The 142,747-nt window shown below is 40.8% G+C and overlaps 4 protein-coding genes, 1 long non-coding RNA gene and 1 other non-coding gene across 8 annotated transcripts; 4 read left to right on the top strand and 2 right to left on the bottom strand.

Annotated features, from left to right (window-relative positions):
* Positions 1 to 3,309: 3,309 nt before the first annotated feature.
* Positions 3,310 to 16,724, top strand: tnfrsf13b (TNF receptor superfamily member 13B). 3 transcript variants are annotated; one of them, XM_078163694.1, is made up of 6 exons: positions 3,310 to 3,422; positions 6,623 to 6,757; positions 7,087 to 7,203; positions 8,135 to 8,455; positions 8,624 to 8,734; positions 9,636 to 16,724. In XM_078163694.1, exons 2-6 carry the CDS (start codon positions 6,643 to 6,645, stop codon positions 9,896 to 9,898), a joined length of 927 nt encoding a protein of 308 aa, XP_078019820.1. In that variant the 5' UTR covers positions 3,310 to 3,422; positions 6,623 to 6,642; the 3' UTR covers positions 9,899 to 16,724. The 3 variants fall into 3 exon arrangements, with proteins under 3 accessions (XP_078019820.1, XP_078019822.1, XP_078019821.1); XM_078163695.1 differs by lacking the exon at positions 3,310 to 3,422 and adding an exon at positions 4,010 to 4,112; XM_078163696.1 differs by lacking the exon at positions 7,087 to 7,203.
* On the bottom strand, positions 14,939 to 44,058 carry usp22 (ubiquitin specific peptidase 22). Its single transcript, XM_033612090.2, has 13 exons — positions 43,571 to 44,058; positions 33,218 to 33,350; positions 27,684 to 27,797; positions 27,432 to 27,533; positions 24,577 to 24,743; positions 24,060 to 24,207; positions 23,628 to 23,730; positions 18,996 to 19,154; positions 18,571 to 18,697; positions 18,399 to 18,490; positions 17,668 to 17,730; positions 16,909 to 17,058; positions 14,939 to 16,791 (listed from the first exon to the last, which is right to left on the bottom strand). The coding sequence occupies exons 1-13, from the start codon at positions 43,688 to 43,690 to the stop codon at positions 16,749 to 16,751; spliced, it is 1,521 nt and encodes a 506-aa protein (XP_033467981.1). The 5' UTR covers positions 43,691 to 44,058; the 3' UTR covers positions 14,939 to 16,748.
* On the top strand, positions 19,072 to 19,983 carry LOC144459478 (uncharacterized). Its single transcript, XR_013488445.1, has 2 exons — positions 19,072 to 19,189; positions 19,317 to 19,983. It is a non-coding gene; the product is annotated as an uncharacterized LOC144459478 (long non-coding RNA).
* Positions 44,059 to 44,367: 309 nt separating the features above from the next.
* Positions 44,368 to 57,717, bottom strand: cops3 (COP9 signalosome subunit 3). Its single transcript, XM_033610513.2, has 12 exons — positions 57,537 to 57,717; positions 56,479 to 56,608; positions 55,234 to 55,346; positions 54,581 to 54,630; positions 52,671 to 52,763; positions 52,247 to 52,426; positions 51,996 to 52,136; positions 49,881 to 50,054; positions 48,764 to 48,850; positions 48,264 to 48,377; positions 48,066 to 48,146; positions 44,368 to 45,211 (listed from the first exon to the last, which is right to left on the bottom strand). The coding sequence occupies exons 1-12, from the start codon at positions 57,589 to 57,591 to the stop codon at positions 45,158 to 45,160; spliced, it is 1,272 nt and encodes a 423-aa protein (XP_033466404.1). The 5' UTR covers positions 57,592 to 57,717; the 3' UTR covers positions 44,368 to 45,157.
* Positions 57,718 to 60,008: 2,291 nt separating this feature from the next.
* nt5m (5',3'-nucleotidase, mitochondrial) lies at positions 60,009 to 68,266 on the top strand. Its single transcript, XM_033612260.2, has 5 exons — positions 60,009 to 60,477; positions 63,450 to 63,550; positions 65,384 to 65,444; positions 65,594 to 65,708; positions 67,311 to 68,266. The coding sequence occupies exons 1-5, from the start codon at positions 60,205 to 60,207 to the stop codon at positions 67,448 to 67,450; spliced, it is 690 nt and encodes a 229-aa protein (XP_033468151.1). The 5' UTR covers positions 60,009 to 60,204; the 3' UTR covers positions 67,451 to 68,266.
* Positions 68,267 to 133,747: 65,481 nt separating this feature from the next.
* On the top strand, positions 133,748 to 133,820 carry trnar-ccu (transfer RNA arginine (anticodon CCU)). Its single transcript has one exon. It is a non-coding gene; the product is annotated as a tRNA-Arg (tRNA).
* Positions 133,821 to 142,747: the final 8,927 nt, after the last annotated feature.

Genomic DNA, 142,747 nt, shown 5'->3' on the forward strand with positions numbered 1-142,747 from the left:
CGAAAGAATTGACCATAAATTGTGATCACGTTCATTTTCCTCATTGACGACAATACATTCAGAGCTGCCGCAAGTCTCCTACGGGGGCGTGGCACTGACGTCACTGAATCAGGAAGTGAGCTGAGTGGGGTATCTCGCTTCATCCAATATCTCTGGTCAGGGTGAGACTGTGATTTTTTTGGAGAAGGATTTTACAACTTCCTTGGCCAATCAGAAACCCCGTTATTGGACTGGTCAACTGCAGAGACCCAGGATCAGTTCTCGAGAGCTGTATCTCTGTGTTGTTTTAGGCGAGAAACCAGTGATGGATCATACCCTTGTCAGTGCATTACTTGTACTGGTTGACTGTAACAGTCAAAGAGGGGGGACTACTTTTAATATACTTTGTAGGAGTATGTGATGGGTGTATTGTTGATGACTCATATGCACCACACTTGCAGCATATCTACAGCTACATTTTGTTAGCTTTAACCAACTCTATGTATGCAGTTAACGATTTAGTTTAGGGTATGGTCTATCATTAGTATCCATAACTCTGTGACCATTTATCTATTTAAAAATAAACTGCACCTGTTGTTTTCAGTGTGCAGTCGATTCCCATCGTGCTGCTAAATGTTTTAAATGTCACAAAGCAGAACCAAACTCGAATCTTCAAAAACAAAACTAACACCTTTTAAAACTTCTCACCCCAGAGTTTCCGGTGTCGTCGAACAGCTGCACATCAAAGCCTCCCTGAAAATCTCAGAGTGACAGTCAGTGCATTGTTTGAAACTGTTTTTTTTTTTTCTTTCAGTTCAGGTACTATTTGTTCTTGACCTTGTCCTGATGTGCTGTGACCTACCATAATCTTCTTTTTAACTGAACTTTAAGTTCCCCTATCTCTTTACTTTACACACATTGATTTAGTTGTAGAAATACATCTTTAATATTTGCAGTAGGTATTAGACACCTTTTAAGACTTCTTGAATAGTTATGTGTGTCTACCACCTTGTTTGAAAGCCATAAAGAGCAATCTGCATTGATCTGGAAATAATATAAAGCCATGCAGGGCTTAAAAAGCTAAAATCAATAAACTTTTCTGGACCTATAATTGGACCAAAATGAAACCTTGGTTCACATCTTTTACATCCACAGGTGTTAGCGCACCATTTAAAAATAATTCAGCGTATTTACTCTCAGTTTAAAATTAAGCTGCATATGGCCAGAAAGATCCTGATTTATATGAGAAATGACGCAGAGATGAAACACTGAAATCTGGTCCTGTGATCAGTGGAGAGTAAAACACATGGCGTGGAATTGCCCAACAGTTTCACACTGATGCCGAGACAGAGAGTTTAGTCACATCTTCCCAATAAAACCGTTTGACACACTCAGCTGCACATTATTACTTGTCAACCCTGAGACACTGTGGTCAATTTGTGTATGTTAGCTGTCAGTTAGGGCTCTGCCAACATGCCTTTTTGAAGACTAATGCAGACATTGATAGTTTTATTTCATATTTGTAAAGATACATTTGAATTAAGTTAATAAAAATAAGTTCTTGTATTAGCAGTCTCCCCTTTTAATGTACCAAATGTAATTTTCTTACATTTGAAGCTCCTATTGTGTTTTTTTAAATGACGCTTCGAATGTCTGTCATCATATTTTATGATGTCATCACCATAAAAATCGACACACTGTTGTTAAAATAGCATTACATTTGATGAGGAGTGCATTATGACTGAAAATCAAAGTTTAGAACTTGGGACTTGACTTGGGACTTGTGGGTCTTCACTTGCTACCTGACTTGGGACTGGCTTGTCTTGACTTGGGACTTGCTTCTGACTTGCAAAACAATTACTTGGTCCCATCTCTGCTGAACGCCAACACATATGGATTGAAGCAGAAGATTTCAGAAGCCAAGAATGAATGAATTTTTGAAATTATTACATCTATCATTTTTTCAATAAATTTTGACTTTTGGACTTAACAGCTCTCTGGAGTTATTAGAAGTGTTTGGCCCACACAGATCACAAACAATCCTACGCAGCCACCGGTGGAATCTACTTCTATGAATAGTAAAATACTAATAACATTAGTGTAGGCCCAATCTTTATCTGCAACTGTGCCAAAATACCAGGTTTAAAGAGAACAAATAGACATGTTATAAAAAAAATGCTGCATTGCATTCAAATGTTGTTGATATAGAATTCAAATGTCACCATTGTAAAGCTTTGAACTGACTGGAGCAGCCCTTAATACAACACACATTTAGAATGGGCATGATGAGATGAATGAGACCAACTGTGTGTAAACAAGTGGTGACCGTGATTTTAATCCAAAAACACCTCTATGGGAAAAGCTTCTCAGTCAATAGGACTTTTTCACAGTGGACATTTTCACTTGTCATAGCAGGAACGTGTGAGCAATTATCAATGTCTGAGCTCCATTAAATGTCCCAGCATGTACAATAGCAGGACCTTGGAACTGGCAAAACTAACAGGCATGCAGTCATTGTTAGAGATATGAATTACACCTGTGGTTTTCCTGCAAAGACCTGCTAAAATTCTATGATAAAGGTTTCCTGGGGGGAAAAACTGCATCATGAAGACAAAGGAACAAGTATTTAGATGGATACTTCATCAGTCACAGTTTTGGCAAGATATATTTAAATGACCTGTGGGCTACCAGGCATGGAAGGTTCTATGGCCTTATCCGAAAGTTATTGAGCTTTTTGGACCATTTGATCCATGACAAACACTGCACACCACCAGAAATCCATTAGTCATAACATGAAGCCTGGTAGTGTTCGGAAACTCCGAGCACTCTGTAAGAAAATTGCCACTATTGCCGGTCTTTGTATTCTTATTCTATTGATATTTACAGGACATTGGGAAAAGATTTGCCATACATTCCACCAATACAACAATCCCAAACATAAAGCTATAGCTACACAGTAATGGCTTCAATACAACAATGTTAAATTGATGTGATTTATTTATTTATTTAGCAGTATTTTACAGGACACTCAACTACGTCAATGCTCTGGCAACACCAAGTTTAAGTTCAAATTTGTGGCAGGACTTAAAGTGCTTTTTAGCTTACAGTGCCCATGAAACTTGTCCGAACTGTACAACTGAATCAATGATTTTGCATTTTTTATGTTTGTAGTTATTTAGGTCCATTTTTAGTACAGTATAGTTTCTGTTAATCAAGCCAACGGAGAGTGGTTGCTTTTTATAGGCAATGTATACCGGTCTAACCTTAAGTTTATGTGTGTGTGTGTGTGTCTGTTCGGGCGGGGGGATTCTCCTCACACACAGGGGGAAGTCCCTGATCGGGCAGTGAGTTCTTACCCAAATGAGCTTCCATACTGAAATACGGGCCTATCTCACTCTCATCTTCAAACCAAGGATTCTCCCACCGCTTCTTCATCTCGCCAGGTGAGTGCCCTAACCCTAACCCTAACCTGCTCTATTTTTCAACCTACAATAGGTCACATTACCAAACTGAATGTTGTGTTTTCAGTATTTGTGGTCACAATTTGGGGTCCAGGTGGGAATCGAATCCTCAACTTCAGCCAGCGTTGTCACACTTTCTTAATAGCGTGATGAAAACATGAGTTGAAGTTTGGAGCTGGCAACTCTGCGGCTCACAGTGAGCTCACTGGTTACTAGAAACTTCTTAACTTTGCTGCAGTCTTCACTTACATTCACAAAGATATGCACAACTTGTGAGACCAAATATGAGAAGCTTATAAAATGGAAACAAAGATAAATAATGAAAAAGTGGCAACAAAACTCAATAAGGAAGCACAAAAATAGATAAGCACATGACAAAGAGGACAGATAACTCTAAATAATGACATTGGTTTGTATGGAAATAAGCTTTTTTGTTTTGATATTGGCAAACATATATTATATGTTTATGATAAGTACACTTCTAACTACATGAAATTTAAAAGGGGGTGTGAGTAAGTGCTGGTTATCAGGATGTGCCAAATATACTGTAAAATACTGCAGTTGAGGGCGGAGGAGGTTTAAACATGTGTGTCTGTCGCAGTCCGCTAACTCAGTGCTCAGTGGAGCGAAGAGGGCTGTGTTTGCGAACAAAGACCTAATTTCTCAACAGATGTAAGTTCATGTGTTGCAGGTACTGTTAACAGCAGGGCTGGCATGTTGCTGATGGCCATTTATCTTTGATTGACTGGACTTTGTACATGTTTTGCAGGGTTCGCTCTAAAAAACAGAACCACCAAAAGGAAGTGGGTCTGCTTTGCCTTTGAAGCAAAGTCAGAACATACCTTTCATAGTACAGAAGCCTTTCTTTAACTCTTTCAGTATACATCAAAATAATCGTGTTTCATGTGGGCAAGTGCAGACTTAAATGTATTTTTCCTACAATTATCCCGCGTTAGTACACCTCACACTTGCTTATGGCATCTAATATAGATAAGCTAATATTTTTGTATCAAAAACTGCTGAAGTTAATCAAATGATTTCCAGATCATATTGGCATAATATATTTTCTAAGAAGTTCCTCCTGTGGGATTAAACAAAAGTCCAGTATTTAGCAAACATGTTATACAGACATGTGGCTTGCATGATATAGTATACAATAGTGAAACATAGTTAGTTTCACACAGTATTATATACTAGTATGGTGTAGTATAGTATAGTATAATATCATATAGTGCAGTTTAGTATAGGAAGGTAAAGTAAAGTTTAGTGCAGTATACTTGTATAGTATAATACAGTATAGTATAGTGCAGTATAAGTGTGTAGTATAAGACGGTATAGAATAGTACAGTATAGTGTTTTATAGTATAGTATAGTATAGTATAGTATACTTGCATAGTGGTAAAGCATAGTGCAGTATAGTGTTTTATAGTAGAGTATAGTGCAGTATACTTGCATAGTATAATATGGTAAAGTATAGTGCAGTATAGTGTTTTACAGTATAGTGCAATATACTTGCATAGTATAATATGGTAAAGCATAGTGCAGTATAGTGTTTTATAGTAGAGTATAGTGCAGTATACTTGCATAGTATAATATGGTGAAGCATACTGCAGTATAGTGTTTAACAGTATAGTGCAGTATACTTGCATAGTATAATATGGTATAGTATAGTATAGTATAGTATAGTGTTTTACAGTATAGTGCAGTATGCTTGCATAGTATAATATGGTATAGTATAGTGCAGTATAGTGTTTTATAGTAGAGTATAGCGCAGTATACTTGCATAGTATAATATGGTGAAGCATACTGCAGTATAGTGTTTAACAGTATAGTGCAGTATACTTGCATAGTATAATATGGTGAAGCATACTGCAGTATAGTGTTTAACAGTATAGTGCAGTATACTTGCATAGTATAATATGGTATAGTATAGTATAGTATAGTGTTTTACAGTATAGTGCAGTATACTTGCATAGTATAATATGGTATAGTCTAGTGCAGTATAGTGTTTTACAGTATAGTGCACTATACTTGTATAGTATAATATGGTATATTATAGTATAGTGCAGTATAGTGTTTTATAGTAGAGTATAGTGCAGTATACTTGCATAGTATAATATGGTATAGTATAGTGCAGTATAGTGTTTTATAGTAGAGTATAGTGCACTATACTTGTATAGTATAATATGGTATATTATAGTATAGTGCAGTATAGTGTTTTAATGCGAAGAATAGTGCAGTATACTTGCATAGTATAATATGGTATATTATAGTATAGTACAGTATAGTGTTTCATTGTGTAATATAGTGCAGTATACTTGTACTTGTATAGTAAGGTATAGTATCATACAGAACAGTATAATGCTGTATACTTAGGTACAGTATGGTGTAATATGGTGCAATATACTGTACTAGTACAGTATTAGTCAGTGCTGTATAGTATGATTTAGTGTAGCCAGTATGGTATAGCATTGCTTACCTGTGTGGAACTGTTTATCTCTATGATCCCTGTTACATGAACAAATCATTAAATATAGTACAGTACAGTATAGTGTACAATAGTACAGTATACCATTATAGTACAGTACATAACAATATACTAGTGTAATACATTACATTATGGTGAAGTACATTACAGCAGGGCCTATAGAAGAGAATAGTGACACACAGTACTTGTAGACACTTGAACTACATCTACACATTGTAATGTCACCTATTTAATATTTGTCACCAAGGCTTCACAAAGGTGAAGCCTTCCTCTTCACCTTTCAGCCCTCCTTCAGCCCCCATGTGCCCTAAGCCTCTATTCAGGCAAGGCTAACCGACTGCAAGCAAGCTTCATAAGCTATATTTATTCTACTACAACAACCACAAAGTAAGACCCTGAAAGACCAAGTCAGATATCACTGCCTACTAACTATACAGCACTGTAATTCCTGTGATGAAACAAAAAAGGTAGTGACCCTGGCTTGTAAACTGGTCTATGTAGTGGACGTAAACTTGGGTAAACTGTATCTTCCTGCCTGTTTTCTTAACTGGTGTAGGTCAGTGTATCAACGACATAGCTACATGCTACACATGCATTGACTAGATTATCTTTTACATATTTATAGTTACTCGCATGCCATTGTTATGTTCTCTCTGTTTATATGTATCTCTCTGTTGTGACTTGTGTTTGTCAGTGTGAGTGTCATCAGAGCTGATGGGTGGAAGCTGCCGTGAAGGTCAGTTCTGGGATAACTTGGTCAGAAGATGTATAGGCTGTCAAACGATATGCAAAGATGAACGTGTCGATCCCAAATGCACCAGTTACTGTGGTGAGTACACACTCGCACAAATACATATAAATCCATAGTTGTTGCAGTCTGTGAAAATCAAAGTTCACTGAACATTATGCACTGAACTTATTACCTTTATTTGTCTTAAATGTGGGCACAATAGTTTTAATAGTTGGCAACATTTAAGGGCGACAAAAAGAATTCAGTGTCAAATCTAGCATGGAATACTTACTGCCCTTCCTATCAATGTATTAAATAAACAAGATATGGATGTAACCAGTTTTTGAGGGACAGTAAATGTAATGGTAGATAGACAGGACAGAATTAAATTCAATTTACTGTATGTCCTTTTCCTTTTCTGATGTTAGAATCTGCACATTGTAAAGCACGGCCTGGCCACTACTATGATGGGCTGCTAAAGAAATGTGTAAAGTGTGATGAGGTTTGCGGTGGACCTCCAGCAGAATGTTCCCAGCACTGCCAGAGTGAGTACTGACCCCACTGGCCTGGATAAGGGCTTTAATAATTTAGTGACTAACGCTGTTTTCTGGAAGCATACATGTTGAGTTATACCTCAACGGACAAAGTTTTCAAGGCACTAGATGACGAACTAGAAATGTTTAAAAGGTACACCAGTTGCAAGCGTACCTAAATACAATAGCTACAGTTAGAAGTCCACCACTTTTGTATAATTTGACTGAATGGTATTTGGTCTGCGTGGGTAAAGGATGCTTACTTCTGTGCAGATACTAAGGCTTATCTGTTGTACTTTGGTGGAGAACATGGGTAGTTTGGGGTTTTGCCCATAGGGCTTGGTATCAGTGTTTGGTACCTTTAAGATATCAACTGAAATAACCCAGTATCAAGTAGTATGAAAATGTTTCCAGTCAAGCCATACCTGCATTCAATCCTCTTTGTACCCAGATCAAGAAAAAATATGTGGTTCTGCTTGCAGCCAATCACCACACCAGGCATTCTTTAATAAAATGCTATGCGTGATTGACCCATTACAGCAACAGCCACAACCCATACAGTCTGTGGTGTTGGTGAAGTCAAGCACAGTGTATTTGGTGAGGCTGATGGCAGTTGAGCGTGCTGAGGTGCCACCAGAATGTTCAAAAGTATGGCAAAAGTATACACCTGTGCTCTCTATTTAAAACAAATGCATAAACTGCAGGAAAATTGGTATGACTTAAAGGGTAGTGGTACTGGTATCATAATTTTTTAAATGATACCCAGCCCTAGCGCCCTGGAGGCCTACAAACCAATAGCCATGGCATTACCATTTTCATTTGGCCAGGGACCTTTGTTGCATGGTACTTATTTCCTTCTCCCCTCTTGCTGTCATCTCTGCACTATTGGCCGCCCAATAAACACATACAATGTCCCGAAAATATGTGCTGTTTTGTTTTTCAGAGATATTCTTACCATCTATCCCCCAAGCACCACAAGTTCCAGTGACCACCAAAAAGCTCTCGGTTGAGGTTATGTCATACATGCCGAATTCCAGAGGGACCTTTGTGCCAACAACCTTGGAAGACTCGACTATTCTGCTCTATTCTCTGTTGGGCCTGTGCATGGTGCTGCTGTTCTCTAGCTTGTCTTTAGCCTTGGTAGTCTTCGTGAGAAAAACCAAGGCCAAAACCTCCAACTCAGGACCCAGAGAGGCTAACCACAACCAGGAGAGTGTGGTCCAGATGGGTCAGGAAGTTGGCCGACCTGGGCAGAGCTCTACAGGTTAGTCAAAGTGCTATCCATTTAGGGTGGTGAAATTTTAATATTTCATGATGTGAATGTGTGGATTTTTATTTTGTTTTGTGTTGGCTTTGCTTATAGAATGCTGGTTAGAGGTGTTAACATGCATAGGGTTCACTCATCATTTCCCGTAACCGCTTATCCTGTTAGGGGTCGGGAAGGAGCTGGAGTCTATCCCAGCTGACATTGGGCGAGAGGCGAGGTACACCCTGGACAGGTCGCCAGACTATCACAGGGCTGACACAGTGCTCACTGAAAATGGTAAATGGATCTGCACTTCTATAGCACCTTTCTAGTCTTCTGACCACACTACAAGTCACATTTATCCATTCACACACACATTCACGCACTGGTGGCCGAGGCTACCATACAAGGTGCCACTTGCTACTCAGCTACTCAGTGGAGGAGCTGGGGATCAAACCTCAGATCTTCTGATAAGGGGACAACCTACTCTGCTTCCTGAGCCACAGCCAATCTACCCACCCTTCGGTTTCCACTGGTTAGCTAATGTTAGCCTTGGCTGCTCTGCGCTGTGCACCATCTGGCTCTGGTGGCAGCTAGCTGGTGGTGCCACTCATTTGGAGATTACCGCTGGTAATGCTGTCTAGGTGGCAGGATGGCGTTGCTGAAGAAACATGGTGGTTCCCCTACAGTCTCCCCTCAGGTCTCTCTGGTGAGTAAGTGGCTTCATTTTCACGCTGCAAAATCCCTTTAGCATTATTAACTATGGTAGCAACACCAGCCGTGCTTACACTGCTAACAGTGCCAACAGAGCAAACACTGATAACATAGTTAACAAAGCTAAAGGGGGGCTGCGGTTCAAAACTGAAGTGCTTACTCACCAAGGCAACCAGAGGGTGACAAGAGGGTGGGCAAAATGTTCCTACACCAATGCTGTTGGGTCTAGACAACCTTACTAGTGGTAACTGCTGAATGAGCAGCATCGCTAACTATAGGTCAGAAGCCAGGTCTATCCCTCAGGGTGGATAGAGTAGCAAGATTAACCTATAGACTGACATCCATAAAACACTCAAAAATATTCTCTGCAGCTAACCCTATATCACCCATCATATCTTTTTTCATTATTATTATCTTGTATTTCAAAAACTCATATCAAATATCATGGCATCTGTTCCATATATCTTTCTCTGTCTTTCCACAGATTTTATAACAAATTCATACCGCACCACTGACCGCAAGCCATCATATGACTCAAGCCCTACAGAAACCTGCATCTGTGTCCACTGTTTCCCCGATCTGAAAGCACTAGGCCAGGGCAACGACAGGCCACCAAGAGCACCTTACACATTCTACCAGCAACCTGCAATTCATAAAGCCCAGTTCCAAAATGGAGGACCTGTCTGGACTGAGGATAACCTATACACCTCAGGAATGGAGATGCAGGAGGAGCCTGCATTGGGATGAGGTTCATCAGTTGTCTCATGGGACATGTGGAGTGTCCCCAGACCATAGGAGAAGATTGTCAGTGTATTTAATTTTCAGTCATACATGGATACTGTCACAAGGCAGTAAAAAGCATATGTAAAGAGTATCACTGAAAATTAATCAACGCGTTAACCTATTGAGATCATGTCCTTTTCCTAATTGGAGGGACCAAGTGTGTCCAGGAGCTTCTTACCAGGTATTTTTGGGCTTAGCGAGCACCAATGTTAAGGCCCTAACACACCAATTTGACAGCAAAGAAAAGACTGACTAATGCTTTGCTTCACGTTGCCTTATGACTTCTGAAACAAATGGAAACATCAAGGGACAAAACAAAGTAGCTAACTATTTACATGACACTGAATCTCTGAAATGATCTTGTCATATGCAAATTGTGGAAAGTTTCTGCTGGCACTGTTAGGTTTTGCTTTTCAGCTAATAATCCTGTCATTGTGGAAGAACAAAGACAAGACGGAGGTGAACAATACAGAGAAATGGGTGAAATCCCTGCTCCACTGGGCTGAACAGTTCTCTCTAACTGACTGCTTCTGATTCCACAAGTCAAACGGCCGTGACAAGGACTAACTAGTGCCAATGGAGGAAACCTACCAGTTACAGTCACCCGCACAAAATCAATGATGACCCAACAGCATCTGATTGCTAACTGTTATCTTGGCATGTCACATCACATTTCCAGAAGACATCTTGGTAACACTTTACTTGAAGGTATCTACATAAGAGTGGCATGACACTGTCATAACTATGACATGAACTTGTCATGAACATTATGTACATGTCATAAACATTTATGACTGCTGTCATTAAGTGTCATTCTGTTTTTGTAATGACAAGTTGACATTGTTTGAATTGTCTTGATTATGACAACTTGACATTAACCAGGATGACATCACCAGAAGATGTCTTTAGATCAATGTCAAGTGTTCATTATAAGGACATCCCAAACATATTCAATGTCAACTTGTCATGACAAAGACAACTTCTGGTAATGTCACTTTGATTAATGTCAAGTTGTCATAATAAAGACAACCCAAACAATGTTAACTTGTCATTACAAAAACTGAATGACACTTAATGACAGCAGTCATAAACGTTCATGACACGTATATAATGTTTATGACAAGTTCATGACAGTGTCATGTCATAGTTATGACAGTGTCATGTCACTCTTATGTAGATACCTTTAAGTAAAGTGTTACCGACATCTTTTCAGAAACCTACAGTCACAGGGAGACACTACTTGTGTGTCTAAGTACATGACTCCTGCCCTCCAGACATGTTTATTGCTTTTTTCACCAAAACCAGTGAAACACACCACATGTAAAATTATTAGTAGTGACAGTCCAGCGTAAGTATCAGTGGTAAAGAACTTTCAATCTGCTAACTACAGTGATGCACAGTTAGTTTGTAGTTGCCGATGTGAAAAGCATTCAAGTTCTACTGATTCCCTTAAGTTCTTCATCCTCATCAGGTTTGCAGCAATAACAGAGAAGCAGTTGTTGGCAATGAAAATATTAGGCCTCAGGCACCCCCCAACAGTGCTCATTAAATACCTATAAAAAGAAAATCACACAAGTAAAAGCAAAATCTGAATCTAAGACATAAAACAGTGTAAGTTTATATACATGGATGAAATATTAACAAAAAATAAAGGAACATCAATTTGTATAAACAGTATTGCAAATGCAAAAGCTGAATGTAAACAGGAAAATAGTGAATAATGAGAAGTCATATAGCCCACAGTATACTGCATGTATACAGAGGTGTACACAGCTGTAAAACAAGTACTCCAACCGATACAACCAAACCAGAGCGTTCCCTAAATTAGTGTCCCTTCCAGTGGTAGGACATCAACACATCGTACCTAAACAAGTCATTTACCAATGACTCACAAAACAACATTCACTCACCAGCCACTTTATTAGGTACACCTGTTTAACTGCTCATCAACCCGAATTGCTTATCAGTCAATCATGTGTGGCAACTCAGTGCATTTAGGCATGTAGACATGGTCAAGACGACCTGCTAAAGTTCAACCTGAGCATCAGAATGGGGAAGAAAGGTGATTTAAGTGACTTTGGATGTGGCATGGTTGTTGGTGCCAGACAAGCTGGTCTGAGTATTTCAGAACTGCTGATCTACTGGGATTTTCACACACAACCATCTATAGTGTTTACAGAGGATGGTCGAAAAAGACCAAATATCCAGTGAGCGGCAGTTCTCTGGGAGAAAATGCCTTGTTGATGCCAGAGGTCAGAGGAGAATGGCCAGACTGGTTCAAGACGATAGAAAGGCAACAGTAACTCAAATAAACACTTGTTACAACCAAGGTTTGCAGAAGACCATCTCTGAACAGACATCACGTCGAACCTTGAATAAGATGGGCTACACCAGCAAAGGACCACACCAGGTGCCACTCCTGTCAGATAAGGAAACTGAGGCTACAATGCACACAGGCTCACCAAAATCAGACATTAGTGGATTGGAGAAACGTTGCCTGGTCTGATGAGTCTTGATTTCTGCTGTGACATTCAGATGGTAGGGTCAGAATTTAGAGAAAACAACATGAAAGCATGGATCCATCCTGCCTTGTATCAACGGTCCAGGCTGCTGCTGGTGGTGTAATGGTGTGGGGCATATTTTCTTGGCACATTTTGGGTCCCTTAGTACCAACTGAGCATGGTTTAAACACCACAGCCTACCAGAGTATTGTTGCTGACTGTGTCCATCCCTTTATGACCACAGTGTACCCATCTTCTGATGGCTACTTCCAGCAGGATAACGCACCATGTCACAAAGCTCTAATCATCTCAAACTGGTTTCTTGAACATGACAATGAGGTCACTGTACTCCACAGTCACCAGATCTCAATCCAATAGAGCACCTTTGGGATGTGGTGAAATGGGTGATTCACATCATGGATGTGCAGCCTAAATATCTGCAGCAACTGTGTGGTGTCTCTGAGGAATGTTTCCAACACATTGTTGAATTTATGCGATGAAGAATTAAGGCAGATCCAAAGGCAAAAGGGGTTCCAACCTGGTACTAGCAAGATGATCCTAATAAAGTGGCTGGTGAGTGTATATGACCTGTTGCAATTTTAAACATGTGGTTAATGTTGTGAAAGTGTCGCAGTTTGGTTAGGTTGAGACACCAAAACTACTTTGATAGTTTTAGGAAAAGATCATGGTTTGGGATAAAATATCTATGTTTCTTACATATTTTAAGTTGGGTCTTTAGCTTACATACGTAAGTTTTGTACATAATATGCAAGTTAAAATAACTCACTGTTGACTTTTTGTTTCACATGAAACACAAAGAGCACTGTACCCTGATTACCTCCCTACAAATACTTTGTCGCTCTTTATAGTATTTTACCTTTTTTCTTCATTTGCTCTTGTTATAAGTGCTACGGCCACCTTAGGTTGCCACCTAACAGTAAACTTTAGCATGGGTCGTACTAAGCTGCTTGTACAAACAAACTATCTTTGGGGGAGGACAGTGTCAACAGTATATAAGGGTAAAGTGACAACAGTGATGAGCTCTGAGCTCATATGTGCTGTGGCCTCTCCTGTTGGGTACTGTCCACTGTTCAGATGAAGCCCCATTAGTCCAAAATCTATCCCGTTGGACAAGAGCCCATTTCTGCGACAGCTCATCATGATAAAAATGAACAGGGTTCACATATTTTCATGGACAAATTTCAAAACTTTTTCATGACTTTTAAAGGGCCGACAATAAAATTTCCATTTTTGAAAAGCCTGTGTTTCACTAAGTTATGGTACTTTCTTTTTTTTTTAACACACATTCATGTTGCAGAGTCTCACTTTTCTTAAGAAATGCTGCCACACTACATCACATATACGCACACTCTTAAAGGGGAAGGCTTGGCCGGTATTAGTCATGAGAGAGCGGTGCGAGTTTTCCCTTTGTAGCAAGCAGCAAATAGGTTGTTTAAGTTAATTTGCCTTAATAGACATTGCACATCCTGCAACACGACTCTTGCACATCGCAGTGTTGATGCTGAAACAATATATCCTGCAGCCCTAATCGACACCTTAGTACTACCTTATGTCAACAGCTAGTTTTACAGAATATACATTTGCTTTTATGTTAAGATTACAGTAACAATTAATTTCATTATACACAACAATATTCCAGGACTTTTCCAATACTTTCGATGACTTTTACTAACTCCATGACTTTTCCAGGCATGCAAAACAAGATTGTAAAATTCCACGGCTTTTCCAGGTTTTCCATGACCGTGGAAACCCTGAAACACCCATTGCTCCGAAAACACTCTTTTCAGAAAATACATACTCCCTGCAATTACACAACCCAATCACCAGAATTTTTAAGTTCACATTAAATGTCTGCAAACCACAGATACATTAGCATTTGTCTATAATGCTGCACTAAATGTGTGATTAGGTTTTGGGACAAAAACTGCTTAGTCATGTTGAGGATAAGATAATGTTTTGGCTTAAAACACCTATGTTTGGTGACACAGAAGTCGCTGGAAAAGCAGGGTCAAGTCAGAGAAAAACAATTGGCATCAGTGGCTCAGGCGCTGCTGGGAAACTAACTGCTGGGAGGGTGTATTTTCAGAGGAACTTGACTTCAAAGCAGTGGACATTCTTTTTTGGGATAATGGTCTGTCAGCGATATGGGCTCGATTTTACAGACTAATGGGGCTTCAAATTTAGAAATGTATTTGTATGTGCAACTGCTGGCTCAATATGTATGTAAATTGTGTATACAGAGTTGTGTATATTTGTGGTGTGATAGTTTAGTGTCATGATTCACAATCTCCTTGTATGGCTTTGCCACAATAAGTAACAATAAAAGCTTGATATTGGAAACATCGGGAGAGAACCTGTTCAAATTATCATACATTTTTAAAGTGTGTCTCTAGTCTGTTATCATCCTTCAATCAGCAGTATCATATTACGTACATTCACTTAAACACTTCATTAAATTCAATTCAATAAATAAGAGGCACAAAAGTGTTTACAGATATAGATTTTCTTTATTTGAGTGTCGTTCCATCACTGTGTCCAGTTCTTGCAGCAGTTACATGTGTGTGCGAGGAATGACTGACCGGGTCAAGACAAAAGTTTCTTCTGATTACGACCCCGTGGCCGGATCCAGCGATATAGAAGAACAAATTGACTTTGAGGTTTCACCATTTTTGTCTCTTACATACAAACTGTACATATATACTTTTACATACATCATCAACATGTGGAAAAAAACTCCTATCAAACTGCGATACCCAGCTCAAACGGCATGCTGAATGCAAGTACTGATTCAGTACACGAACATACGGTACATACGCACGCGCACAACACACGTGCATACAATCGGGAACACACACACACACACACACACTTTTTTTTTTCTCTTAACGCGCAAATAACACAGTTTATACAAACACACCTACGCTGAGCTTTTTTTTTCATCCCCTTTCTTGGGAACATACACGTGCACACACACACACACAAACACACCGAATTAGAGCAACATGCGGCCGACGGTTAACACTGCAGGATCGAGCTTCTGACCCATTATACATACTCCTTTGTTTCTTTTCTTTTCTTTTTTTTTTGCCATTTACCTGAAACAGCATCACGACAACGTATCTTGAACATGGAGGATAGGCCTCTGTAACGGCAAAAAATTTGACAAATTGTGGTCAAATTAAACAGAAAGAATAAAAGAAAGTAAATGAAGCTGCCGTAGCAGCAGGTTCATAAATGTTATCAGCACTATTTTTGCTTTTGTGTGTACAAAAAAAAACATGATTGACGGCACAATGTAACACAGACAAACAATGTGAGAGTTTAGGGAGAATGCAAAAACCGTAAACAAACGATTTAATTACAGTATGTATAAAAATATAATATTCACTGTGTAATTTATTTCCCCTGTGACTGTTGGAAGCAGCAAGAGAGGCAGAAAACTTTAACTCCTCGTTAAAGACAGTGTATCCTAAAAGTATCTGACTGACGACTACATGAGTAATTAATTAACTGTCTCTCTATACAATGTACATAATACCATTAGTCCGGTGATTTTTTTTTTTTTAACTTTTTGCATTCTGAACAAAAATGCATAATAAGACAACTTCCATCCTTGAAATATTTGGTCATTTGGAGGAGTGTGGGTGTGTCAGACAAGTGTGCTTGTGTCCAGGAAGTTGCCGGTTTTCGCTAAAGCGGAGCCTCCGATGCCTGAGGAAGGCCACGACTCCGCTCGTTTGCACCTTCAGGTGTCGCTAACTGCAGCTGTGGGAGCATGAAACATGGTGAAGAACAGCATTTGTGATCAAGTAAACCTAAAGTAAGGTTTAAAGTAACCTTCTGCCCTTCTGTCTGTGTCTGAAAAGGAGAGGAAAGTAAGGATGCGACACTAATCCTCTGTTGTCTGAAATCAATTACAGACTAGTTCTGCAGTCATTTCTTTCTTACAGCAGCTGCTTTCTTCTTCATCCCCATGAATTCAAGTGAAAAACTGTTTATGCATTATTCCTTCAGGGCCTGTACAAACCTCCTCCCTTCCAAATCTCTTGCATTTTGTTTGGTTCTTGCACATTTGCACTATCAGTTCTTTCTTGAATGTTGCACAGTGGAGCTAGATTAGTATGTTGTCAGGGCGGATCCATGTTAGAGTAAGTAGTAAGTTGCGATCTAGAGTGATTCAGGTAGGCTTGTGTTTCTGCTTCCATGCCTCGTTTGTCACTCTGTTACCTTTTCCCATGCAACTAATCCTTGCGTCATCCCTCCTCTCCTCCTGCAGGCTGCGCTAAATGGAGCTACTCGTACTCCAGGAACTGTTTATGATAAAACAAAAGGTACCTGGGGAGGATAAAAGTACCATGAGGTCACACTGCAGCATCACTAATAAAAGGAGCAGTCACAGTCAAACAGCTAGAAGTAAAACAGTGACAGCATGAGGCAGCATGACGTGCTCACCCTTCACTGTCCAGGACATCCTTGATGCTGGCCTTGGTGATGATAGCGTCGTCACATTTGAACCACTGGTCCTTGTGCTGGCGGATGAAGGTGGTGTAATGGCCGCTCTCTAGTGTCCCCTGGTGGTTCACCACTGCAAATAGACTATACCTGGTGCAGACAGGGAAACAGGAAGAAATCTTGAAAAAAATAAAGCTCAAAAATCCATTTTAAAATACAGATAGTAAAGATTAACATCATGGAGGTGGTGAAACAGTGAAAACTGGACAGGGAGCAGTGCGCTGAATGCGTAAGTGGGATCTATGGAGGAGAGGAGGAGGCTGAAAGGACGACCGAAGGAGACAGGTTAATGAAAACATGTGCAGCACAAGACCCACTATGCATTCTGTCGGGTCTGGTGTCAGGAGGGTCACTCAGATAACCTCAATAGCTTCCAACACAACTGTCAACTGAAGCAGCTGTTGCAGCACTATATCACCTAATGTTACCTCAACATGGGGCAAAAATGCAGAGAGGATATATTAACTCACCGGAGCGAAACAATCAGATAAAGTGTTGACATGGTTATTAGGCGCTAATATTTTCCACTTAATCATCGGAGTATCAAAGGTTTAAACCACCTCTCTCAACCTGATTCCATCGACTGGTCCAGATCAGGCCAGTCTCTTCTGATCTAGAATATCAGGCTCCATGTAAACACACATAGTGTAGTATTTGGAACTTGGGTTCAGACTAGTTGATAACAGATGTTTGCCTTACTTGTTGTCATTGTTGAAGGGGTCCACGGTCTGCTGGTACTGCCCATTCATCCTGCTTTCTTTACTGAAAAACACAGCAGAACAACAAACTTAGTCGCAGCTGCTCTTGTAAGAGTCTGTTTGCTCTACAAATCAAACAAAACAAAGCAAGCATTTACTGCTGTGGGACGTTCTGTTATGTGCTCCTCCATTTTCCTTTTAATTCCTGTATTGGTATTGGTGTACCACTGTGTACATACATGTGTTCAGTGCAGTATGGATGTCAACAAATAGATTATTTGGATATGAGCAGATAAAGTACTCTGTAAAGATTCAAATGCGTTTGTGGAAATTAGGTCATAGGCCAGAAGCATAAGTCAGTCAAATCAAAAAATACAGACACAGACATATTGCTACAATCATCATTCTTTACTGTGGTGCCAAAATCTCGATACTACTCAAACAAAAATGTCCACAAATTTGTTTAGATATCATATAAGTCACTTCTTATAACTTCAGATTCAGATATCCTGGCTTCATTTTCGTACAGTGGGAGGACACAGAAACACCTCATCCCTCTTCACATGCAGTCTTTAGCTGAAATGTGTTTGCTGAGATCATTTAATTCTTCCGAAACGCAGAACTTCCTTCCATCTTTCCAATTATTTTTGCTTTTGTACAACTTACTTGGTCCTCCTTTCTTTACTGTCTTAACCTGATTGATTCCTGTCTTCATTTAGAGTTTGTGCTCACCTGGAGGCCATGAAGGGCGTCATGTCCAGCTCCAACGGGAAGGAGACGTAAGTTGTGATCTTCCGCCGCAGTTTGGCCGAATGCTCAAACCTCTGCACACAAAGACAGGAGTGTTAGGACACTCCTCTGATAACCAATATCCAAGAAATTAGCAGTCAAACCAAGCTCTTACTTTGAGGTGAAAACAGGCCACGATGGGCAGCTTCTTCATGGTCAGCTGCTTGGTGGACTCCTGGTAACTATGGCAACCACTGCACTTGATCTTAGCGCTGCTGCCGAGGTGCTCCGGCCTGGTGAACCTAGACAGGAGGGGATGGGATTTAGCGCCTGCGCGTTTGTGTGTGTTATCGATGCTGCTGCTGCTGCTCCCTGCAATCTCTGCTCCAGTGAATTTGGGAAGAACAGGAATTAGTTTTCAGGGAGCTGAGTGTGTGTGTTGCTCTCTAAAGGGCTTTGGCGTGATTATTCTGGGGATTGGTTTTAGATTGTTTGTCTCTGAGTTTGTCAGTGTGCTGCACTTTTATTTTGGGACTATTTCAGAGGGGAAAAACACTGTTGTAAAGATTATGTGACAAATCTTGGTATAATGTGAGCTACCTGCGCAGACAGTCTGTGAGTGTTGTAGCTCCAGTGGTGTGACTCTCTCCGTTAAGTGCTGATCCGTCTCCTCCGGGGCTGAGGGGCCAGAACGGGGTGGAGGAGCCCGGCAGGTCCAGGCTGATGTCCCAGAATGGATCTATGGTCGTCGAGACACCACTAGGAGGAAAAAAGAGACACACACAAGATGGCACGTCTGTTTGAGAAAATAAAAATGCTGCATGTAGATTCAAGGTGGCTGCTGTGTGTTGATTCATCCAGCCTGTTACCCACTTCACAGGCGGCACATTAAGACATTGCACCTTTCCTTTATTCAGACAGACAGAAGTGAGAGGAGACAAAAGAGGGAGACATCCGGGAGGCATCAACTGCTTGGCACCGTGGCTCAGACCCTTGCACTCCTAATGTTGGCAGCTAAGCTCGTTCATCTGGGCTATGAAGATAATTACACCGAACACCATTCAGAGACGCGCGCCGCAGCTTAGCGCTGGCAGTTAAGGATATAAAACTAATGATAGCTGCTGATAGCATTCGTGACCTGAGAAAATTTGGGTGGTGACCATGTTTTATAAAGAACTCCCTTTGTTAACATCAATCATTTCTCTAAACCACTTATGTTGTGCAGGGTTGCGGGAGGTTGGAGCCTGTTCCAGCTCACACTGGGCGAGAGGCGGGGTGCATGCTGGGCAGACTGCCAGTCTGTCATGGGGGCTAACACAAAAACATCCTGCATGTCCTCGACTGTGGGAGGAAACCGCAGCATCCAGATGAAAGCCACACAGGTGCAAGGAGAACATGCAGAGTCCTAACAGCAAGGCCTCATCCTGCCGGTGGACTCAAACCAACAGCCTTATTGCTTGTGACAGGGTGATTCACTGAGCCACCACCCTGATCCTGATTTAAAATCTATAATCAGCCTCAAAGACCATTTGAAACTCCTTTTTTTCTCTCTCTGGTTGTTTGTTTACTGGTAAATATTTCTCTTATATTTTGTTAATGTCTGATTATTTTGTGACTCTGCTACCTCCATATTTGTGAATGTTGGAAAGGTCAACCTGGGATGTTTTCCCCAAGCCACCCAAAGCCCAATTTAACTACTAAGTCTTGCAAATGTACGTTATTGCACACACAAAAAAAGTTCAATCAAGAAACAATAACAGGCCACCCCCATTCTTGTCTTTCTAACAGCTTAACAAATCATCCATTGGTTTGTCTACTCACAAAATGTAATCCACTGTATGCTTGTTAAGCCAAGAAGCTGTGGCACAGTTACAATTAATTCAGAATTCTGCTGCCTGGTTTCTAACAAAAACTCTGCAGCGCTCCCATATTACCACCGTGCCAGCTTTACTACGCTGGCTTGCTGTAAAATAAAGGATTAAATTCAAAATCCTTTCAATTACTTTTAAAGGGGAACATAATTTACCAGTCTACTAAACCTAAAAGTCATTAGAACAAAGGGTTCTGGTTCTGCCCTGCTCAAAGCTCATGCTAATCTCTATAAACAGATATCTGTGTGTGAATGCAGGGGACAAGATGTTGCAATGGAAATGTTCAGGTTTCCATTTGTAGTCCGTTTGTAGTCAGAACAGCATTGATCAATCACGTTTGACACTACTTTGAGGATGTTGCACTCTTAACAATTTACGCAAATTGAGCCAGCCCCTGTGAATTCTGCATGACTTTGCAATTTTGTCCAATCACTAAAACTTTACCTCAAATTACTATTTAAAAAGGGTAAAATCTTTAATTGTAGAGCTGCGTGCAGCTTATTGATTTGCTCATTTGCCGTGTGTTTGTGACTGGAGACACAGACACACAGTGACAAGGTTAACCGTTAGCATCACACAGCTAACGTTACACTATGGCTATTAACAGGATTAACAACAGTTGAGCCGTATTGCTGTTGATGTGAAAACAGCTCAGTGTCAGATGTTGACTTCTGCTGCGAAGCTTCTTCACGCAGAGAGAACATGAGGAGAGCCTCTTACGGGGACAGTCCTTAAGTGCCTATACATCAAAAGGCATTGACGGCTGATTGGTGGCGATCAGCTGTTGCTGCCCCCCACCCCCTAAACCTCCTACTGTACCATCACAAATAGATTCTAATTTTATGGTAAACACGGAATGCTCACAATACTACGCTCCAAATCCAAGACAGCATCACAACTAATTTTTTCCAATTTGTCTCTCACCATCCTGGATCAGAGCTCCTTTAAACATTGCAGCATGCATCACTTTTTTTTATTTTTAGAAAAGCTGCTGTGAAATCAGGTATTTCATTTCAACAATCACAAAAACAGCCCATGAAATCCTCAAGGGACTGGTCTGAGCAAGCCTGCCGGTAAATGGTTCATGTAGAGAGCAAAAGAGTCGGAACACATTGGCTGACATGCAATATGAAATGATGACTGATGATTTAGCTTTTTATTAGCTTTTATAGAGATTAGTCATCGCTCAACTCCAAATCCACTCTCACATCTCAGCCGGGACTGTAAACAATGACCTGCACACAGAAGAGGACGCTGAAATATTGGCTGTTGCCCACAGGGGCTAAATCGTTGTCAAACTGATGGCCAGTGGGTTCTGAGATTGAGCTCATGCTAACTGAGCTTTTGTTGGAACAGTCGCCCCCTAGGGGTCAGATCAGCAAACTCTGTTAAGTGTTTTAATTCTCATCTAAAGATCATTTCACTGTATTCTCAGGGGCATTTTACTGATGCTTTCTTGCCCTGCTGGTGTTTAATTTCAGTTTTTATTTTCTTGAAATGCTTTTCATTGTTGATTTTGTAGCTGTGATGCACTTTGTAGCTAGTTTTGAAAAACTCTTTATACATTAAATGTCAATTTTTGTTATTACTTTTACATGTAGACAACAAACAGGTGTCTAGACTCACGATCTGGAGAATTTCTCTGTGTCTTTATTTACTGTGGGAACTGGATCCCAATCCTACGCCTATTAGTTTGTTTCAGAATATAAAGTGAGAGACAAATGCTCTATTTAATAGCTCCAGCTCCTCACAAGGATGGCACTGGCCCCAACATGAGCGAAAATAAAATATGAAAGTTGTCAAAAGTGTCTGCAATTTAGTACTTTCACATTTAGAAAACAGCAGGCTTCCTGAATGCAAAGTGAGAGGACAGTTGACACTTAGGACCTTCATCATTAGCACCTTTGCTGTAACACGATGACAGAGACGTGAGCTGTGTGGGCAGGGACAGTAATGAAGAGAAGCACAAGAGATCCTCAACTCACTCCAATGTCGCCACAAAGGATAGAAAGTTATTTAGTTTCATGGGTAAAAATGGGGAACTTCAGTTGGATTCAGCCTGTAAATACTGACCATATGACCTAGTTGAAGTGTGTTATAAAGTGATCTGTGAATTGTACAATATGTCCTGTTTCTCCTTGGTCAAAGCAAACGATGAGCTTTCAATTTCAGTTTAAAAGAGAATACAAAGCGTATAACTCATAAAGCAGCAAAGGCCTTATGGCAGCAGGATTTCCTTTAGAAACCTGGTCTAGGACAGAACTTTCCTCTGATATAACCAAACACAAAGCATCAGAATCCAAATTTGTGGATCACTGCATTTGCTTTAAGCTTCCCATGTGCCTGTTGTGGTCCTCAGTTGTAATAACACACAATTATTTCACAGTATGCTTAAAAATTCTTTTGATAATTATTCAATTGGTTCCTACTTTTTTTTTTAAAGAGATCCATTTTAGAGCCTAAGCCAAAGCACTGTGCTTCTAGGGCTGTGACAGTTTGTGTATTCATACTGCAGTCACAGTCTGGTGCACACAGATGCACGCAGAACATTAATGCACATAATATGGAGCCTCAGTTTACAAGGACAAATCCTGCCCAGAGACTTTAACCTGTACACTTTCTACAGCATGTGCTGAGGTTAGCACAATAAGCCTACTCATTTTTTTTTTTACCTGCTTTACCAAACTCACACTAAACACTAGCTTCTTTTAGCTGGTTTCAGGGCACACTGTGTTTTCATGTGCCCAAGCAAACCCAACACGTAGGAGGGGTCTCCTAAAAGGTGTCTGCTTAATACGTTTGTCTGAATCTAGAAAAAGAAACACACCGGCAGCTTGTTGTTGTTATGATAATATCATGCTAGTAATTATATAATGACACTGTAAACACACACTACACTTTCACTGCAGTGTCAGCTACTGTAAAGTAAAGATCAAGCACTGTCTTTGACCACCAGGTGGAAGTAGAGATCAACTTTACACACTGTATGCCATAACAAGGGTTTTACTGTTGCTGCAGTGTGGCAGCTCAGTGTGTGTGATTGATGATGCGCTGTGTGAATGATGGAGGAGAGGGGAGGCAGGAGGGTCACCTCAGGGCAGGGAATTAGAGAGTTCTAATCCAGGATGGTGAGAGACAAGTGCAGTGTGACGTTTATGAGAGGCTGTTTGATCAAGACAGAACAAGCCAGGCACAGTGAGACATAATGCACCTGTGCTGTAAGACAATGCCGTATTGTACTGTTCAAGGCCGTGGGTTTGTTCTATTGAGCTTTATCTCTTTATTCAGTCTCTAGTGAGGTCTGAAAGATTTCTGGTGTTGTGTTTTTCTTTGGAAGAACCTCATACACGAGCGCACTTACTGGCAGACTTGACAGGTGACGTCAGACTGCAGGCCCCCTGTGAAGATTTGGTCGATGATGCAGTTACAGTGGTTGGGGTTGTTGGCTTTCTTCCCGTTGTCGTCTGTGTGGATGAAAACACACGCACACACACACACACACACACACACACACACACACAGTCACTAAAAGCAATGCTGTGTAACTTCACAGCCACCCGCTCTGCTTCTAAACTGCACAGAGAGATGCAGAGATCCAAGAGAGATCAGCACTGTGGCTCTCCGTCTCTCTGTCAGTCAGTGCATATCTCTTTCCTCTTCATCCTCTCAACTCCCCTCATCCACCCAGCTCTCCTCCTGTCGCACCAACACTCAGCTCTCTGTCATTCTTCCTGCTTTCTTCCCCGCCTACTTCACATCTGTCTTTCTCCTCGAGTGATTAAGTGTGTCTGACCTTTGCAGTGTCTGTGCAGGACATCTAGCGCCGCAATGAGGAACTCGTGGGCGTCCTGCTGCTCGTAGCCGGCCAGGTGACGAGCGTGGGTCCACACCAGGTGAAGGAGACGGAAGGGGATGTGTGGCGACCGATGGCCTGAGTAGAACTGGTGGAGGAAGGTGTGTACGTGAGAGAGAAAACACGGCCTTCTCAGCCTCTTCAGCACAGACACACCAAACCAACATTAAAGACCTAATGGCAAAGATGAAGATAATCTAGGTCGTTCATGTTCTTTTGTCACTTCATATCTCGTCATGTGCTGAGCTGAACTGCCAGTCAGAGGGATTTCACTCAGTGATGGGCCCCACCATCTCCAACGCAGATTCAACATGTTGAATCAGTCGAAAAGCAGCCATGTGTCAACACCATGTCACCGACCGATGGCAAACCTTCGCTTGGGTGTGTCAGGGCCCCTTATCCCTCTTCTTTTACACATTTGAACAAATTCAACAAAAAAACAAGAGGTGACAGTTACCTCCTGGAAGAGTTGCGACATCTCACACACCAAACAGGAGTTGCTCTGCATCTCGCATTTGTGTCTGTCGGACAGGAAGAAGTCACGCAACAGCGGCGTGTGTGTCAGCGCTTGGACGATGCAGTTCATGAAGCACGTGTTGCCCAGGTTTATCAAACCTCGCAGGCCTGAGGGTTAAGAGGAGAGAAAAAAAAAATCAGGCAACAAAGAAGAGACAAAGAGAAAGGATGGGTGGAGAGGTGAGGGAGGAATAAATAAAAAGGGAGGACAGAAAGAAATAGCTGAAGAGAGAGAGAGAGAGAGATCATTTTTCCTGGCTGCTGCAGTGGGGCATCTGAGCTGCAGTGCTGTTAACAGCAGACAACTAAGAAACACACACACACACACACTTCACAGTAATACTGTGATGTCCCTGAGGCAACGTTGGACTGCACGCAGGGAAACCCTTGTCAGATTACAGCAGACCAAACCACACACAGACAGACGAGAGGAGAGGGAGGGGGAGATAAACAGGAGAGACAGTGGAAGGAGAGGAGGAAAAAGAAAAGAGGACAGACAGCAGAGGAGCAGAGGAGGGGAAGGATGGAGGTAGTGCTCTCACAGATGAGCAGCCAGGCCTGTAATTTCCCTCACCTAAGACAGTGCCAGGGATGTTAATGGTGCTAGAGCACGTCGCTGCAGGCTGTTACAAGGTGTTAAACGTATGCCAGCTCTCCTCACTCCCACATGCAGCCAAACCCCAACACTGCTTCATTCTGATATTCCCTGCTGCTTCAGATACACACTGCTGCTTTGCTTTCTAATATCTGCCTAATTGATAGCTGTCAGGGACACATGTAGGTCATCATATAGGATGTCAGAGTTGAATATTACCTTACCTTTAGTTTGAAGTAGGGCTGTGACTAATGCCTATTTTCTTTATGAATTAATCTGAATTAAATTTCAACATTCTTTCCATTCATTTATTCATTTATATTCCATAACTGCTTATCCTGGTGCAGGCTCGTGGGGGCTGGAGCCCATTCCAGCTGACATTGGGCGAGAGGCGGGGTTCACCCTGCAAAATAAAGCCCAAGTCATCTGTTCATTTTTCATTATACTGACTATTTTCAAATGGTCGGCGGGCCACCCTGCACCCCATCAAGGGGCTGGATTTGGCCCACGGCCCCTAAGTTGAGTGCTCTAGAGCCTCACACCTGGCTAGAGAGGGTTTTTATGACCGTTCTTGACCAAACATGCTTCAAAAATAAATTCCCTGGGTGTCAGAGCTGCTTCGTACTGTATGAAAAGCTTCTCCTGCACTTCCTGAAATCCCTGCAGCATCTGAAGGCAGCAGGACTGATACGTTATAAATGTGCAGGCAGAGCGCAGTGCCGTTATGCACGGTCGTTCGCTGATTACCTTCATTAAACTGCCTGAAAACAAGACCAGGTTGCTGCAGTATAACCATACGGACCTCTGCACACATCAGCCTGGTCGATTAGAACTCCACATTGTGCTTTTCTATGAAGGAGACACCTGGATCATAGGGCTGATCATAGCATCTTACCCAACTTTCTGTTTAGAAAAAGTAGTGTCTCATGTTTTATACACACATAGTGCAATTATTTCATCTGTGTGTCTTTGGGTGCAGATTTGTGGTGATGTGTGTGTTCACGCCGTGACGCTCTGAGCAATGCAGACATTTCCAGGGGTGAAGCTTTCCGTTTGCAGAGTTTTAACTGTGATTGGCACAGCTGTTTGAAAGCATGGAGACGCTCCTAACGCTGGGTTCACACTGGACGCAGAAGTGCCGTGAAGTGTGCCAACTTTCCAAGGAGAGCTGCCCGCTTGCTTTTGGTGCTTATGTTGATGGATTGGGCTTTTTACACTGGACGCTGCACGGCACCGAGCGCCCTGGCCGTCTCGAGATCTGCAGCAATAGTTTCAGCGTCTGGTCTATTTTTTAGTGAGCCACAAGTGAATCTGGCAAGAAAACACACTGAAAATGTATTGTAAACAATATAAAGTGTACATTAAATATGATATAAGCGATAGATGATAGAATATGCACCCCATGCTTTCACATATGTCGGTTGAGTCTAAACAGAAAGGAAGTAAGTTGAGCTTACCACCCTCAAAATAAAATATTAAACTGAGGCTGGGATCAGGCATGCTTTTGCACCCTCATAGAACCAAGCCTGCAAAAAGTCATAGCTGACATTATGTGCATGGTGATGCTGTATTATTTTACTTGTTAAAAATGTAATGAACCCAGATCAAGCGTGCAGTAGAACTAGAATAGCTGTGTGTGTGTGGCCACGAATCATACGCACACATCTCAATGTGCAGGGCTTCGCATCCCCCTGTGACGGCCCTGCTGAGAATCGAGTAAGAGTTGAAATTTCTTCCCACTATAATCTCTGCAAACCTTAAATGGGAAAATCTTGAAGATAGCTATTAAGAGACGACAATTTGTTTGGAATCCTAAAGTAAATATCCACTGAGAGGAGCCAGCTTTGTTTTTAATCAGAACAGTTTAAAAGAATACATTTCCTGAGGCTATTCGCCTCTCGAATGGTAAACAGTCTGTTTTTAGCATATGGGTTTTGGATGACACATTTTAGAAGCCCCCTTTTACTGTAAGTGTGAAGATGTAAACTTTGCATATATATCATTGATGCTGGTGGTAACACTGCTTCCTCTTTCTGCATTTACATTTTTTGCTCCCTCTAGAGATCCGCACTGTGTCCCGATTGGCCCAGATTGACATCAGGCGCTCTGCAGCTACACAGCCATCCTCCTCAACACTGGTGTGTGTGTGTGTGTGTGTGTGTGTGTGTGCCTGTGTGCATTAGAGACTTAGAGGTACTAACCAATAGTACAGTTGGAGGTGATTCTCCTCCTCTTGGGGTTGTGGCGAAGCAGCTCCAGCTCCCTCTTAGTGGGCTCCCACGTTGAGTATTTCTCCCCTATGCCTGGAACAAACACACACATACACACATTCAAAGCATTGCATCCTTCGCTGCAACCCTAGGACCGAGAGCTGTAACGCTCAAGGGAGACATCACGCAACTTTGGCATGATGTGTGTGCAACAGTGTGTGGTGTGGCTATCTGCTTTCATACCTTGCATTTTCCAGGCTTTCCTCTGTTCCTCTTTGGCAATCTGTTCCATGTCTTTGTCATAAATGTAGTCTTGGCACATAAAACAGTAAATTCCTCCATACAGCAGGTCAATAGCTGAAAGGCCAGGCAGGAGTAAGAGAGAGAGAGAGAAGGAGAACAAATAATGCATGAGAAAGCTGTTTTAGTCAAATGCAGAGAGACACTCAGTTTATGTTTGTCAGAGGGTGAAAAAGGTCTTTGCGTTGCTCCGAGCTGTGTGAACCGCTAACTGCCTCCTCTCTCAGGCTTTTTGTCTATTCGGGCCACGTTGTCATGGCGCTGCGATGCCAGGTAGCCGGGGCTTATCTGCTGACATATCAGCTATCTGTTAACACCATCCAGGAACGGTGGAGAGACACCCCGCGAGACGGGGAGAGCGATGAGGAGTCAAAAGGTGAGGAGGAGGAAGGAAGGAGGCGCCTATCTAACTGTGCGATCTTTCCCCGCTTCACACTCGCTTAAACGCTTAAATGCTCAATGGCAGACCAAAACTCCCTTCTCTCCTCACCTGCTCCATACCCTGCAGCTACCTGTTTGCTGTTGCCATGACAACATGCCTTTAGGCTTCTCCTGGCTGTCATGCTCTGCAGGTATGGAGGTTAAAAAAAAAAAAAAAGGAAGCAGGATGGAGGAAGGGAGGGAAGGAAGTATACCAAAGTACAGAACTTCACTGAACTGATGGGAGAGGACGGAAAAACAGTAAGACAGACAGTTTAAGTGCAATTAGATGAAATCATTTCACAATTCTAAATATCAAAAGGGTCATCAGGTAACCATGGGAACAAGAGGAGGGCAAAGAGAAGAGGATAGAGACAGATGAGCCCAATACAAGGCTGCAGACAGCATTCACCAAATAGCTGTGAGTGGAAAACGCATAAAACGGTTAGATGAAAGAGATGGAACGGCAAGAAAGAAAGGAGGAGGAGAAGCAGGAAGGAGGAGGAGGAGGAGGAGGGGCCGGGGTTTAATGGAGGCTAATTCCACAGGGTTTGTTGAAGACGACTTAATTACCTCCTCACCAGTCTGCTGAGATCTGTCCCTTTTTTCTGTTTTTATATAAATCTTTTCTCTCCCTCCATACGAGACTGTTTCTCGCTCTATTTTTGCAGCTTTCGATTCAGCAGCTAACCTAATTAAACTCACAATTACACACCGTGGGACACATACGCACCAGAGGGGGTCTTCCTGAGCTGAGCGATAACGCCGAGCAAAGGAGGCTTTGTGAAAACAAAAATCGGCAGATTCTCAACATCTGCCAAACCCAGCCTTTTGTCATGGACACCCCGAGTGTCTTTGCTGCGGCAGCGTTCTCCTCCAAACACCGCAGTGTAACGTACTTCACTTGCAGCTCAAACAGCCTAATTCTATTATGTGGAGAATGGAAAAAAGAGTGCTACTGGGTGTAGAGCTGGTATCGCAGCATTTATCTTAACAGGATGATACCTTGTGTTGAAGATTATATGCTGTTTGCAGTATCTTCTGAACGCTGAGCCATTCAGTGCTCTTGTAAACAATAAAAGGTTGTAAAAATGTTGGCACACTACATCTCTGCAGCTCAGAGCTCAAGAAGAATGTCCATATTCCAAGGCTGTGAACTGTAACATGCATTTTCACCTTGCCCAGTGCTACAATTCTTAGCAAGTTGCTTTATGGCAGTGCACATGGCTGCCACCTACAGCATGAAAACACTGTGTTAACCTTTGGAATGAGCATCTCTGGGAATTTGTCAATGTAAGTCTTTAAGTCCTGCAGCTGGTGCAGAATGCTGCAGCAAGACTTGGTACTGGTACTGGTACCAGGAAAACAGACGGCATTACACCGGTACTAGAAACCCTGACCTCGCTAACTGTCAAACACAGGATTGGAATGATTTTTTATGAAATCAATTATGATGAAGTGCACTCCTTCATCCAGTTGGGGAAACCGGCAGGTACCCGGTGGGTGACATTTTGTTTTAATTCTACTTGTGGGTCCAGTTATGGGTGGAAAAAAAAAACATGCAGGTCGACTCGTGGGTGAGTGGATGATAATAATATTAAAATAAAATGAGAATAATAATAATAATAATTTATTTCAGTATTTTAACGTTTTAATCCTCTGACAACCGACTCAAGCCCTTCCTACACAGGGATCAGGCTATAGGTCAGCTACTTAGTCCCTTCTTTATGCTTCCTTTGCATCTTTACACTGAACCAATTACGCTCCAGTGTATGATTCATTTCCATGATAGCATATAACATATGCATCGGCAGTGTTTTATAAACAATAACAATGGCATTCACGTCTCCTGAATCTAACTGTTTTCCCAATCTGCCGACATTTTCGGCCACTGTTCTTCTTTGAGTTAGCTGCTAACTGCTATCAGCTGCTTTTTAAATCTCCCACGGTGGTTTGAACATATAACGCGTCGACAAAACGTCACACCTTACCTGCCCATGGTCCCATTTCTGTGCTTTTGCTACCTCCAGCAGCGGCTCAAAGGTGAGACAACTCTGTCCCCCCATTCTATGATCATACCTTCTATACACAACAGTGGGACAGCATTACAGCATTATATTACTGCCTTCAACAGGCAGTGCTGTTCAGCACTATCAGAATAAACAAACAAATAATAATAATAAAAAAACCTTTTAACCTCCTGAGAGCCGACCTTTTGTTTGGCATGCATTTTTAATTTCTCCTAGCTATTTGGAATCAGTAGGACCCAATAAGTATAAAAACCTCAACATTGTCAGCAATAATTAAGTCCCACTGTCCTCCTACGAGATGACAATAAAGACCCAATGTCCCCAAATGAGACGAAAAGTCCTAATGTCTTCAAACAAGTACTTCCAAATTAACAGTGTCTTAGCTTGTTACTGTCGCTAAAATTGGTCAAATCTGTTGCTATGTCAAACTACAAATATTCCTAATCATAAATAAACAAGTCTCAACCATAAAATCTGATCAGGTCTTGTCCACTTTTGTGGCAGGGTCGGCTGTGGACTGACTTGGCAGAAATAGCTGCCATCTTGTTTTTACATGGATTAGTGTATTGTGCTCTTACCACCACTAGATGGCCCAAAAAGTGTCCACGGACGAGGACAACAGGTCTGAATTAAGTAGAATGAAGTATAAGGTCAAGTAAACCCAAAATGTAATGTCATCATATGAGGACACAGGGTCTCAGGAGGTTAAACTTTATTTCCTGAATTACCTTCGTTTTAAAATATAATATCTCAGTTTTACATGTATGAAATAACCCAAAATGATCACTTCAAACATGCTGCCTAACTGCATTATTTGAACAAAGCATGGTTATTATAAGATTTGCTGTTTCGGTTCGGGCCATGGATCTTTGTGTCAACGGATCGGGTTGGGTTAGAAAACTAACTGGTTTATGTACAGGTGGCGGGGAGGGTACGGTATCGTGCATCACGGTTCCAGTTTAGAACCGGGTCTTGGAAAATCAGACCTATGTAGGACTCTTAAGTATGGCATTTTTATTTTAAACTTTTTCTTAATTGCATTTACAGAACAATTATTGTACCGGGACATAAACCGTTACCATGATATAAAAATACATATAATGTGATAAAAGATTTTGGAACAAATCACAAATGGAAGCAGTGCACTTCACCAGTAACACTGACTGACAGAATAGAGCTCAGTGATCAATCAACACTGATTTAGGGTGGAATCATATTGTGATGACATGAAATTACCATGTTCAAATTAGTGATTCTAAACAAATTAAAAACAAATAAAACAAGCTCTTCTCAGTTTCTCAAAGCTAATCTGATCATGACATCAGTGTGATTGCTTTAACATTAACAAAATCACGACATACAGAGGGATGACAAATTAAATTCAAAAGAAGCAAAATAACAAATGCAGATGATTCCACACTGAATGGTTTGATGAGGAGTAGAATATGAATACTGTGCAATGGCCCTCTTGACACATGTGGGAGACTGTGGAGCTACATTTTAAAAATGGCACACTCCATCATCAAAACACAGAATGAGTGAATATCTTTGCTCCTGTAGAGTTGCAGAGACTTGGAGAATCTATGTCAAGGAGCATCAAAGCTGCTCTGGAGGCTCGAGGCAGACAAAAACCTGACTGAGACGCTTGTGTTATCACTTCACTTGTCACCCATCTGTATATCAGGATCACCCATTCTGTGCACAAAGTACAACAGACAGCAGTTTACAGGTGAGTGCCTCATCCAGACGGCTTCACATTCTGCCTAAAACTGCACACGTTCAGCAGCATTTAACTGGGTGGGATCAGGTAAAACGCGGCAATCTTCTCTCGCAGTAATTCAGTGATTTGTGTGCAATGTTTTGATTATTACAGGCCGTGTGTCCCTGTGGGAGTAGCGTGGATGGGGGAAAACAGCCAACTGTTCTTGGTGTTCCGCAAACACCCACCACTTTGTATAAATCGGGAGCCGTCCAGATTGGGTCTGTTTGATGCAAATACTTTATTCAGTGAATTGAAATACAACTTTCTCACGGCGGAACGCTCGCCAACAAAGCGACCTCCATGCGGGCTGTGGTGAGAAACAGTGTGGCTGTAGCATCTAAAATAAAAGCCTTCCTCTGTCCTTTTTTAAAGGAGGAATATTTCAACAAACCCAGCGTGGATTATCACCAAAATCACTGATGTGCAATGTTTTATGTTACCTTCTCTGACCTGGAATAATAATCCTGTCAAAACAAGGCGGAGGCAAATCTCTTTCAGAGCTCTACCCCATAATCACACACACCACTGAATGTTTTGAAGGGATCTGGAGGAAGCAAAAACAGGGAGGTGTACCCAGTGAACGAGTTCTTATTCTGCGTGAATGTGCTTAATTTTAATAAGCTGCCAAGACAGACCTCAGCCCTTATTCATTAGTAAGTTCACTAATGCATGTATTCACTCTAATGGGCTACATGAGGCCAAATACACAGGTGACGTTCAAATCCCCCATGAGGCCGAGCCTTTTCAACTGGGTTGCAATTATGTTGCACCACGTTGCGTAATAGCTCTTTCTGTTGCTCTCGATTATTTTGCTCGATTAAAAACATCACAAAAACCACAACTGTGTCACAGCCAGGCAGCTGAAGTTGTCCAATATATGACTAACTTAAAGCTTAAATACAGACACAGAAATATACACATGCTATGAACCGTCTGCGCTTTATGCAATCCCACCAGGCTGCTTCTTCATTAGCCACTCAGCTGTATAATTAGCCCTTTTAGCAGCCTTTGTTTTGAGAGAAGAAGCATTACTGACGGCATTGTGTGTGGGTGTGTGTTTGTTTAGGAGGCAGGGACCAACTCATTTAAGCAAAGGGGGCTAATTGCAGGTCTGGACGCCTGGTGTTACGCCATGTGCATAACAGAGCACTCAAAACACACCTGCTCCGACTGCACCTGTGGACACTGTGAATGCCTTTGTGAGAGTGAGAGTAAAGTGTGTGTGTGTGTGTGTGTGTGTGTGTGTGTGTGTGTGTGTGCCATACCTAGGTTATGCCTTTTGCTCTTGGCATGCTCATGGATGTGTTTTTTGGCAAAGCAGGCGAAGAAGACGCAGTAGAGGCAGGAGTGGAGTCTGTTGAGGTGGGCGCCACACATGTGGCAGATACATGACTTGGCCTGGAAGACAGGGAGGAAGAGGAAGGAAAGGAAACAGAGAGGAGAAAGCATAAACACAGAGACAGAGGAAATTATTATCACAGTTCTTGCATCAATAGAGATGGTATTCTAATGCATTATATTAATGTCAAGATACTAGAATTTCTATTACAATACCTTGAAAAATATCAATATTGGATACCATTTACAATACCACAGCACAAAAATAGACATTAAAGGCATACAATTTAAAATTCTTATTAAAAGTTAAATATATCAAAGATATAACATGAAGACGACTTGTCTTTTTTTTTTTTGTTAGTAGCAGAAAACAGCAGAATGACTACAGTAAACACTGACAATAATTTAAACTTTTTTACATTAATAAAAAATAATTATCTTATTGTGGTAGTGTATATGTACAAAAATGTCTGAGATTGTCACACATTCAAAATGCAATTTAGTATCCATAGTATTGATTCTGTGGAAAATGGATACGGAAACAACTGCAAATATTCAGAATTGATACGCATTGATAAATCGATATTTTTGACAACACTACATTATACACATATATAGTGCATGGGTGTGACAGCAGGTCTGGCATACAGAAGAAGTTGTGTTGGATGATGTAGAAATCTTCATTCTGATGAATAAAAGCTTCTGTTGTTTGTTGTTGGTTTTACTTGAATACATAAGTTTAATTATAAGACAAATCTGATATCAAAGAAGCCTGCCGCATCCACAGAATAGAGCTGGGTATCAGTACTCAATACCTTCAAGGTGAAGACCGAAATAACCCAGTACCAAGTAGCATCAAAATGTCTCCAGTAAAGCAGTACCTGCATTCGATTCTTTAGGCATGGGGGTGGGGGGGTTAAAATGGTATGGTTTTATGATATGATTCTAAAAACCTCTCTTTTTTAATGCATGTGTCCCTTTGTATCATTTTGTGTCCCCTTATCTGTCAATCCATTCACAGCTGATCAAATCAGATCGATGGAGAGGAGCAGTTGCTGCAGAGGCGAGTTAAGCCCAGTTCAGACCAAAGATTCACGACGAGATGAGTTAAAACAGGCAACTTTTTGCAATGCGCCATTCTGTAATGTTCTGCTGGTTCACACCAATGCAACTAGATGAGACGGTGTATCATCTCAATGCAACAACTCTCTGTACTTCTGTTCTGATTTCCAGCTGTCAGGCTTACTTAATGGCTGAATATAATTTGTAGCTTCTTAAAATATTAATGAGGATAGTGATAGTGGGATACTGGCTACAGTTGCATTTGTAGTAGTGCTAGAATTGCGAAAAACAGAAACTAAACAAGCACCAGATGGACTTTATTCATGATAAATATGCCACAATAATATAAATAACCAGCACCAATTAATCAGTCAGTGAGCACGTTTACATGCGCACAATAATCAGATAACTGGGAATAATCAGGTAATGGTAATAATCCGATTTGACGCGTTTACGTGCACTTCAATAATCTGATAATCAGAAAAACCTGGTTTACATGATTCAGTCCTTCAGTTGGATTTCTCCCCAAGTACATGACATAAAACTCAAACTTCCTGTTACAGTAGGTACTCATATCCTTGAAAAACCCCGAAAACTACGCAAGTCATATATTTGCAGAATAAAGCACTCATCATGCTGACAGCTTATATTCTTACAGTACTGTTTCTTTTTATCATTAACAAATACATGTGAGAGCATTCTAATGTGTAGTTTATCAATGTGAAGCCAATTTTACATACTTTGGGTAGATTCAGAGTAAAAGTACTGCAAAGTGCAATATACAAGTGTACTGTATATAAACTTGTCACACAAAGTGCATAACATATAAGTAAGATAAAATAAAAGTGACAATTTAAACACTGAGAATATAAAAATATATTATTTTATGTAAAATCTTTATCTGAAAGGAAACAAAAGCTGTCAGATTAACGTAGTGGAGTAGAAAGTACAAGATTTCCCTCGAAAATGTAGTGGAGTGGGAGTATAAAATAGCAAAACACAAAAGAAACCAGATGAAAGGGTATACATGCACCGAATAATCTGACTATTGGGGAAAAAGCTAGGTGTGTTTATCTGATTTCTCATAATCAGATAATGGCTTTTATCTGATAAAGCCTATCGGATTATGCTGTTTACATGACCACTTGAATAATCAGGTAACTCCAGAAATCAGATAATGATCGGTTTATTAGTGTGCATGTAAACACGCTCAATGAGAATGTGTCTGGGTGGGGGCGCATAAGGGAACACAGCAAGCAGCAGCAGTGACCCACTGTCCGACACCAGCACACCGTAAGGATGGAAACAGAGGGCTTGGCAGGGACGGAGCACCTGCCACAGCAAGTGAACATGCTATCTGCGGCCATTTTGACTTGACCAGAGGACTTCACTGCAAGCCGACTGGCTGTAGTAAGAGGTGGCCAACCTCACGTTCTAAAACCATCCACCTGTGATGTGACCAGTGGAGTTGCAGGTGACACCATCAGCCGGCTTGAGTTGAGCTCAGATGGCCAGTTTACACTGCTTGAACTTTTCTCTACAACGTTCTGAAACGGTTTTGTCTCGTCTTGAATCTTTAGTCTAAACTGGGCTTTAGACCCAGTGTAAACCCAGTAGAATGGATGGTTAGGTTTTACTTTCAATGCGTCTGATGTTCTGCTACTCCAACCTATCAACAGTCCAGCTCCAAACTTAGAAAATATATTTGTTGCAGCAGATGTTTTAATGCCACAAATAAATGAAAATGTGGGGAACCCTGGGTACTGCTTCAAGAGTACCAGTATCAAATTCTTTAAATGATACCCAGCCCAAGCAGGGACAGAGACACACCAAAAACCTAAAGTACAGAACAATCATTTCAGCCTTTTAAAGTGTCTGTTCCACATCACTTAGATCCTTGTATCATCATATCACCAGACAAGAGCTAGACAAAGTGTGTGTGTTAGCCGGGAGCAACAACAAGGTCGACATCTTATCATCCAGACAGGCGGGAGCCTCTCAATATAAAACATGCTAAGTGCGAAGGGTGCTGATGCTTCTCAGATCAACGACCTGTCAATGCTCAAATTAAACATTTATGAGACACAGAATCAGACATTTCTTTATGATCAAAAATCCTTCACAGTGGAAACATTTTGTTTTTGACATTTCAAAATGTCAGATGTCTCTTAAATTACAAAGTAATGGAATGTAATCTGTTAGAGTCTACCCTAACATGGGAACCTCGTTTTTGGCTTCAACAGTTATTGAAATAATAATTTTTCTATCAAGCAGATCAACATCCTACACAGCTTTTCTTCAACCTCTGCTGCCTTGTGCAGAATTACAATTGGTGACTGCAAACTAGTCTAACAAGGACATTTTTTTTCTATGTGTTGTGTGTGTGAGAGAGAGAGGAGTATGCGTGGCTGTACAAAAACATTGAGCAAAAGAACATAAGCCAAATAAACACCACACAACGTGTTTTGTCTTGATTCTTTATGCTGCTGTAACCACGGAGATCATGTAAGATTTGTGTAATTAACGTGTAAACCTAAATTGCAATATACGATATTAATGCTTAATAATTTATACATTCCTATATATTATGTTTGATAGTCATGTCGGAAAGATGAGGGGGGTGGCATGGCTGTGGATGGAGGGTAGATAGCGAGGTGTTCAAAAGCATGCAGATGAGAAGCTGGCATGCCAATGAGCCGGCATGAATATGAGGAGGTGAGAAGAAATGAGAAGTGCCTGGAAAGACGAGAGGGAAAATAAGAAAAGACAGGAGGGAGAAGAAAGGAGATGGAGGAAGGCATGGGGGCAAAGACGAGAGACAAAGACCAGGAGAGAAAATCTCAGGGAAGATATCTGAAATTGAGTGATGATTGCAAAGGTTGATTTCAATGTCAAATTCTATGCATTATGTGTTCTGCAAGCTAAAATATTTCACTTCACAGTCACCTTCAAAGAACATTAATGTGCAGAGTGGAATAGTTAATAGAAAGAGAGGATGTAAATGTTTTGTAATAAGACTACTGTGGACTGCAGTGGTCAAAACTGTGGCGTAGTGTCCCAGTCCACCTGTACTGGCTGGTGCCAACAGTAATAAAAAAACTTTGGAGAATGGCTGACATCAAAATCTCAGTGGAATACACGCCAAAAGCACAACGAGCATCGAAAACATATTAAAAAAGGAACTGAGCGAAGCATTTCAGTGGCTGCTGTTCTGCTACATTGCCTAGCGCCTGTGCCAACACATTTTGTGTATTGTAAGCTAATGTTGCATGAGAATATGCATTTAATACCCTGGTTTCATTGTGGAATGACAGTGCTACAGTAGCATCTGATTCATCATTGCTATAATCTTTTGTCTAAAAATGTCAGATAATAGTGAAAAATGCACTTCGTAATTTCCAGGAGCTCAAGGTGACACTTTCAAATGACTTAGGTGTGACCAACAATCCAGAACCCAAAGACATTAAATGATACGTGACAGACAAGCAGCATATCTCCAGAACTGAGAAGTTGGAATAAGTAATTATTTAGCATTTTAAGGTACAGTTCACCCACAAAATCAAAAAATACATATTTTTCCTTTTACCATTAGTGCTATTTATCAGCGTAGATTGTTTTGTTGTGAGTTGCTGAGAGTTGGAGATATCGGCCGTAGAGATGTCTGTCTGCCTTCTCTCCAATATAATGGAACTAGATGACCTTGACACGTCGATGTGACAAGTACCAGCTAATCATAGCACAGTAGGGCAGAACTAAGTGAAACTAGTTTGAAAAAAATAATGAGCAACAAAATCTGCCTACCAGTACCTCTCGAGCTCACGAATTAGCAAGTTACATATTGTTTGTTTAATCAATACCCAACTAAAAAATAAAAACTACAAGTCAGGCTAGCTGTTCCCTTTGTTTCCAGTCTTGACCTGGTGCTAAGCTAAGGGGGTGATCACACAGAAATGAGATGCTAGAGACGTGGATGCTTCAGAGACGCTTGAAACGCTGGAAGCGCTTATTCAATGCACGCTAGCTACTGGCGTCTGACGCTCAAAAAAGTTGAAAATATTTTAACTTTTCAGCGTCTACGCGCGTCTAAAAAGACGCCGGAAAAACGGCTGTCTACAAAGATGCTTGAACGACGGTCAGACACGCTATTTCATAGGAAACCAATGGTTTTACTGGCGTCGTGTTTCTAGCGTTTCATCTCGGTGTGATCGCTCCCTAAGGTAATTGTCCCCTAGCTCTAGCGTTATATTTTATTGACAGACATAAATTATATCAATCTTCTTATATTACTCAGCAAAAAAGCAGACATGCATATCTTCCAAAGCGTCCAACAATTCGTTTAACCAGATTCAAATAATATTCGGGTCAGATCTTTAGCCTACATGTTAACGAACAGAAGACCAACCTCTGTGGCTGATGATTTTAGCATACGCTTGGCATGCCAGCCTTAACATGGACATACATGCAAAATGGAAAGAGAAGAAAACAAAAAAAAAACTGATTCTCATTCCAGTCACACACACACACACCCCATCCATGCATAAGTGCTTAGACAGCACATGAATTATGAAAAGGCATCAATATGCAACAATCTCTCCTCACTCATTCTTCCAACTGTCAGTGTTACCACGCGCATGTGTATTTTTCTGGTCCCTGAGAACATTGTATTCATGTAGGAATTTGTGTCTACCCGTCTGTCAACACGTCTCCACATCCTCTGCTGTCATTCCAGCAGGAGTCTGAGTACACATGTGGAGTCCTTATGGACATACAGTAACTCTGCTTCGGCACACCGTCCGTGTACTAAGAGGCCACATGCACAGTGAGGCCTTGTGGTTGTCCTAACGCCCAGAGAACACCCGGAGCTCTGTCCATGTCATATTTCTGCGAACGCTGCCATGTCAGTGACGAGCCATCTGCCGACAGGATGTTATGCGAGAAGAGCAGTAGAGGGTAATGGGCTGGAAAGATCCTGGTTAGAAGTGTAAGTGTGGACATTATCGCACTGTCAGCCAAATGCAACATCTGTCTCGTTCATTGAAGGGAGAGGCCTGCATCAAGAGGAGGTGTCCAGACAGGACTATTCCCTCCAAAACAAACGCAATACATCAAATACTGTAGTTCTGACAAAAAAATACAAGTCACAAGTTAAGGAAAAAAGTCACAATTCGAAATAGAAGTTATATTTGAAGTAGTGTAGTGGTTTGAGCACTCGTCTTCCATGCCGACGGTCCAGGATTCGAATCCTGCTGGGGTCAACGTCAGCAAAGGCATGCGGTTGCAAGAGGTTCCCACCGCCGCATCAAATGGGATCATACTCCTAAAGGAGTAACTCCGGAACCTGAGCCAAGTCCTCAAACGGGGGCACGTCTCAAGCCCGTTGTAGATGGGAGATTCCAGACGTAAAAAACAGATTCATCATAAAAGAAAATTTATGAATATAGGTCGTTATCTTAAAAGGTCCAGAATGTAGGATTTAGGGGGGTATACTGGCAGAATTTGAATGTAATATGATAAGTATGGTTTTAAAATGTATAATAACCTGAAAATAAGAATCTGCGTGTTTTCGTTACCTTAGAATGAGCCGTTTATATCTACGTGAGGAGTGGATAATTGTCCAGAGTCTACCTTACTGCACCGCCGTGTTTCTACAGTAGCACAGAACAAACAAACCAAAAACTGGCTCTAGATAGGGCCATTCGCATTTTCGCCTCAGCCACCATAGTTAGCATCCCCTCTGTGATGAGCAGTGTCAGGAAAACACTGATTATTTTAACATGAAAATATTTCATTCAGTGTTTTTAAGGGGTCAAATCACTGGGTCCATTTGTTGAGGAGAGGAAGAGACCTCTGACAATAATTCAGCTCCTGGTAAAAACCTCCTGAACAATGAATACTGAAGAAATTCTAACCAGAGTAATTTCAGCTGGTTGCAATACACAAACCTCACAAATAGATGCCACTAAATCCCGCTAAATCTTACACACTGCTCCTTTAATAATGTAACTGAAGTCAGCTGGTAGTGCCAGGAGTACACTGACCCTGAGCTAATATAAAATATCTCACTGACTTTCTGTCTTTTTGCCGCCAGCTTCGAGTTTACGACCCCCTGGACCTCTTTCACAATGATTCCATTTTGTGTCGCTGAACTGACCAGAGGCAGCAGCAATGGTGCAGGCTAACAGACGACAGCCTTTACAGGACTCAGTAGAAAAGCAGCACTGATTCTGGCACTAAGCTCAGAGTTTGAGTGGGGCTGACTCATACGGTGGCTTGGTGCACACAAACACAGCTCTTCCTGTCTGATGAAGTGCGATTATTTGTAAATGAAACATGAAGATCACGAATTTACACGTGGCCTAATTTATCGTTACAGCATGGAGGAATTAGAACGCAAGGCTCCAGTCATTCTCCATCGCAATGTCTTGAGGAAAAAAAAAATCCAATGCAGCCGTCATGCAGATGTGATTAGACACCTCTGTGATTCACATGGCAGCCAACCAAAGAGCGGAGCCTTTGAATTGTCAAGGTGAACAAATGCTTAGAATTCAATCTGCGTCTGAAGGTCAGTGTGATGCAGACTGAGTGTTGATCAGCATCAATGGTCAGCATGGAGTGGAGAGTGAATGATGGTATGGGTGGGGGCTGTTGAAACTTACATAAAAACAATTGTTTCTTCTTAGGATTGTGGGGGATACGCAATGTTTGTCTTTATCCTCTGTTGCCCCGATACAGCTAACCAGAGGGAATGGATAGTGGAAGCAACAGCTAGACTGGAATATTTGGGTAAACCTGCTGCATTTCCTCAGAGGCTAATGACGTGTGATAAGCTTATGGGTGCTGAGATTTTCTTCCATGCAAACAAAAACAAACTGAAGCATATGTTGGAGCTAAGGTTTGACTGGAAACAGAACATATGACTAATAAATCCATCATCGTCTTCCCCAAACCCTGTAAAGATCTCTAATCACGATCTTTAGAGCCATTCTGATTCAGAGTAAGTCTCCCATTAAAAAAATAGTAAATGGAATTCAGAATTTAACTGCCTGCTGCATTGGTTTCCTGAGAGAGGCATGAGCGCATCTGAGTGGAAAACTGAGCCGCGATCAATAAAAATGCTGTGCCACAGGGAGGCAATGCGCAGGAGGAATGTGAGCCTTTCTGCCAGCCTTGTCTGCTCTTCAGGTTAGGGTGGGAGCAGGGGCAGAGAACCAGGCAATTATGGCAGGAGGAGACCCTGCAAATATTTCACCATTTATTTCAGTAAACATGCCTCCTGGAATACCAGCTCCCACTGATCCCGTAGCAGATGACAGGGGACATGGGGTTGTCCCAGAGCACATCTGAGTGCACGATGTATGTAGGCACACACTGCAGATACGAGCACAACATGCTAATATTGCGCATATCTGAAAGAGAAAGAGAAAGTGAAAGAGAGGCTGACTGGCGATGGCTTTAACAGTCAACCTTAGGGACAGTTCATTATTTATAAGAGGGCAGGGGGGTGATGCAAAACGAGGGAGGCATGTTAAATCATTTTTTCCTTAGGGGAGGAACATACAACTTTAAAGAAGCACTTTGCTGCTGGAAAGATGAGAATGTCTATGCTGTAGAAAGATGCAAATACTTTGAAGAAAATGGTGATACACCACAAGCGAAAAAGTATGCTTTTGCTTGAAAGGCAGAAAACTGCCCACTTCCTGTTGACAAACTCTTGCTATTACAGCTAGACACGACACTAAAATATATTTCTAAAAACACTGTAGGGGAGGAGTAGTGAATGCAGTACCATAATCTTGACATATGTTTGATCACCGATTAGTTTCGTTTTCAGATTTCAGTGTGAGTTTGAGAGAGACGTAGAGAGGCCGGTCTGTCTCGTATTCCACTTCTGTATAAAAACAAAATCGGGGAGTGCGGCAAAATGCTGCCTGCCTAATTTTGTTTATACAGAATGCGCCTTTTTCGGGGCAATGGGGGGTGTGAGCAAATATCAAAACATGTAGCTCAGCGTGTGACGTAACCAGTGACGTGGGAGGGAAGCCGCGGCTAGTCAGTCCTTCGGCGATTCTCTCGTAAGTCGGCCCGTTCTTTACCAATCCCCGTCATCTGACGGTTAATGGCCTCTTCGCTTGCGAGGGAAATGTGTTATCTACACACTGGTTAGATGGTTACCCACATTGTTTTGATAGAAAGCTGGTTGAAAATTTTAAATGGTTGTATTTTGTATTTATTTTACATTCCCTCTAAACCCTGAATCTCTTTGGTGGCTTTGAAAGGCATGTTTTCATCAAAAATTGCCAAAATCACACTATTTATCCTAGCTAGAAACTGTAAAAACATAAATTATCATCAAATTTTCAAATTTCAAACATTCTACAACACATCATTTGCGTTGTGCTTAAGAAATTAGCTGGTTGTTTTCTGTGGATAGCTCACTCCTGGGCTGTTTGCTCATTGCATTGTCCCCAATACTACCTACATTTGATATGAATATTAAAAAATATGGTTACATATGGTGGAGGGAAGGTCATGCAATTTCCCCCAGTCACTCAAGGAGAATTGAGGGAAAATATCTGCAGCTTTGGGGACGGTGTAGATTTGAAAAGAAAAAAAAAAAGTCACAACCCTGCCTCCCCTTTCCCTCTGATAAGTACAGTACAGTCCCTTATTGATGCTGTCGTGCAGTGCAAAGATAGCAATGATGCATCTGTGTCATTTTGAGTTTCCTGGATGACAAGTAGAGAGGACGGTTAGTTGATTTTTAATCAATTAATTCCTCCTAAGCGAGGAAATACCACCGTGTAATCCTGGCCTGCGGTCTGCTGGTGGAAGGAAGTGGAGCCACTGCAGGCGCAGTGCCAATGCAAACACAAGCACATCAGCTTTCTAATCTATTATGCGGTCCCTAGCTTTGAAGTAAGCTAACGTTGGCGGGGGTTAACTGGGTGATAGTTTGCTTCGGGGTCTGCCAGGTGTTGAGGCTGGCATTCAGGCGAGTTCAAGCCCCACACAAAGGGGGAACTAGACTTAAAGCGTGGGTAGTATTTGAGGGAGAGTAAACAGCACTTTGGCATTCAGGGTGTCGGATGTTCGTGTTGTTTTGGAAGGGCGGGGAACTGTCCACGCATGCGACGCCAGCTCACACACACAGAAACACACACAGTCTGGCGTACGTTAGGGTCCCTTCCAAGCACTCGTCTTCCTCTGTCACTTGTTACCTTTCGTTTTCTGGTCTCGGCTGAACCGCTCCACACGAAACACTGATAAATAACTCTCAGGTTCTGCTTCCAGTTGTCCACTTTGAAGCCGTTGACATGGGGGCAGCCTGCGGGACTCATGGTAGTCACAGCATCCGGCTTTCACTGTCCTCTGGGCGACGAAACCTGTTCAAATCCCTCAACGCAGACCCAGTAGAGACGGGCTGGCTGGTTAGCTTGCCAGGTTCGTTATCCAGCGATTGCTGCGCTCGGGCTAACTGGACATGTCCTGGTTGCAGTAGCGGAGACACGCGCAGTAGCAAACATTAAGACGATTTTTCCGGTATTACTCTGTTGGAAATGAGATATTATTTATGCCTATAAGTCTAGTATTGCATTGTAAGTGTAGTTCTTCAAATTCGCTGAATTACATGTTAGCAAGCTGGCTAAAGTTGGTTAGCACTGGAATTTCAACAGTAGCTTACACGGTGTGTCGTTAAGACCCACCTCATTCATACCCGCTGACCAATCAGAGCCGAGTGATGCGTGTGATTGGCGTGTGCCAACTTTCTTTTTAGCGGTTAAGTCCCGCCCCTATGGAGTGGATGCTGCGTTGTGATTGGCGCTTTTTTCCGGTACACCACATCCGCCTGAATAAGGGCGCTCATTGGCTGAAACATAAATCAGCTTCACTGTATCAATCAAGAACGTTACAATGTGACAATCAATAGTGGATGGAAATTGTAAATTCACCCTCACAGCACACGTAGAAGCAAAGGGATGAGAATCTTTTCACAAAGCCATGAAACCCAGCACTATATTCTTAAACAATTTATTATTAACAGATCCACAATCGCAAAGCTCAAGCTCCCAAATGACATGACAGTTTGGTTTCATCTGTTGACTTCACCTCTTGTAATAATAACAAGCTGTCAAAACGGTTTTCTATACAGTGCTCTAGCGACCTCTAGTGGATCCAACCTAAAAAAACAAAAAAAGAAAAAGGAAAAAACAAAAACAAAACAAAACAGTGCACCAGATTGTGAACGACTCCTCCATTGTGCCGAGTTTGGTCAAGGGCATGTCCATGTGTACAGATTTGCTATTGATGACAGCTACATTCTAACCGAAAAGGAGTGAGAGGGAAATGATCATTGCAGTCTTTACAAATGTAGAATATATCAGATTTATTCCTCGTCAGCCATAGATGTTTTTACCTCATGTAATGCCCTCTTGTTACGGCCATCATGCAGCAGAACCAATACAAACAGTGAGATTATTCACACATATGTTTGGAACAAATAAGTCCAGTTTTTATTATTGTGGTTTCTGTTAATGTAGCAGTGGCGCTCCAACCTGAACATTGATAAATAAAACACTGACAAAATTGTAATCTTTTTCCTTTTCTGTAAGGATCATTTGTTATCCTTAAGACACTGTGAAGAAAGAATAACCAAATTTATCATCATTCCACACAATTAGATTTTCCTTGACCAATGTCCTTATGCAATAGAATGTTTGTTTGTTTTCCTCTTTTAAAAAAATCCAACTCATCCTGGGGAAGAACGTGTTGGGTGGTGGCAGCGTTCTCTCCCTGTCCAAGGCCCCTCAGGAATAACTTGATGTTTTGCTACCAACATCGTCCTCCTGCGATCCCATACTCTGGAAAGTAAACACATGTCACACGTTGAGAATGTTACCTGACCTGACAACTGGAGAAACCGGTTCCTGCTGCGTTTCCATAATACGGCTAACAGTTCTGTTACATCTTGGACCTCTTTAAAGAAGCAGGAGGGTTACGAATGAATTCTTTGCTGAGAAAACCCATAACTGATCTTTTTACACTCGTCCATGTTCCAGATTTGAGGGAATGTTATATGGCGCTCAGAGAATTGATCCTCTCAATAAACCTGCTTCTTGGAACAAAGCCCTGAAGACATATCCATCGACTTCTTTCTGTTTTTGATGATATATATGTAGTGCCAATGCGTTTGTAACACCTAAATACAAAAAAGGACATGTCTTGTACAACTGTCTCTTTTTTTTGTACTTCCAACAACTCTAGCTACTGTTGTACTACAATCTTTAATTCAACTCCCCCACATATAAAGCATCTTTGCACCATGAATCCAACTAAAATGAAATTGTCTCTGTATCTGAGTCCTTCCATTTTCTCGACAACCGTTCATCCATTCGACTTCACACTTATCGGTGCACTGCTGAGGACCCGAGGGAGTGCAGTGTTGAATGCGAGCTCTTGAGATCTAGGGGACACGTTTATTAGAAGTGTGTATCTACCACCAGAAGTACACACTGTGCAGTGTATTGAGAGACCCCTATTAACTGTTACACCGCCGCAGGACATGCTGGGTACAGCTCGCTCCAAGTCACTCACTACAGTAAATTCAAGAATAGAAGAAAGGTCGGAGATGTTAGACTGTAGCAAACTCAAACATTTACAGCTGCAGCAATGTAACTTTGGGGTTAAATGCTTTGACTTCATTGAGGCCATAAAATGTTGGTGTGAGCTTTCACACCCAAATGATGCGTATAATGTACAGGGTTGGGAATGTTTACATTTGAAGCGATACTGCTAACTGCAATTAGGTACAGGTACCCAACAGTGCCTTTACTTTAACAACAAAAATTGAATTTCTGAACAAGCTGCAGGGGTGGCTTAGGAAACTAAAATTCTGCTCCTCTGCTCCTTTCTAATGACATAAAGAGCGTATCTTTTATATCTGTCTGCTTGCTTGTGTGTGTGTGTGTGTGTGTGTGTGTGTGTGTGTGTGTGCCAGCTAGTCTAGCAGTGATATGAGGCTATGATTTAAATGAAATAGCTGAAGCACTGTAGTGTTAGGCTTGTAGGGAAGCATTTCCCAGCCGTGGGTGCTTCCCCCCCTTTTGTCTGAAGTTTAACCCGGGGGCTCAGCTGAGCACTGTAGCCTGCACTTCCACTTCCTGTCTAAACCCAGCATTCTCACACTGATGCGCTCTTAGGTACTGCCACTTGCCACCAATGGATTCAACGTTAATACATACTCGTAGTCCCGCAGTAATTCAGGCCTAGTCCACACGGACCCTTGTACTTCTGAAACTGAAGTTTTTCGGGGTCCGGTTTCCAAAAAGATTCATCCGCACGAGTGGTGTGACAAATAAGTTATGGTGTAATATATAAGATATCCACACGAAACCGCAAAACCCGCTGCCAAGTGATGTAATACACATGCCAAAACAGTAGGTGGCGATGTAACTTCTAACAGAAAGGCCATTTTTAACCAATCAGAAGTCAGAGTCAATCCAGAACCTCCGTTGGCAGGCCCGTCGCTGCTTTCGTGGTAGTGTAGTTGGAAGGTGTGTAAATCACCAGCTTCATCGCGATACAATATTATATCGATTTGTTTGGATGACGATACGATGTTTGCCGATATCACAAAGTCTGCCACGATACAATTTTGATTCGATTCAATTCAGGAGCCTGCGATTGATATGACGCGATATCATATGCCCATCTAACACAATCATTTACATCAACTCACAAAAACAACTAGAATATGATTTGAGAATTTTATTTCTGAGCTCTGTTTGTTGATGAGCGGAGGCGTGCTTGCCCAGAAATGGTGACACAGACGTGCTATGTGAATTTCAAAATAAATGTGTATCTTTAAGATGACGATATGGATTGATGTTTTCATTTTGCATCTATATAATCGGATCGTTAATCAATGAATCGATGTATCGATGTGGATCAATGTATCATTACACCCCTAGTAGTTGGGGTAGCTAGCAACAGGAGCAGCCTCCTTCGTTGGTCGTTAGGTCGAGCAGCTGGATATGCCATCCAAAGAGAGCAGATAGCACGCTCACAAATAAAGTTAGCACCAGCATGTTTGTTTGGTCTGCCATTTCACTAGCTATTTACCGTTGCTCTGACGTCAAACAATGGAGACAGGTAATAAAATACTGCGGTTATCCTATCTACATGCAACCACTGGTCCCGGAGTCTTCCAAAAACTTAACCCTTGACTCCGTTTTTTGGGCCCAAAAGTGCAGTTGCGTGTGGCCAAACAGCCAAACTGCATAGAATAATACACGATTTCAGAAGTACATGGGTCCATGTGGACTAGGCCTCAATCTGTACCCTTACAACTACCCAGTTTGGTATCTAATCCTACTACTCTACTATTGCGAGGGGATGCAGTGATGTCATGGCAGGTGTATTTCCTCAGGAACCAAGAAAATTCAGTGAGGAGTGTGAAGCTGTTTGGATGAGCGGCTCTCGAGAAAGCTGAAAGCAGCAATACCAGAGGCCAAGCAGTCGGCCTGTTCCAGGCAACTTTAAACAGGCAATGCACTCGTAAAAATATGTAAATCCAGCCTTAAGGCACAAGGTACACACTATGACACTCACAAGGACATATTTGTTAAGATTCCACAAAGCAAAATGCATCCACACATGCAAAAAACAATGTCCAAATAACAAAAAAATATATATTTATATATTTGATGCTGTTACCTTCTGCACAAATTGTGGGTTTACTGTGATTTCTTGATCCATAGACTTTAGTTTCTCGTCCAGCTCTATACATTTCAACATCTGAAAGGAGAGAAACGACAGCTTCACTTTAAAAGTAGTTACCACCAAACATACTGTCAGGGTTCATACATAACATCATAACAGGACGACACCGTAAATAGAGTTGGACGTCTTCACCTCTTGGTCAATTTTGTGGAGCATTGCTGGGTTGTTGTATTTTTCGGGGTTGTCGTGGAAGCAGACCATGCCATCCTTTTGGTTAATGCTAGCGTAGATCTCACCATCTTCAATCTGCACAGAAGCATAAAGAGGAGCATGATGAAAATTAAACAGAAAACTGCTATTACAGATCAATGGTAAACTGCTGCTTGATAGAAGGTCAGATGCAAAATTTGTACTTCTAAGTCTATAAAAGAAAAACCTGCTTAATTAGCCAAGTTTAGAAGTGTTAAATGACCAAGGTAAGAACTGCTTTGTAAAGCTGATAAAATACTGACAGCATATTGTACAAAATATATATTCAACATCATAATATTTCATAATACCCACCCCTCTCCATTAAATAGCAGACCTAATATGCAGTGATTAAAACATTCCTTTTGATTTTAAGTAGGTGTACAGATGACATGTTGGACATGCTGACTTTGCCAGCTTTTATACTCTCTGGACCAACTTACCATGTGTAAGACGTATTTCTCTGCTTCCTGGGGGCCTGACAGCTGCACTCGACTCGCCATGTCTTGCAAGGACAGCGTCAGAAAGGTCTGCAGGGGGCACATGAAACAGGAGGTGGTTTTAAAAAATATCAGACTGAAGGATCTAATGAACTCATGCGCAGTTACTTTTCTTTAGCTGAGTGTTGGATCGTTGAATTTGGTTCAATGAAGTTTAAACTGCTCAATTAAAAGCAAAATATTGCATCAGCTAACTGCAGCAAAGCGTTAAAGCCGCAGAAAAAAAAAACAAATTTACCAAAACATTAAGATATTTCATATTTTACCCACTTACAGCTGGGTAAGTGATGTTACCCAGCTGTAGCTGAAGACAACAAGCTCTTGATTCATATCAGTTTTTCTCTCTCCAAACAAGCAGCTGGCTGTCAGATGTGTGTCTGCCTTCAGTCACCCATGTTTTTTGGATGTTTCCTGTCATTTGGATCACTGTCAATGCTAATGAGGTGCAGCAGCACAGTTGTAGCAGAGCAAGACTGAGAGACATTCCAAGATGTCTCAGATCAAAGTTGAGAGCGTCTGCAGCTTCTGTACTATGACGCATTTCCCAGTGAAACGGGATATTTTAGTACAGTTACAACAGGGACTTAAATCAAATCCTTGGCATTTGGCAATCACTAAAAAGTGTGTGGGCTTAGAGTTTAGTGCAACACAGAGCGACAGTGGAGCAGACTGCTGGCTCCACACACACCTCCTTCACTGTTGGATCAGGAGGATGAGGGAGAGATGAACAAATTAGACCGCCGACTCATTGTTTAAGAAAAGGAAAGAAAGGTTTTGCATTTGCAATAAACACACAGTGATACTTGATTAAAACTGGGAAAATTAATTTCTCATTTAACTGCGTCCTTAAACAAAAAAAAAAAAAAAAAAAAAAAAGGTATTGATTTCACCTGGTCAAATAAGCTGAACTTAACAGCTACATGCTACATGTACACTACAGCTTTAACCACCACATGAAGCGACGAGGGCTGGACCGATTTCACTCATATTTTCTTGTGAAAACATCTGTCTTGAATTAATAAAGAAATACAAGGACACACAAACACGCAGGCACACCCACCTTTGTTAGCCTCTGGATGTTCTTCTTGTACAGGGAGGAGAGGCACTGTTTGACCAGGCCTGTGTTGTTGTCTCGTGTGAAGGTCTCGCTGTGTTTGTTGACCAGACCGCGCAACTCGGCCGGGTTGTTGGTGGTGTAAACCTGAGCTAACTCGTGGTATGCGTTGCTCAGGGGCTAGAGGCAGCAGTAAGAGAAAAGGAAGAGGAGGGACAAAGAGAACACCAGTTAGTCAGTGGCACATTCATTCATCATTCACTCAGTCTAGGTATTTACAGCCAGTTCACTAAGCACTTTGGACTTTGTTATAATAAAAAAGATTGATTATATCATAAACAACAGGTTACTTGATAATACCAATGAAGGTAACGGTAACCTATTTGACTCCTCACATGAAACCTAGATAAACAGCAAAGGGCTTTGCATGATGGCAAAACCTTTTGGGTGCTTGAGGGTCTATAATTTCAAAGGCACATGCAGCTCTAGTAAGACAAACACAACATTGTATACAGCCAACATATAAACTGGTCTTTCATGTAGGAAATGAGATAAAGTGATGCATAAATTAATACCTAATCAGCTTTTGAATGACAAAAACCTTCAATCACACCAACAGAATATTACAAATGTTTAACTTCAAGCCTTGTCAACATGTAATATATGACTTAAATAAAATCTTAGAAAAAAAACATAAAGCACTACAGAACAACAGGCCTATCTGAACATTAATATATGAAAGATACATATTAATATTACTGATATCCAGTCAGTAACAGAAACAAATCACACAAACTGACTTGCAAACTGGCTATGGCTCTACCATTCTCCACATTGTTAACATGTTGTTAACTGTTCCTGCTTTAGCTTACAGACTGTGGCAGTAAGAACATGGACTCTCTGCTTTAATCGCCAATGCCAACTTTCTGTCTCACTTGACCACACACTTGCTACAGCAACAATGTAATATGTAACCATGTGGATTGCATTTTAACCGGCCTTGGCCATTGTCACATGGTACTAGTACTGCAAGCATCAAAACTTACATGTGGTGTGGCATTTACAAGTTGTTTTCTTCATCTACTCTCACTGCATATGTCACGTGGTGTAAGGGCAGCGTGTGTGTGCAAGTGTGCACATTAAGGTTCACGGTGTCACTTGTTTCCAACTCAGTTGTTGTTGTTGTTGTTGTTATTTTTAATCACAACTTTTGGGATTTGAAAAATGCTTTCTCTTACATCACGATATTGGTTCGAGTGAGATTTATTGTTTAACTCTTGAATGACGCAAAACAGTTCAACAGCAGCACAAACTACATTCTCCACAATGACCATAAAACAACTGTCTAAAATAGTTTAGACAAAAACAGTAAAAACTTGTTATATTAGACTGCAATAGTTTTAGCTAGTGTACATTTCTTGACTAGTTTTATCTGGCTATTCTAACAAAATTATAATGAGCTGGCTTGCATCAGCTTAAAATCCGGTTACCTAAATGCTTGCCAATGTAATCACTAACCAAGACAGCAAAACCCTAAAGGTGTGTTCAAATGTTTTGCACAGCATGATTACATGCATAGTCAAGGCCTGACACCGTGTCACAAAAACCTTTCAGTGCTCAGATCGGGTTGATATTCTCCTGAAGAAACTGAGAACCACAAATGGAGGACAAACTTATTGTCACCCCCTGTGGGCACCTGGAGCTTTACAACTCGACAGAGACAGCACAAAAGGGATGAGGGCTTGGAGAAAAGTAAGTGAAGCCATAGGACTAAATGGTGTGGAATTTGTGGAAGGTAAATAACGAAAGAGTGAAGCGGTAATGTGCAGCAAAATCATAGAGTCTTGCTGCCTTGCTTCACACTGGTTCAGAACACAGAGCCTCCGTGTCTACATTATTTGATTCCAGCTATGAACCAAGGTAACACTTAAGTTAGTGTTAGCTGCCTTCCTGAGTGAGTTTGCACAACCCTTAGTTCAGCTTTTAAGGGCAAATATTCATAAGTTGCAAATACACTCCAGCAGCAGTGTTTGCACGAGTAACACAAGACGAAAATTTGCTTCACGTTCTGTGTGAATGCACCTCTATACTACTCATTCCATCCTGGCTATTTGTCCTTACCTTGATGAACCTCCCTACTATTTGTGAGGTGTATTTGGGCAGCGGCTGCACTTTGCCGTGGAGAATGAGTGACACCAGGATGTATTTCTTATAGGCTTCCAACATGATGTGGCTCACTGCCATGGCTGGAGTGGTTATTGCCTGACAAGAGAAAATGACGCACATATGATCACCACAAATATAACGCAGAAACCATTTTGCTATGTTATTAAACGCATGCATGTCAGAGTGTTTAAGAAGTGTGAGAGTACCTGTTCATAAAAATACAGTGCTCTTTCAAAGTTTTTGAGGCCCGTGTAGATCATGCCACCATAGTAGTAGTAACATAAAAAGTGCTTTGCGTCGTAAGCTCCGTTCTCCTTACAGATGTCCATCATGTCCAACTCCAAGAAGGGCAGGGCGGGCTTGAAGCACTTTGCTAACAAGCACAGCTGCGAGGAGACAGGTAGTAAGGATAACTTAGAGCATTACACTGGACAGTCACAAGGGAAGGAACTGTGCTGGGACTAAGCTTGTGTTTGAATTATTTAACACAACCCTTTAAATGGCATGTTCAACGAGTATGCACTTATAGAAGGAGGAGATGGAAAACAACCAAGATAACTGCTGAATAGATCACATTTTGTGGCAAAATTACACATGCAAGTTATATCATGAAGCCATACAGTGACTCACCTGACACAGGTCTGCATGAACTGAGGTAAGTTGGTTTGTGTTCATCTGCATTTTGTCTATTGCCTGTTTTAGGACGACAACACCCCTCAATGGCTGTCAGAGGGAGAAAAAAACATGCAGTTAGTTATTCAGCTGCAGCTTCTCTGAGACTTCCAAACACACTGAAAACGGTCCAGGCCTGTACCACGTTTTAAAATGCATTAAAATATTTAGATCGAGACAGAAAAGGAAAACATGCTACTCCTGGATGCGGAGACTCAGCGGCGTAGGAGCAGTGGGATGACTCATTTGGGCCATGTCTTTTCGGACAGTGGGGGAAAATAACGTTAAAATGTACTAATTCCACTATGGCCCAGGGGACACTGCTTTTGCAGCTTTGTGTGTATGGCATTACAGATAGCTTCAGACACTCACAAGCTACACTGCATGGTGTCCTTTAAAACATCACACACATAACAGGCATGTTGACGAGGACGCATCACAGTAACGAGGACATCATACAAAGCTCAAAAACATTACAAAACACACCAACATTAACACTCTTGTTCAGGTGGGATGATGTTGGTGTTTTTCTGTTGTCTCTACTGGACTACACAGACAAGAGTGATATGTAAGGATTTATCTAGTGCTGTTCAGAATTGGGATTTAAGTCCGAGGCCCTACAACTTTTGGAGCTGGTAGTCTGTTTACATCAGTGAATACACACACTATGCACACTATGTTTGACTACGCAGGAAGTCTTTAATGGAAGCAGATGACTCCTTGGTTCGATGATTGTCATCCTGCATGATCAGGACCCACATGAGGAAATCAAATTCCTGTGACTGACAGACGTTTATGCAGCACTTTAATGGTGTGTATATTTATGTTTTTTAAGTGTCACAAAGAGCTCTTGAAGAAAAACTAACTGAATAAGAACGATATTGGTACTATCTGACTGCATGTTGCGCATTATGACTTACAGGTAGAGACCGTATTGATTGAATTTAATTAACAGACAAAGCATACTGAGTCAGACACAAGCACAGCAGTATTAGCAGCTTTTGACCTGATAATGAGGGAAATAACCCGTGCTGACGTGCATATGTGTTACCATGGTAACCAAATGGTTTGCATAAATAGGTTGTATACATGGCCTTATGCAAGTAAAGTGTAAGAAAGCTTTGTGAACAGATTTCTCGATCAGCAGACGGATTTTTTAGGTAGTTTGTCTTTTAAAATCAAGTTAAAAACACATATCTATTATCATAAGATTTCATGTGGTTGGTTCGTTTGCTTTCAGATCACAAATGAACAATCTGGGTTCAGTTGTTTGGTCCGCACCAGGGCTCTATTGACAGCTTTTACACGGGCCAAAATGAGACATAGAAATCTGGCAAATGGATCCAAGTTTGATTTATCTGAACCAAATAAGTATAAAGGCACCCTGAGAAATAAGACACCACTCTAAAATAAATAAATAAATCCCATTTGTATTCTGAAATGATATTTAAACTTTGTCGTCTTCATTAGCAACTACATCACTGCACACTAGTGCTGTGTGAGTCATAAATGGAAATAGTTTTGTGTAACCAGAACAGCATTTTAAATTGCATAATCTGTAATATAATCACTGAGGAAAATACTGTTTCCCAGCGAGGATATGGAGACATTTTACTGATGACTCTTACAAAAGAGCTGCAAAAAAAAAATGCAGCTTTTCTTTCTGTCATATTTAATCCAGCTTTAGCTTTTTACATTTTATGCACTAAATTAGTAATTTAAAAAATCTATTCCCCTTCATTATCAAACATCAGCAATGACTGTTGATTTATTGGGAGTGAAAACATTTTTTGCTTCTGAATAAAAGCTCTGTTATGATAACTAGCTCGGCATTTCACTTCCACTGAAGTCAGAATCCACAGTCTTACCTGTTTCCGCTCTACAAGGGCGTTTGTCAACTGGTGGCAGAGACCAGCAACTGTGGGAGGAAGCAGACGGGAAGGAAGGTGTTAAATTATTGATTTACGCTTTTAGTGGTTAGTTAAGTGTAAAGTGCTGCTCACGTGGGTACACAGGACACACTTCACTGCAGTTTATGCATCACAAACATAGACCTGGGCAAACACATACATTCATACAATGTGTCCCCTCAAACTCAAAGGTTTAATTGTGCCAAATGCTGAGCACTACCACAGCTACAGCAACATACCTGCCCGTTGCAATCTACATAACAGATGCCACACCATAGCAACAATGCAGCATGTTTTATTTTTGATTGCTACTAAAAAAAACACTTGAGAGCTTGTCAGCAGACACAGGAAAAAGCCAGTATCTGATATACAGCTTGGTAAATCTTTATATAGTAAAGTACCTGCATGAGAAAGAGTGGGCATAATTCAGATAACGTGTAACACATTTTAGCAGACTATAGGCTCTCAACACAATATGCAAAGAAACACTTATCAGTTTAGAAATCTGTTTGTGTTCTACTGAAAACCTGTCCAACATAAAAACCACCAGCAGGGCACAAACATGCTTCCCAAACATCTACGAGCGACAGGTTTAGTTAGTCTGGACTTACAAGTGTCTGTTGCATATCTAATGTGCTCCCCATTGCAGGTACTGATGAAAAGCTGGACTTGGGAAAAGAGCGTCTCAAAGTCAGGGATGTTTGGCATGGAGAACTTCACAAATCTGGAAGGAAAGAGATAGAGGTGAGCAAAAGACCTTTAAGTTTTAATTTAGGTTAATTGTTACTGATGGTAAACAATATTGCCAGCAAAATCAAACGCCAACCTTAGATTTATTTTCATTTGCAACGTTTTTTATTTTGCTTCATTTTTTTGGGCACCATGTCCATTCATTTTTGTAGCTTCTTCTTAGATGTGTGCTGCGTACAGTCTGGCATCTGTCTGTATTTCTTTACACAGCTCCACCCTCACCTGCATGCTGTGGCAATGAACATCCCACACACAGCAAAATAAGAAGGAAGGAAGGAAATACAGGCAGAAGGGAGGGTCTCTATAAAGAAATGCACCGCCACACACTTCTAGTGGGTCATAAATGATCATTTACGATGGCTTACTTTTTAATGAGTTCATACATTGTTTTTAGGGAACTCAAGCATAATACAGCTCTAACTTGTAATGACAACACACTGGCATGTGGGTAGAAAATGAAAACGCACAATTGGATGGCTTAAATTGTTAGGTCATCTCTATATGCAAAGGCTCCAATGGTATCTATAGAAACGTGTTTACTTGAGTTTTTGAGGTTTGTGATACAGAAGTGAACTCATGATGCATGATTTACTAAAAATAAATAATCGTTTTCTTTGTTACAATGTTAGTTCAGGCCTACATTATTAGTTGCAACAGGTAGATTTGAGCTGCTTTTTGGCTGCATTAGATTTGCAATGCTACATGCAACAGGCAGCCTTTACAAACACAATACCGCTGAGAAGAAAGGGAATGGCACCTTTTATTCAAGGTGCCAATCCTGGATTATTTATTTTGTTTCAACCAACTTGGCAAGTCACATTTTAAGCTAAAGACTGGCAACAAAATTGTGTTCACCATTCTCTCTGTTATCTATCTTTCTCCAAGGTTTCACCACCTCTACCCTAATAATCACTAAAAGTTCAATGTGACCTTCAACAGACACAACGATAACAGAAACTCCAGACCCAAATTAGAGATACATTAAGCGAAAACAAGGAGCATCATGAAGACGGTAGTGTAGAAGAGCACAAGACTGGACAGAACTGACCTCAAAGGCAAACAAGACCAATAAATAAATGGGAATAGGAACAGAGCAGGATACTTACAGCACAGCCAGCACGCCTAGGGAGTGCTCCTGGATGTCCAGGGCCCCCAGCACCGTGTCCAGGTGGGACAGATTTTTGGCCAGCAGCTCCCCACTCTTGTTGATCAACTCGCACAGCTGAGTCATCTGGCCTGGAGTTGAAGGGGCAGGAAAATAGAGGGAAATTAAACCACTTTAGACCTTATTGCATACCCTTTAGATCTTCGGAAGGACACAGATCTCATATCTTAAATGAATTACATTGCAATGCTAGATGTAGATTAGTTTTAAATGAGGCTGCTTTTAGGCTGGCCTGCTGTTTTATAAATGAATTAGGTTGGTCTACTGGAATTAAATGTCAATGATTTTCAACTTACACATTTTTATTACATGCTGTGGACACATGCCCAAAGACTTAACTGAACTGAAAACTACACATGGTATTATAACATCCCTCTTATCACAGGAAATGTAAATGATGAGTATGCTGAGGCATTTTCTCCATCGTTTCAGTGGTCGAATTAGTGATAAAATTGCAATTTTCTTGTCTACGGATGCCCAGAGGCTATTCTTTACAAATGTAGAAAACAAACTGACTTACAAAATGATACACGATCATCGAGCTGTGGCTGAGTGTCTCAATATAAATCGGCCGGTCAAGTGTCCTGTCAAGGCCTTGCAACAGAGGTAATGCAAGTGCGATTGACAGTTGACTTTAAACCAATAACATTCGTTAATTCCATTCTTCAGCCAATCATGTGGGGCCAGGGCGGGACTACCGGTGGGCAGCCCTCAGAAATTATTTTCTAGATCAAAAACAAAAAGTAGCATTTTGACATTTTCTTTGATATACCACCCAGTTCGCGGTTATCCTAGGCGTCCCCGTGTGCTAACGCATCTTCTGGTGATACTTTACAGAACTCTCGCAGCCCCATAAAGTCATTTTTGCGGTGTGTTTACATGATAAAGCAAAAAGAGGGCTCTGACCAGTTTGGCTGCCTAGCTATCGGCAAGGCATTGGATAGCATATGCTAGCTAACTAGCTAATACTTCCCACTCGAATGAGTTTAGCAAGCCTACCTTGAGCGGAGAGCTGCCGCACATTGTTCACAAACTGCTCCAAGGCTGAAGCCATTATTTCCTGGGTCCAAAGTGGAGGTAATTTGCACTGTTTTTCATTCAAACGTCAGAAACAACTCCGTCCGGACTAAGACAGGGGGCCACACAGCCGCCACTGAGGTGAAGCTATCGCGATATCATAAAAACAGAACAGACTGCAACGAGATTTGCAAACCGACCACTGGATTCTTAAAGGGCCAGACACACGATTTATTTTAAGTATTATCGTATTCTCTATTTTTGATAAATATATTTATTATTTAGAACTGACAACTTATTGTCCTTGTCATATATCTTAAAGGGACTACAGTTGTATATTTCCGACTGCAGTGCTAGTTTTTCCTTTAAGTAAAATAAATACAGGAAATGACGTACAATTTGCCGGGTTTTCAACGAAGATGGTATTAAATGTAAGAGCTCCTGTGTAACTGACTTTACAGAATCCACTGACTACAGACTGGACACCAAATACATCAAGTGTTCAGTTCAGTACAGTATTAAAATGGGTAAAAACACTGAATAAAGCAGTTTCATACTACATATCAGTGTTTCTTCTACGCTGCTTGGAACGTCACACTGGTATCTTAATGTGTGCTCATCATATTTTGGATCCAAATGTTCAGGAGGTTTTTACCAACATTATCCACAGAGGTCTCCTCCTCGCAAAAACAAATTGACTCGGCAATTTCAACACTTAAAAAACATTGAATAAAGCAGTTGTTGCAGAGGTGCTGTTAACGGTAGTGGCTGACACGAAAACGTGAATGAGAGCCACGTTTGAGAGCCAGTGTTTGGTTTGTCCATTGTGGGCTACTGTATAAACGTGGTGGTGCAACATGGTGATCTCTGTAGAGAAGGACCTGCTCCCTGTGTAGATACAAACAGCTCATTCAAAGGTAAGAAAATTCTTATTTTCAAGTGATTACACATTAAAGAAAACATGTTATATTCCATTTCTGCCAATATTAGGGATAGGAATCACCAGAGGCCCCACAATACAATATTATCATGATACATAAGTCATGATACAATATTAACACAATTTTTAACATGTTGCAATATGTTGAGTCTGGCAATAAAATATATTTATTACCTTGTTTCAACTGTAAATTATCAGACTCAGACTCAGACAACTTTATTAATCCCACAAGGGGCAATTGGTTTGAGCAGCCCAGCACAACAACATGTGAACACAACACATACAATAAACACGTAGAATAAAAATACAAAGATGCTAGGAATTATGTCCCCAAAGGAAGACTCTGTCAAGTCTCGTTTTATCGAATAAAATACAGTTAGTTAGTCTGTTTATCTCACTTAAACCATTTTTTTTACAGCAAAATGTATCTAGTAAACTGAAAAGCAACTGATCATAGTATTTTACTATACTACCAATTGTTTAATTTAAATTTGTAATATATATTTGTAATATATATTACAAAAATTTGTAATATAATAAAAAATTGGTACTTGGTGTCCGTATAACAATACGATATTGCCACACAAAAATAGTGTGATACTATGCTGTATCAATTTTCCTCCCACCCCTAGCCAATATATCTTCCTAAATCCTACACACTGGACCTTTAATATAGGGCCTACAGTAATATTTTTTTGTTTCATTGCCATACCACCATATGTCTAGCTGCATACTGAAGTGCACTGTAATTGTGATTGGTGGCAAATGCAAAATGTATAAAACTGATTTACAATCACTGAAAATGAGCAAAAGAAAAAAAAATACCACAACTCAAATATAGACAATTAAACATTTACCCTGGCAAATTTAAAATGTCATGCATTTTACGTACAGCTGATGGATCATGCCATCAGTCCAATCAACCACCCCTTTTTAGAAATGCAGAAATATTATTTTACCCACAAAGGATTGGTTATGACTTGTCACATTTAGGCAAAAATAAATTCCACCCATGAAAAAAAATAGATAAATAAATAATCATGATCATAATAAAAATAATGGTGGTAACATATTAACATACACGTTTTTTCCAAACTGGTTTACAAATTATTGAAGATGAGAAAAATTTGATTTGCAAAACTGTATAACTGCAGTTTGTGCCTATACAAGGCTCACACACAAATCAGTGGCGGAGTGAGCCATCGTGTTGTTGTCACATATCTTTGCAGTGAGCAGGCTCGTAGTACAGTGTGTTCTCCCTGTTCAGCTTTTCTCTCCTTGGTGCCGCAGTACCGGCTGTGTACTAGTCGGTGTTGCTCAGGAGGCACTAATAGCCAGATGTTACAGATGCTGTGGGTTTGAGAAAGGCTCTGGGTCGCTGCCGGGAAGTTAATACACACTGACAAACGATGCAAACAGGTCCCATTAAACTGTGACCAAAGGCATGTCACATTTGACCTGCCTGCTGCTGTGCGGCTAGCCTGTCAGCTAAAGTTAGCCACCGACCGCTAGCAGCTGTCTGGCTGTGACACAAAACTTCACTCAAAGATAAATAACACCACAATACAAAGTGCACGGTTTAACCGCGGCAGTATTAAGAGAACTTTCCGACTTCCATGCGGACTTTGTCCAGTGTCTCCAGCCGCCGTTTGGAGAGGGTTAACTCTAGTTACAGTACCGCAGCTGCAGCCGCTCAGTCAAGGGTCAACAATGTTACTGTACGGCACCGCACGCCTACTAGGAAGAGGGAAAACTATGCTCCGTGATCCGGTTAAGAGGATTTGCGGAAACATGTCTTCCTCCTCTGCCTCGGGTAAGAGACTGCGGGTTCTGGTCGACATGGACGGGGTTCTGGCGGACTTCGAAGGGGGGTTCTTGAAGAAGTATCGAGCCCGGTACCCGGAGGAACCCCACATCACCCTAGAAGACAGGAGAGGGTTTTGGGTGTCAGCGCAGTACGGGCAGCTGAGGAGTGACCTGTGTGTAAGTGGCATGCATTCATGTGGAATATAGTTACTTGTAGTCACATTTGGAGTCCTACACAGAGCCAGATGCCCTGGAGCTGGGTCCCTAGGGTCCCTGGTAAAATAGTTATATTTGAACATAATTTAATTAACAGTATTTCCCATTGACAGACTGTGTTGTAGATGCAGCTCTCACTCTGTGGAGTCTGCAGTTGTAGCTTGACATTAACCAACATGATATATTGCTGGTCACTCACACAGAAACATTCTTTAATGGGCTATATAGATCAATGCTCGTCAGTTTTCTTTTGCTAGTGGTTCATTAAAGCAAAGCAATGATCAGAGTGGTGTAGTGATAGGTAATGAGGTGGGTGTACTAGGTAGATGGGTAGGATACCAAGCAGGAAGTGGGTGTACTCTCCTACAGTATATATTCCAATTGGCTGATGGGTGGGTACACTGTAAACAGACAGGAAAACATGATGGAATTCCCTCTATACCTGTGTATATCCCACTGGTTTCCACCCTTTTTCCTTAAGGGCCCCCTTTTAATCATTAAGTTAACTGATGACACCTGACAAAGTGACATTTAATGGATATTTCATATATTATTTAATGTATAACGATCACAGTGCAGAACAACTGTACAGGTAGCCCAAATATTGAACACAAAACCTGCAGGAAGTTTGTGTAAAAGGAGCAATTTGTATGAATTTTGAGCAGATTATTTCCTGTGAATATTGCACGAGAGATGGGTTTCCTCTGTCAGGTATCTTTATAATTAATATTTAATTATTTTATTTGAATAATAATCAAAACTTGTATAATGTAGTTTCAGTTTAGTTTATTTAAGAAGGGACAGTGCAAATTAATAAATAAACATGGTATAAAAATGCCAAAATTAGCCAAAAGGCTATTTTTCAACTGTAGTCTCTACCTAAAATACAAGAAAGCACAAAAATCAAACAAACAAAAAAATGACACAAAAAATGAAAAGAAAACAGGGCATACAGTTTAAAAGACTTCTTTAAACGCATCAGCAAAAAATGATTTTAACATGTTTCTCTAGTCACAAGGATGTAATGATAATCAAATGTGTGATTAAGTGCATAACAATGATTTCATTTCATCTTCTTCACAGAAATAAATGCAGAGAAAAGTCTCGTGACCCCTAGGGTGGGTCAGGACCCCTAGGCTGGGAACCAGTGCACTCAAACATATTGATGAAAAATTCTAATTTAAAAAAAAAAAAAGCTATGCTGTTACAGGCAACCATGCACAGCCTTCAAATAAGCATTAGCAAATGTAATCATAGTCACAAATAAACTTAACGTATTGGCAGTATTATTACTATTGAAGTGTACTGCAGCTCTGTGTGTGGTTTGGCCACATAGTGTTGCTGCACCCAGCCGTTGCTCGACTGCTGTGTGTACAATCAATGTCAAACACTGACGTGTCTTTCTATTCTGTTGCATTCAAATGTTTTAAAAAGTGGAAAACTAGAATGTAATATTAATGTTTAAATTGTCAATCTTTTATGTTGCACTGCATGTGTAATGTATGTCGACAGCAGTGGCATTCATTTATTGCATATTTGTAAATTATACTGCACAGCTGTACTTGCATATAATAAATATTTTAACAGGAAATGGGGGGCAGACCTCTAGAAACAGCCTTGACTGCATTACACCACTGGCAGTGCCTGTATGCATCCTCAGAGTGGTGCATGTATGCATTTGCATTGTGCTGACCTGTTCAATCTCAGCTAGCCTGAAACGTAGCCAGTATCTGAAATGACAAAATGCAGAGCCTCTTATCCCACACTGTAAAAAAAACTACCTCCATACTGAACCATTACATGTTTTTATATATATATATATATATATATATATATATATATATATTGTAACGCTGGGTATATAGTGACTGTTATTATGTGTGTTGATTACATGATTTTCTATTGAGGGAGGTGTCCACTGTAGGGGTATTGGCTGATAAGTTGTTCTGGGGAGAGGTAAGGAATGTTGGGGGTAAGTTACGACAGTTCACAACAGAGGGGGTGGGAGTGAGAGCGGGAGGCTGCGGAAGCTGTTGGCGGCATAGTGATTGAGGGGCAGAGTTCAGTGATAGTTAGAGAGCTGTTTTGTTTTTTTTCCCGGGGACACCTCAACCTCGGGTTAGCTGTTACTACGGCAAGGGAATAAATCGGGGCTCTGCTGAGCTAGCAAACTGCAACCTCGCCTCCTCCTCGTCCTTCTTCTACCCTCCTTGCTACCTCGCAACGCTACAATATATATGTATGTATATATATATATATATATATATATATATATATATATATATATATATATATATATATATATATATATATTTTTTTTTTTGTGACACCTTTTAATAGAGGAGATATTCACTTTACTGTCATAGAGGAGCAAAGAAACAGGAAAATGTTCACATAAGTAGCTCCAATTGGGAAATTGTTGGTGCTCTCATGTTACTAAGTTTGTATAAGTGAGGCGTAGATCTAGCTCATAGGATTCCACACAGTGCAGTAGTATGCAAAAGTGCATGTTCAAGCCAGTTAATCTGTTTTTGTGACAACGGAAAAACTGCCCACTCACCCTGATCTGAAAAGCTTTGTAAAATATGTCTAATCTGTGTTATATCACGCAAATAAATTATGCCACAAAATCGTACACTAGGCCAAGGTTATGAGGTCTGTGTTGAACATGAGCACAAAAGAGGAAATAGACCACAAAGATGTTTTTCTCACTTCCTGCTTTGTCGTTATTGACACATTCAAAAAAGCTGCACAGTACAGTCTCATTCAGATATCAGCTTCTCTATTCCTTTTGGCAACCGGGTGTCTATCTGACACTGAAAAAGTCAACTTATGAACATTCAGTCTTTAGAGCACATGTTACATGGGTACATACATACATACACCTTATCAGTCACTGATATGATGCTGGGTGTGTGTTTATTTTGCTCCAGGAAAAAGCCATCAGTATCTGGGAGTCCAAGGACTTCTTCATAGAACTGGAGCCACTGCCAGGAGGAGTGGAGGCGGTCAAGGAGATGGCCAAGATGGATAAGTAGGTCTTGAACATTCAGTTCACTCATCTGATATATAATCTGATTGGGCTGCTGCTGATGTAAGAGTAAAATGTCATACAGGCAAGTTTCTGAGCAGTAGATCATCTCAGAAATTGAGTGAGGGAGATACACTGCTTTAAAGTAAGACAGCTCACCATACATGAACTCATTAGCATATTGGTGACATCAATCATTTGGGATAATGAACACATTTTATAACTTTGCTAAATTACCACATTCAGTGTTACAAATCACAATTTGCCTCAGAGGGTTTTACAACATTCGACATCCCTTTGTCCTTGGACCCTCACAGCAGATAAGGAATCCTCACCCTGGACAGGTTGCCAGACTATCACAGGGCTGACACATAGAGACAGACAACCATTCACACTCACATTCACACCTATGGACAATTTAGAGTCACCAGTTAACCTGCATATCTAGGGATTATTGGAGGAAGCTGGAGTAGTTTAGTTTAGTTTATTATTTCACACACATGATAATATGAAATATGAAATACAGTACATGCTGTATACAGACATTACAGTATTTTGATGTGTGAAAGGGTCACCCCAAGGAAGCTATTTAAAGCTTATAATAGGGGGCCTGGGGGCCCACAAATAACAGACAGGATATTGGCCAGATATTCTTAGGATACAACAACAAAGAAACAGACATATAATAGGCACACAATAGACAGTCACAGTGTTTTAGTTTCAAATAATACTTTATGTAGTACAGATGAGGAATTAACAAAGTCATATACAAGATGAAGAGAAGCGGCCTTAAAATGGAACCCTGGGGAACTCCATGATTGATGGATTGGTATGATGATTTATGGTCATTTACATAAACATATTGGTGTCTTCCAGACAGATAATTATGAAACCAGTCTAGCGCTAGGCCTCTAATACCATAGTGTTGCAATTTGTTGATTAGGATGTCAATCTTGATGGTATCAAATGCTTTAGATAAGTCCAAAAAATGCCAATACCGTAGTCGCCTTCATCAATTGCATCATTGATTTTATTAGTTAGATCCAGTACTGCCATATATGTAGTATTTTTCTTCCTGAATCCATACCCAGAGGAAAGCCACACTGATACAGGGAGAGCATGCAGGCCCCACGCAGAAGGGCCCCCCCACCCCAGGTTTGAACCAGGAACCCTCTTGCTGTGAGGTGACAGTGCTAAACACTGCGCCACTGTGCCACCCTGACCCTTCACTTCACATCAGTTATGTTAATGGAAACATTACATTGATTTATGTTCATATGCACAAGATGAGACACTTTCTTTACACGAGATGCACCGATAAGGAATTTATGGATTGATAATTATCACTGATTATTGTGTTGCTATGTCAAATACTGATATGGAGTCATATTGAGACACTGGCTGCTGTGCTGTTGGTGCACTCTGTGTGCTCTAATGAAAGCATCTGTATTGATAACAGGATGCGTTTGCCATTTCCGGTAGCATTCTCAGAGCCACGTGATACAGTGGAATAACATCTAAAAATAGCCGCCATATTTATGAAACTGTTTGTTTACATTTGCTCTAATGGTGGAAATAAATGGGGTTCTATAACCAGCAGTGTCTGAATAAACCTGTTTTCTTATCAGCGGAATGTGTCACATGGTGCGATCTCATACTGTATTTCTGACCTCTTTGTTTTCCTTCCAGAGAATGTCCACCGCCTGATCCAAAAATAGCTATTGCTTTCGGTTACACAGAGTCGGCGTGTCTGTTATGTAAGCAGCTGGAAAATCAATATTGTTGATGTTTTTAATTTTTCCACTCTTGTCTTGTTGTGTCCTTTTCTTTCCGCAGCACAGATGTCTTTATTTGCACCAGTCCAATAAAACATTATAAACACTGCCCGTATGAGAAGGTTAGCCCTCTGCTCATCAACAACATCCATTCTGTTCTTTTTGTAAATACTTATTTGTTTTCTTTTTCTAATTAGATCTCATTTCCCCTGTGTGTGCGTGCGTGTGTGTGTGTGTGGGTGTTTGTGTGTGTGCATGTGTGTTTGTCCAGTATGCCTGGGTAGAGAAACATTTGGGCCATGACTTTCTGGAGCGAGTCATCCTAACCAGAGACAAGACAGTAATCGCCGGGGACATCCTCATCGATGATAAGCCTGACATTCTAGGTGAGGACTGTACGTGTGTTTGCGTGTGTGCACACGCAGTGTTTATCTCATCATAACAACAAAGATAATTTAATTTAGTCAAAGAATTATATAAGAAGAGATCATTATGTATTGTTACACCTGTTTATTTTGCGTTTGAAATTGATGACAATGCAGCTCCCAGATCCATCGCTGCCTGCTAAGCTCCACCCCTCTGGTACGTGACATACGCAGTCTCTAATGATAATGGTGGCAGATTTACTACTTAAAGGTATTTGTCCTCGTTAAACAATAGGTCCTTAGTTTCATACACAGGCAGACAAAAGCAGGTTTCTTATTTCTAGTGGATGACTTTTGTCGGCTGAAATGAAAACGGTCGCTGGAGGAGTTGATCAGATGTAGCTGGCTGGCTAACTAAGCTAACGTTAGCTCCACAAATTGGCTGAAAATGTCTTTTAAAACAGTTTCCAGCTGACTTGTTTTAAAACTAGAATCCTGTAAAAGGTGTTGAAATGCATGCCAAAATGACTTAACTCACTCTAATAATCATATTCCTACATTACACTTACCTTTGAACAAGACCACATACTGTCTGCAATGCTAACCTGCAATGCTAAAATGTGATTTGTCCAAAAATCTGTCCTAAATTTGGTTAAAAGGTGTCTTGAACGGGTCTTAAAAAGCATTAAATTTAATTGTCTTAATACCTGTAGGCTACACAGTGGATGTGCTTTAACTGAGTGCACTAGAAATTTCGTTGTATTGTATGCCTTACTGTACAATGACAATAAAGGAACCTTGAACTTGAACCTTGATGTCATGAACAGGGCGCTTTGTAAATGCAGTGTGTAATCCCATGTGTTCATTGGCCCATGGGAGTTAAACTTGGTTACTACTGTGGCTAGCTAGTTAACAGGACAGGCAATTGCACCTTACCTTACACTAGACAAATCCACTCCTTACACTTTTTTCCATGTGTTTTTGCTTTTGTAGGGGCAAACAAACAAAATGACATGAACCTCTAAATGCTTTCAATGTAGAGTAGCAGTCTTACTACAGACCCATGAACATTGCTTCAGCATGTGGATAACACCAAAGCTTGACGTACCTGTCTTGCCTAGTAACGGTTGCTAAACTACTATTGCTTAATTGCTGTTCCAGCGTAGGGGGAAATACATTATTGTAAGTTCTCTGATGTGAAGAAGTGCAGCTGAGGTGTATTTGTTGACTGAGTTTTGAGAACTGAAGGCTTTGCTGTTTATAACGATCACTGACTGGCAAAAGGCGGTGACATAACCAAATGTAAATATGTTTCTAAAAATAGCATTAAACTGAACAGCATTCAGCAAAGAGTTGAAGAGCAAGATTAATAAGATGGTAGAAGGAAGGAGAAAAATCTGAAAGGAAGAGGATTGCATAATCCTGTTTGTCATGTGGGTGTTAAAATGATTTGCATACATCTTCTTCACTGCTTCATTTACACCTTGTAAGACAGCTGCCACAGTGAGAGGACTGTTAGCCAGGATCTGCTGGGGTTGGTTAAAGCAGTGGTTTGTACGCTCTGCAGGGAAACGTGTGGTTTTCAGCTATGTAATGTATCTATCTAACATGTCTCCTGACCAGGCGTGGAGCCCAAACCGACGTGGGAGCACGTCCTGTTCACCGCCTGCCACAACAAGCATCTTTCCATCAGCCCCTCCCATAGACGACTCCTGTCTTGGTCGGACGACTGGAGGGCAATTCTGGACAGCAAAAGGCAGTGAGGAACCCCTTCGCACATGAGCCCCAGCCCCAGCCCCAGCCCCAGCCGCCTGGCTTCCTGGTTAGTTGAGGACTTGGGGGTCTCTGTGGTAACATCATCACAGCACCGGTGGGGGTCGAGACTCAGAGGGAACTCTGTCTCGCAACACCAGAATTTATTTCTGAAAAGATGTAGAGAAAAATTTTAAGAGGGGAACAATCAGAGGAATGAATAATATAAACAGGCTAGATGTCTTACACAAAGCAGACACTTGTTGCACTCTGTCAGGAGAGGACATTCACTTGTTTGACCACAAGGGGGCACTCTGAGACTGAGTGTGAAGTGAGCTACCTTTCCACCAACTTTCACTGAAGAAACTGTGACAACAAAACTTGAGGTAAAAGGGCAGATTGAACTTATTATATACAGCAGGGCACTCCACCACTCACTTAGATGTACAAAAAATAGTTTACGTGAGTCGTAGGCACTGTCGAGTATGTGCAATACATAAACATACTGTAAGAACACACATTGTTACATCTGGTCATCATTTTACATGTACTTTCTGGGAGGGTACTTCATGTGTCCCAAGTCACCAAGTACCACTGTCATGTAAATATAAATATATGTACAGAGATGTCTCTTATGGTTTTAAAGAACAGATGTAGTTACATTGGTGCTTTTTTATACGCAGTTCCTCTGTTTCACAAAGATCTATGCATCTTAACTAATACACCGATATAAGAAAAAAATTGAATTGCGCACACTGTACATATGCATGTTGCCAAAACCATCACTAGCGTTGGATATGTTAAAAATATTAAAGGAAGAAAAGACATATTGGGGTTTGTGTAAGAGTTTATTTTAGAATTTAACGTTTTATTTTTATATGTTAGAATGAACCAACACACAAAAAAGAGAAATGATTTATATTATATGTTGTTGTTTGTTTGTTTTACATGCTCTACTTTCACACAGCCAGTAAAGCTATTTTGAGCACAATAAGCAAAACTCTTGCAGTTTGCTCATTGTAAATACACTAAAATGAGAAAGGAGTATTAACAATTATTTATTTTTTATTTTAGCATGTCATTTGTGATTTTAAAATACAAGTGGACTGAAAAAAATATATATACATTATTTTCACATTTTGAGTCACATGAGCCACAAAACTGCATTTGTCTGTTCCTTCTAAGAACTTATTCTGTCTGAGGTGTGTTTAGCAAGTGAACATTTTTGGGAAAAAAACTTTCTCTCAGTCAGTTGAATTGTTCTGTTTTAAGGTCAGTTAAAGGATAACTCTGGTATTTTTCAACCTGGACCCTATTTTCCCATGTTTTTGTGTCCTAATGGGAAGAACAATATTTGAATTTGGCCCAGTATTGAGCAACAAGGCCGCAGCACTCACACGTAAATATATGTTGAATAAAAGTGTTTTTCCACTGACAGGCTCAGATTGCTATTACAAAGTGTCTAATAGGGTTATGGAGAGGATCCCTACAGACATAGATCTTTTTTTTGACCAGAAAGATCCCTAAAATTGCTTTCTCCAAAATCACCAGACTCCATTTAAATAAACAATGATTTTGTCATCATAAAAGACACTTCATTCAAAGTCAATGGAAACATAATAAAACTCTCAAAATACGTCTCAGCTCATCTTTTCACTGTTCCAACAATCACCAACTCTGGTTTACTTAAAAAAAAAAACTCAATCCACACAGTTAGATGTGTAAATATGCTGGCGTCATACACACTAAAATTACTGTTTATTTAAATGGAGTCTGGTGGGTTTGGCAACAGCAAACGCAGGGCTGTTTCTGGTCAAACAAAAAGGGCCTTACTCTTTAAAAAGAATGTCTATCTCTGTAGGGATCCTTTCCATAATGTTGTCAGACACTTAGAATAACAACCAGAGCCTGTCAGTGGCAAAACACGCAGTTATAGTAGGCATACTTTTAGGGTGCATATTGCCCTAAGTGATTACATTGCAGCCTGTTTCGTGGGTCAGTCCTGGACCAGTTTCAAATATTGTTCTTCCCTGCAGTCGCTAAGACACAACAGCATGGGAAAATTGAGTCCAGGTTGAAACATACCGAAGTTACCCTTTAAGACAAACTTTAAGTTTGTTTGAATCCACTTTCCACTGTCTTTCTAGCAGGTGAGTTACAAGTTTGCCTGTTACTGCTAATGTGCTCTATGGGGACAAAGTGGTGGATGCTGAACATGTGTTATGACATATGTACTTTGTGCTGTGTTATTGTGCCTCGTCTGATGTAGAAATTCAAACGCTTATTTGTCTGTCTGTGTCCGTTAAATGCTGTGCTTTAGTCCACCTTGCTTAGAACACATACAACAAAAGGAATAACAGTATGACCAAAGTGCTTTCGACGGTCCACATTTTTGGGGTGCAGTCATGGGTGCATTTGATTATCATGCTTAGTTTTAATACTGAGGCTGAAATTGTCAAATGTCACATGAATTCACAAATAGCTTTTGGTCAAAGTTATTATCGCTCCTTGGTTGACATTCTGGTGGTCTGACAAAGTGTTACTTAACATGATGCCTCTTTGTGCTCTTTGTGATTTCCTGTCTGCTGATCATATCAGTTATGAACACATGAAGAAGCTGCTGAATATGAGCATCAGTCTAGACTGCAGTTTGCCCTCGGTCCATTTTGTCATACCCAGATAGACACATGAGAAACTGCACACTATCAAATGTCAACATCTGCCTCTATGTACCCATGAATCCTTGTGTTTTTTGCTAATTATATTCCCAATAAATTTCACTACATACTTGAGAATGACAACCTTGGCCTGTATCTATTAAATTCTTAAGAATTAAACCAGAGAACGCTGTAATGGGCCAATTTAGTTGTAAAAGAAATCCTCGCTGGACATGAAAACTATGATACTTAGGAATGTTTATTCCAAGTTAGGGTCAGCTGGGGAATTGGAGCCTGCCAAGCTTGCCTTGGATAAAAGGCAGGAAAACTCCCACTGCAAGTTATCATGAGAGAGTAAACATAGTCACGTTTGTGGGCAGTTTAGAATTTTCACTTCACATTGGACTGTGGGAGGAAATCAAAATTCATGGAGGGAACCCAGTATTTTACATCCATCCAGTATCTCTGGAATAAAACCCTCGTCCTACACCCTGTTTGTGACCTGGTGCACTTTCAAAGTCTTTCTTTCTTTCTTACCATACTTCCGACCACCACTTACTGGTCAACTAGGTCAGCTGTGTCTTAAAAGTGCTGGAAGCTCCTGTGGAGGAACTCATCGGTTCCATGTGATCACTCACCTGATTGCCAAGCTACCTGACAGCAAAAAAACAACCAGTCAACCGTTACACAAACACTGCATGTGTGTCAGTTGTATGCCGGCCATTTTTTGTCAATGAATGTCTCATGTTTGTGGTGCTGATAATCATTTTTGCTGCAGCATTTATGGGAGAAAAGATGTTAAAACACAATGCAGAAATGATAGATTTAATAAAGAATTCTAAAAACTTAAGTTAATGTGACATCTCTGCTTGTCTTGCTTTCATGATTTTTGCAGTAGTAGTAAAAGCGCCAAAATACTGTCCTGAAACCACAACATAACCTCCTTGACTCTACTTGTCAGAGGTGTGCAGCAGATGGTGTAGCCAATTGTGTGAAATCACCCTCCAGAGAGGTGTGTCAACAGGAGAAGTTAGATAATCACACAGCATCGAATCTTGGGTCCTTTGAGGTCTCCTTTCATCTTTACCTACACCTTTACCTGAAGTCTGTTGTGCTGCTCAGTTGAGCTCCATCTGTCTGGTTTAATTTTAGAGTTGTTTTGTTGAATGGAGCAAAACCTTGCCAGAGTATTATTCATACATTTCTTACATTAGCCACTGTATGGTTCTGTGAACAAGAGTGTAATCCCAGCATGCATTAGTAAAGAGCAAAGAGATGCTCTGAATGGTTTCTGGAACCGGTTGACAGTCCACTACAACACAAAAATAAATACACACTTTCAAATCTGTGTGAGGATCTTTAACTAGGGATTCTAATGGGTAATGCTTTCGGGGGGGGGGTTTGCCAGAGGAATTACAACGAACAACAGTTCGTCCCATTCTTGTGAATGCAATATCTACAGAAAGCTTAGAGGGAATTTCTTTAAATTTATCACAAACATCCACTTGGACTCAAGAATGAAGTGATTTGATTTTGCTGGTCATAGGTTGAAGCCCAAGATCACTGTGACCTTGATGACGGGTTAGATTTTGGTGATCAAAGGTCAAGGTCACTGTGACCTCGCATCAGCCTTATTCTCCTGAATGCGATATCTTACAAACGCCTTGAGGAAATTTCTTCAAATTTGGCACAAACGTCCTGAACTGATTTTGGTGATCAAAGGTCAAGGTCACTGTGACCTCGCATCAGCCTTATTCTCCTGAATGCGATATCTTACAAACACCTTGAGGAAATTTCTTCAAATTTGGCACAAACGTCCTGAACTGATTTTGGTGCTCAAAGGTCAAGGTTGCTGTGACCTCACAAAACATGTATTTGGCCTTAACTCAATTTATGTGCTAACTGTAACAAAATTTCACATAAATGTCTAATAGGATGAAATAATGAAGTGATGACTTTACAGTATATATCCAGAGGATCAAAGGTCACTTTCACTGTGACGTCATAATGTTCCTCAAAAACATTTTGCTGGACATTACTCAATGTCATATCTCAGGAACAGAAGGGAAAACATTTGTCAGATACTGAATTGGTGAATCTTGGGTGCCCACATTGAAACTGTGCTGATTGTATAGATCTTCTGTGCTGCAGGGAGGACGATGTTTGTGAAGCATCCATGTTTTCACAGATGTGGATGTGAACTGTAAATGTAACTTGACTGGTTTGTAGAGGCATACGATGGGGAGGCGACAATAGTAACCACTATATTAAAAGTTAAGTTCAATTACATATTGGTCCCTTTTCTTAAATTAAAAAGCTGCTCTGAGAGCTTTGTTTTTGTAAAGGGTTTTTTTTTCTGTCACAACTTGAACATTTTGATTTTTTTTTATCATTAGTTTGTGCTTGCCAAAGCTAATGTTTTTGAAACGTAATTGGATCAAGATAGTAGTGAAATCTATTTGGTAGTCGACCAGAATTTAGTCATTGGCCAAGTGTTCTTAGCTTCCAAACTTTACTTTCTGTTTGGCTGAGTTATTGAGCAGAAGAACAAACTTCTGATGACAGCTCAGTCTGACAGAGTTTCCAGTCTGTCTGTGGACGTCAACATGCAAGCTCCATTCAAACCTAGTGCTGTAAAATGTCAGTGTTAGTCACTGGGCAGCATTTTCTGCCCTCAGTGTTGTATTCACAGGGTTATATTATTGTTTGTTCCCTCTATGTAAGATAAGGTAAAGCGAGGTAAAGTAAGGTAAAACTTTAATGTCCCCAGGGGGCCATTTGGGATACAGAGAGTAGTCATAATTAAAACAGACAGAACAAATACTTAACACACACAATCCAGCATCACACACTGTCAGGGATAAATCATGGACAATTAGTGGTCACTGCTGGTTATTAATAGTGATAGCAGTGGGAACAAAGGATGTTCTGTAACGCTTAGTGCTATGTCTCTCAACCAACATGAGTGCTCAGTAAGGAGGTTTATTTACAATGAAAACGGGAAAAAAGACCATCAACGAAAAATGAGCTCCAAAAGGGAACCGGATCGCCTGTAGCAGGAACACACAAAATAAAGAAAAGATTAAATACAGCCAACAAATATCACAGCACTTAGCCAAACTCTCACTTATTTACCTACATCTTAGAAACGCGCAGTTGTCACAGCCTTCTGACCCAGTGGCACCAGCACTACTCCTTCATTCATTTATACCTTCGCTGATGAGGAATCATAAGGACCAGCTACATGCTGAAAAAAAACACAGGCACGTAACATTATGTCAGGCCATTCATTGTTCTTAAAACAGACTGGTTGTCGTTTTCCTTAAAAATGAAACAGTAGAAATATACAACTTTAATTTGAAGGAGCACTTTGATTGTAAGGAATGAAACATTTGCTGGGAACAAGCCTTCTCAAGTTTAGGGGAGACTCATGGGTACCGGTAGAACCCGTTTTCATCTTGAGTTGAGAGTTCACGGGCCACCTTTGAAAATTGCCATGCCAGTTGTTCCCTCACTAAAATGCGGCCTAACTTTGGAGTGTTATTTAGCCCCCTTTCAGACAAGCTATGCCAACATGGTTAGTACCAATGGATGCCTGAGGTTGTCTTGTTTCTCAAAATACCACTAGCAAGCTTTTTTAAAAAAGCGCACCACAGCCTTTTAAAAACAGTGAAATCGGCCTCCAATTATTTTTGTATCAGGGGAGCCAGGGAATTGTGTTCAAATGCCAGAACTTTACATCTGCTTGCGTTGTTATGGTCGTGATTTCAATCAGATTGACACCATTTGCTCTCTGCAAATATTGATACTGAGGTAGGAAACTGGTTCAGATGAGGTGCACTGTGAGCGTAGGAACAGTGTCAGCACAGAGGAGGTGTTTGTGTAAGGGGGCAGAATTGAGCTGAGTCTTCAGGGAGTGTTGCTGACCCATTTCATTTTGACAAGGTACAGCCTAAAAGCACAAAAGACAAACAATGGGTTAACCCCTGCTTGGACTGTTTTTTTTTTGTTTTTGTTTTTAGCACAATACGGGTAAAAGCATTCATACTCTGAAAAGTGTGACAAATCCGTGCTGTTACGAAATGATTGTGTGTTTCCCCTGCCGTCATCACACCAAAAATATACCTTGCCTGATATGTAACTTCACCATCAGTAACAATACAATAGGCCTTCAAAGCAACAAAACATCACTGAAATAGGATGAACATCAGAGGGAAGCAGCCAGGGTCAGATTTCCCTGCTGTCTTCCTCCTTGAACATTTCCCAAGTGTGACAGTAGATTTAAGTGGCACTTAAGTAACAGAAATGTTCATACATGACCTCACGCAAACTGTGGCCTCAATGAGCATAATGCTAAAATCAAATACTAATGAGTGTGTATGCTCACATGTCTCTTTGTGTTTGTATTTAAATTAAAACGTTGTCAGTCATCACCCACACACCCAGTGACTCACTTCCACACATAACACCAGCTGAGTATAAAACAATGATTTGTGTTTGTTCTCTGGCTCGACAGTGAGACCCACCTATGGCCATATTTCTCCTGTATGTGTCATTTTACCTGGAGGCAAAACAACGTGTCGTGTTGTTGGATGCAAAACGGTGGTCGGAAAAAAAAAAATTCCCACACTTGCAGGTTGCAGGAACATTGCCTGGCAGTGTAGCCCTGTGTTGTTTTTGCTTGACTGACTTCAGTTTTTCATCTTTTCGTTTTTTTTTTGCTCATATTTTGTGCAGATATTCAACACTGTTAAATTCCAAGGATTTCGTTTTATTCTTGAGATGCCTCTGAGTCTAAGAGCATCATATCACACTGCTGAAACCAGACTAATCTTAAAGATCTTTATTATAACGGCAGCTCTTAAAGGATTTTTCACCTGCTCCGGAGCAGTTTAGCTGTTCAGCATAAGTTACCACTGTGACTGATCCCAATTAAAAACAGAACCAGCTTTAAGTTGCTGATAACTTGGAGTTAGCCCTGAAGTTACCTCGCTAACTCCAAATCTTGCTTCGCAGTACAGGCCTCAGCTCAGGATCTCCACATCCAGCGTCTTCACCTGCAAGATCATCTGAGACCAGCCACCCCGACAGCTGATGCAAAAACTGATTTGCACAACCAAAGAATGAACAAACCATCAGGGAAGCTCATATGTGTGCTCAGCGTCTGGCACTTCAGAGAAGTGTTATCTTCACAGATGAATTCCGGTTTACACCGTAGTGGCCAGGTGGAAGACGGCATGTATGGCGTCCTGTGTATGAGCGGTTTGCTAACGTCAGTGCTGTGAACAGAATGCCCCATGGTGACAGTGGGGTTATGGTATGGGCTGGCATGAGCTACATGCAGGTGAATTTTATTGATGGCAGTTTGATTGCAACTCTATGTGAGGGAGATGTGTCTCATTGCATGAGACAAATAGTGGTCCACCAGATACTGAAAAGAAGATTCTTTTGGGTATCTGTGACTTTGGGATGTCTGTGACTAAAAACATGCATTTCTGAAGCGCTGTGAAATACAAATAAATGATAATGTCATTATCCTATCTTCATTACATTGTGCAATCAACATTTACGTAATAAAGACAAGTTAAATCAAAAAGAAAAACCTTTGACATATTACCTTATGAAGTTGATATAAGAAACGTGTAAAGGACTGTTCTTTACTCTTTAGAGGAGGGGATAGCTGAGGTGTGACTTTTTAAAAAGTTTTAATTTTTAATTTTTTTCTTTTTTCTTTTGACCCTCCCTGAAGCTACAAATATTTTTCCTTGAGGCTAGATTTTAAAACTTACCCTTTGATGTTTGAGAGTTAAAAGTTGAAGACCAAATCCAAGAGTTGGAAAAAGCCTCATTTTTGTCACTCTTGTCATGCATGATGATTAGTTGGTGCAAACAGTCAAAATTTAAACGAGACATAGAAAAAAGTTATTTTTATGAAATATCACTGTTTTAAGATCTGATTTGATTACTTTTTTTGTTTTGCACGCCTCTCCCTTTTTACGCCACTCTCTCCCCCTTCATAAGCAATGAACAGTCCCTTAGCAAACAGTTGCCTGTTTAAGCGGGATTTATATTTGTGCATCAGCTCCATGCAGAACCTATGCCATAGCCCATGCAGTGTCCTGCACTGTTGTGAGCATTACTTGTGCAGTAGTGTGTCTGTGTCAATCTGCAGTTACACTTCCAAAACACTAGTTGGCATAGGGGTTTCTGTGAAGTGCTGTAAAGTTTGGTTGATTCAAACACACATTAAACATGGCCTAATAACGACAGTTTCAAACACAAGTACACCAATTGGCTTCATTATAACTCACAGCATTCACAGACAAAGCACTTGTCTTTTGTTAGACACATTTTCCCCACAAATACAACATGCTATTGTTTTTAGTGCAAGGCTATGGCATTTTACATTGTACAAATCAGCCTAGGCTAGCGGACTTTTCCTCTACTGATATGAAGCCAGGAACAACAGCAACATTTAACAAAGGTAATGTTACAAGATTCGGCTCCATTACAACTCACAAGGTTCACTGACAAAACAACTGTCTTATATTAAAAATGTTTTGTGACCAAATATAACATGCTAACGTTATTAGCACAAGCCTATGGCATTTTACATTGTATAAATTAGCCTGGCCACAAGCAGAGATTTCCTCTGCTCATATAAAGCCAGGATAAATCACACACAAGACTTAAAATGCTATTCTGTGGAGGCTTTATTGTCCTCACACTTTAATATTTCTTATCTGTGAAATAAAAGTAAATAAAAGCTTTGTTTCCACTGAGGGAAACTGTTTCAGCTTACAAAAATAGGCAGGAGGTCTGCGTTGCTGCATCGTGTTGTTACATCTCTAGGGAGGTGCACATCAGGCTACAGCATAGGGTACAGTGTCGATTTGATGCAGAAGTTTAAATCCTGCTTTACACATCCAGCTGACATGAAGCAACATTAGCACTCATTTGTAGATGGTTTAGTATCAGATATTCACACCTCTTTTAGCTCTGTTTTGTTCTCCACCAACTCCTAAAGAAGAAAAATATCTGGCCCCTTAGCTGCTATATACTCCACTCTGTTAACGTCACTTTGGATCAGAGTGTCAAGCTTAATCCTTGAAACCTAAATACAAAGTTCCATTTAATCAAGAGCACAATAATAACAAACTAATCTGGCTGCTTATCAGGAGTAGCTCTAATCCCACATCTGACAGCCTTGGTATAAAGAGTGCAGCCTTGTGTGGACTGCACTGTATTGTGCAGAGGTTTGTCTTTATTGGGCAAATGCGTCAGAGTTGGGAGGAAATCCCATTGGAGCAATAAAACTGGAACTTAGCAAGAATTTCTCTTTAAGATGAAAACAGAGGTCTTATGGGGGTGTACTCATATTGAACCAAGAAAGCAGTTATTACAGTACATTTTGTTTGTGCAGTGGAGATATATTGTACAAGATGTGCTCACTAGGACAGAAGGGGGTTGAAGTCAGCATAATGTTTAGATTAGACGGTTAACCACATGCTGCTGATGCTGAAGGTTAATAATTAGGGACAAATATATTCCATGGACGCTCCCATGGCTGTGTGCAGTGGAACATATACAAGTGTGTCTGTTTGTGCATGTTCCAATGACTTATTTCTAAAGAAAGTACATTCCACGAAGTAGAACAGCACAAATGCATGACCGGAAAAAAACGGAAGTACAGTCAAGCGCATAAAATAGAGAGAACGGGTCAGGTGGAGCGTTTCCTGTTTGCTGAGTTGTTTTTGTTCCTTCCGTTAGAGGCCCTCGACTGTATCTTTGTGTTTGGATTGCTCTCCTTCTGTTTGTCTAATTGCTTTACGACAGAGAAGGACGCACACGGAGGGTGTTGGAAATACTGTTCAAGAACAGCAAAGTTATCCCATGATAATATATACCGGTACCTGTGTTTACTGAAATGACTCATGAGAAGTCACAGTGGAAGTGTTAGTACAAGAAATCTGTGGGTAATATTTTAATAATATGACTTGTCGCTTAAAAGCTGCTATGTTGTATGGCACTCAGCTTGTGGTCCTTAAAGCAAAAAAAACATTTGAAAAACTCAACAGCAATGTCTCTTTCCAGAAATCATGACCTGGTTACTCAAGATAATCTACAGACCTTGTTGTGAGCAGTTTTATGTAGGAAGTATTTTCTTTCTACCGAACTACACCCACCAACCATATCACCATGCAAGAAGAAAGCGTTCGTCAACTGCTAGCTCACCAAGCACAAGTGAGCTAGCTAACGTTACAACTCAGTGGAGGAGGATGCCATTAATGTTAACATCTCACATTGTCACAAGCATTAGCCTCTCCCCCATCAGTAGATGCAAGTTTCCTTCTGTACGGCGATATGGTTGGCAGTTGTAGTTTGGCAGAGAGAAAATAGTTCCTACCTGAAACTGCTCACAACAAAGTCTGTGGATTATCTTGAGTAACTGAGTCATAAGTTACGGAAAGAGACATTGCTGTTGAGTTTTTCAAATGTATTTTTTGATGCTTTGAGCACCACAAGCTGAGTGCCATCTAGTTCCATTATACTGGAGAGAAGGCAGACATCTCTAAGGTCGATATCTCCAGCACTTGGCAGCTCACACCAAAACAATCTAGATGTATAAGTAGCACTACAGGGAAGAGCAAAAATATGTATTTTTGATTTGGGGGTGAACTGTCCCTTTAAGTACAGTACTTGAGTATGTTACATTCATCAGTGGGTTCTTGGTTCTTCCAAATATAACAAAGTTTATTTTGACAGACCAAACATTTTACCCATGTGTAAGAGTTGACATTTTAATCCTTAGTATAATTAATGCAACTTTGCTTTACTCTCAATGACTCTTTATTTCCTTGAAATTCATGTTGAGGGTAGCCAAGACTTTGAAACTGGTGTATGAAGAGAACTAATTTGTGGGCAGAAATTCACCACAATTCAGGAAATAAACGGTCTGACACTCAAAATCTCATCGGGGAGGACCCCCAGACCCTCTGCTTCATTGGTATCCCCTGGGCATAGGGCCACTGGCAAGATGTCCCTTATTATTCCACATTTAAGGTGGCAACCTTTAGCGCTGCTAGCTGAAGCCATTTCAGCTCATTAACCTCCATGTTTGCTTGTGACGTGGGCAGGCATTCCAAGCCCAGACTCTGTGTGTCTTTAACGTCACTTGTAATAATTTGGAATTATTATATTGGTTGATTATTTATGCTGGGAAGTGGGGGCACAGAGATTTCTTATGCATAAAGCACAGAATTTGGTGCTAAGCCCCTGCTCAGAAATTCTTGCTAATCTTGTAAACATCTGCTCCCCTAACTCTAACCATCTCGCATACAAAAAAAAAATCCACATACTATGCAGTTGGAATGCACACACTCAATTGTACATCACATTTAGTATTAATAGTATGACAGTATGTGATTTCGAACAGAGCCCATTACTCTGCATGCATGTGCATATGGGTCCTCTTGTGTTTAAGTATCTGCCGGTATATAATATCTGAGTAAGTAGTTAGCATGTTTTTGCCAGTGGCAAAGTGAGTCAGTCTGTTGGTTTGGTTTATTGTCATCTGTCTGTCTGTCTCTGTACGTCCATCAGCCATCTATCTATCCATCTGTGTGTCTGACGGAACAGGACACTGTGTTTTGCTGAGCTAGTGTTATGGCTGGAAGTCAAACACTGTTAGTAATTACAGAAAAAAACACCCACACACCTACACTGGACTACGGAACAGTAACCCTGATAAGCTTATTTTATCGGATCTGGTGTTGTTAGTGTTATATCTGTCTCTCAGTTTACTGTATTTTCAATTGACTATTTTCAATGTGCTATTTTAAATGTGCACAACTAAAACTAAAAAACAGCTAAAATTGGACCTGCCAAGTGTTTGAAAAGCACTTACTGAGGTTAAGCCAGCACTGCAGGGTGACTGCCAAACAGGAAGAGGGTAAGATCTGAGGGATGAATGTTTAAACTATCATCAGGAAGACAGCTGATTGTCTACAGTCTCCATAATGTGGGTTATAGCCATGCCACTTTTGTTTAGCCTGCAGAAATATACAGGGCAACTCAGTTTTTCTTTTCTCTAAGAGTCTAGAGGGGTCATGGAATTTTGCTGGGGCAGCATTAAGAGGCTTTGCATGAGTATTGGAATGCCCCAAAATCCTATTCTGAGCAGCCTGCATGTTTTGTTACAGTTCTCAAATGAAACACTTGAGCATGCAGTATAATGAATCGTTGTAACAAGCATGATAGTGATGTATGTTGGCTTCTGTGCAAGCATCTAGAAAGAGATTTTCCATGTATTTTTTTTAGAATGTTTCAGTCTTGAGACTCTAAAAACCTTGGTTAGTGCCCCCCGAAGGCAGTGGTATTCATTACGTTTTTTTGTTGTTGTTTTTTGTTGTTGTTTTAGCCCTTTTAGTTCGAGTCACTACAGCTGAAATATTATTGGTTGTCTTTAATTGATTAATTAATTTTTTGGCCTTTAAACATGATACAGACATACTATCACCCTTAAGGTGCTGACACACCAAACCGACATCAGAGAACTAGCGATGACAAAAGCCAACTGTTGCGCCGTCTACGTCACCTCACGTCGCCCTGTGTCAGTTGCAACTGGCTGTGCTTCCCTCCGGTCATGCTGCGGCGAACGCTCCGCTAGCCTCACAGCTAGCCCCAGTTTGTTATTCAGGTTAAAGTGGGAAGAAACAGTGGGTCTGTTGGGAAGCTGAGTGAAGTGGAGCCTGAGGAGGAAGCACCGGTTAGCCCCGGTTTCACTACAGGCAGATTTAGTCGCTACACGGGCGAGGAAATAAAACTTGAAAAGCCAATCAGAGTGATCTCTCTCACCGACAAGCTCCGCCGCTAATTCAACATGCTCAATTGGCCGAAAAGCCACAAACACTGACGCCGACGCCGAAGGGCCAACGGTGCGGGACACACCGCAAAAACTAGGGCAACAGACGCTCACCGTCGGCCCGACATTGACCGACGGCCGACCATCGACTTGGTGTGTCAGGGCCTTTAAGTTAATATAGCAAACTTGTTAGCAACCAGTTTTCAACACATCCACCTGATATGGACCAACACCACCATTCATTTGGAGTTGTATTTCAGGTGACCTGAAGAATATAGGTCAATTTCCATGGTGAAATATCGGTCTCTTCAGCTGCTAAATGCTTCAGCATATTCACAAGGTAGCATATAATTGTCTTTTTTGCTGACAACAACTAATTAGCAAGTAACAAGTAATTTGCAGGGCCATGTGTTGGGGTGGGGGGCTTTGTGGGGTTGCTTATATTTATCTTAGATATAAGCAATGATAATTACATTTTATTTTGAGCCAAACTATTCACCATTATTCATTAAAACAACAAAAATAAACATTGGTTATTGGTGCTTTAATAAAATATTGAGGTATTCTAGGAAATGTTTGCGCACATTAAGTGAAGTAGAAATAAATGAGGCACTTAAGGAAAGGGGGTCAGGCAAGAGAAAGCCGTCCATTAATTGAAGTCCATAACAGTATATTTCTCCCGCCAGTCCCTTTCACTCTGTGCTGTTTCTTAAGGGATGCAATGAGTTCGTAATATGCAAAGCTGCCGCTGAGAAACCATAAACATGTGTCGGGCTTACAATGAATGGGACTTCATTTTCTTTTCAGAGGAAGACAATGAAATTTGCATTCATCTCAGAGTGGAACAAGCTGGTAATTTAGCACGGGACGGCATCTTAAGCACTTAATTCCAGTGTTTTTCTCTTTGACGGAAGGAGCGCTAATCACCGTCACGCACTTAAATCACATAATCATTTTTTGCAAAGAAGTCATGTTCTACTGGAGGTCCCTGGAAATGTTATTCACTTCCAAGCAGGACTTCATGATTTCTGCAGCGTGGAAAAGAATGAATGAGTGCAGAGAAAAAAGATTATATGAGCAAGAGGTTGAGCTGACTACTGTGTTTTAACTGCTGAGTTAAAGTTGTTATCTTATATTACGCACATGGACAATTACCAAAGAAAAACATGCTGTCTGCGTATCAGCTGGGGCTGATCATGATTAATTTCCTATGTTTGGTCAGTATGGGAAGAACAACACAGCTCGTGTGTGTTTGTTTATACCTGCCTTCATACGGCGTGTGTGTATGTGGAGGGGAAATGGAAAGTAAAAGCAGGTAAATTTCCACAGCGGCGGACCAGACCACCACATCATTTTTCCCATCCATCTTCACCGGAGAACTGATATAGCTGTTGAGGCATCATCTCTTTATAGAGCTGCTTCATTTCCAGGCACAGGACTGAGCTGGAAAATTTTCACATTAGGCCGCTCACGTCACACACACACTGTTTTCATTTCATCCCATCCTATTGTTAATTAGATTTTGTATCTGAGGGTCCTCTGTGTGGCAACATGTTGTTAGCATTATTAAATTTGACACATAATCACCAAACACATGCTCACCAGCAACCAGTGCAATGTACCAATAATATTGAAGGGGCTGCAGTTTGAGTGTGTCCTTTGTGTGTTGCCTAAAATGAAATGAAACACATCCTGTCACAAATCGGCCACCTCAAGTGGTCTCTTTTAAGGTTTAAAAATAGCATACAGGCTAAAGATTGGAAAACAAACTGCTCAGAGTCCTGGTGGTGATGATGAGCAGGAAATGGGAGAATGTTAGCAATGTACTGTAAAAGGTGAGAACAAGTTGCAGCGTCTTTGTGATTACTTTTTACAGCTGCAGCTAAAGTTATTACGGTCAACGTGCTTGCAACAGTTACTTATTTACACATCCAGCAAGATGATCATTAATTTAAGTGTGTGTTTCTGTCTTCCTGATTTAATTCCAGTATTCCCTCTTATTTTACCTTTGTCTTGGTCTGCACCAACTCCTGCTAAAATATTTCTCTCTTAAGCAGGTATACGATTCACTATGTTCACAGTGGTGCCCCCAGAAATTTTTCATAGCGGTGGCCAGATGGGGCCACTGAAAATCTTGGGGTGGCGTACCATAACCAAAAGCCATAACTGAATTTCATAGACTAATACTGGTACAGTCACAGGCGATTTATGACATGAATTGCTTACTTGGCTGAGTTTATTGTTAGCTGGGCAGGCAGAGTACAGTGGGTTTATCAGAGCTTTTTAAAAAAAAAAAAAAAAATGAAAACACCTACCTGCTGCTGATTGACAAGACATTGATGAAAGCCGTAACTGTGCGGGCCTGAGAACTACAAAAATGGGCTCAATGTCACTAAAAAACATTTGTATAGCTAGGTGGAAACTGCAAAATCAGGTGATAATCCTTTGAGTTCATCACTACAGATGACCCCTTTCATGGTACACATACTCATTAGACTCATTTGTACTGTAAAAATATTTTTAAGTGCAGCTTTTCAATCATTTGACAGCAACAGTTAACTATTAAAAACTATAGAGCTGTGCATACATGACAGTTAAGTTTGTAATAGTGTGTTTGAATTTGTTGAAACTGCAGTTTTGATGGTGGAATGGAAATAAGTGTGTGTATTACCAACATGTTCTCATCTCAAGTTGTCATGTTTTGCCACTTTGTCAGTGGCCTTTCGCGTCTACGCGCTAGGTATCCTTCTGAGTCTGCTGTTCATGTTCGAGGACATGCAACCAATGCCGGGATGTCAACAAAGGCACATGGTTGGGTTTAGGCAACAAAAGCATGTGGTTAGATTTAGAAAAAAACATCTTGGTTTGGCATTCGGAAGGGCAACAGCGGGCTACCTGGGTGAAAGTCTGGGGTTTGTGGCACCCATCCACCAACCCTCTCACTCGCTCTTTAGGGACTTTCCAGCTTCTTATATTACATTGTTACCAGTGGCATTTCAACCTGACGCCATTCAGCAGTGTATTAAACCCCTACTGTCTGTCTGGCATATTACAATGCAAAGGTTACATCCAACCGCGTTACATACTGATGCCAGAGGTGTGGACTCAAGTCACATGACTTGGAGTCGAGTCAGACTCGAGTCATGAATTTGATGACTTTAGACTGGACTTGACAAAATGTACAGAGACTTGCAACTCAACTTGGACTTTAACATCAATGACTCGTGACTTCACTTGGACTTGAGCCTTTTGACTTGACAAGACTTGCTACTTTCCCCAAAACCCAAAAAAGGATGTTATTAAGGAACACTCTTTATCTTTTATTGTGTATATGTGCATGTATGTGCTGTCAGCACAACATCCAATCAAATTAAATCCATGTTGTTTTGATTGGACAGCATCCATCCAATCAAATTGCAGGACAACCAATGAAGAGGAACTGTCTCAAACAACGCGCCAGTTAGAAAAAATTATACCAAAGATAGTTTTGTTTGGGTATAAAAACTACGAGGTGGTCAACAAAAAACAAATTGCAGTATGCAAAACATGCGGGTCGAAGATTACAGACGGAGACGCAACAACTTCCAACTTTGTTCGACATTTGAAGTTGCACAAAGAACGGTAGGTTCTGAATGAAAGCTAACGTTTATTGGCTAAGTAACTTTTCTTTGCTGTGTAGTTAGCTAAATCAATGAGGCTGTAAACTCACTGTTAACGTTACATTGCAAACACAGTAAGCGGGGTTGTATGAGGTACTTATACATAACGTTAGTCAATGTATCACACACAGTAGACGGCAGTCAGCAGCAATGCATATTTTAGCCACCTACAAAAAGACAAACCTAATAAAATCAAGGTCAGTTTAAATGTACACTATATTAAGAATATGTGTACCGTTTTAGTTTGCTGTCAGATGGTTATATAAGTTATACTACTCGTTGTTCTCACTCTCCAGCATAGGGCCCTGACATATAAAAAGCACAACCCTGTTGATTGTTAGGTTCATGTATTTGTTATGTTTCTCACATGTACACACACACACACATATGAGGGGTCAAACGTATCAGCGAACACACACACACACTGCATTCACTGCGTACTTGATACATGTAAATTGCGTGTGCAACCATCACGGTGTACTTGCTTTGCATGCACTGCGCGTGCATTCACCATGTACTTGTTACATATGCAATGCGCGTGCAATGCCTGCACACACCTAGACGTGTGGTTATTAGACGTGCGTGCGTAGACACGTCATGTAATCACAGCAGTCAAAAGTGTCAACTGTTGAAGCAACAACGCGTCGTGTTATGGACGTGTGACACGTAGCATCGCTATGCTAACTCTGCTAATCAGACGTGCGTGCGTAGACACGTCATGTATCGCAGGGGTCAAAAGTGTCAACTGTTGAAGCAACAACGCGTCATGTTACGGATGTGTGACACGTAGCATCGCTATGCTAACTCTACTAATCAGACGTGTGTGCGTAGACACATCATGTATCACAGGGGTCAAAAGTGTCAACTGTTGAAGCAACAACGCGTCGTGTTATGGACGTGTGACACATAGCATTGCTATGCTAACTCTGCTAATTGGACGTGCTTGCGTAGACACGCAGGTGTAGTGTATGTGTAGCGTTTGTAGTGCGCTGTGCACGTGTACTGATAAGACGTGAGCGCGTCGTGTGAGTGGAGCGCACAACGCCTGCGCGTCATGTAGCGGGCGTGTGTGTAACACTCGTGTCTCCAGAGTAACCCTATGTAAAATGTAGGCATGCGCTCACGCGGTTTGATTAGATCTGATGTGTCCTAAGTAGGCGCAAGTGACGCGTTGTAGTGTGGTTGGGTGAAATGTTTGACCCCTCATACACACACACACACACAATATGAGATGAGATAAGTACAGGACAGGACAGAAACTGCTGTGGAACTAGTTAAAATGCAATATGCCATGGAAATACAATGTTAGCACTTTTGTACAAATAATTGCAGTTGCACTTGTTTTTTTTCAAATGTGTTTATTCTGTAAAGGAGTGGTTAAAAATGAAATCTGCAATTTCAATTGCACTTGTTTTAATAAATAAATACAGATTTTAAAAGCATACATGATCTGTGTAAATATATTATTACTCTGTGGTTAAAAGGACTCGAAAGGACTCTAAACTCAAACTGCAGGACTTAGGACTTGAGACTTGTCAGTCTTGACTTTGGACTTGACTCGGGACTTGCGTGTTTTAACTTGGGACTTGACTCGGGATTTGAGGGCAAAGACTTGAGACTTACTTGTGACTTGCAAAACAATGACTTGGTCCCACCTCTGACTGACGCCACCCAGCCCCTGAAAGGTGGCTTTTGGCATCAGGTGTCTGACGCTGAAATCACTGACAAAGTGGGGGAATTTGATGACTTCAAAGTGAGGTCAAGTACCAGCTGTATCTGGTGGGATTAAGCTAGCGGAACTAATCATTTGATGATAGTGGTACCGTCTGAATCTAACAGTGTGACTGTGGAAATATTGCGCCCACACTGTGGTGTCCCTCCAGGTCACCCTGGCAATTAAGCTGCAAAATTTTGAGCCACAAACCTCCTTTGCATTGTTAACGCTCAGTGTTAGCTCTGTTAGCATCGTTAGCATTATCAGCTGGGTTAAATGTGCTAACATAGCTAACAATGCTAAAGGGGTTTTACAAGCATATTCACCACAAATAAAGCTGCTTACTCACAGGGGCTGTATAGGGGGAGACTGAAAAGTAGCCACCATGTTTTCCCACCTGATCTAGCTGGTGGTCAGTGCAGAGCAGCCAAGGCTAACCTTAGCTAACCAGTGGAGTTGGATGGGCAGTGGGCACTGTATTTCCACATGTTAACATGGTTAGCCAGCTAATTGTTAGCAACAGAAAATAAAAGGCAAGACATTTTCATCTAATAACATAAAAATTTCACCACCAAACACATTGAAATGTGGTGCTAGCTCACACTGAGTCAATCGAGCACCAGAACAAAAGAACAAACAATAAAATTAGTTTGCGGTTAATGAGTGTTGAACTATTGAAAGCTATTATAACGGCAGGCTAATTTCACTTTCAGAATGACTCTGATATGATTTCTTGATATTAAAATAGTTTATAAAAAATATTGATTCATCCAGTTCAAACATATAAATTAAACCATGTCTGTCATGACTTATAAAAGTGGCCATGTTGTCTTTAGCTTTTTGCTAAATGTGATTAAGTTTAGCATGACATTTTTGACTCATGTTAATACATATTTTTTCCGAGTTGTTTGAACCACCTTTTGATCCTCACACCTAATTCAAGTTAAAACTCCAAAGAGTGAGTCAGTGTGTTGCTATAAATATTTCACATTTCTGGATAATTTGATAAATGAGCTGTGGAGTTGTGGTACTCGCCTCATATGTTTCACACTATGTGACTCAACAGGCTGAATTTTTAATATCAATTGTACTAGTTTGTTTCCATTATGTACTCATATCACATGAGCAGTGAAGTTTTCCGCTGCAAACAAGGGAATAAATAATGCAGCGAGCTCTGAGGAAAAGGCCGCTCAGGCTCCATCAGCGCAGGGGCCGTGGAAATAGAGGATGACTCAATCAACAAAGCACACACTTGTAGCTTGGCGTGCATGTGTGTTTCCTGGGAAGAGAAAGGGAAAGAGAAAGGGCTTCCAGTGAACTGCACAGATTGACTCACAAACTCCCTCTCATGTGTGAGTGAAAGCCTGCGAGGGAGGAAGGGCTGCCACCGAATCCTGAATCATCCCACTCTGAAGTGAGGAAAAAAGTGCTAAAATTAGGAAAGGAACTAATTTAAAAAAAAAACAGGGAGCGGATTTCAAAAATATCTTCAAAATATTACCTATCTAGGATGTTTGGTGTGAAAGTGTCTCTTCCAAGTTCATGCTTAGGGGGGTGGGTTTCAGTGATGTCCTGTGGATTTTAAACCTCAGGAGGGTTGGTGTGAGTCCAAAATAACAGCTTGGTCTAAATGTTGGGTCCTCGGAGTTGTGCTGCCTGCTGCTCTAGTGGTCCAATATCCGCTGGGATCATTAAAACTGGAGAATATCACACTTTTTATTTTAGTTTTGGTAGTGGTAGGTGGCACACTTTTTTTAAGCTTTGATGGCTATTACTGCTGCCCCGTTTTATCCCACCCACCCACTCTCCTGTGGATTTGTCTATATTTCGTATGTACATTTTATGTGTTTATGTGTGTGTGCGTGAGAGATGAGCGTCCTCGATTCTATTTTCAGTGCCAGGAAACTTCACACATTGACGTCTTTGCCCAACAGATTGAGGCTGCTACACATAGGGAGGCTCACAGTGTGATGCCGCACATTGATGCCAAGTTGTCAGTTACAGACGCTTGCATGTGTGTGTGTTGTGTGCGCGCACCACTCCTCAGATTCAGTGTGTCAATTCTTACATAGCATTCCCTCCATTCCCCTGGTGTTTTGTTGTTTTTAGAAGCACACTAACGGTGTGTGTCGTCAGCAGGCTGTAGGAAACCCCAGGAGAGCCCTTAAGCCACGACACACACTGTGTGTTTGCAAGGATCACAAGCTAAATTTTGGGGTAGGTTATGAAGAAATACTATTTTAAAATACCTGTTCCCTACTGTAATGTTATCCAGTCTGAACCACCCTGATCAACTCCCAGACTGATGTTTTGTTTGTTTTGAAGCTGCAGCCCTGGTTGAGCCGGTTACGACAGTGAAATCATTTCTCATGAGGCATTGGCTGTTGTTTATTTTATTTACCCCTCATGTGTTGTTTGCTGATGAGACCTAATTTGTGCCTCAATCATGCAATGTGAGTAATCTAAAAATAACAGTGTGAAATACGTCACGTGTGATACAGTGCCTGGAATAAAAAATAATGTGTGTATAAATACAATAATGTAGATACATTTTTAGTTGTTTTTTTTTTGCTTCAAGTTTCTAAAACAAGGACTTTTTTTTGTGAAACAGCAGAGTAAAAGTTGACCCACTGGCCCCGTGTGTATGTCTCTGCTGGGCCTGTAACCACTGCATCACGATGGGTGATTGAACTCAGCTGCATGCAATCACTACCTGCGGCTGCAGGTGGGCGAGAGGGCAGCACCTGGAGGGACACACCAGAGAGAACAGAATCGAAACACACAAAACACACAACACAACACATAATATTTAGGTGACACAGAGACAAAAACGTTCCAAAATTATCATCTTTTATTAGGCCCTCCATCGCTGGCAAATACCCATCTTTGAAACTCTGCATTCCTAACCCCCAGTCCAAGATAAACCTGATGATATTATTATTAAATCTTAATTTCATATCATTTTAATGTAATGATTTTAATAGTTTATTAATAGTTTATGTAGAATAAGCACATAATGGAGAAACGGATGATGGGTTTGCCTTTTTCAGGGGCATATAGTATATAGCAAATGGCACCATTTTTAATTTAATGAGAACCCTTTAACACGCACATTTTCAAAGGTTACAGTCTCTCATAAGGGCCCATTCTCTGCCCAACACTTTGCCAGAGGGCCCACTCTCTCTATAGGCCCCCTGCACCTCACAGGTCCCTGTGTCTACATTTATGCCCCTGCCGCGGATATTGCTACTGCATAGACTCTGGTGGTGTGTCTCAAATCACATACTTCCGTTAGTATACTTCTATGTAGTATACTATGTGCACTATGTACTCATTGGCGTAGTGCGCAAATTTCGACAGGGTAGTGTTGTCTCAAACCAAACACGGCCATTGTGCACTCAGCGGAAATGACAACCGCAAATTAGCTAGTTAGCAAACAAGCATTAGCATTTGCATTATCGTTCGCGGTACCAAATCATTACAGACTGCTAAATTAACCCAATAAACATACTGCTGGCTTATACCCGACAACATTATAGTGGTGCTTAGTGCAAAAAACACGTGAATTTATACAATGCAGCAACATTCACAGTCGCACAGTCCTTGGCTGCCATTTCCAGTTTGAAAAGTGGTCCCTCCCCTTCCGCTATGTAGCCAAGATGGGGACCATTGAGGGCGAGAAATGTCCATAGTTCCACACTCAACTTTTTGACTGTTTTGAGTGCACCATCCGGGTACTCATAGTGCACCGCATTTTTCCATACTTCCCAGTGTGAACGTACTTATTTGAGACAGCACTGGTCTAGATAATGTTACTAGCAGCAGCCATGGAGTGGAGTGGAGATGCATCATCCATCATACAGTCTGTGATCAGAGCACAATGTAAGTGCATCAAGTGGACATGAAGTGTTAGCATTAGCATGTTCTTTACAAAACCAATTTAAACAGTCATTCTCTGCCTGGGAAAAGACCCGCTTTGGTCGTTTGTTCAAATGCCTAAAACAACCTAGATATTTATGTTTACTTGACAAGGACCTCTGATAAAATTATGAATTAGCTGTCTTGTATGCCAAAAGGTGGAAGTAGCAAAGACTTATTAGCATCACAAAGCATGGGACTTTGGCACAGGAGGCCACTGCTTACCCTATTTCCTCTTACCATGGCCCTGAAGGCCTGAAATGCTAATATAAATGTTTTTGTTTTTTTGCAATATTTTTCCCATGAAGGACATTTTGAAATGAACTGGCAAATAACCTGTTTTCAAGTTTCAAGTTTTAATTTGTTATATGTACAACAGTTATAGTGAAGCGGTCCTTGGCAAATTCTTGCTTTGAGGCTCTCTGCAACAATTGTATTGCAAAATGCAAAAAACAACAACAACAAAAAAACCCCAATAAAATGTAGAATAAAATAAATCTAAATAGTGGTACAAAATAGTGGTACACAATACATATATATATGTAAACTGTGGTGTGATCAGGTGGGTCACTGAGGTAATTAATATTTGTTTGAATTAAGTGCACTTCCAGGGGAGCAACAGTAAATTCAGTCACCTCAGTGCTGCCAACCCTCCCACCTGACTGCTGTCTGCAGAGGATAAGAAACATACAGAAGGAAGAGGACTAATGCAGGTTATCATCATACTGTGTATCATCCTGCTTTCGTCATATTCCTTTATGTCATTCCACTGTCTATATAAATGTTTATATATATATATACACACATATAAATATATATATATATATATATATATATATATATATATATATATATATATATATATACATATATACATGTGCTGAGCTGACTGCTACTGTACTGTGCAACACTACATGTTCACTCTATCACATGCCTGCCCCTCCATCCACAGACCTCTTCAGTCATCCTGGGTGTTTAGGTTTGTCTGGATGAGAGGCCATTAGGTAATCCACGAGGCTTGTGGGCTACAGTCAATCACACAATCTCGACCCACGCTCATGCGCCGAGGTTGAGCGCGTCAGTCCATTTACTCCTACACAATGAATGTTGAGACATGTGCACATACGCATGCAATCAAATACCTGACCAAAACATTCCACTTGCATTCCTGTTATTGCTTATGTTGGTACAGCTCTCGCAGTATGCACTTCATAGTCTAGACATACTGTCTCATATATATTTGCTATTACAGAGGAGCATTGCAGTAAAATTATTATCAATAACTGGATTTTTTAGGGTTACAGCAACTATTAAAGGATTTTCCCAAATTACATACACATATTTTTTCATCTTATCACGAGCAGTAAATAGCCATGCAAATGGCTTTGGGTTTTGCTATCTTTGAGATTTGTGCCTCCACCCTAATGCAATGTTGTCTTAAGGTTTGTTTGTGCAGCAATATCTCCTGAAGGTATAATCATTAAGCGCAATATTAGTTGGCCACCATAATGGTCTTCCATGCATCCACAGTATAGTTGTATAGTATAATTTTTGTGTTACATTGTCTCTCTTTCTCTTTTATAATGTGTGTTCTTTCTACCCTTGACTCTAACATGACATAAGACATGTAGCTTTCATGATACTGTCTACTGACAGTTTTTTCTCTTTTCTTTCTGTGGTAGGTCGTCTTTACTGGTGCTTTGTTGCTCCGTACAATAAAGCAATCCATTGTCCCACTCACGGCTTTCTCCTTTTAAATGTTATCATCCCTCACACTGGCTGCCAATCAGGGCTTGATGTGTCACAATAATTCCCACACACGCACGGTGACAAATAGGTTCCCCATGAAGGTTTTTTTTTTAAATTAGATTAAAGTAAATTCCATTTTTTTAGCTAGAGTTTGCCTCTTTATTAGGAAATGGGTGCACACAACATACTGTCAACGAAAATTAATTCATGACTTTAAATCCCATGGCACACCTGGATTGGCATACACCATTTGAGGACCACTGTTGTAGAGTATCAAAAAAGTAACGACGTGCTAGCATATGTCTGGCACCTGCTCGTGTCAGCAAAACAAATGCATCACTTCACCTAAAATAATTTCAGTCTCAGATTCTAAGTTTCTCTCTCTCTCTCTCTCCTTCTTTGTTTGCGCCTTGTTCACAGGTCAACAGGATGCACCTGTCCATAGTAATTAACACCTCCATATATGGTGGTCACTGGCTATTAATGGACTCAACATATGCTAATTACTGACTAGCGGGAGCGCGCTGTGAATTTAAAATTGATTGTCATTCGTGAACATACACACGTGCCTACAATCGAATACAAGTTTTCCGCGGCGTTCATGAATTGGAGTAGGTTTTTAGCACCAAGGTATTTTATGTCCAAATTTACTCACAGATTTACTAAAATTTAATGAATGAGACCCATTGTACACTACCTGCCCAGCACCAAAGGGTAACCAGACAAAGTCAGCAACTAGCCTGTGGAGCGTTCAGCAGCTAAATAGCCACGTGTCTCCCTCAGGAACAGAACTAGCAAAGCTATTATTGGACTTACATTCCTCAGGTTGTGTGCAATTCATTTATCCATTTATTTATTCAGTTATTCATTACTTATTTTTTAACTTGGCACTTTCTTTACATTTTTTAAATTTATTAATATGTGTTTCTAATAAGCACATATTACTTTTTATTCTGGGCTGTTATTTTATCTTATTTTATTCTCTATTTTTATTTATTTTTTTATTCTCTTATCATTACTATTTATTCTGCTGTCTGCCTTACAGTACAGGCCAAAAGTTTGGACACACCTTCTCAATCAATGTGTTTTCTTTATTTTCATGACTATTTACATTGTAGATTCTCACTGAAGGCATCAAAACTATGAATGAACACATGTGGAGTTATGTACTTAACAAAAAAAGGTGAAATAACTGAAAACATGTTTTATATTCTAGTTTCTTCAAAAGAGCAACCCTTTGCTCTGATTACTGCTTTGCACACTCTTGGCATTCTCTCCATGAGCTTCAAGAGGTAGTCACCTGAAATGGTTTCCACTTCACAGGTGTGCCTTATCAGGGTTAATTAGTGGAATTTCTTGCTTTATCAATGGGGTTGGGACCATCAGTTGTGTTGTGCAGAAGTCAGGTTAATACACAGCCGACAGCCCTATTGGACAACTGTTAAAATTCATATTATGGCAAGAACCAATCAGCTAACTAAAGAAAAACGAGTGGCCATCATTACTTTAAGAAATGAAGGTCAGTCAGTCCGGAAAATTGCAAAAACTTTAAATGTGTCCCCAAGTGGAGTCGCAAAAACCATCAAGCGCTACAACGAAACTGGTACATATGAGGACCGACCCAGGAAAGGAAGACCAAGAGTCACCTCTGCTTCTGAGGATAAGTTCATCCGAGTCACCAGCCTCAGAAATCGCAAGTTAACAGCAGCTCAGATCAGAGACCAGATGAATGCCACACAGAGTTCTAGCAGCAGACCCATCTCTAGAACAACTGTTAAGAGGAGACTGCGCCAATCAGGCCTTCATGGTCAAATAGCTGCTAGGAAACCACTGCTAAGGAGAGGCAACAAGCAGAAGAGATTTGTTTGGGCCAAGAAACACAAGGAATGGACATTAGACCAGTGGAAATCTGTGCTTTGGTCTGATGAGTCCAAATTTGAGATCTTTGGTTCCAACCGCCGTGTCTTTGTGAGACGCAGAAAAGGTGAACGGATGGATTCCACATGCCTGGTTCCCACTGTGAAGCATGGAGGAGGAGGTGTGATGGTGTGGGGGTGTTTTGCTGGTGACACTGTTGGGGATTTATTCAAAATTGAAGGCACACTGAACCAGCATGGCTACCACAGCATCCTGCAGCGACATGCCATCCCATCCGGTTTGCGTTTAGTTGGACGATCATTTATTTTTCAACAGGACAATGACCCCAAACACACCTCCAGGCTGTGTAAGGGCTATTTGACCAAGAAGGAGAGTGATGGAGTGCTGCGGCAGATGACCTGGCCTCCACAGTCACCGGACCTGAACCCAATCGAGATGGTTTGGGGTGAGCTGGACCGCAGAGTGAAGGCAAAGGGGCCAACAAGTGCTAAACACCTCTGGGAACTCCTTCAAGACTGTTGGAAAACCATTTCAGGTGACTACCTCTTGAAGCTCATGGAGAGAATGCCAAGAGTGTGCAAAGCAGTAATCAGAGCAAAGGGTGGCTATTTTGAAGAAACTAGAATATAAAACATGTTTTCAGTTATTTCACCTTTTTTTGTTAAGTACATAACTCCACATGTGTTCATTCATAGTTTTGATGCCTTCAGTGAGAATCTACAATGTAAATAGTCATGAAAATAAAGAAAACACATTGAATGAGAAGGTGTGTCCAAACTTTTGGCCTGTACTGTATATCAATAGTACTTGAACCCATGCCATATCATGCTACTCCTGCCATGTATTATTGTTGTGTGAATGGTTGTATGTCTTGATGGTGGACTGTAGCAACTGAATTGTCCTTTGGGGATAAATGAAGCTTTCTGTATCTGTATCAGTATCTGTATCTGTATCTGTATCAGGTGACCAGAGAAATGACTCATAATGAATGCTAACGTTGCTCCATATCTTCCTAGTGTGTAAATATGCAACTGTTTGCTTACATTTTCACAGTGGCAACCTTATAAAGCTGATAATACCTTAATATTATTAGAATTTACAGGCTGTTAGCTGCCAACAAGTGACCAAAAAAATCCAGTTGTTGCTGTCTCAGGCCCTGATCACACAGAATGCACACAGCACTGCCTGTTTTTAAAAATTGAACACCACTAGTAAAAGGAAAAAAAAAATGCTTGCTGTGCCTTATTATTGTTGCCAGGCAACTACCCCATCTCGTCCTTACACTGACCTTCCCCTGTAATCAACTGAATGTTTTTTTTTCTCTCACAGTAATTAGTAGCTAGGGTACTTGCTGTAGTTCTGGTTGAGGTTGAGAGGATGTCAACAAACAGGTTGTTGGGCACAGGGAAACAGAGCTCTATGTGGGTACATGAGACCCTAAAAAAGAGGTTGGATCATGGGGAGTACCACCAGTTGGTCCAGGAGCTTCTCCTCTGTGATGGCCATTTTCAGGCCTGTCTGTTGTTGGGCCGTATAGCTCTGAGTATCCAGCATCCTTTACCATCAGTTTCTCCTCCATTGTTAACTTATTGCCTGACCACCACAGAAGGCCCGTCTCTCAAATCATCCGATTGGACAATGGGTTGAAGTTTTTTCAACTCAAGGAGTTCTGCGCTCTGGCCAAAATGCCAGGTGCCTAGAACACAGAGGCGTGTAGCATCGCAAAAACCACAAGCAAAAACCTTCATTGTCATTTTAAAATATTACAAGAAGCTTTCTGTGTGATGGGGGCCTTGATCCTGCTAGACTGAGGAAGAAACAGGAAGGACAGAATATGGATGACATACAGTAACTGGCTCTTGTATGACTTTATAAACAGCACTTGAGCATGAAGCATTACAAAGTGCTTTTTAAAAAGTAGCATTGAACAATTAGAGAAAGAGTGAGCTGCAAAACATGAAAGAAAACCACAGTCACCAACAACCAACCAACCAACCAACCAAAAAAACAGATCAATAGACAACATTATATAAATGCCATATTTCTGTAATTGCACTTAAAAAGTGTCTCTAATAAACTCTATTAACTGTGATCAAACATCTTGAGAAACATCATCATCATAGCAGAACTAAATCAAATGTACTCTTTAATTCATTCTGAAGCGTAATAAAGGAAAAAAAAAAAGATGCATCTAAATTTCCATCTGATAAAATCAGAGTGAATCATTTTGTGGTTCTTTGATGGCAGCCCAGCAGGCTTATGAACAGGTCCTCTATTGTCCACTGCTTCACCAGCAGACGCAATAAAAAACCACTCTCCAACTAGTGGAGGAAGCATGCGTATCGCTCTGATGTCACTGTGATGCGGTTGTGTCATGTCGTGTTGCTGTACGTGCTGCCGAAAACACCTTGTCTCGAGAAAACAAAGTCAACAGGAGCTCAAGTCAAGTGGATGTCTGAGCTGAGAGAACTAGTGTCAGTCAGTCTGACATCACCTCACAGCTCTGCTGACAGCAGTTTTCTCAAGTGTTGTTTCTGAGGGTATTTTCCATCTCTTGTGGAGGATTATGTAATTTAATAAGCAGTGTTTTAATGGCTTCTCCATCAGCAGACCAAACCAGGCCACACACTGTAAAATGTAACAGCTGATCTTACTAAAACAAATGTAGGGAACAACCTTGAAAAGGGTGAGTAAATATAACTATTAATCCTAAGTTATGCTTACTTTTTTATGTAGTCATTTGGGTCTCTTCAAGGTCATTTTTCATCTCACTTAGGTAATTTTGTGTCTTCTCTTGGTCGTTTTATGTCGCTTTGTAATCATTTTGTGTCTCTTTTTGGTCATTTTTAGTCTCTGCCTGGTCGGCACATATGAATTTGAGTGGCATTTTGTAAGTGAATGCTATAGGGACCCCTGATACTTTGAGCCCTGGGCCTGTGCCTGTGCCTGGTAAACATGTTCATTAATCCTAGCATGACTGCAAAGGCACACCTGCTCTGATACTAATTAAGATAGATGCACAGTTGACTGCAGAGGCTGTTCCATATCATATCTTGTGACAAGTTTAATCAGAAAATGTAGGTGCAGCAGCTCCGTGGCAGGAAGAACCTTAAAGGAATATTACCCTTTGACCAATACTAATTTTCACTTAATAAGAACTTGAACACCTCACAATGTAAATTATGTAAATCAATGTAAATCAATGCATCCTTATCATTAGGGGTAATGATAGATGCTGATTGCAACATTCATTCGTTTTTGTTTGTTTTTTTCATGTTCTTTCTCTTCACATACACTCCTCTCTGTAGTGTAGTGGCAGTTGAGTGGGCACCAGAGAGCTTTTGTCATTTTGACATGATAACGATACACGTGATGTCGGGTCACGCGCCCATTTCCCCTAGAAAGCAGGTAAAGTGTAACAAGCTGGGGAGGAGGGCAGCAGGAACCCAGACAAAAAGGCCTCTTTATTATCTAGTAGGCTTTGCTATGGAGTTATGTTGCTGTGGCCTTATGTATATTTCAAAATAATAGTAGTAATATGACGGTGCCCTTAGCATTCGCCTATACTGCCTATGTCCAGGGTCGGCACTGGCCTTTAGGGCAACACAATACACTGTTAACATACACACATTATCAAAAGCTGATAAAGTGAACTTGTGAGCTGCTTATTTACACATACAGATGAGCAACAGAGCAACACAAGCACTCTGTATCTACTTGGTGAATCATCAGATATGCACCCTCCAGCAGGTCTTCAGCCTACCATAGTTCTCCCACACTACCCCCGCTCCTCCTCACCCTGCACTGGCCTCGAGGTGGCTGCTCAAATTTGGTTCAAGACACTGGTACTTATCACGCTCTGAATGGCTCAGGCCCATTTTTTATCCAGCATACTATTCAACTGTATGCCCTGGGTCCGCTTTAACAGCATTTAACAATGCTTAACATTGTTCTATTGTCTTACTACTTACTACTAATTACTAATTATTTATTTGATTTTATGATTCTGATACATTTAAGACAACTTTGAACTGACGACATATTTCAGAGTTACTAATAATGATGCTTTAGTTTTGAAGTGCGGCACGGTGGTGTGGTGGTTAGCAGTGTTGCCTCACAGCAAGAGGGTTCCTGGTTCAATCCCAAGTGGGGGAGCCCTTCTGTGCTGAGTTTGGGATTTCTCTGGGTACTCCGGCTTCTTCCCACAGTCCAAAGACATGCAGGTTAATTGGTGACTCTAAATTGTCCGTAAGTGTGAATGGTTGTCTGTCTCTATGTGTCAGCCCTGCGATAGTCTGGCAACCTGTCCAGGGTGTACCCTGCCTCCTGCCCAATGTCAGCTGGGACAGGCTCCAGCCCCCCCACGACCCTCAAGAGGATAAGCGGCTAGAAAATGGATGGATAGTTTTGAAGTTCTTGTTACTCAGAAATTCACAGCTTTAACTGCTGCTAAGTTACCTCAACTAAATATTGTCTTAAGAAAAGTGGACACTTATGCAATATTTTTTTAATTTGTACTCACTTTAGAAGCAGAAATTTGAAGCAGAATGTCTCTTTGACTTGAAAGAGTCCCTTGTGTTGTTCAGTATCTTCTGTTTGATCTTGAGTTAGAAAAAAAGGGAAAACATGAAAATGTCCAAAGGGGATAAAATTTTTTAAGAGGTATCGTAGATCAGCCTGAGTTACACTTTTCTGTCGCTTCTTGCATGTTCTTGTTCCAGTTCTGTTGCAGCCTCTTCCTTTAAGATTGCTGACATTTAAGGAATCTCTCTTAACTATCAACTGCTGTATACTGTACACTACTCATCTCATTTCTCAGCATGCTTTCACTTCTCATTGCTCACCTTCTACTTCTCTCTGTTTCTTTGTTCTTTTCTCTTTTCTGACACTGTATCTTGTCTTCACAGATCAGCTCATAGACATCAGAGGAAGGTTTTGCATGAGACACAGTGACAACGTGTGTGTCCGCTTCATCGAGTGCACCAAGTGCAGCACAATGCTGGTATTTGACAACAAAAAGACGGGGACCTCGACACTTAAGAGGCACATGACGAAGGCTTGCCATGGAAAGAAAGACGAGAGTCAGCCTTCAATGTCCACGTTCGTATCCTTCAAAAAATGTCGGGTTTAAACGGGCTCGGGCTCTTAATTACAGTTAAAGGGACGGGCTGGGCCGGGCTCGGACAGAACATGCACGGGCTCGGGTGGGGTCGGGCTGGATTTTTTGGGCCCAATCTAAGCTCTACTGAGGGACAGTAGAGCTCCTTAGAAATGTGTTACCTCAACTTCATGTTCTTGAGTGATTTTTTAAAATAAATTGTACTTCTAACAGCAGTAGTTTTGCCAAATATGGTTCACTCTTACCGAGTACATTTGTGGTCAATTATATGTATTTCTAATCCATTACTTTGGGCTACACTCTAACTACTTTTCAGCTGAGTTCAAATGCAAGACAGCAATTGTTCTACAGCGAGAGCTAAGATAGTCTACTAGCCAATCATAGCATCACAGATGAAACAGGGTAGTGGCCCTACGCCCAGATTCATTCTCCAACATCATGTCTTTGTGCGGGGTCCGGCCAGAGGACTTCATCTATGTCACAGGCAATATTTTCCCTTGCCAGACAATGGGGGAAAACCCCTCTGGTGTGCCGAACCCAGCCATGACAAGACTCCACAGTTATATCATCACAGGCCTGTTCCATTGCCTCCTCTATTGGATTCAGGAAGGGGCTGTAAGGTGGAAGGAAAACCTTGCTGAAGCGCTGGTTGTTGGTGAACCACTCATGTATCAGGACAGCATGGTGAGAGCTCACATTGTCCCAAATTATGACATATACAGGATGCACTGCTTGCTGATCCAGCTGCTCACGTGCAGCCATACAGGATACAGCCAGTAAAAATTGTATTGTAATGAACATTACAGTACTTACAGTATCATATTCTAAATGTCAAATGTTGTACAACAAGACACACAACGACCTGTTCTTTTCTCTGAATGTCCTGATGATGCTGGCTAAATTAAATTGGGTTGGACTCTTTGTCCTGCTTCTCTCATTGTCATCCCATGCACAAGGACATGGTGTACAATAGTTGCCCGAATTTCATCAGTAATGATTGTTCTTGGCCTCTTCCTCATCTGCTTCCTCCTCGTCCACCACCTCTCACATGAACTCTTACTTCTGTGCCTCTCTGTATGTTTCTGTCCATTGTAGATGGATGCCATCTGTGTACTCTGAACTGACTTGTATCCTGCCCAATTGGTCTGATCACATCATTAGAAACATGTGTGTTCAATTTTTAATTGTTGTGTGTAAAATATGACAGCCGTGTTGGAGTTGTGTTCACATTTTGCCAGTGTTTACAGTTTTGCAACACAAGTTTATCATGGTGTGAAATGTGTAGTAACTGAGAATGTGTTTAAGGTTTAGCAAAATAGAGCAGATGAGTTTTGCAAATTGAGTCTAACTACCTGAACAGCGTTTAAGGTTTGGCCAAAAGAGTGTTTGATTCGAAAAATGACTTTAGGCCACTGAGAATTTGGTTCAGCGAATGGGGTTTAGTGATTTAGCAATCGCGAAAAACTGTAAATGCATACAGACTTTTTCAAAGTCAACTTACTTTGTTTTTAATCGGGATTTATGTTTTTGCATCAAATCAACGCCATACCTACGCTGTACCCTATACTCTGTACCTTACACTGCCCCCATATGAGATAAGGAAATCTCCACTACTTGCTAGGCTATTTTATACAATGTAAAATGCCATAGGCTTGTGCTAATAGTGTTAGCATGTTGTATTTGTTTGGAAAACATGTCTAGTGTAAGACAGTTTTGTCAGTGAACCTTGTGAGCTGTGATAGAGCTGAGTTTGTAACCTTACCTTTGTTAAATGTTGCTGTTGTCCCTGGCTTCATATGAGTAGAGGAAATGTCTGCTAGCTGCTAAGCATGTAAAATGCCATAGGCTTGTGCTAATAACATTAGCATGTTGTATTTGTGGGGAAAATGTGTCCAGCAAAAAACAAGTGCTTTGTCTGTGAATGCTGCGAGTTATAGTGAAGCCAATTTGTGTACTACTGAAATTGTTACTATTAAAGGGGCAAAAAGTGAAATCATTGGTTCGTAGGTTGGCTGTTGTGTACTGCCTGTAGACCAAAACAAAGTGTGTCATGAGCCACACCTCCCTCTACCTCTGCTCTCCACCCCCACTCCCCACCCCCAACTCGCCTGCGTAGCCAAGCACCGCAGCACCTCCACGGACTATTACATCCAGTCCACAGAGAAGAGTAGGAACATTAGCGTTAGCTCCCGGGAGCGTTAGCAGTTAGCACTAGTTGCCTGCCACACTAATGTTTCTACTCTTCTGCGCGCCCGTGAGCCTGGCTCACGGGCTCACGGAGAAGAGTTAGCGTTAGCTCCTGGAGTTAGCACTAGTCAGCTGCCACCGGCTACTGGAGTAACCTACAGCTATGGAGCGCTTCTACCAGCTCTTGTAGTCACTGAGCCTCGCCTCCATCTCAGCAAGTGTGTTACATTTATTACAGGCACCATCATGCCATCTGCCATTGCTCACTGTCTGTAGCCTTTTATAGGCAGGGAGGGCCAAGGGCTCCCAGTGGAGGGAGGAGGCGGCGATTCACATGAACGTACATGAACGCGCAGCTGGACTGGCTTGTAAACAAGGGGCTGGAGATCAACACAGAGAGAGGGTGTGTGAGGTCATGCTATACTCCAGATGAAATTACACCTCTAGTTCTTCACATAGCAATTTTTAATTCCTTCAATCTAGAAATGATGAATTTCGCTTATTGCCCCTTTAAGTCATGTTTGATGTGTGTTTTGGGTGCGTTTTGAATCAACTAAACTTTACAGCACTTCACAGAAACCTTTGTTGCCAACTAGTGTTTTGGAAGTGTGACTGCAGAGTGACACAGACCACGGCACAAGTATAAATGCACACAACAGCGTAGGCCATGTGTGTAGGCTACGGTGTAGGCTCTGCATAGAGCAGATGCGCAAGTTTAAGTGCACCTTTAGGGTTTCTTCCTCAGGTTTAGGCAACAAAAGGTCGAGGTTAGGTTTAGAAAAAAAAAGACATCATGGTTTGGCTTTAAATAAGATACCTATGGGACGTAATGTCATGTAACATACATTTTTAGTGTAGCATGCTAGACATACTAACATACTATGCTATAGAATTACGTTGTTTTGATTATACCTTGGCTAACATTTGATTTCACACTGGACACAAACAGCAGTCTCCTGCATGAAAGTCTGTGGATTTTCTTGCTGTTTGTAGCCTACTACAGCACTTGATTGAAGCTTCAAAAAATCAAGATCATTGGTCGCTGAGTTGCAGAAACAAACAAACAAACAAACAAACAAACAAACACAAAACTTTATTAGGAGCTAATATTAAGCTAATAAATTGCATCTAATCAAAGTACTCAATACTTGGGTTTTTTTGCAACACATTTTTTTACTCTTACTCAAGATGTTATTTATATGAGTACTCTTACTTCTACTTTTACTTTAGTACTGTATTTGTTTAGTCTCTGTCTCTCTTTGGATTATGGACCTGCAAACCAATCCTTTCAGCTCCAGCCTGGCTCTCACAAAAGACGTCGGTCTTTGCAATAACACCTGTCATGTTCGCTTTTGTTGCCACCTCTGTCTGCACCCACTCACCTACTGCAAAGCGTACAGAGAAAAATGCCAGGCGTTCTTGCTGCAGAATGTGAAAGAACATCCAAAGCTGACTGTGTAATTGGTTTGCTCCCAGGTCTGGTCTGCACCCAGATTGACTTTTTCAATAAAAAACAGAAATAAATGATACCACAGACACCGCTGTCTCCAGCAATGGGAGGTTTATAAGCTGGGAGGGTTAAAGGAGACTCATTAACTCTCATCTCTGTACATGAGTTTACATAGTGGCTGCGAATACAAATACTGTGTGTGTGTTTTTAATGTGATGTGAGTGGTAATGTTAGTCATTATTGCCATATGTTATACAGCACAATAAAAAATGCTTGTGTGTGTGTGTGCGCGCGTGTGTGTGTGCATGTGTGTGTGAGAGTCGTGCAGCTGTAGGAAGTTGAACACTGTGGGAAGGTCACAGAGGAGAGAGGATGCTGGGAAGGAGCATTTTGTGCTTTGATGAGATTTGCAGATAGAGATTGTGACCTTTAATCACCAATGTACTTTTCACTAATGCTTTAAAATCATGAACATGAACAGATGAAAACAGTTAGGGAATATACAAAAATTACTGGAGGATGGGGGTGAGGTCGGAGGCTGAAACATATGTAAAACTTTCTAAAAAGCACCATCCTTTCTAGTGGGATTCCTACATGCTCTGAACTGTTCCCTTGACTTAGAAAAAGACTGGGACATCCTCCGCACTATTATCTCAAATCATCACTGATTTCAGGCCTAAAATGTTAGTGAAGGATATTACCATTGACAGTCGGCCTTAACTCTGCATGCTGGATGAAATTAACTGGGCCGTAAACTAAAAACTAAAACTTAAGTTAGTATACTTTCAGTTTACTTTGAATGTACTATCAGGGATATACTAAACAAAAGTATACTTAGTTTATACTTATAAGTACACAGAAAAAATTGCCTATAATTTTACTTACATGCAAGTATATTTAGCCTATACTTGTATAGAAAGTATAGAAGCCCTGCCATCACTTAAAATGTAAAGTATTCTTGTACTGTACTACAGCTGGCTTGTGGGTATATACTTGTATAGCTATGTAACATTATCTATTCCTCAAGAGTTGTTGTTTTTGTCCAAAAGTGTGTTTGTAGATATGGGAAAGTACATATATGTTCAGATGAAAAAAAAGTCCCAAGTTCAGTTGTTTAGTTCAGAAAAATAAAGTTTATTGTTTTGAATAATGAAAAGGTCTGAGATGTCTTTCTACATTTACTCGAGTGTCTTTAAGGTAAATAATCAGACTTGTGGACTAGTGTTACAGTATGTTTATTTACAGTATTCTACAAAGTATACTTTCATTAATTACTGTACCTTTGTGTGTGGTAAAAATAAGAGTAGTATGCTGAGTAAGAGGAGTATACTTTGGGTATAAGAAAAGTAAAATGTGAGTATAAGGTTAGTGTACTGTACATATAGGAATAATATAATTTAAGTATAAGAATAGTATACTTTGAGAAGCCGTGCTATACCTTTAAGTATAAGTGTAGTATAAAGTATAGGTGCAATGTACTTTTAAGTATATGCAAAGTATAATTTGAGTATATGAATAGTGCAATTCAAGTATAATGTAAGTATAGGAGTGGTGTACTTTAAGTATACGCAAAGAATAATTTCAGTCTATGAATGGTATACTTTAAGTATACGAATAGTACAATTCAAGTACAACAGTAGTATACTATAAGTATGAGTAGTACACTACAAGTTTACTCATAGCATACTTTTAAGTATACTCAGCGTTTACTTACATATAGTTCAAGTATACTCAGAGTTTACTCAAGTAGACTATACTTAAAAGTGGGCCAAATTAGGACACTTTTAGTATACAAGTATACTTTGTAAGTATACTAACAGCATACTTACTAGTACGTGTGAGTATACTACTAGTACATCGATATAAGAACACTTGCTACTTAAAGTATACTTGGGAAGTACACTTAAAGTTTACTTAAGTATACTTGAGAAAATGAACTTCAAGTATACTTATTTTTGGTAAGGGTCGGTATGAGTGACACCCTGGAATCGGACCAAATCAGCTGGCCCAATTCCGGCTGCTGACACTGCCATCACTGGGCTGTTATCAAAAATGAGCTGACCCAGCGTCGGCCCAAACTTGGCATGCCAGATGAAATAAGCTGGGCCGCATCCAGCTGCCTGACTAATCAATCAATCAGTCAATTTTATTTATAAAGCCCAATATCACAAATCACAATTTGCCTCACAGGGCTTTACAGCATACGACATCCCTCTGTCCTTATGACCCTCGCAGCGGATAAGGAAAAACTCCCCAAAAAAACCCCTTTAACGGGGAAAAAAAAACGGTATAAACCTCAGGAAGAGCAACTGAGGAGGGATCCCTCTTCCAGGACGGACAGACGTGCAATAGATGTTGTACAGAACAGATCAGCATAATAAATTAACAGTAATCCGCATGACACAATGAGACAGAGAGAGAGACAGAGAGTGAGATGCAGGTAATAACAGTAGCTTACAACAACATTATTGAAAGTAATAATATTATAGTTATAGTTCTGGCTACTGTGGTACAATATTTTGAAAGTATGTATTAATATCTGGCAGTATACATGTGTGACAATAGTTATATGTGTATAATAACAGTAGAAGTATGACTGATGACTAATGATGGCAGCAGCAGCAGCAGGAGGCATCTGGCAGGACCACGGCAGCAGCACAACCACACACGTCGCGCTGTCCAGGCACTGCTGCGATATGAGTTAATCTGAGAGACAGTGGAGCACAAAGGCTCCGGAGAAGAAGCCAAGTTAGTGACATCCAGAATGGCCGAGTTAGCAAGATGCAGTAATAGAATACGAGAGAGAGAGAGAGAAGGAGAGAGAGTGCCCGGTGTATTATAGGGGGTCCTCTGGCAGACTAGGCCTAAGTCAGTCTAACTAGGGGCTGGTACAGGGCAAGCCTGAGCCAGCCCTAACTAGCTTATAAGCTTATAAGCCTAACTAATAAGCTTTATCAAAGAGGAAAGTCTTAAGTCTAGTCTTAAATGTGGAGACGGTGTCTGCCTCCCGGACCGTAACAGGAAGATGATTCCACAGGAGAGGAGCCTGATAGCTGAAGGCTCTGGCTCCTGATCTACTTTTGGAGACTTTAGGGACCATGAGTAGATACTAGTAGTAGATAGAGACTCAGAGCGCAGTGTTCTGGTGGGATAATATGGCACTATGAGCTCACTAAGATATGACGGAGCTTGACGATTTAGAGCTTTATAAGTTAACAGTAGGATTTTAAATTCAATTCTGGATTTTACAGGGAGCCAGTGCAGAGAAGCTAAAACAGGAGAAATATGATCTCGTTTCTTAGTTCCTGTTAGTACACATGCTGCTGCATTCTGAATTAGCTGGAGAGTTTTTAAGGACTTACTAGAGCTACCTGATAATAGAGAGTTACAGTAATCCAGCCTAGAGGTAACAAAAGCGTGGACCAATTTTTCTGCATCTTTTTGGGTCAGGATAGGCCTAATTTTTGCAATATTATGCAGATGAAAAAATGCAGTCCGTGAGGTTTGTTTTAAATGAGAATTAAAAGACAAATCTTGATCAAATATTACTCCGAGGTTTCTTACGGTAGTGCTAGAGGCCAGAGCAATGCCATCTAGAGAAACTATGTCATCAGATAAAGAGTCTCTGAGTTGTTTGGGGCCAAGAACAATAACTTCAGTTTTGTCTGAATTTAACATCAGGAAATTGGTGCTCATCCAGGTTTTTATGTCTTTAAGGCAGTTATGGAGTTTAGTTAATTGATTACTTTCTTCTGGCTTCATCGATAAATACAACTGAGTATCATCCGCATAACAATGGAAATTTATAGAGTGATTTCTAATGATGTTACCTAAAGGAAGCATACAGTTGTCCTCATAAGTTTACATACCCTGGCAGAATTTGTGATTTTTTGGCCATTTTTCAGAGAACATGAATGATAAGAGAAAAACATTTTTTTCACTCATGGTTAGTGGTTGGGTGAAGCCATTTATTTTCAAACAACTGTGTTTACTCTTTTTAAATCATAATGACAACAGAAACTACCCAAATGACCCTGATCAAAAGTTTACATACCCTGGAGATTTTGGCCTGATAACATGCACACAAGCTGACACAAATGGGTTTGAATGGCTACTAAAGGTAACGATCCTCACCTGTGATCTGTTTGCTTGTAATCAGTGTGTGTGTATAAAAGGTCAGTGAGTTTCTGGGCTCCTGACAGACCCTTGCATCTTTCATCCAGTGCTGCCCTGACGTTTCTGGATTCTGAGTCATGGGGAAAGCAAAAAAATTGTCAAAGGATCTGCGGGAAAAGGTAATTGAACTGTATAAAACAGGAAAGGGATATAAAAAGATATCCAAGGAATTGAGAATGCCAATCAGCAGTGTTCAAACTCTAATTAAGAAGTGGAAAATGAGGGATTCTGTTGAAACCAAACCACGGTCAGGTAGACCAACAAAAATTTCAGCCACAACTGCCAGGAAAATTGTTCGGGATGCAAAGAAAAACCCACAAATAACTTCAGCTGAAATACAGGACTCTCTGGAAAAAAGAGGTGTGGCTGTTTCAAGATGCACAATAAGGAGGCACTTGAAGAAAAATGGGCTGCATGGTCGAGTTGCCAGAAGAAAGCCATTACTATGCAAATGCCACAAAGCATCCTGCTTACAATATGCCAAACAGCACAGAGACAAGCCTCAAAACTTCTGGAACAAAGTCATTTGGAGTGATGAGACCAAAATTGAACTTTTTAGCCACAACCATAAACGTTACATTTGGAGAGGAGTCAACAAGGCCTATGATGAAAGGTACACCATTCCTACTGTGAAACATGGAGGTGGATCGCTGATGTTTTGGGGATGTGTGAGCTACAAAGGCACAGGAAACTTGGTCAAAATTGATGGCAGGATGAATGCTGCATGTTATCAGAAAATACTGGAGGAAAATTTGCGCTCATCAGCCCAGAAGCTGCGCATGGGACGTACTTGGACGTTCCAACATGACAACGATCCAAAACACAAGGCCAAGTCGACCTGTCATTGGCTACAGCAGAATAAAGTGAAGGTTCTGGAGTGGCCATCTCAGTCTCCTGACCTCAATATCATTGAGCCACTCTGGGGAGATCTCAAACGTGCAGTTCATGCAAGACAGCCCAAGAATTTACAGGAACTGGAGGCTTTTTGCCAAGAAGAATGGGCAGCTTTACCATCTGAGAAAATAAAGAGCCTCATCCACAACTACCACAAAAGACTTCAAGCTGTCATTGATGTTAAAGGGGGCAATACACGGTATTAAGAAGTGGGGTATGTAAACTTTTGATCAGGGTCATTTGGGTAGTTTCTGTTGTCATTATGATTTAAAAAGAGTAAACACAGTTGTTTGATAATAAATGGCTTCACCCAACCACTAACCATGAGTGAAAGAAAAGTTTTTTTGTTATCATTCATATTCTTTGAAAAATGGCCAAAAAATCATAAATTCTGCCAGGGTATGTAAACTTATGAGCACAACTGTATATAGAGTAAATACACTGCCTGGCCAAAAAAAAAGTCGCCACCCGGATTTAACTAAGCAAATAGGTACGAGCCTCCTATTGGATAATTACTGCATGGGCAATTATCTTTCAGCTGGCAACAAGTTATTTAACCCCAACTGGTGCAATGAGTTGCTTCTCATTTCCTAAACAACCATGTCGAAAGACACATCCCGTGGTCGTGGAAAAGATGTTAGTCTGTTTGAGAAGGGTCAAATCATTGGCATGCATCAAGCAGAGAAAACATTAAGGAGATTGCAGAAACTACTAAAATTGGGTTAAGAACTGTCCAACGCATTATTAAAAACTGGAAGGATAGTGGGGACCCATCGTCTTCGAGGAAGAAATGTGGCCGGAAAAAAATCCTCAATGATCGTGATCGGCAATCACTTAAACGTTTGGTGAGATCAAATCGAAGAAAAACAACAGTAGAACTCAGGGCTATGTTTAATAGTGAAAGTAAGAGCATTTCCACACGCACAATGCGAAGGGAACTCAAGGGATTGGGACTGAACAGCTGTGTAGCCTTAAGAAAACCACTAATCAGTGAGGCTAACCGGAAAAAAAGGCTTCAATTTGCTAGGGAGCATAAAGATTGGACTCTGGAGCAATGGAAGAAGGTCATGTGGTCTGATGAGTCCAGATTTACCCTGTTCCAGAGTGATGGGCGCATCAGGGTAAGAAGAGAGGCAGATGAAGTGATGCACCCATCATGCCTAGTGCCTACTGTACAAGCCTGTGGGGGCAGTGTTATGATCTGGGGTTGCTGCAGGTGGTCAGGTCTACGTTCAGCAACAGTATGTGCTCAAAGAATGAGGTCAGCTGACTACCTGAATATACTGAATGACCAGGTTATTCCATCAATGGATTTTTTCTTCCCTGATGGCACGGGCATATTCCAAGATGACAATGCCAGGATTCATCGGGCTCAAATTGTGAAAGACTGGTTCAGGGAGCATGAGACATCATTTTCACACATGGATTGGCCACCACAGAGTCCAGACCTTAACCCCATTGAGAATCTTTGGGATGTGCTGGAGAAGGCTTTGCGCAGCGGTCAGACTCTACCATCATCAATGCAAGATCTTGGTGAAAAATTAATGCAACACTGGATGGAAATAAATCTTGTGACATTGCAGAAGCTTATCGAAACAATGCCACAGCGAATGCGTGCCGTAATCAAAGCTAAAGGCGGTCTAACGAAATATTAGAGTGTATGACCTTTTTTTTTGGTGGTGACTTTTTTTTTGGCCAGGCAGTGTAGGATTGGTCCGAGCACAGAACCTCGCGGAACTCCAAAACAAACTTTGGTACGTAAGGATGATTCATTATGAATGTCAACAAACTGAAAACGATCAGATAAATAAGATTTAAACCACCTTATTGCAGAACCTTTTAGGCCAATTAAGTGATCCAGTCTCTGCAGTAGAATTTGATGGTCAATTGTGTCAAACGCCGCACTAAGATCTAATAAAACAAGTACAGAGACAAGTCCTTTGTCTGAAGCAATCAGAAGGTCATTTGTAATTTTAACTAGTGCTGTCTCAGTGCTATGATGCACTCTAAATCCTGACTGAAATTCCTCAAATAAATTAATATCATGGAGAAAATCACACAGCTGGTCTGCGACTACTTTCTCAAGGATCTTTGACACAAAGGGAAGATTAGATATTGGTCTATAGTTGGCTAACACCTCTGGATCCAGGGTGGGCTTTTTTAGTAGAGGTTTAATTACAGCTACCTTAAAAGACTGTGGTACATAGCCTGTTAATAAGGATATATTGATCATATCTAATATATGAGTGTTAACTAAAGGAAAGACCTCCTTAAGTAGCCTAGTTGGGATGGGGTCTAAGCGACACATTGATGATTTAGATGAAGAAATCACTGCTGTCAATTCTTGAAGAGAAATTGGGGAGAAGCAATCTAAATATATATTAGGTCTTACAGCTGTGTTTGAGGTTAGATAGGTACTATCTGAGGACAGGAGGTCATGAATTTTGCCTCTAATAGTTAGAATTTTGTCAGTAAAAAAGCTCATAAAATCATTACTGCTAAGGGCTAAAGGAATACAAGGCTCAATAGAGCTTTGACTCTCAGTCAGCCTGGCTACAGTGCTGAAAAGAAACCTGGGGTTGTTCTTGTTTTCTTCTATTAATGCTGAGTAAGAGTTTGCTCTGGCATTGCCGAGGCCCCTCTTATAAGTTTTGAGACTGTCTGTCCAGATTAAACGAGATTCTTCCAGTTTGGTCAATCGCCAATTCCTTTCAAATTTTCGCAATATTTGTTTTAACTTACGGGTTTGAGAGTTATACCAAGGAGCGAACTTTCTTTGCTTTTTTAACTTCTTTTTAAGAGGAGCTACAGAGTCGAGTGTTGTTCGCAGCGAGCCTACGGCGCTATCGACAAAATGATCAAAGTCGGTACAGGAAACCTCTGTTACTGAGGGACTTGGTATTGAATTTAACGACGGAGTAATCTTTTCCTTAAATTTTGTGACAGCACAATCTGATAAAGCACTATCTAAGCTAAGACTCGGTATGAATGACGCCCCAGAATAGGGTCACATCAGCTGGCCCCGATTCCTGCTGCGGACAACCCCATCACTGGCCATGACCAGGAACAAGTACTACAGAAGTCATTAAGGGCCCGTCCCAATACCCCCCCTTAGCCCTACCCCTTGGCCCTACCCCTACATTTGCACGTTCCCTCAAGGGGTAGTGGTGTCCCTATTCCTTTTTGCATGTAGGAGTAGGGGGCATAACAAGGGGTAGTGGGTATAAAACTAGCCCTTCGGAGCGAGGGATTTCAGATGCTGACTTGCCAGCGAGGGGTAGACATCGCCATGGCTACCACCAAGCAAGAGACAGGGAAAAAAGTTCATACATAGCTAACGTTACCGTCGTCAGGTTGCTTGTTAGCTAGCTAGCTAGCTCGCACTATCTGGCATAAGTCATCTGTCCTGTTCTGCAAAATTGTTGGACTTTTCACATTACGATAACACACCAGCTAGTATAACTATGCTGCCTCGTAATGTTAGCTGGTTAGCTAGCTAGCAGAAGTCCCCTGTCGTCTGTCGTTCATCAAACAAAGCATGATGAATGCGGCGATCGATAGGATGAATGAGACTCCATTGTAGATGCCGGTTGGAAATGTAGATGGCTCGCAGCTTCCTGTTTAAAATAGTTATGAATGTGTGAACGTAACCGATGCGGTGACGTAGTGAGTGGTGTCCCAATTCCTAGGGAAAGATTTCTACCCCTACCTCTCATTGCTTCATTTTGAGGGCCAAGGGGTAGTGGGCAAGGGCTAGGTGTAGTGGACAAGGGGGCGTTTTGGGATTGAGCCTAAGTGCCAGTAAATGTGCAGTGTGCAAATACTCAAATGACTGAAACTGAGAGAAAAATATCAGGCACAGAATCATACTGTGAAGTGGTCCAACATACAGATCACTCTCTTTTTTCCGGGCTGGTATGACGTCATTAATGACCCCAGTAATACGATGCACATAAACATACACATACACACAAATACAGTGTCTTCCCCAACCCTCCATTGTCACTGTCAGGGAGACTCTGACAGTGGAGACACTTCTCAGGAACACTTTGACACACTTACGGTGTCTCATCCCCTTTGTTTACTCTTATGCAATAGCTACTATGCTGTAGGCAATGCACACACTTCGCTGCACGTCTTCAGAGCTACTGTAGTCTGTATTCAGTCCTGAATGGACAAGTAGGTGACAGGGATATACTGTGAAAAGTATACCGTCCCTATGTGTGAGTGTGTTAACTGGAGCAGTGGAAATGACATCAGTCTTGAGGAGATGTGACAAAGTCAGAGAAAAGGGAATTTGAGGTGAATCTCACAGTAATACTGATCTCTTTTTTTCCTAGTCAAATGACTGTCAGAGCTAATCCCCGAGGCAATGAAACTAAGTAAGGTTCAAACAAAGCATTAACTCTCTCTTTAGTGGTAAGCATTAAAAGAAAAATGGGGCCTAACAAATGGCTTTTATCACAGAAGATGTAATAAGCGGCACCATATTTATTAGTAGTGCACTACAGAGAAAATGATTTTCCCTCTGAACACATAATACCAAGAACTGGAAATGCAACACATATTATAGCAAAAGAAGAGATCCACAACTTTCTGCACGTTCCCACTCTGCAGCAGTGCAAGGTGATTAAAATTCTACTTTAACAGCAGTAACAGTAAATAGCTTGTTAATTAGAACCAGTTACAGCAGAACTTGTCAGAGCCTCCAGCGAACAAACTGTGAAACCTCTTGGCATATACTGCTGATTTCCATGTGTTAAAACTGTCAGCATGGTGTGAAACATGTTGATCCATGTGTGATGGCTCTGTATTTGAAAGACGTAACTGGTACTGTGAACAGGACAGGTGTGACTATAGGAGCCGATCTGCTGTCAGTCAGCTGTCACTCTACCACCAAAGTCATTTCACATGCGCTGCTTTGCAAACATAACAAGTCTTTAGGTGCCTGAAAACAATATTAACCATCATACACATTTAATGTTCATAATAGAGAACTACCAATTCAGTTTGTGTGTAATTTCTTTCAGTGTAGTTTATAGTTCAGATTTGATGTGTTATTGGTTGCTTTTTTATGTAGCCAACTTTTATTCCTCTGAACTTAACTTCTGTATAATTTTTGTTGCGTTTCTTTTAATTTACAGTAAAGTGTATTGTTCTAACTTAGGTGACTGTATTTGCTGTTAATATCAACTTTATTTTATAAGCTATACATATCTCATTCTAACCTCTTTCGTAACTAAATTTATGGAATATTTATAAAAATTCTGTTCATTCAAAAAGAAGATGACATCAAAACCTCATATGCTGTTGAAGTTCTAATTTGAAATGGGAAGTGGCAGCACTTAGTCATAAGCGGGATTTATACTTCTGCGTCAAATTGGCGGCGTACCCGACAGCGTACCCTGACGTGCACCCTCCCCAGAAATGTAACTACACATCGTGGCGATGCAGACCTCCTGGCTATTTTTGTAAGCTGAAAACCATTTCCCTCAGTAGAAACAAAACTTTTATTTACTTTATTTCACATATAAGAAAAGATATATTGTGAAGATGAAGCCCCCACAATTTAGCATTTTAAGTGTTGTGTGTGACTTATCCTGGCTTCATATGGGTGGAGGAAATCTCTGCTAGTCGCTAGGCTAATTTATACAATGTAAAATGATATAGGCTTGTGCTAATGATGTTAGCTTGTTGTATTTTTTTTGAAAATGTGTTTTGCATAAGACAGTTGTTTTGTCAGTGAAAACTGGGAGTTGTAATGGAGCCGAATTTTGTAACGATATGTGACGAGGTTGAAGTGGGAATGTGTTGCTTTTATACTAACGTTACAGAAAATGAGCCAAACAAAGTTGTCATGCATCTGGTGATAGCAATGTGCTTCCCTTTGCTGTTACAAGAGTGTGTGAATGATGCATTAAGATGTCAGATTTTACTCATGTAGCGGCCATCTAGTTAGCAATCTAGCTTGCTAATTCCACCATGCTATCATGCCACCCTGGTTACTGAAAATGAGGAACACACTATCGGCCTACAGGACTGTTAGCGTCCATGGGTCTGTGCCGATTCATTTAGAAAGAGCAAAGAATAATGGGGAATCACCAATATTAACATAATGGGCTCTAGTTTCGCAGACCGGGCAAGGCGGAGGCGCAGTGCACCTGCGCTTCGCCAACTGGGTGTGGCCAGGCGGATTTTACAAGTTTGGCACACCGTGCACCTGGCGCAGCTACTCCTCTTTCCCACCTCCGTCCCTCCTACCTGCGCAAGTCGGAAAGAGGGAGGAGAGAAGGCGTGGAGTGGGTTTTACACACATTGCATCAATCAGATGAGCCTCTCTCCTCGCCCTTAAATGCGCTGTGCGAAGGTGTAATGAGAATTTACTCAATTCGCCATGGCAGAAGAGAGCAGCAGCGTCAGACGGCCAAACTCCTCCTAGGAGGAAACTGATGTTTTGGTCTGGGAGGTCCAAGCTCGCAGTGTCCAAATATATGGAACTGCGAGCAGACCTCCATGAGCTGATGATGCAAAGGTAGCCTGGGAGGAGGTCACCACAAACATTGTAAATCAATGTTGCATTTCTCTTGTGCGCGCACGCTCTCTCTTTCTCTCTCGCAGTCTCACTCTGTTTCTTTTCTTTTGACTTTTCTAAGATGACAGATGCTGAATATATACTCCCTATCTGATGCTGTGGCTGTTTGTGGTTGGCTGAGAGGGATGTGAACTCATTATTTTGCAGCTGTGTTAATCAAATCAGGTTGGGTTTCCATTACGCGTGCCAAACGTGCCAAACGGTGCCAATCCCCATTGATCTGACATCAGATATGACGGGACAGTGGATATAGAGCTACATTTACATGCTGATTGCAGTTAGTTGCATTGAATAGTGTTTTTGTGGCTATTTATTGCATCGTTAATGTGCCTGATATTCTGGAAACCTGCCTGTGAGGTTTTGGTGATGTGTGCGCACTGTCCGCCGGTCAGCCAAACTTCGGCTTACACCCGCTGCACTCCGCCTGCGCTGACAGTAGACCTGGTTTCAGCTGGCGAGCTTTTAGCGCACCTTCGGCGAAGCCTTTTGGCACGAAACTGTCACTGCGCCAAGCTGCATCTGTCGACACCTCCCCCTGCTGCGCCGCCACACCCATCTCAGCGCAGCTCGGTCTGCCAAACTACCAAACTGAGCGTGCCTCAGGTTGTGCTGCTCGAAACTAGCTCTGCGCGGGTTTCGCCACCCTGCGCCACCCTGCACTGCGCCGGGAAACTAGAGCCCCATGACTTACTCTGACCAATGCCGTAACTTCGTCACTCATCACTCACTCATTTATTTACGGACAGACTTTAGTTTTTATAGAGCTAGCCTCACATGCTGCATTCTAGCCAAAATTATTGAACAACATAACGGAAATGGATATTTTTAACTAAGCACAGGCCTTTAAATAATTAATTGTAATACATGTAATCACATATAATACACTGTTGTAATACTCCATCCATCCATTTTCATCTGCTAATCCGGGACGTCCCTCTCCCCAGCAACACGTGTTCTGGGTCCACCCCGGGGCCTCCTACCAGTTGGACGTGCCTGGAACACCTCTAATGGGAGGCACCAAGGGGGCATCCTAATCAGATGCCCAAACCACCTTAACTGACCCCTTTCGATGCAAAGGAGCAGCGCTCTACTCTGAGCTAACTCCGGATGTCCGAGCTCCTTACCCGATCTCTAAGGCTGAGCCCAGCCACCCCAGCTGGGGATGCTGTAATACTGCACCTATGGTATACCTCTGTGTTTCCATTGTATACAGATGACATCAGTTTGGATTGTAATCCACACAAATAATGCAGTTTATGACTCATCTACAGATATGTCAGCAATTACTGTAACATAGCAAGGTCAGTGTTGAAGTAAATTACATCAGGTATTACAGCTTCATATTACTGTAATAATACAAGGCTGTTTTTCCTTTGTGTGTGACAACCTGTAAATATTTGTTCCTAATAAATGTGCATGTTGTGTAAAGTATACCCAGAGTAGTAAGGAAGAATTGTTTGTATTCATTCTTGTCTTTCAGTCTGGTGACATCAGTCTGTTTTGATAACAACACAACATGGTGGAAGCCCTGGCACGCAGGTCTGCGTTGCCGATCAGTGAGTAAAGCTGAATGAAAACATGCACCTTGGTAACCTTGTAATTGTTAGCTTCCTATAATAACCTGATTTCTTAAATGTCACGTAAACACAAAATCTGGTTTTCTTGATTCTGGTAAGAGACTGTATCCAAAACAAATCCAGATTCTCACTAAAACTGAAACTAAATGTGTGAGTGTAAATATTAAAGGTAGTTTCCATGGCTCAGTGATCAGACTTAGAACCAGAGATGGGTTATTACCAAGTAGGTCTGCACATACAAGGAGTTTGAGTTGGTTATTTGGGGCGCAACAGTAAATACAGTGCTAAAGCATAAAGACAGTATATGAAATATGAATAGGAAAATTTACAGTAGAATGTGTCTGAAGACAAAGCTGTGTCCCCTCACTACAGAGCCAGTCCTTTAACTGTCACATCAGTCCAAATGTGTGGACAACACAGCCAATAATTGGACGCTGGTGCCTACATTCCGTAGGACACCCACTCAGTGGCTTTGATGCAGATTTATGAAAGATACAAAGGACAAATAACCCAGACCAAGCCAGAAAGATCCAGCACAAGGCTTATTAAACAGCACAGAAAAAAACACAGTAAGAACTCTCTGTAGGACTGCAATCCTTAATCAATCAGTCTTAAAGCTGACGCACACATTTTCCACTTACTTTCCAATGTGAAAGAAATTACACGGCTTTTGTAATGAATTTGTTCCAATCTCGTCTCATCTTTGCATACATTTCTCTCACTGAATACTTCCATGGAAACGCTTTTGAAGAGATGATGAATGGGAGCTAACTTGCACAACTTTGATAACAAGGAATCCTGACGTCATAGTCTAGGATGTGGTTATTAAAATCATCCACCACATGGCAGCTGTTCGTCATGTTAATCACGAGCCAATAGATGATGAGCACTTCTGTGAACTTAAGCTATCTAAGACCAAACACTAACACACCCAAACACTCCACTGGCCTCGTGCCTGCAGCATCTCATGCCCAGACAGCTACTCAAATACATATGATATACAGCTACTCACAGCTTACAACAGCTTATTACAGCAGTGACAAGTCTAAGGAGTGTCATTCCAAAGTAAAGGATTAGGCCTAAAACGTCATCCAAATTCACCCAAATTACAGGACATATTCTGGTTATTCTTGATCTACAGACCAATAGGCACCAAACTTTTTTTTTTTTTTTTTACATGGGACCCTGAAACATTACTGCACAACACAATTGTTCACTAAATGGATCCATCAACAGCACAGTCAAATAAATACCAAACAATCAGTCAAGATAAACAAACCTGCCATGCTCAGATGCTTCGGATTTTACTATAGAGTGCCCCAGGAATGAGTCCTAAAACCCAGAAATGACTTAGCATTTTAGCACTCACGCTTCCAATGGTTTTTTGAACTGGTTTTTGGTTAGATGCCTGAAATACGGTCAGTGGTTAACACAAGCTCAAGAGACTTTCATGTTTTGTTCTGCCACATAAAATGAGTCAGTAAACACCCCACTCGTGAAATTTTAAGCTTCTTTGTGTCTTTTCAAAAGCCGATTGCTAACAAGCGACTAAATGTAACTGAGCTTCACCAAACACGGCTAAACAGTCTTGTTATGGTGGTGACGTTAAGTATGCCACTGTAGTGCAGCTTGTTTATAGCCTAACGTTAGCTTTTTACTTCTGGTGATTGCATTTAGGCTTTAATAATTAGGAAAGTGGTGTTCAGTTGTGGAGATTATCTTGCTGAACAAAACATGTAAGTATTATAAATGTTTTCCACAGAACTTATTTTTTAGCAATAATCCAAAATCCAATTGAAACATTCCATAGGATTTTTGACGAGGGAACTGGCGTGGTGCTAACTCTTGTGTCAGTGTACAGAAAAACGTCATCCCTGGGGTACTCTTTACCCCCTTCCTCCCCATTTGACCCATACTTACATTGCAAGGCATGCCCTCTAGCAACCGCAAAATGTTTTACAAATGTCTAAGAAGCCCCTATAGGGTGGGCGTGTCACACAGACACAGGACTTTCACCCAGGAGACCAGTATTGCTGTCCTATAATCAAGGTTGACATCTTTTAATAACAGCGTAGCCTAGTATACTAATATGTGTAGCATGCTATCCTATTGACGTATGTGATGTATGTCACATGAAGTTAGTGACAAAAGTACTTATTGAATGCCAAATCTTTTTCCCCCAAATCGAACCACGTAGTGTTTAAAACTGTGAGTATTAGAACCGTTATGTAATTTTGGAAGTTAGTTGAAAATGAAACTAGTCTGTTGTTTAGGAAAAAATGTTGGGTATCACAGTATCAATACTTTTGACAACCTTGTTTAAGACGAACAATAATCAACACACAAGAAATTGAAGTTTATGTTGGATTCAGCATTCATTTTATTGGTTATGTGAGTTATTGAGTTATGGCAGAGTCTTCTTGATATGACTGATAAGAATATTATCTAACATTGCCAACCTAAATATACAGAATGATTTTCCTGTGGATGGCACAATTTGCCAGAAGTACCCAAGATCCCAAACACCTGTCTATGTTCAAAGTTTTTTTACTTCCAATGTCCAGAGTTTAATTTGATTTTATTCACTATAAAGTTATTGTACGAAATTTAATTCAACAGTCTTAAAGATAATGATTTTTGTTTTGGTGTCATATCCTAGCCTGTGCATCCTGTTCAAAGGCTTTCCAAATACAGGAGAGGGATTTTGTTTGCCAGTTTTCTGTCAGAGGTGGAGGTGGTGCTGCGCCACTCAGGCTTGAACACTCTCAGAGGAATATTCACAACACGCCCACATCAGCAACACCACAGCCATGACAAGCAAGACATTTCATAAGCACTTGAATGAAACATAAAGAAAACACTGTAGCGAGTTGCATAAGAAGCCCAACTATTTTAAACTTTTTTTTTACGAAACTAATAAAACACCATGCTGGCTTGAAGTATTGATTTCCCCAGAACAGCAGCATTACGTCCTTTACCTCACAAGAATCTGGTGTGCTTACGTTTCTCTGCGCTCCGTCTCTTTCAAAAGGTCACCACACAGGAGAGCTCCTCATCTGTAGTGACGCAGAATCTCCTCCACCGTGCAGAGCGATTAGGCCCTTGCTGTTGATATTTGTTAGTTCTGCACTCAAGAAAAGAGACAGGGTTGACTAGACTGTGGGGCACACAGGGACACAGAGCAACCGGGTTGTTTAATTAAATAGTGCTGTGACTGCATGAATTGCGTGAGATACTGGCATATGTTCTTATTATCACGTCATACTCTCCTCCTTTTCTCTCACACACTCAACGGTGTAGAATAATAATAGGTAGAACCCTGACGTCAAGCAGCTTCTTCTTCATTCAGCGTTCTTATGTTCAGCATTAGTAGTGAAAATATTATAGTAACAGCAGTGTTTTTCACAAGGCCGATCTTCTTAAGACCCCTTTTCCCTTTCTTCTTTATCTTTTCTGAAATGACAAAACCTACTTTGCAAGAATTTCAGATGTTTTTCGATAAGCTTCCCTCACAACTCCAGTATTTCAGCAACCACCTTCTAATATCGAGCAGGCAGGATTTTTTTTTTTTAACTGGTATCTGGTGCCTTGAACCAGTGAAAAGATCATATGATAAGCAGTAGTTGCTCAGAGATTACATAAACAGACTTGTGATCTGACTGCATTATGGGTCAAATCAAAGGCCCAGCTGGTGAAGCATTTCTGGGAAAAGTGAAGAGTTCATTGGCAAGAACACTTGGTGCACTTGTAAGCTTCAGACGTGGTACCTAGACCCTAGGTCCGCTTAGCGTTTCCACTGCAAACAGTACTCGTTGATGTAGGCGGGGTTGTTGTCACTCACTGCTCTGTCCGGCACTCACTGTATTTCCTCACTACCGGTGACACAGAGGGAAGTCTGCATCTTGTTTATCGTCCACAGAACGAAGCTGCATGCCGACGTTTTCAGAACAAATCGAACAGGCCGCAGTGAGAGTCTCTGTCTTTGACATGTTTAAAAACAGCGGGTTTGTGCATTTAGTCCTTAGGCCATCCCACCCTCAGCAATCCTGTCAAATCATCCATCCACTGAGTGAGAGCATACGTGTCGGCCAGCCTGGTCCCATTGGTCAGTGTTTACTTATTCGATCAACACTTGTGGTCCCGGAGAGAGAGTGACCTGACATGTTGCGTTCGTTAATTTAATGAGAGCCCTGTTGGTCGAAGAAACGGAGCGTTATATTTCTGTATGAATTAATGAACAGTTAGGTTAATCACACATTCACATTGCTCAGCACTTTGCTGCTCAGTCTCCCGAGACAGAAGGCCAAGAGTGCGCTCACCTACTCTGAGAGTGCGGTGCTCTGGAAAACCAAATGGTACATTCCAACAGTGTTACAAATTTCTGAATGGACCAGTTTGTTATTATTCTGAGTGCACTCCAGCACTGGGATAAATATTTCTGAATGCACCACTTGTATCATCTTCCTCCATTGTCAAAAACAAGCCAGCAGAACTTGCTAGCTAGCACTGGCTAGCTAATGTCTGTTGAGCACTGCTTTGCATCCAGCTAATGTCATACTGTTCACTAACAGTAAAAGGGTCTATACCAAGTCATTGCTGTGGATGGGTTTACACTTGAGTAAGCCGAAAGTCACGGACCTGTGATACACAGGCTAAATGGTGCCTTGTGAGTCAGAATCAGATGCTGAAGGCCGCTGGCCAAGCTGCCATATTTAAAGCCCTGGGAATAAGAACAGGCTGGTGTAGACTGTAGAGTACAAGTAGAGGAGTTTATACCACTTTGTCTTTTGTCCTCAAATTCAAGGAGTGTTTGCCTTCATACTAAATGGCATCACAAAGTGTCACTTCCTCATTGTCAACAGTCAAGAAGCGGATGCTGAAGAGGCGGTAAATGCCTGAAAGCTGAGAGGTTGAAGGACAACAAAGATGTGACAGATGGAGGGAGAGGTGAGGAAGAGAACACTGATGCTGTGTAGGTGTAGACTTCACCTGCAGTAAACTGTTAGAGCTACCTACAATATTTATAGATTTTTCACACTTTCCATGTTGCTGAATTTCTGCATTCAATAGTAGCTAACAGCTTATCAATCTGAGTCGTACTCATGGCACATACCACACAAATACCTTTCTTTAACCAAGAATGTGAAACACTACAACAATTTATAGTCGATACCTGCCTTTCTGTACAGATGTAAACATTAGCACATGGCTTGTAGGACATCCTGTCAAACCATCCACCTGCAGATATTTACTGAGGGAGGAATATCAAACTAAGAGTTACTGATTAATCACAAAACCAGTTACTGACAACTTCACTGGAACATTAAAGATTAACTGCATAACACACACACTTAGTCAAACAGAGCAGGACAGTCATGTGGTTGTGTTTATCTTATTTCAGCGTAAGAGAATGAGCTTTATTACACTGTGTTTATATTAAGCTGCATGTGTTGTAATATCCCAGCCATGTGCCAAACGATTACACTACACTGCAGATCTCAGTTTTATTTAAATCATCTTGACTTTAAAATATATTTTTAATCGAAAGGCATGTTTTAAGAACAACACTTGAATGTGCAACGCAAAGAAGTGGAAGACGAAATCAAATTATGTACTTAAGTTCAAGTAGGAACACCACAGTGCTATGTATCATCACGATTATAAGTAAAAGTACTGCATTTAAAAATTCAGATTAATAAAAGAACAGAAGTATATGCGCAAAATGTAGTGAAGAGCAAACTAAATATGCAGTATGGTCCCTTTCAGACTGTAATATTGCATTTAATATCTTATTACTATATAATGACGAAAACTCTATAGGTGGGTGTGTCTGTGTCTCTGTTCCACGTTTTTCTCCTCACTGACTTGGTCAATCCGTGTGAAATTTGGCACAGTGGTAGAGGGTCATGGGAGGATGCAAATGAAGTAATATTACATCAATTGGCCAAAGGGGGTGCTATAGCAACCGCTTGAAATTGCAAACTTTGAATGGGCATATCTCATGCCCCGTATGTCGTAGAGACATGAAACTTTGCACAGAGATGCCTCTCCTCATGAGGAACAAATTTGCCTCAAGAACCCATAACTTCTGGATACATAGATTTTCCGCTATTTTGAATTTTTTGAAAAACAATTAAAATTGATCTCTTCCTAGGAAGTTTGACCGATCTGCATGAAACTCGGTGAACATAATCTAGGGACCAATATCTAAAGTTTTCTCTTGGCAAAAGTTGGAAAACTTACTAAAACTGAGCTTCTATAAGGCAATGAATATTGCAGAGGGCGTGGCTCATCACATAAAGGTGTATAACATCTCAAGGGTTTCACCGATCACCACGCAACTTTGTAGGCATATGACCACACATAATCTGAGGGGACTCCTCCATTATTGACCCCATCAAACAAAATGGGGGCGCTAGAGAGCTAATTTCTTATCTAGGCCGAACCGCCATATCGATTTTTACTGAACTTGGTAGATATGTAAAACACGACGCCTCAAGGTGACTGGAGAAATTTAACTCTAATTGGCAACTGGGTGGCGCTATAACAACAGAAAAATGCTTCAAAATGGCTCAAATGCCACTGATCGCTGTGGCTCCCCCTGTGGCCCAATGTTGTTTTTTTCTAATTTTTGGTATGGCTAAGTCATGGTATGGTATGCTGTACATAATCAAGGAAACTGTCAGTGTGTCCTTCTGTCAGTCAGTCATTCTGTCTGTCCCATGTTTTTCTACTCACTGACGTGGTCAATCTATGTGAAACTGCACATATTGCGCATTGAGGATTGGCATAGGTAGAAGGTGACAAAGCTACCAATGGGTATGGACTAGTATTATTGATTTATCATCACAGATGCATTTCTGTGTAAGTTTGGTATTAATATCCATAACAAGGTATCTTATTTTAAAAGATGAAGATTTCTTTTGACATTTTATCGAGCAAAAGAACTCTATGAAGTAGCATGAAATTGAAATATTATGACAAAAAACTCATAAAATCATACTTAAATACAATATCTGAGTAATTGCATAGTTAATTTCTTCTCACCACTGGCAGCACTGGACAAAAGTATGCCTTTATTTGGAAGCATGTTGGATTTGACCCTTTATGTGTGTCCTTAAGAGAATTATGGCCTCCTGGTCATTGCCCACTCAGAAACTTCCCGTTCCTTTATTCCAATCTAATCTGTGGATAATAATTTTGTTTATACAACAGTTTGTTCCAACCAAGCATTTTGATTGGACAAGAGGTGCTGATGATATATTGCATAACAGCACTGGAACTTTTAACTGTACATGTACCACTCCTCTGTTAATCGTAAATCAGCCAACATTAAGGGTTGCCATAACAAACTTTGCACTCCAAAATGAAACATGTACGGATGAAGCTGCTACCTCACTGGCATCACACGTATGTCAACAGACTGATTTCAGTGGTCACAAAATAAATGGAAACACACAGATGTAGCTTACGCGATACAAAGTAGCTAGAGTCTTTTTGTGTGTTTGCTTGGCAACAGTCCAGTCCCGTCCAGCTGCCGAACTAACTTTGTCAAATAAATCATTAAATAAACAAACTAATCATAACCTGTCGCCAGTTTTTACTGTTGATGAATGGCGCTTGTAGAGCCGTTGTGTAAAAGCAATATCACTTACTGCTCAGATATGGTTCTCTTGTCTTTGTTCATAGTGGCCAGCATTGCTACCACTGATGATCCAGATCTGCGTACTCCCAAAAAGTTACAAGACGCACATTTATTTTTGTGAAAATACTATTGTAGTTACTGGTTACCTTATCTTGCACTTTGCTACATTATGAATCCTGCAAATGCCTCAGTGCATTTTAGACTGAACTTTTGAAAAGCTGAGCAGCTGAGAACCATACTCTGCTAGCACATGTGCATCTTATCAAAACCATCTTTAAAGTTACATAACTGTGTTGAAGTCAATGACATAGCAGATCCTTTTTTTGGTCATTGCCTATGGCTGAAATCATGCTTGAGCCAGATAGTAGGAACCAACAAATGACCTCAGACATGTGCAACAGGTGACCCAAAGTCCTATTTAGGTCAAAGCTAATCCGACAGAGAAATGCTTGTTTACACCACATTAACAAAGAGGTGTGAAATACTGTTTTCTATATTACGACAACTGCTTTAAAGGAAAAAAAACCCATTTGGGGAGGATGTTAGCCAGTTATCTGCTGTTAATCCTGTAAGTCCATTGTATTGACCTCTTTCCATCCCAGGTGTAAAACAGACCATGATTAGGTGTCCTGAACCCATCAATACGGCTTTGCGTCCAGAGGAGCAGGGTGAACAAATATTCAATCAAAATAATCTCTGGTAGATCATCAGTTCAAGTATACAATGTGTCCACTTTAGCGTATTACACAAATAAATTGTACTAAAACATATAAAAGCGACTAAATAATGTGCTGTGATGAACATCTGCGAGCAGCCTTTCCTGTTTCGATACAGAGCTGATGGGTAATGGCAGACAGCAGATGGATGTGAAAACTAGCAAGAATAATAAAAATGAAAAAGTACTTTAAAGACTTGTTTCAAACCTCTACAAGGAACATCAATTGACAATCTGGGGACCAGGCTGACTTTGTGATGAGTCAGTCAATATAAGTAGTTTCACAACAACACTACACAATTAAACATCCTACACAATTAAACATCCATTATGCAACGGAAATTTAAACCTTTGGAAATTAACTGTCAACTGAACACGAATATTCTCCTTCATAAGAAACCATTTCAGGCCCCTTCTCGAGCTCTCTGGCTCAGCCAGCCCTGGCATGGATCTCTATATGTTGACGTGGGTATAACAACCATGCAATGGACTGTCATACAACTGTTTAAATTAAATCTTACAAATTAGCGCCCCACGAATGACATTACAAACTTAACGTAACGTTACTTACTTAGATTAAGGAAAAGGAAAGGGAAAAGGTTAAGGGCCCTATTTAGATGGTCTAAAGCAGACGGCGGAGGGCACATAATCCATGTCGCAAGTGTCATTGCTATTTAGATGCAGGCGCATTTGTCATTTTCACGCCCTGCGCCCTCGTTGTCTAACTAGCAAATGAACTTGCGCTTCTCTGGGTGTGTTGGTCTAAAAATGAGTGGTCAGGCACAGTCATAGCGCGTTGCTAGTTAGATGACGTAAAAAGCAAATGCGCCAATGACCAACAAAAACCTGGTCTAAAGTCAACGGGGCAGTATTTCGCTGTTAAACAAGTTGGTAATACACGTCTCTAGGCGGGTGCACAACGCGCATGCACTCTGCTCAGACACACACAGAGCAGCCACACATATGCAAAAGATAACAAATAAAAATATGATTACAATGTGAAAGGTTATTATTGTGCACATTAAAATATTTATCAGAAACACGTCTAAATAGTCAGTCATTAGTCAGAATGATCTAATCGCAGTAATAATGATCATCATAATCCGGGAGGTCCAAGCTGCAGTGTCCGAATATACGGAACTGCGAGCAGACCTCCACGGGCTGATGATGCATAGCCTGTAAAATGAACTTGTCTTTCCCAAATGAATTGTGATCATTTTGGCATGTAAATCACAAAAAGATGTGAAAACGTTTGATAAACTTTATTTTGACATAAACACAACAATAACCAGCTTCTGTGAACTAAAAACGTAAACTTATAGCCCTACAAGTACAAATGTATATGTAAAAAAAAGCTTTTAGAACGTAAAACTGAAGATCATCTTGTCAGGAGGAGGAGGAGGATGATCCCAGCTCCAGTCCTTCCTGTACCTTCAGGCGGGTGGGGGTTCAGGATGCTGGAGAGGGAGCTGGGCTCTCTAACCTCCCAGGTTAAAATAAAATAAATTGAATAATTTACAATTTGTTGACAGCGTTTCTCTCGTGCGCACGCTCTCTCTTTCTCTCTCGCAGTCTCACTCTGTTTCTTTTCTTTTGTCTTTTCTAAGATGACAGATGCTGAATATATACTCCCTATCTGATGCTGTGGCTGTTTGTGGTTGGCTGAGAGGGATGTGAACTTATTGCAGCTGTGTTAATCAAATCAGGTTGGGTTTCCATTACGCGTGCCAAACGTGCCAAATGTGCCAAACGTGCCAAACGGTGCCCATCCCCTTTGATCTGACATCAGATGTGACGGGACAGTTGATATAGAGATACATTTATTGTCTCCTCAGCTGTAAAACGCTCACTCTTTCCAGTTGGTAGGTCCGCCATCTAACTAGCTCTCTGCCGTGAGCTCCAATTGCGCCTCTTTTAAAGGGAATGAGAGGTGACACTCTGATTGGCCAATTGAATGATACGCCCAAAACATACCCATGACTAATTCACAGAGTAAGTCCAACCCCTTTAGACTCTCCGCCATGGCGCACGGTCTGAAAACGCGCTGTCTAACTAGAAAGTGACTGAGATACGCCCATGCGCCACATGCCTGGCGCTTTGCGTTTTAGACCATCTAAATAGGGCCCTAAGTGTTAGGGGTTAGGGTTAGGGGGTCAGCAACCTTCACTATCAAAAGAGGCTTTAAATGAAGGTAAAACAGCCTATTAAGTCTAAATTAGTCTATACTAACAGTCTAAATGAGCATTCATTCATGTTTACAACAAGGTAGCTACTCTGCAGGGCACTATTTCTAATTATTTGGTACATTAACTTTGCAGAGCTGCAGTGAAAACAAACTAATCTGTCCACCCACCACAAAATTCTCTACCTTATTCTTAGACTTTTCCTTTTTGGATGTTGCATCCATAGTTAGCCAGCTAGAAACACTCAAGACTAGCCACTGCTATCTAGGTTCGGCAAAATTTCAGGGAAAAGGTGCCAGGCAGTAGATGTATTACGCACATGTATAGAGACTTCACATTTTTCCAATTGGAGAATGCAAGAATTTATTTATTTATTTAATTTATTTATTTATTTTTGTTAAGGCTTAAAGGGGCTAAAGAGCCACATGTGGCTCTGGAGCTGCAGGTTGCCTACCCCTAAACGTTCGGGGTTAGCTGGGTGACAATGCCATGTGGATTTCCTATAAATGTAAGCCTTATTATTAAACCCTGTATTTGAATCATGCCAGTGGTATAGTTTTAATATGATTACAAGCAAAAAACTCAGTATACTAGTACACTAGTATTTAGTTTTGTTCTTTTTTTTTTTTTAAATTTGATTTGAGTGTGTGTTTCTGTGGTTGAGAAACCTCCTGTATTTCACATCTTGCTATCCCCAGCACACTCTTTCTAATTTATCATTTCATTTTTGTTCTCTTTTCTAAGTCTATAGGCTCCATATGTTGCAAACCACTACTAACATTTTATAAAGGTCAGCCTTTTTCCAACTCCCCAGTGTCACTTCACATAAAGCATGCCAAACTGTTACCAATGAGCAGGGAGGCAAATAACAATGTCCTCTGCTTGTAAGACCAGTTCTCCAAACACCTGAAGTAGGCCTTAGAAATTCTGCTCTTTGTACAAACTGCATAATAGTAACCCAGAATGAAATATATATAATGATTATATCAGAGCAGTAGTGTACGATGATATGCACACTTCCCTTCTCTGCCTAGAAAAAAACAGCACAGACTGAAAAACATGCAGTAGAAGAGTTTATTTTTCAGTGTTTTCCTCAAAAATCATTTTTCACTGGAAATAAAAACCAAAACTGCGTCACTTCAAATGTTCCAATCCATGAAAGTGTAATCACTCTGTTAAGCAAGGACTATGTATTAATCATCCTTTCACATAAGCTTTTTATTTTTAATTTCGTCATCATCATCATTTTGTCAAAGCAGCACTCTCTGAGATGGAAATAAAGCTCTAATATTGACCTGTGGATCTACAAAAACATCCAGCATGAACAGAGCCTGCAGAGTGACATAGCGAGATGTGGGACGGTCGGCACATGCACCACAGCAAGGCAATTAAGTCCTTCAAACCCCTTGAGTCATCGCCCACCCGCAGTACATCAAATCCATCTTCAAACCTGGTGGGTTTACATGGCTGTAAGATGCCTGTTATAGCCTATTGTTTCTGTTTGAGTGATGTTGTGCGTCACTGGATTCAACCTCCACACACACACACACACACACACACACACACACACACTTTAAACTCACATCAGAAGGACCTTTGATGAAAGCATCTTATGTCATCTGTAATTGAATCTTCACTCCTGCGTCTTGTCTGCTTCGATCTAAAGCCTTTGTCAGGACGCATTATCCTTACACGCAAGAGGCACAAATCATCTGTTCCTCATAAAACGCTCCCCGTCATACAAGACTCATATGTCTCATCCCTGCTGGCTGCTCGCCGCTGTTGATCCAAGAACAAATTGCCATGAAAATCCTGCAAGAGCAACGCAGAGCAGAGATCTTCTGCAGGGATAAGTAGCTTGACAAGTTATGGAAAAAAACAAAAATGTCAATTGCCCGATAACCACCAGGTACCGAGTTTTTGCAACACCTGCATGCCAAGTCATTAGCATGGTGCAGAGCCTGGCAGGCGTTAGGAGAAATGCTTTTTTTCTTCATTTTAATTTGTGTGCATGAATTAATGTTAGCAGCAGCAACTGAAGTCAAAAGTGCTATATTGTAGGCAACTGGACTTGCCTGAGTTTCTTGAAGACGTTTCACCTCTCATCCAAGAGGCTTCTTCAGTACTTCTTGGATGAGAGGTGAAATGTCTTCCAGAAACTCAAGCAACTCCAATTGCCGACGATATAGCACTTATGATTACCATGACCTGGATGACTGACTCTTTGCCGACATGTAGCAACTGAAGCTACATGTTAGCTACTCTGATCATCTAGGGAGGAGCACCTACTGCTATATGGGTACACCCTAGACAGGTTGCCAGACACCTACAGGCAATTTAGAGACACCAATTAACCTAACCTGCATGTCTTTAGACTATGGGAGGAAGCCGGAGTACCCAGAGAAAACCCATGCACAGAAGGGCTCCCCCATCCTGGAGTGCAAACCAGGAACCCTCTTGCTGTGAGGCGACAGTGCTAACCACTGGACCACGGTGCCGCCTTGGCAGATAATAACAGTAGATATCTTTGTCCTTGTCCCCTCTAAATTCTTCTTCCAACGCGTTCTCATCCCATGTCATCAAAGAGCGACACTTTCTCGTGCTTTTGAAGTGTCATACCAATGCCAAAGGCACCCTTTGGCATCTCTACATTCACTAAACATGCAAATGTGGCCCAAATCAAATGTTAAACCTTTTTTCCAATCAGATCTGGACCACTTTCATATGTGGTCCTAAATCCAATACATAGCTAATCAATTTCTATCTGACCACTGGTCCAAATGCCTGTCTTGCAAATGTGTTTGTAACATTATTAGTTGTACATGAGGCATTTCAGAGTAGATATCCGTTCACACCGATGTCAAACATGGGTCACTTCAAACATGGATGAGAACAGTTAAGGCAGAAAGTTTGGATCTGGGGAAATAATTAGAATTGAGCATTCAGCCCTGTGATGTGAATGCAGCCTTTAATGTCTCTATGTGACGTACAGCTGTCTCCTGGGTGAAACTTACTGGAACATGTGGTCAAAGTTGTCACTCTGCTGCAGTTAGGTTTAGGCATCAAAAATGGAATTAGTTTGAATTAGTTAAAAGCCTGGTGCATGTCACAGAGACGCCACAAGATACCTACAGTGTTGGTATTACACGCCAAGCAGCATAAGAAAGCGTCCATATTTTTTAAAGGGAATGAGAATGGGCTGCTTCTTAATACAGCTGTGATGCTATCTTTAATGTTTCAGCACTTCCAACTGCTAGCTAATTGCTATTGGTTATCTGCATATTGAGTTGCTTGTACTTGGATTTTTCATGAATGCCCCCCTTCACCTTTGCCTACTTGTACATCACTTGGATGTTTGGCCTTCACTGTGCAGAGTGACGCATGTGCCGAGTTTGACGCTAGACGGTTGTTTTCACATTCAGCTGCTGAAGAGACAGTTACTGATCTAACACATGCATACGAGTATAATTTGTGACATCATAGTTTGGAAGCCCGTCCAGTGTGCAACTTACAGAAGAACAAATAAGTTGAAGGTCCACTCACTGTGCTATGTTTTCCTGAAGCTTTCAACCACATCCTGTGTTATATCAAAATTGACCATTAGAGGTTTTTCTTGACTTGGGATGTTCAGAGTATTTTGTCAAATACTGCCTTATGCAAAAAACAAACAGTACTGCTGCTGTGTGCTCAGATTTAGAGCAGCAGACAGCACATTGCTCAAAAACAAACAAAAATAGCAGTGACTTGTTTGTGTAACCCATTAAATGAAAATATATTGTCTGATCTGGAAATAAATGTTCAATCGTATTCTCGGCTTATATTAACACAACCACGTCACTTTCCATTACATTAAATATTTTAACAGTTCTTATTGTTACATGCATTCATGGAAATTCACATTCAACCTCCAGGAAATCAGTAAGTGCAGTTTACTTCTTAGACTTGATTCAATTATATTACATTTATGCAGCGCCTATAGGAGATGCAAGTCTCAAAACTGCGATTCCATCTTCCTCATGAGATCTAATAAGTGCTGTGAGAAGACTCTCTATGAGAGCATGTGAAGATGTTAAAAGACTGGGAAGTGTCTTGAGCTCACGCTGACTGGCATTTTGATTCCCAATCTGCTCAAATCAAGCAGCCAAAGTGACATCTACATATCATCAGCAGCAAAATGTTAAATTTAGATGCCAGACATTGTCTCAAGTCTGGACCGAGACAGACAAACACACGCAGTAGTCAGCAGCGCACACAGACATAGCAAGGACGAACAACACGGCTGCACTAAAATTAGATTTGTGAGCAATTTTCACATGTGTTTTCTGATTTGTGTGTACATGTGTTAGCTGTGTGTTTTGTACCACTGTGCACAATAAGATTTGTCTCTGCGTGAGAGAGGCAGACAGAAAATAATGGAAAAAAAACAGTATCCTTAAGAGTTCAGGCTCAAAACGTACTTCTGCTTTTCCACAGTACATTAGATTTTTTTAGACTTAAATACAGTTCACAAAATACCTAGCTTGAAAGTTCCTGCAGTCTCAACTGAAAAAAAGTTCCAAATGAAAGGACAGCATGTACAGAAGCTGTGAAAAGCTGTGGTTGCAATCTTTTTTTATTTTTTACCCTATTATCTCATGGCTCACACTTAAATGATCTCATTCTCTCTTGATAATTAAAATGACATGTTCTTGAGATACTGCGGTGTTCTATGGTTCAAAGAAGGGCCCAAGTGCAGGACACAGTGTGGCATAAGGAACACAGGCACCAAAAACAGATGACCTCACAGCTGTGACAGAGGCGAAGCACACAAGTACAAGAGCACAGACTAAACACACAAGGAACAAATTAACTAATGAAACACAGGTATAAAAAAGACAAAGGCAGGAAGTGAAACAAGACATGACACATCAGGAATGTATCTTTCGACAAGGCCGTAGCCATAGTGTCAACTTTGGGGGGAACAAAATCTGTGTCCCCGCCACAAAAAATGTTCCCCTATTTTGTAATACAATCAGAAGTAATAGAGTAAATGAGAGACAGAGGTTGACAGTGTTTGACATGGACTGTACCTACAGTAGTCAAGCAAAGGCTTCTGCTAGGGTGTGGAAACATCACTTGGACAAACCATGTGCAGAACTGCAGTACACTGTACTATTACAACCAGTACTAATACTCATGAATGTTGGGGTGGATGTGTGCCCACTGAGGTATGTCAGAATTAATGCCTTGGCTTTCAAAATAAAACAGGAAACAGACTACAAGACAAACCCCAGGACCGTGACCAACCCAGTCTCACTCCGAAGTTGTTAAAAACTGGTGCTTGGTCAGCGACGTCTGGTGTCAGACACATGAAAAAAGCTGTCCTTTCATGTCTGCATGATATACAGCTAGTCAGTGTTATTGTTCAACCGCACCCAGTGGCATCAAGGGTCTTTCACCTAGGAGGCCGATGTTTGCTTCCTGTGTGATTGTAAAGCCAAACCCTGTTCTTTTTTTCATGTGCTTTTGTTGCCTAAACCCAACCATGTGCATGTGTTGGCTAAATGTGATCATGTGCATTTGTTGCTGAAGGAAAAAACATCCCTTTGCAGTGTTGTACCGACGTAGTACCTTTATTTTGAAAGAGACTATCAAAAAAGTGAATGTGTGTTACCTTCAAAAATAATTTTAAAAGTCATAAAAGTTGATAACAAAAAAGAGCAAGTCTTTCACTAATTAAGCCAGAAACTCACCAAAGAATTTTTTTCAACTTTTCAGCTGTAATCTGCTGTCTGAAAACTTCAGTAATGTTCGCTCCCCTCCCTCCTGTTGTTATTAAAGGGAAATTTCAGTTTATTTCAACCCATCTCCTATCGTCCTAAATTTGTTTCAAGTGACTAGTGACATAGAAGTAATAGTTAGCATGTTAGCCGTTAGCCTAGATACAGCCGTAGCGTCAGACCTGTTAAAACGTAAGTGAACGGGCATCCTTTCAAGTGCAAAGTTAGTCCACTAAACAAGCTTTTTCTCCACAAAGACCGCCTCATATCGTTAGGATAAATGTCAGAGAACATATAGAAAACGACATGTAAACGTGTTGTCTTACCTTACCGGTGTGCTGCCATGTTTGTTTGTCCCTCTAGCTCTGCTTTCCAAAGCGCAGCCGAAATATCGTGAGAACAAGCAGTGATCTCATACCGTGCCTGAAATCTCGCGAGAACAAGCAGCAACAGCTGGAAGGCAGAACCGGACAGTAGCCTGAAAGGTTCATTCATTTATTTTATGAAAGATTTATAGAATAATGGCTGACTTTTTGCCAGACTTCGACTTTGTGGAGGAGGAATTTGTTTTTGCAGAGTTTGATGGCCACCCTTATTTATTTGAGCCAGAATACACTGACGAAGAGCTTCGTGAAATTGAAGAACGGAGGAGGAGGAGAGAGAGGCACAACAGGTAACGTTAGAGGACGAGAGGGGAGGAATGGCTGCTGCAAGGCTGAGTAGCTCTGGAGATTGGTGGTGTACCTGTGAATGCTGTGCCCCAGTGCCCACAGAAGAGGAATGCCTCTGTTGCAAAGAATGGGACCAGTTGCAGCCTTATTTTCAAGGTCTGGATGTGACCGAGGACGAGACACCTCCACCTGGAGTAACGTTAGTATCCAGCTGGGCTTTATCTAGAGCTGGCGAGATATATTTCGGCCGCGTCTTTGGAAAACAGAGCTAGAGGGATAAACAAACATGGCACCACACCGGTAAGGTAAGACAACATGTTTACATGTCGTTTTCTATATGTTCTCTGACATTTATCCTAACGATATGAGGCGGTCTTTGTGGAAAAAAGCTTGTTTAGTGGACTAACTTTGCACTTGAAGGGATGCCCGTTCACTTACGTTTTAATAGGTCTGATGCTACTATGCGCCCCGGCTGTTTCTAGGCTAACGGCTAACATGCTAACTATTATTTTTATGTCACTAGTCACTTGAAACAAATTTAGGACAATAGGAGACAGGTTGAAATAAACCGAAATTTCCCTTTAAGCACATCTGAGCTAACCGTGATCCCTCGACTCGCTCATGAACTCGCCTCCCCTACTGAGTCCTGCCATGTAGCCTGCAAATGTCTCGGGCTTGTGGGAAATGGTGTTCATTCTGTCATTTTAGAACAATGTCACAGTTTCTATCTCTTGTTACTGTATCTTCATTTGTCGCCCTCTCCTTTCTATCCGTTGCTGTCACACAAGCAGTAGGAGCCATTGTTATGTTTTATATAACAGCACATTGTGCTTCCCATGGTGTTGTGTTATGGTGGAACTAGCTCTATGTTCAGACAACTAGAAAAAATGGGACATGTGCAGCCCCAGTGGCCTAATGGATAAGGCACTGGCCTCCTAAGCCAGGGATTGTGGGTTCGAGTCCCATCTGGGGTGATTGACAACAGAGCAGTGCTCTGAAAGCACATTGGAAACATAAGCCAGTGGGCCATGGCTAAAGCCATCTTTTGTTGACAGTGTTTTACTGGCAGCTGGGTGCTCTCTTCCCCTGCCTCTGACTGACACACTGACCTGGGCAAAGCCACAATCACTCTGAATGGGTCAGTAGTATCACAAAGTGAGTATTCCTATGAAATGAGATGAAACACTGATATACCTGCAGGAAAATTTGGTTAAATTGCCGGCAAAAACTAATATTATCAAGCTAAAGCATGTTCCTGGAGTTTACTGTCCTTATTCTAAGACAAATCAGCATCCACTACCCTGCCAACATCTTGTAGGCATGATGACCTCCTACTGATGTGACTGGTCAGGGTTTGGGCAGTCTAATCTTCTTAAGTTCACCTGCTACAGAGCAGGATAACAGTGAAGTACAGGTTGTCATGGTGAGCTACCTCGGTTAAAATTGATCCAGCTTTGTGATAAAGGAAAACTCGAGTTAAGCCCAAAGTTTGCTGGCTAACCCACTAACCTTACTAATGCATCACACAAATTATGCTTGTCAAGTCGTACCAGGGTGTTTGTCATAGCGTGCTCACTTCAGGGATGTACTGAAGTACCATCTTTGAGCTAAAGCGAGCACACTAAAGATTTCTTCGGAAACACTTGTCTTTTATCATACAAACTGTATATTTCTATGAAAATGGAAGTGTATTTTGAAAACAGACAATGCATGTAACAGGCTGAAGTTTACACGGCATCCTTAAACTTCAACAACCTATGATCATATGTCGATACGTGATGAGGTCGGAGTGAGAATCTGTTGCCATGACAGAAATATAGTGGGTTCTTTAACTTACAAAAACCCCAAAAGGCCATTTTGTGTAAATGAATGATAAATTTAACCATCTTTAAAGCATGCCTTAAAGTCAAAAACAAGATATTTATTCCATTATATTGAGAAAACTACTCTTTCATTGCAAAATAAGATTCTAATTAACTTGTGACATTGAGATAAAAGGTGAAATTATTGCAACCATGGCCATTCTTGGCTTCAGTACAAATGTGACAATCGAGTTAGTCATGCGTCTTTGTTATTTCCTTGTTTGTTTCCCTCAGTAGGACACATGAATGACAGGAGAATGGGTGCAATCATTGCAGCTCTGATATGAAGGTGTTTATGCCAGCAGTGAAATAATCATAAAATATATTGTCTTTGCAATAGATTATCCTGCTCTGTAATTTCATTCACAATAAGAAGCAAATAATATCAAATATAGTCTTTATGAACATAATTGGGTAATTTGGTTGGACAAAAATATTAGTGCAAACTTAAGAAACACACCAATATGACCTTGTAGACGACTTCCTGTGGCTCAGTTACATCTTAATCAGAGTCAGCTTGATCATGTGCTACTGTGTCCGAAGGAGGATGTGAGTGGCTGCTGCTGGAATGCAACCAGTCAATCAATAGCCATCTTTGGTGTACACGAATCAACACTCACGCACGTCCACAAAACAGGCTCACGTGCATCAAAGTGTAGGTTGCACCTGGTCAGGATATGAATGCACCTAAACATACACGATATGATTGCATGCATTCGGTTCCTGTGCAGGCACATGGCACAACAGGGCACTGACTTGTGCAGGGCATGCTTCTTGTTTGAACTTTAACCAGTGTGTTAATACTAAGTGGTGAAATCACTGCTTTGGAGGTGCAAGGTTAATCTGGAGAGCATCTCTGACATATTGAGCATGAGAAGTTTGACGCAAAATAACCAAACTCTTTGTTGAGAAGTTTGAATATAAACCAGTCTCCAACAGGATATTTAATGACTTGCCTAGCTTTGATTTATCTCCTGATAACAGTGTAATCATGCATCTGTTTTAACAGATTTTTTGCAGCTGCAATGCACCGCTGCAACTAACAGTTTTTTACATTATCAATTAATCCACCAATTACTTTGTACATTAATCACTCTTGTCTTTAAAATGTCCCAACTCATCAAACACCCAAGTGACCCTACTCACCAAACTATGACGCTCTAGGTACCCCTCCAGCATCAGATTTGGACAGCATGTCAATTCATGCATGCATAGTGTCCTTTCAAAATAAACTTTTGTTTTCACAGGAAATAAACAGTTTCTGCTATTTAAATGCTTATTAAACTTGACTTAGAACACAGCAGGGCTGGGCAGTATGAAGATATATCGTTATCGAGATATGAGACAATATATCGTCTTAGATTTTGGATATTGTTGTATCATGATGTGACATAAATGGTGTTTTTCCCTTCATTTTAAAGGCTGCATTACAATAAAGTGATGTCAACTTGTCAACTTAGCAGACTTTTTATTTGTTTTAATGCTTGCCTTAACCCACTTAGTTGTTACAGCCAAATTATTGCTAATAATAAATCAAAAATCTCATTGTATTAATATTTTCTGGAAAAACAACAACAATTGTTGCATCAGAGAGGGTATTTGGTCAGAAATACTGTCATCTTTGATTTAAAAATATTGAGATATATATCGTGTATCGCGATATAGCTGAAAAATATCATGATAGTTTCCAGGATGTATTGCTCAGCCCTAGCACAAAGGTAAAAAACTTAATTTTAAGGTTTACTTGCTTAGGTTTCGGCAACAAAAGCACGTGATTAGGTCTAGAAAAAACATCACGGTTTGGCTTCAAAGAAGAACATTAACTAAGACACCTGGCTCAGATAAGGGAAAGATCTGACCTGACATGCTCATCCTTACTTTTTGCCTCGCAACATATTGTGCACACAGCTCCTTACACTGTCACTGAATGCTGGCTTTGGACATAAAACCTGAAGAGCAGGTTTGTTTTCTAAGGACCTGGGCCTGTTGCATTAAACTACATTAATTTTAGCTACAGGAGGTGGCTCTCATAAAATGGCACCTGAGTGAGCATCATGGTGTTATATCACTGTGTTATTGAGGCCTGTCCTATCAGTTTGATCTGAGCATGTCTGAGCCATGTCTGAGTCTGCTGCGGTGCTCTGCTGAAACATAAATACATTACGGATTAAGGCTGCTGCTGCCAGAGACTGGGCTACTCATCATCCTGTATCAGTAAATCATTTTGTGTAAGAGGTGACAGTTTGGTGTAACAACAATCTGTGTTGTGTAAGAAGCACCTACAGGCTGTCAGACTGAAAATAAAGGCCTCTCCTTCCTCTGCTGCAAAATCTGCAAATATCAGACGGACACAATAATCCAAATTTCTTACAAACATATCCATGCCGACTCAATCTGCTGGATAGCTCATTCATACAGCCTCTTCTTAACATAACATGGCTCATAACGCTGAGGACTCAAAGGTTACCAAACATTCCTGGTTAGTTTTTATTTAATAATGTCCCAGAGACAAATTAAGGTTGTACAGTTTTCCAGTTGACCCGTCTTTTATAGGAAGATTTAATTTGAGGAGGTTGCCAATGAATACAAGGGGCAAGGTTCCCGTCTCAGAGGAAAACGCTGGATAGTAAATGTCACTATTGTGACATCAGATCCAGGTTGAGAGGCTTAAGTTAGTCTCTCTAATTTAATGAAGGCTGCTTTGAAATTAAAGAAGATAATGTGATTTTAAATATTTTATTTTCTATGGGAGAGCTTTTCCCAGTATGCAGAAGCACTGCTTGGTAAAGTCATTATTCCCTCACATTCAACAATGACGCACAGATTTCTATGCTCACCATAGCAGAAATTAGACCTGAATGTATTTCTGTTTATTATGTTAAAGAAAAAGATATCACCAGGCTGCAGAAATAATGCATGTAAACAATATGATATTCACATTTTTTTGCTGGACAGGAATAAAAACAGAGAGACAATAAAAAGGTTATATTTCCATCCACCTGCCTTAAGCAATGTGTTTTAATAACAATCTGACATTCCATCTGTAGGTTCTCGTAGGGTTTTATTAGATAATTATGATATGTAAACACCTGCTGTATTTGCTGTGTTGAAGTGGTTTACTCATACAACCTTTTGTTAGAAAGCGATGCTTCTTGCAGTTCAATCAATGCAGACCATTGTAAGTTACAACCACCACAGCAGGTTCAATAATTGCTTCTGTCAGACAAACAACAAACAGTTATAACTCACCTATGAAGTGCTGTGATATTCTCACAAAAACAGCCCTCACACGCTCCCAAAGTTCCAGACATTCATATTTCTCTTCTTAACGTATGCAGTAACATCCATTTGGATATAAATATGCTGATTCCACACTATAAAAATTGTAGCTGAAATCTGACCTTTAAATTGACACCTCACTTAAACCAATAGAAGCTTCCATGCTGTCACTATTGACTACAGGAAGGAAGGGCCTGCATCACTTCCTTGGGTTACAGAGTCAATAGCCCGTTTTAGATAGGAATTGTGCAAATTGCAGGAAAGCCCAATCAGTCTTTTTTCAGCATTGGCAGTATAAAAACAAAATCGGGGAGTGCAGCAAAATGCCGCCTACCTACTTTTGTTTATACAGAATGCGCCTTTTTCGGGGCAGTGGGGGGTGTGAGCAAGTAACAAAACGTGTAGCTCAGCGTGTGACGTAAACAGTGACATGGGAGCAGTTATCCAGATAGCTAGCTATTGGCTTGCCATTCAGTCTCATATCCTTCAATCTGTAACATTATCTGAGTCCAACAGCTATTGTAGCATTATTATGTAACATTAGCTTTATTGCTACTTAGCTAGCTAGCTGCAACAAATGAAACATCTAACGACGTTACACACAGAACGGCATTTTAAAGATAACATAAGACAAACAACATACCTCTATATCGGACTTTCTTTTCCTCCTCCTCCCGCACCTGAAGGCTTGGACCTTTTCATTATTATGAAATGCAGGCAAAACGTAAATATCTGCCTATCTTGACCAGATTTTGACACAGACCCCACTCTCAGTGCACACAGTACAGGTGCAGGGGCAGGGCAGATGAAAAATTGTGAGGAACAGGGGTGCGAAGTGTATTTCTTTCTTTCTTGCTTGCTTGCTTTCTCTCTTTCTATCTTTTTTTCTGTATTTGTTCATTTGTTACCTCCGGAAAAAATAGGATGGGCGCCCACTTTTATTATTATTATTTTTTATTTTATTTTAATTTTTTTCCCAGCACCCACCAGACAATGTGGCGCTCTAGGCGACCACCTATATCGCCTATGCCTTAAGCCGGCCCTGACTGAGTGCCATTTTAGGGAGCCAGCATATAATTGAGGGTCACACAGGAAAAGTGCACAGATTAGAATTTTTTAATGACATATACTTTGACTTTTTAATGTTTTTTGATGACATACAAACACTATAACAATTGATGGGTGATATAGCCTACATAACATTCGTATTACATTTTAGTTTACCACTTTTTAATGCATTTGAAAGTAATGAAATAGAGAGACAGTACAGTGTTTGACAGTGATTGACCCTAATAACAGTCGAGCAACAGCCTCTGCTAGGGTGCGGCAACGCAACTTACACACAGAACTGAAGTACAACATAATACTAGAAGCAGCAGTAATGATAATGGCAATTTGTTAAGTCTATTTATGATCATCTTACTATAATGACGAAAACTGTGTGTCTGTTCCACGTTTTTCTCCTCACTGACTTGGTCAATCCATGTGTAATTTGGCACAGTGGTAGAGGGTCATGGGAGGATGCGAATGAAGCAATATTACATCAATTGGCCAAAGGGGGGCGCTATAGCAACCGATTGAAATTGCAAACTTTGAATGGGCATATCTCATGCCCTGTATGTCGTAGAGACATGAAACTTTGCACAGAGATGCCTCTCCTCATGAGGAACAAATTTGCCTCAAGAACCCATAACTTCCGGTTTCATAGATTTTCCGCCATTTTGAATTTTATGAAAAACACTTAAAATTGATCTCTTCCTAGGAAAAATTGACCGATCTGCATGAAACTCGGTGAACATAATCTAGGGACCAATATCTAAAGTTCCCTCTTGGCAAAAGTTGGAAAACTTACTAAAACTGAGCTTCTATAAGGCAATGAATATTGCAGAGGGCGTGGCTCATCACATAAAGGTGTATAACATCTCAAGGGTTTCACCGATTACCACGCAACTTTGTAGGCATATGACCACACATAATCTGAGGGGACCCCTCCATTATTGACCCCATCAAACAAAATGGGGGCGCTAGAGAGCTAATTTCTTATCTAGGCCGAACCGCCATATCGATTTTTACTGAACTTGGTAGATATGTAAAACACGACGCCTCAAGGTGACTGGAGAAATTTAACTCTAATTGGCAACTGGGTGGCGCTATAACAACAGAAAAATGTCTAAAAATGGCTAAAATGCGACCGATCGCTGTGGCTCCCCCTGTGGCCGAATGTTTGTTTGTTTTTCTAATTTTTGGTATGACTAAGTCATGGTATGGTATGCATGGTAACAGTTCATTCTTAATCTTGAAAACAAAAGTTTCATAAAGTAATCTTCATTTGAGGTTCACTTACTAGCTTTTTCCAGAACTTCTGAACTCATCTCATAGTGGTGTTTTGGTTAAATTTGTGTCATCAAACTGTTGCATCATTATTTTTACATGCGTATGTTGCATTGTGCGCTACCTGCCCTGCACAAAACAGCAGACAGACAAACTTAGCAACTACCTGGTTAACACAGTGGAACATATAGAGCCAGATATTTGCATCAGGAGTTGGTTGAGACCAAAAAAGAGCTAAAACAAGAGTGCATATTAGACTTAAGTAACCCAGGTAGCAATAAACAACATGTTACTCCCTGTCTACTGGAAATGTAAGTAGGCAGCTGCTAGCTACATGCTAATGTTGTTTGTAGATGTTGTTTTTAAAACAGTATCTGCAAGTTCGAATAAAATCCAAAAATCTTTACTTTCTCCTGGTAAATTGAGCAATAAAATGTTGGTATAAGCATTGCATGGCTATTATTTTGTTGATATTTCCACAATTGTAAAGAAAAGAAAAGCTAGTTATCTACTTAGCTTTTCTCTCTACATGTCTGCGTCATCTGGTGATGACTTGTAACAGCAGGGAACAACCTGTGACTCTAGAGTTTCCGTTTCGGATGCAGCAGTCAGAATGACGGACAATACAGAGTGCTATGAATAGGGCATTAAGTAATACCATTTCATAACCAGCCTGAATAACAGTTGGGTACAAATAATAAAAACCAATGAAAACAGATCGACCTGTTCAGAGACCAGCAGGAGTTGTTGACCTAGAAGTGCAGGAGTCCACTAGACTGGTTGCCGGAAAGGGAGAACACAAAGGGTAGAGTAATCGCAGAATAACTCCTGGGCTGCACAGAACATTGCTGATAGCTCTCAGATATGACTCTCCTCAAATTGCCAGGCTGCAGTGTGACATCTTGTCTCCACTTCAGTCTCTCCCAGAATAACTGTGACAACACTACTGTGTGCATGAAACCATCTCAGCTCTCTGGCTAACTTCCTGATGTTCCCAACCTTGCTGTACCACGCTTAAGGTCAGTTACGACATCGCATCAGCAGGATCCCACGGACCTTTACTGTGTCATTAGTCCCCAGTATAGCAATTACAGCTACATTCTCTCACCCCATGTGTTTTAAATGACGTATATCATGCCGATCATTGTTATTTCATTAAACAGCAGGAAGCTTGAAACATTGTATATTGTATAGCTTTTGATTATACAGTTACATTAAGTGGCTAAGATACGAACGTCATGAAAGTTTGAGCACTGGAAATCAAAGTTTCTCCTGGTATACAGCAGCACAGGCTTTGTATGTGAACATTTTCCTTTTTTCAAACAGTAGGTGTGTGTGTGTGTGTGTGTGTGTGTGTGTGTGTGTGTGTGTGTTTGTGTTTTTAACATACAGAGGAACAGAAGCATTTGACCTCCAACTATTGTTTAAGTCATCGTATATTAACAGTAAAAAAGATGACATTGCCCTGATGGAGGGGCCTGAGGCCCACTGAGGAAGGGGCGGTGTAGTTGATGCAATACGTGTTTTATTTTTGAGAGATTGAAAATTTAAAGAGTATTACACCAATTTATAATGGCACTCATATAACACTGTGAGACTTACGATGGACAGTTAAAAAAAGGATTAAAATCGATGCTGCAGAAATAGAGATGTGAAACCTGATAAACCTGATATTTTAAACCTGCAGTCTTCAGCCAACACTGACTCACTTAATCAGAATTAATGCCACAATTGTCTCTTCCGCCTCTTTTTCACTATCATCTGTTATTCTTTTTAATCTTTTTCAAGTGTGAGCTCCTGCTTTCTTCTGTGCATTGCATTGGGGTAAATAACAGCTCACTCAAACACCAAGATTTTTTTATTAAACTGTACAAACTTACTTTTTTAAATCAAGTTACTTTTGCGAATGTCTACATGGTAACATTACTCAGAACCTGCTTAGAAACAGTATGTAGTATGGAACCCTAACCCTAACCCTAACTCCCTAACTTTATTCGACTATGGATTCATCACCCTCCTTAAATCATATCATCTCCATGGGGTCTAATCCCCAAAGACTTTCCACATTGTTATTCATATATTCACATGTTAATAAATATTCTTTTACCATAAAAATGAGGCTCTCCTGATTGAAATAGATCCATAAATGTGTACATAAATCTGTAAATGTGTAGCCTGTAAATGCAAACATAGATATATCTCAAAAAGCTTAGATGAATCTGTAAATGCGTACATAAATGTATCTATAAATGTTAAGACAAATCTCTTAATACAAACATAAATGTATCTATAAATGTTAAGACAAATCTCTAAATACAAACATAAATGTATCTATAAATGTTAGGAGAAATCTCTAAATACAAACATAAATGTATCTATAAATGTTAAGACAAGTCTCTAAATACAAACATAAATATATCTATAAATGT

Source organism: Epinephelus lanceolatus, chromosome 21 (assembly GCF_041903045.1).
Source record: "Epinephelus lanceolatus isolate andai-2023 chromosome 21, ASM4190304v1, whole genome shotgun sequence".
Classification (NCBI taxonomy): domain Eukaryota; kingdom Metazoa; phylum Chordata; class Actinopteri; order Perciformes; family Serranidae; genus Epinephelus; species Epinephelus lanceolatus.

Coding starts and splice junctions, on each gene's coding strand:
- cops3 (XM_033610513.2), bottom strand. CDS start 57,591: ATGGCTTCAGCCTTGGAGCAGTTTGTGAACAATGTGCGGCAGCTCTCC. Junction 52,764..54,580: donor CCCTTGTAGAGCGGAAACAG/GTAAGACTGTGG, acceptor TCCCTCTGACAG/CCATTGAGGGGTGTTGTCGT. Junction 45,212..48,065: donor ACCCACAATTTGTGCAGAAG/GTAACAGCATCA, acceptor TTTACTTTCCAG/AGTATGGGATCGCAGGAGGA.
- nt5m (XM_033612260.2), top strand. CDS start 60,205: ATGTTACTGTACGGCACCGCACGCCTACTAGGAAGAGGGAAAACTATG. Junction 63,551..65,383: donor GAGATGGCCAAGATGGATAA/GTAGGTCTTGAA, acceptor TTCTTTCCGCAG/CACAGATGTCTTTATTTGCA. Junction 65,709..67,310: donor TGATAAGCCTGACATTCTAG/GTGAGGACTGTA, acceptor TCTCCTGACCAG/GCGTGGAGCCCAAACCGACG.
- usp22 (XM_033612090.2), bottom strand. CDS start 43,690: ATGAGTCCCGCAGGCTGCCCCCATGTCAACGGCTTCAAAGTGGACAAC. Junction 24,744..27,431: donor CACCTCCAACTGTACTATTG/GTTAGTACCTCT, acceptor CTTAACCCTCAG/GCCTGCGAGGTTTGATAAAC. Junction 17,059..17,667: donor CCCTTCAACAATGACAACAA/GTAAGGCAAACA, acceptor TGTCTGCACCAG/GTATAGTCTATTTGCAGTGG.
- tnfrsf13b (XM_078163694.1), top strand. CDS start 6,643: ATGGGTGGAAGCTGCCGTGAAGGTCAGTTCTGGGATAACTTGGTCAGA. Junction 7,204..8,134: donor ATGTTCCCAGCACTGCCAGA/GTGAGTACTGAC, acceptor TTTGTTTTTCAG/AGATATTCTTACCATCTATC. Junction 8,735..9,635: donor CACAGTGCTCACTGAAAATG/GTAAATGGATCT, acceptor GTCTTTCCACAG/ATTTTATAACAAATTCATAC.